Source organism: Bidens hawaiensis, unplaced genomic scaffold, assembly GCF_021521415.1.
Source record: "Bidens hawaiensis isolate Kalapana, Puna unplaced genomic scaffold, B.hawaiensis_p1.1 tig00002338_1, whole genome shotgun sequence".
NCBI lineage: Eukaryota > Viridiplantae > Streptophyta > Magnoliopsida > Asterales > Asteraceae > Bidens > Bidens hawaiensis.
In genome coordinates, this window is record NW_027491126.1 from 943,842 (window position 1) to 1,088,020 (window position 144,179).

The 144,179-nt window shown below is 36.4% G+C and overlaps 8 protein-coding genes, 2 non-coding genes and 4 pseudogenes across 12 annotated transcripts in view; 9 read left to right on the forward strand and 5 right to left on the reverse strand.

Moving 5' to 3' along the window:
• Positions 1-34,005: 34,005 nt before the first annotated feature.
• Positions 34,006-35,866, forward strand: LOC143618737 (transcription factor DIVARICATA-like). 2 transcript variants are annotated; one of them, XM_077090835.1, is made up of 3 exons: positions 34,006-34,164; positions 34,291-35,187; positions 35,275-35,866. In XM_077090835.1, the coding sequence occupies exons 2-3, from the start codon at positions 34,718-34,720 to the stop codon at positions 35,696-35,698; spliced, it is 894 nt and encodes a 297-aa protein (XP_076946950.1). In that variant the 5' UTR covers positions 34,006-34,164; positions 34,291-34,717; the 3' UTR covers positions 35,699-35,866. The 2 variants fall into 2 exon arrangements, with proteins under 2 accessions (XP_076946950.1, XP_076946951.1); XM_077090836.1 differs by lacking the exon at positions 34,006-34,164 and having other exon boundaries at positions 34,282-34,362; positions 34,695-35,187.
• An 11,222-nt stretch (positions 35,867-47,088) lies between these two features.
• Positions 47,089-47,212, forward strand: LOC143618809 (U6atac minor spliceosomal RNA). Its single transcript, XR_013151076.1, has one exon. It is a non-coding gene; the product is annotated as a U6atac minor spliceosomal RNA (small nuclear RNA).
• A 1,388-nt stretch (positions 47,213-48,600) lies between these two features.
• Positions 48,601-48,673, forward strand: TRNAV-UAC (transfer RNA valine (anticodon UAC)). The gene has a single exon. It is a non-coding gene; the product is annotated as a tRNA-Val (tRNA).
• Positions 48,674-54,735: 6,062 nt separating this feature from the next.
• Positions 54,736-57,842, reverse strand: LOC143618142 (putative protein kinase At2g41970). The gene is made up of 5 exons (XM_077090458.1): positions 57,568-57,842; positions 57,154-57,280; positions 56,365-56,635; positions 55,363-55,495; positions 54,736-54,993 (listed from the first exon to the last, which is right to left on the reverse strand). Exons 1-5 carry the CDS (start codon positions 57,715-57,717, stop codon positions 54,874-54,876), a joined length of 801 nt encoding a protein of 266 aa, XP_076946573.1. The 5' UTR covers positions 57,718-57,842; the 3' UTR covers positions 54,736-54,873.
• A 2,039-nt stretch (positions 57,843-59,881) lies between these two features.
• On the reverse strand, positions 59,882-64,158 carry LOC143618151 (putative E3 ubiquitin-protein ligase SINAT1). Its single transcript, XM_077090466.1, has 4 exons — positions 64,093-64,158; positions 62,884-63,193; positions 61,513-61,899; positions 59,882-60,403 (listed from the first exon to the last, which is right to left on the reverse strand). The coding sequence occupies exons 2-4, from the start codon at positions 63,094-63,096 to the stop codon at positions 60,083-60,085; spliced, it is 921 nt and encodes a 306-aa protein (XP_076946581.1). The 5' UTR covers positions 63,097-63,193; positions 64,093-64,158; the 3' UTR covers positions 59,882-60,082.
• A 1,524-nt stretch (positions 64,159-65,682) lies between these two features.
• Positions 65,683-67,246, reverse strand: LOC143618666 (putative gamma-secretase subunit PEN-2). Its single transcript, XM_077090780.1, has 2 exons — positions 66,970-67,246; positions 65,683-65,843 (listed from the first exon to the last, which is right to left on the reverse strand). The coding sequence occupies exons 1-2, from the start codon at positions 67,244-67,246 to the stop codon at positions 65,683-65,685; spliced, it is 438 nt and encodes a 145-aa protein (XP_076946895.1).
• A 1,158-nt stretch (positions 67,247-68,404) lies between these two features.
• Positions 68,405-72,087, forward strand: LOC143618738 (gamma-tubulin complex component 3-like). The gene is made up of 2 exons (XM_077090837.1): positions 68,405-70,561; positions 71,543-72,087. Exons 1-2 carry the CDS (start codon positions 68,433-68,435, stop codon positions 71,790-71,792), a joined length of 2,379 nt encoding a protein of 792 aa, XP_076946952.1. The 5' UTR covers positions 68,405-68,432; the 3' UTR covers positions 71,793-72,087.
• Positions 72,088-73,116: 1,029 nt separating this feature from the next.
• Positions 73,117-74,283, forward strand: LOC143618161 (flavonol 3-sulfotransferase pseudogene; annotated as a pseudogene).
• A 1,378-nt stretch (positions 74,284-75,661) lies between these two features.
• Positions 75,662-76,156, forward strand: LOC143618667 (VQ motif-containing protein 25-like). The gene has a single exon (XM_077090781.1). The coding sequence runs from the start codon at positions 75,662-75,664 to the stop codon at positions 76,154-76,156; it is 495 nt and encodes a 164-aa protein (XP_076946896.1).
• Positions 76,157-82,597: 6,441 nt separating this feature from the next.
• On the forward strand, positions 82,598-83,131 carry LOC143618172 (VQ motif-containing protein 17-like; annotated as a pseudogene).
• Positions 83,132-114,331: 31,200 nt separating this feature from the next.
• On the forward strand, positions 114,332-116,572 carry LOC143618668 (uncharacterized). The gene is made up of 4 exons (XM_077090782.1): positions 114,332-114,606; positions 115,005-115,981; positions 116,015-116,283; positions 116,483-116,572. Exons 1-4 carry the CDS (start codon positions 114,395-114,397, stop codon positions 116,570-116,572), a joined length of 1,548 nt encoding a protein of 515 aa, XP_076946897.1. The 5' UTR covers positions 114,332-114,394.
• Positions 116,573-128,866: 12,294 nt separating this feature from the next.
• On the reverse strand, positions 128,867-129,448 carry LOC143618670 (uncharacterized). Its single transcript, XM_077090783.1, has one exon. The coding sequence runs from the start codon at positions 129,446-129,448 to the stop codon at positions 128,867-128,869; it is 582 nt and encodes a 193-aa protein (XP_076946898.1).
• A 6,486-nt stretch (positions 129,449-135,934) lies between these two features.
• LOC143618671 (putative late blight resistance protein homolog R1B-12) lies at positions 135,935-138,766 on the reverse strand (annotated as a pseudogene).
• A 3,970-nt stretch (positions 138,767-142,736) lies between these two features.
• LOC143618178 (outer envelope pore protein 16-3, chloroplastic/mitochondrial-like) overlaps positions 142,737-144,179 on the forward strand; it is a 5,215-nt pseudogene continuing 3,772 nt past the window's right edge. The window contains exons 1-2 of the transcript XR_013150967.1: positions 142,737-142,842; positions 143,550-143,885. The product of XR_013150967.1 is annotated as an outer envelope pore protein 16-3, chloroplastic/mitochondrial-like (transcript). The remainder of the gene's footprint in view (positions 142,843-143,549; positions 143,886-144,179) is intronic.

A 144,179-nucleotide genomic window follows, 5' to 3' on the forward strand; every position in this document is an offset into this window, starting at 1 on the left:
GGAATGGTTTTCGAAGATATCCCGAGTCCAATCTCCGGTTTACCGGTTTGCGGAGTCCGGGATGGTGATGCTCGGGATGAGCCGGGTGTGGAAGGATGCGGATGCGCAAAAGATCCCAATCGTCCTTGAATACGGTTCGAACTCTGTTCCTTACGGTATGCTCTGTTTCCTTTTGTTAATTTAGAATTTCTTCTAACTTCTTTCCTGTTTATTTCAGAGGGGAACGACTTGCAGTCGCTCATGTACCCGCGGGAGGCTGACGGTCCCGCTCGGATGGGTACTCGCGCTCTAGACGAGAACGAGTTGCCCATCCTAGAACAAACGGCGGATCGGTTCGTGGAGGTCTACCCGCTAGGCCACGAGATCCTTAGCGCCAGGCGGCCAGGTAAGGCGCTATTCGACCCTCGACCCCTCAATGTTGAAACCTCTGCTGGAATTCCTCTAATCGTATGTTCTGATGAGGAATCCGCAGATGGTCCTCCGTTGGTGCGGAAGAAGAAGGTTGCCGGCGGGAAGGGGAAGGAGAAGGTGGCCTCCACTGCCGATCCGGCGCCTCGGTCTGACTCGGAGACCGAGAGCGAAGAGGTGGCGGGGAATCCCGGTGGTGATAAGACCACCATTCCGGAGGCTGTGACAACTGTCACCGGAGAGCCCAGGATGACAACGGTGACCGGCGTGAAGAGGCCGGCTCCATCGGGTTCATCCCCGCTTGTCCGTACATTCAGGCTCAAGAAAACTCGTAAGTACAAACTTCCTTTATCTTTAACTTCATAGTTTTCCATCATTAATGCTTATATTCTTTGTGCAGGCGTGGATGTTGACGCATTCCAGGGTGGAGCGCAGAGTATCCCTCCGCCCATGACGGTAGGCTTGGTCAGCCTACCTGAGGCGACGACCCAGGCGCCTGCGCCTGCTTCCGCTGGTTCAGTTGCTCACTCCTTTGAGCCGACTGTTCCAGCTGTGATGACGTCACCGCCGGCTGTGAGTGCTATTTTTACCGCATCTTTCACCGAGCCGGCGGTTACTTTTGCTGCGGATTCCGCGGCGGCGACCGCGGCGGCTTCTACCATGCCTCCGTCATCGGCAACGACGGCCGATCCTTCAGGTATGCATGGGGCTTCTCGCCAATCTCTGCCTCCTTCCCATCTGCCTGACCTCTTGGATGGATTTCCGTTGGGTTCAGGTGATGGGTTTGGCGGCTATCGGCCTGTTATTGACCCTACAGGTGCGTAGGGTTCTTTTGGCCTATTTTATATATTTTTTTATCATCTTTTCCTAACTGCTTTATGTTTTTTGCAGTGTCGGATTCCAATGAAGTGTATGTTCTACGATGGAACATTCGCCGATGAACAACCCTTCGCACCCCTGTGGAGTGCGTGGAGTGGGCTCGTCACGCTGCTCCCAGTGGTGCGTTGGGGGAAGCCATGGCTAGCTACCAGGAGGGTAGGCTAACCAATGAGCTTCGGGTTCTCCTGGCCCGGATGCAGCCGCGCGTCGAGCTGCTTTGTCGTGAAAATGACAAGTTAAAAGCAGCTCGTCTTCAAGAAGTAGCTCGGGCGCGGGCTGTCCGGGAGGAGAACGTAAAGCTTACCACAGCTGCTGCGGAAAAGGAGAAGGCCTTCAAGGCCCTCGAGGTTGAAGTTCAGGCCCGGCTCGAGGCCCGTTCCAAGGCTGCCCAAGCTGTTAATGAACAGCTTCGGCTGGCTAAGGAAACTGCAAGGAACGCAACCGAGAGGGCCACCAAGGCTGAAGCTGTTGCTGAGCCTCTACGCGTGGAGAATGAAGAGCTTAAAGCCAAATTAGAGGCTCTCCAGCAGGCTCATGATGCCTTGGCGATGGAAGACGCCAAAAAGCTCCAGGAGATCTTGGACCAGAGGGGGGTGCTTGACCATACTGAGCGGAAGCTAAAGGGCGTCGAAGAGGCTGCGGCTAAAGAAGTGTTGCTTGCCAACCTCAACAAGAGTGAAGCCGAACGCGCCCGTAACGAAGCTCAAGCTGCCCTCCAAGAAGCTCTGGTTGCCAAGGAATGGCTTCTTCGAGAAGCGTTGTCTCAGGTATGCTTTTCATGTCTTTACGCTTTTCTTTGTAAATAGAAAAGGTTCTGATACTTGTATATTTTCTTGTAGGTTGTGCATCGGGTCTTCTCAGAGACGTCTTATGATGATGCTATGAGCGCAGCCCTCAACGCTTCTCATGAGGATGGGGAAAAGGCCGGCTTCCTGCTTGGTCTAGGGTTCGTTGAGAAAGGCATCCCGCCTTCCAACTTCCCTTTGTATAATGTTGATACTGAAGCTGTTTACGACCAAGCAGTGAATCAGTATGCCGCCTTCCCGCATCCGGTGGTGGAGAAGGTGAACCAAGTTGCTGCTGCTGATGATGGGCTAGCTATCCTTAAAGCTTTCCTTGAACTGCCACGATCTACTGATGGTGCTGGTCCAAGTGGAAGTGGCCCTGAAGCTTGATCCTGAAGATCCCTTCCCACTGCTAGGATAGATTTAGCTTGTATAGATTTATTTTCTTGTAGGCGGGTAGTTACCCGGCCATTCTTGTAATGAATCATTGTGAAATATAAATCTTTGTGCGGGTAAGACCGCTACTTTCTCTGGATTCCTTGCTTTATAAACGTTATATGACTTGCATACTTTAGTTTAAATTAGCAATTTTCCAAGTGTAGAATAAGTTAACCTTTGAACGTGGTAGATAATATGTTGAAGTTTTGCTTCCTCTTTCGTGATTGTGCGGGTAGGACCGTCACTTGCACTTAGTAGGATGGCTAAACTTTACCTATGTCTGACCTGCGTGGAGGTTTTCCTCATCTTTTTGAAATTTCTAAGTATTTAGGATAAGTTAACCTTTGAACGTGGTAGATAATAGGTTGAAGTTTTGCTTCCTCTTTCGTGATTGTGCGGGTAGGACCGTCACTTGCACTTAGTAGGATGGCTAAACTTTACCTATATCTGACCTGCGTGTAGGTTTTCCTCATCCTTTTGTTAGAAATTCTGTTTTGAATAAGTTAACCGTTCGACGCGCGGTTGTCAATAGGTTAGTGTTCAGTTTCCTCTCATGATTCATGCGGATAGACCGGCACTTTCATTTAGTAGGATGACTGAACTTTTCCCCTTCAACTGACCTGCGTGAAGGTTTGCCGTTTTTGGGTTTATGCGGGTTTTGCCGGGTTCCCCACGCAACGACTTTCCACGTAATTATGCGGTGAAGACCGGCATATCCGTGTTGAATAAATTAACCGTTCGACGCGCGGTTGTTAATAGGTTAGTGTTCAGTTTCCTCTCTCATGATTCATGCGGATAGACCGGCACTTTCATTTAGTAGGATGACTGAACTTTTCCCCTTCAACTGACCTGCGTGAAGGTTTGCCGTTTTTTGGGTTTATGCGGGTTTTGCCGCCTTCCCCATGCAACGACTTTCACACTTATGTATGCGGTGAAAACCGGCATCAGTGTTGATAGTTAAAGTATAAATGTAAAATCATCAGCGTCGATGTTCTAAGGAGAATCATTTCCATTAGAAGTGGCTCTTGGCCTTTTCTTTACAAATTTGGAATTGATCTACATGCAAACTGTGTAATTGAGCTCCCTTCCATGTTGTTGGGATGGGAGTGCCATCGAGCCGATACGCACCTGGTTCGGGATCTCGTTCTTTACGCAGCATGTAGTCTCCACATTGAATCTGGAATTTTTATTCGTGTTTTCCCCAGCTGGGGTTCTACACGCATCAGCCTGCTCAGCGTTCATTGCGCCACGAGGTGCGCGAGTGTCCCATCTCTGACAAATGCTTCGACCATGTCCTTTACGTCTGTGCATTCTTCAGTGTTGTGGCCTTTTGTCCTGTGAAAGTCACAGTATTTGCTCCGATCAGCATTGGGAAGATGTCGGATTATTGGAGGCTTTGGCCATGGGAGCTCCTCAGTGGCGAATATCTCGGTGACGCTTTTGGTGAGCGGCGTCCATCTGGAGTTCTGGTTCGACTGTACGTTACCCCTTCCGCCTAACCGATGTTGCAAGCCGGATGAGGTGTCAAAGTTTACCCTTGACTGCCAAATGCCTAGCTTCCGCTTTTTGTTTAATCGGGCGGTAAGGACGTTGTCTTCTCTTGTTTTCTGGGTGTAGAGGTTTGTGCTCTGTGGGAGATCTCTACCCAGTTGCTTCTCCGTTTCCGCAAAGCGTTTTGCTGCTGTCATGATGGCATCCCATGTGGATGGCATGCCATCTTTACCCGTTAAGGTGCGGATGAGCTCTGGGTCGTTCGCGCCCTGAATAAAAGCAGCGCGAACAAGATCTTCGCTAATGTTACCCAGACTTAGCTTCTTTGAGTTGAAGCGAGTGATGAAGTCTGGCAAAGATTCATCTTCCTCTCGAATGCATTTGAGGATTGTCCATTGCTCCTCGGTATACTTTCGTTGTTGGCTGAAGTGTTGGCTAAACTTCTGTTGGAAGTCTGCCCAGTCGTAGATGTGGTTGACCGGTAGACGATCGAACCACGCTCTAGCTGGCCCAACAAGCGTCATTTGGAACATGTAACACCACGTAGGTTCCGTCCAATTGCTGACGGTTGCCCCCGCTATGAATCTGTTCAAATGATCATCCGGGTCAGATATACCATCATATGTGCCTATGTTGGACATTTGTTTGGCACTTTTTGAGGCGATTGCTTCTGCAATGTCCCTTGCAAATTTGGACGTTCCCGCATTTGCAACAGTTGGTCTGAATGTTTTGGAGAAGTCACGTGGACTTCCACCTGTGTTTTTTGGATTGAAGGCTTCTCCAAAACGCCTTCTCGGTTGGGAGTCCGTTTCCTTACGCTTCCCTTTTGCCCTATGGCGAGGGTTCGCGTCGGTGTCGGATTCCTCCGAGTCATCGTCCAAGTATTCTTCGAATTCGTCAGCCTGTTGGACGGAACGCAAGCGTTCGTCCAACTCAGCTTGGAATTCCCTCTGACGTGCCTCCGCCCATGCCTTAACTTCATCGAGTGTTTGGCGGGGGAGTCTTGTTCGTTTCTCTAACTGGGTATCGGTGAATCCCAGTGAGCGATTATTTACTGCACTTGCCCCAGCTTGGGTAACTGGGGTAGTGTTTGTAAAGACTGTGTAGCCGGTATTCCCCCCAGTAGCTGGGGTTGTGGTTACCGGAATTTCTTTAACCATCTTTCCAGAAGTTTGTAAAAACTGAAAAGAAATGTTCTAGCTTTTATGCACGGATGGCGCCAATGAAGAAACACTAACCGGACCCCGGGAAGATTACGGGTAACCTGGGGGTTAGATAGATGTTTCCCACGAGGGGTTAGACCCGGCAAAGATGGTTCTTCTGATAACCTGCAAAACAGACACCGTGAGCTTGTCACTGAGAAGGGGGGGGGGTTCCTCCTTGTGACCACCCTCCGGCGTGAGAATCAGACTAGATTGCTCTTTAAATATAAATGTATATTAAGAGATTGCTAGAGCAGATATCAGGTATAATATGATGATATTATGATAAGATATGATAAGATGAGATGATAATACCATTTGGGGTATTTATAGCCGAAGGTAGGTTTCCAAGGAGGTGTGGCCGGCTGCAATAGTATTCATGTTCCACCAACAGTGGCCTACGCACGTGCCCTGCTGGTAGTTGGTGGGTAGGCAGCGGCTGATAGTGACCAGGCCTGCTGTGTACTATTCCCTTTCCACCAACTGCCGGCTATGCACGTGGTATGACAGGAGTTGGTGAGTAGGCAGCGGCTAATAGTGACATACAGTACAGGAGCATGCTGCTCGCCATACTGTTGTCAATAAGCTGTCGTATCTTTAGTCAGATCTTTTGCCCATACCTCGTCAGGTACAGTACAGAAGATCTTCCCGTATCGTACGGACTGGCTTATGGGCGGGAGTATTCCCCCTCCCGCCTTTGTGCGGGATTGTCCCCGGCTTTGCTCATTCCTTCAGGTGACACTGAGTGATTGAGAGCTAAGTGCCTTGTGCGTGTAGCCTTGCTGCGCGGGTGGCCTTCCCTGATGGCTTGTATCCGCAGCTGCGGGAACAGGCAGAGTCCTTCACCATTGGGAGGCATTTCCTGCGGGAACAGCTTGCGTACTGCGCGTAAGGACGTCACGTCTCTGAGCATGGTTGGTCCTGCGGATCCAGTTGGTTTCTGCGCAGACGTCCCTCTTCAAGGTGAGTCTTGCGGGTCCAACTGGGCTCTGCTGGGACCTACCTCTTCAAGTCCCCCCAGTCCAATGTTCTTCTCATGAGTGTTTAATAAAGTGAGGTGAACTTTTGGACTTAAGCAAAGGGTTTTGAAAAGGGTTTAGTAAGGTTTTCCATGGGGATTCTTCCCGTGGAAGTCCTTGTCACTTGCAGAAATTCCCGACTTTCCTGCTTGATCTTTGGGTATGATGCGGGTAGGTCTGTAACCTCCTCGCAAGTCAGGAGCGTTGAGTCCCACTTGTGTGGATTCTCCATGAGGTTTTGGTAGTTTTGAACATAGTGATCAATTATGTTAAAACCACCAATTCCATCCTGGAGCTTCAAACAATGTAGTTCTCGACGTTCCCGCTATGCGGGGATGTTATTTCCGTTTCCGCAAGCATTGCCCAGAAGATCCTTCTTGGTTTCAATTCCCTGCGGAGTGCTAGGTATGTGAAGGGTTTTGCCTTAACACTGTACCCGCGCTCGTCTTACGGTTACTTTACTTCCAAAAAAATATATTTTAAAGGCGAGGTATCAAACGTTGAAGCGCGAATATAAAACCATGTGACAATGAGATATTTTTAAATCATGAAAAACGTTTTGGTCATTGTAAAGACGAACTATAAGTATATAAAAAAAGTTTAAGAAAATCGTTTAACCGACAAAAAAAATATATAAAATCGATACTTGTTCAAATTTAATGTTAAAAATATTGTTTGTTAAATATTTTAGTTAGTTAAACATAAAATAAAATAAAGGAAATAACAATCTTCATTTCTATTTATGGATTATGACTAGTGAATTAGTATAAAATATTATAATAATGTATAGTAAATTAGATAGTAAAATAGTTAGAAGGACTGAATCCTCCTTTTAATATAATATATATATATATATATATATATATATTAATATGTGGCAAGTGCTCTTATCAAGTTAGTTTTTTTTTTTTTTTTTTTTTTTTTTTTTTTTTTTTTTGAGACATGATGATAGTGCGGTCAATGACAAATGACAAGAGGAAAATGTCAACAAAAGAGAGATGTGGTGAACGAATGGCAACCGAAGGAGTTTTCCAATTCTTAGAGGAAGGTTGCATTTTTTGAAATTTGAAACCGCTAAGATTAGTGAATGTTTGGAATTCATTCACTCAAAGCAACTTCATAGAGGAAGTGTATGCATCTAAACTAATTAAATGAACCAATTTCATAAAAGTTTAATATAATAAATTTCGGTAGATAAGACCATGAGTAGTCATAACTCTTTACCCCCGGGCATTATGCACTATGTGGCGCCCAGTCAGAGTTATGGTTTTTTACAAAAACAGAGTGTAGTTATAACTTTCCACCACCAGGCGTTATGCGCCACGTGGCGCCCAATCACTATTAATTTTATTTGTTTTTTTATATAATAATTCATTTAAATAATTAAATATATAATTTAAAAACTACATTAAAATTAAAAAAATACATTAAAAACAATCGGTTTCAACTGAGCGTCAAGACGGTGAGTCATTCAACTCAATCGGTTTCATTGTGGTACCGAAACTAAAACAAAACAAAACAGAAGCAAATTTGGCATTTGATCGGTCTCTGACACGTTTGTTACGGTATCAAAACAAAAACAAAATTAACATTCGATCGGGTTTTCGTTAACCACCAAGACACCAACCCAACATTTCTTTTTGTTAACATCACTTCTTCCATTTCATTCCAAAACCAAATCAGAAACCAAACTCATTATCCACCAAGACACCAACCCAACACCCAAGACACCTCCTCCTCCGTCGCCGCCGCCTCCTCTGCCGCCGTAAGCTTGAAGCCAAATCAGAAAACAAGGTCTCCTTCCACCACCTTTTCCTCCGCCATAGCCGCTGCCGGACCGGAGTTACTCACCGGCCATCTCCAAAAACACTTCCACGGCTCCCAACGGTAACCCCCACCCCCAACGGATAGTATTTTTTTTTTTTTGATATTTTAGCCAGATCTCGCGTTATATACAAAACACTTAGGGAAAAAAACCCCAAAACGCCGGGGGGGGGGGCGGTGTGCCCCCGACGTTATGCTCCAAAACGCCGGCAAAACACCAGGACTACGGATGGTCTAATAAACAAAATACTATCGAATAAGTATGTAGCTAATCTCTATTAAATGCAAAGCCTTTAAAACATTAAGATATTGGGAGGTCTTGGGTGGTTCTTCTAAGTGATAGAAATTTGCTATTTAAAAAAAAAAGAAAAAGGAAAACAAATGTCTATTAAAGTAATAAAAATTAAAAACATTAGTACATTTTAAATTAAGAAAACTGGTGTACTTTTATAAGGTGTGTTTACGTTGTGTGGGTCGATTTCAACGACCGTGCAGTCGTGTACTCATGAAATATGATTGGTAGACAACTTAACATTCTTTGATTCTTTTTTAATATATATTAAACTTAATCATGAATAATTATCTTATTATCCTACAATAAAGTATTCAAATGAGAAGATATTTAACAAGAGCTTCAAATCAACACAACAGTCAACTCCAAGGTTTCCATGCTAATGGGATGCCATTACCATGAAAACATATAGCCCTAATAATAATGAGTCAATAACAACAATTATTATTATTTTTCCTTTTCTAACGACGAAGTGCAGCTGGTCGTCGGATGAGTACAAATGGCTTACCACTCGTATGCAATTCACTTTATCCAGGTTCACAGTAATGCTACCCATATTTTTATTTTAGAGTGTGTACATGTGTTGAGTTCGAACTTGAGCACTACCTCATGAGAAAACCGTAAGGAAAATTCTCAACAAAGTGGAAGTTAATAATTATAGAAACTATATTTTTTTGTTCTCAACTTTAGTTTCACATGTTTATTCCCACCCCTCTCAACTTTAGTAACGAAACTTTTATCACAAAACTTTTACCAAAACAAATCGAACCGCTACCGACCAACTTCCCATTGCTCCGCTGCAACACGTGAAAGCTTTCTAACATTTAATGCATTTAATCCGTCCCGCCGCCACGTAAAGATACAAATACTTGTATTAGTTAAGAGAGAAACCATTTTTTTAATTTATTTATATTGCAATGGGCTGGACCATCAAACAATAAAGAGTACAATGAAATGTTAAATGTTGTTTATAGTCCACTAATAATAATAAGTGTCAACAAAGCTGTTTAATAATTTTCCTCTTTCTTATTTCTTACATTATTTTAGAACAACTTGGTTAACTGATAAGAGGCGTGCCCTCCCTAGTGGTGACGCTAGGACCACTTTGACGGATATCTGAGTGAAGGGACGAGTTAAGGCTTTAATTATGGGTTCGAACCCGCTAGGAGGCGAGGATTTACGGATTTTATCCAGTTCCCGTGCATCAGGAGATACGATCTCACGGCGGCTAGGGAGCTGATCGATCTTTGACGTAACCCGAACATGATAGGTATACGCATGAGATATTCTGTGGTTAGAAAATAGTCAGCAACTCATCATTATAAATTTAATAATCCACATCATTTATATAATTATAACCTGGTACTTGTGCAATGTTTGATAATAACGATATGCTTATGGCTATTTTTGTGCATAATTTAGTTTTACTTTGTAACTTAAAGTTGTAAGTGATTACTATTAATAAATGATAATTCGGTATAAAGGTATGGCTAGCCGAATGGGTTGTATAACTGGTCTTCAGTCTTAAATATTTTTTTATAATCGATTTGTCGATGTGGAAAGCCCAACATTGTCTACGGGTGGGAGACTCACAATCTTAAAAGTGGTCATGGAAACACTACCATTGTATTATTTCTCCTTATTAAAGGCACTTCAAAACCGATAAAACTGAAAACAAAGTTATCGTTCTTCAGCGTCGTTGAGTTACTATGCACGACCCGCCGAACTCTTTTTAGAAATGTAGCAGCATCGGGGGCAAATGACCAAAATGTATCAAAAGCAAAAGGAATGAAGGCGTGTTGATTCTCAACACACGTCTTCTCGTGCTTAGCAATTTTTCCTGTCACACGCGAACGGTTTACAGGGCTGTGGAACTCGTTTGCAAGATTGAAAACCATCTTACAGTTTCAAACTTGAATTTGAGTAACATGATCAAAGGATGTATTGGGAATGGTTAAAAGAAATTTACTTTGGGTTGGGTTGGGTTGACACTTAGCTTGTTCCGGAACCTCTTAAAGATCCAAACTTGTTTGAAAATATGTTGAAGAAAAACTGTTTGGTCGGAGAATACTTTGAGATTCGGAACCGACCATGGAAATAGAGATGGAAAATATTTTTTTTAAATGTCGTTGAAACGAACGAGATGTTGAATCTTTTGAACTTATGCAATGATGCGAGTGCGCCATTTGTTATGGGTTCGAAGAAACAACTAACAAAAAAGTTAACATATTTGTTTGGAAAGCTGAAATAGATCGTGTATCAACTCGGGGATGTCTAGCACATAGAAACATTCAAGTCGAGTTTACAAGATGCCCCTTTTGTTATAAAACTTTCCTTTGTATTTTATATGAGTCATTTTAATAACTTGTTTATTATATTATTTTTTTGCTTCGGAGTTTTGGGCTTTGAAAATACAATCAAATTATTAAAATCGTCAAATTATTTGAAAATGCAGGGTGAAATGGTTTGGCTGAAATTTTGTGGTGAGATGGCTGGGTCACCCCACAACATTAACCAAATCTTAATTAAGTTTTTGTGTTATTCGAATCTTAATTAAGATGATTTTGGAGATATCACATTCAGATTAATAATACCAAGTCAACGAAATATTATACGGACGCTGTGTATGTTTTCTCTTCGTTACGCTTTTTTATTGAAGTCAAAGTACTGAATTAATGCTTGAACTTATATCATAAAATTCACTAAATAACATTTAGTATTATTTTTGTAGTTTTGAAAATCCAACAACCACCACATACAGTATCTCACAACTTTCATTTAGTTACACAAATAGTCATACAACCTTTTCATATGATAACCCTCAAATTTTATTAATTACACAAGAAACTCCACAAGCTTTTAATATGATACCAGGGCCATACCGACAAAAGTCTCGCCGTAACGCGGGGGGTTTTCTTTCCCTCCGTATATGCAAATCCCCTGTCGTAACAAGCTGGAGATAAGGGACAAGTTATTATAAATGTTTTAGAAGGTAACCATGAAATGTATTAGAAGGTAACCATGAAACTTTGATTCTCTTAACTTTGATCACAAATCTTTTGTTTTTGTGCATGTTGAACACAAAACTTTGGGCCACAACTATGCATATATTGCCATATACGTACAAAATAAATATGTTTGTCAACAACAGATGTTAAGCAAGTAATTGTTGGGTTTCAACGGTGGTTCGAGACGAAAACGGATAAACTTTTTAAACCCGTTTTAGTTAATATATCGTTTCAATAGTTATTAATCCATATTAATAAACAAAGATATGAACGAGTTATAAAAACGCAGCGGAAAGTTAAAGATATAAACGAACCATAAGCCGGAACCCGAAACCCGGATCCGATTACAGCCAATATACGAGTACGATAAATATAAATAAATCAACCATAGTTAAGATGTCGATATATCTCGGTTATCGAAACCGGGAAGACACAGAAGGAAAACGAGAAAGGCTAGCATGACACAATCAAACACCCAATCCAAGATCTGGCGACGACGGCGGCTCGTGGCGGCGGCGGCGGATTCCGGCAATGGATGTGGCGGCGGCTTGTGGCGTCGGATATCAGAGGACGGCAGCAAGCGGCATTAGACGGCAACACAGCAGCAGCAGACAGTCATCGGAAAACCGGGCTCACCTGATTTTGACCTCGCCGGAGTTGCAGGTCCGCCGAAAAAACGAGACGGGGGTTTTTGACAGCTCCGGGGCTCTAAGGAGCTACGGTGGTGCTTGTGGTGGTTGAAGAAGGGCTGCTGGTGGTTGAGCCGGGTATGCGGCGGCCGGATAAAGCTCGCCGGAAAAGCGAGTAGCCGGATTTCGGCGTCGGAATTCTAATGGGCAGCTAAGGTTTGTTTTTTATGTTCCAGTTTCCATTAATAACATCTTATACTATATATAGATATTATTATTAGGGTTTAATCAAGTTAAACCAATTTGGGATTGAGCCCAATTAACAAAACAAAGCATTGTCCATTAAACTGTCCATCTAATTAAATGTGTCGGACCTAATTAACATTTAAATAGGCCTTTATCTCATTACCCCCGGTGTAACTCAGTCCGGGTCACATTCGGGTCGGTTGCGTTGACTTGACCCGAAACGACCATTAAATCCAACAGTCTCCCACTTGTACGTATTTGGGTCAAGTATCACAACGCTAACAGCTAGAGACGTTCTAGCTACACATAGCTGTCCCAACCGAATATGACATTTTAAATCCATAACCAAAGTATCTTGGAATACCTTATTGCAAGATAATGAATTTATAGTAATCGTTGTCATCTATCCTTTCTGTATAAGACATTAATTGAACAATGAGACATGGATCAAATCAATCTCATATGGCGTTCAATTATTGTAGTTCTCGATATAGAGTCAAAGTGGTCCAATCAAACACACAGTTAGTTTGGGTGAGGCCTCACACTTTACCAGTTTGAATCAACGAGGGCGCCAATATGTCTAACTGTTACATTTTAATGTAAGAGTACAGAATCCCATCTTGACTACATACAACTCCCACTGAACTCCAGAACATTCCCAACCAATGCCTTTATGGCTGGCAGTTACGCAACAACGGTTGACATGATCAAAGAATATTCCTCGGTAAACGAGAGTTCTAATATGTATCTCAGATCTAAGGATACTAAATGAGCATACTATTATCAAAACATCTTATGATCAAGGTCCATGAAGATGATTTGATGCAAGTTACATCCAACGTCATTCATAATGAGGTCTGTGAGTTTGGAAGTCAACTGCTTGAGTCCAAAGTCTAGAATAGTCTTAATTCAGAATCGCTCCCACGAGTCTGACCGACTATGGATAATTTAGAATACAATATTCACGGATTAAACGTATTAAAATGAACACAGTTGTATTATTCAACGTTTGCATTTAACCATTAAATCAAAAGTAAACAGAAAAGTACAACTGATTAAACGTTCATACATCCAAATACTAAATCAAAATAAATCACTAGCAAGTCTAAGCCCAATAGCATCTCTAAGCTGATCATGCTTGTCCTGAGTCATCGTCTTAGTGAACGGGTCAACTAGATTTTGATCTGTGTCTACTTTGCTTATCACGATGTCACCTCGTTCCAATATTTCCCGAATAAGATGGAACTTCCTTAGAATGTGCTTGGTTCTGTGATGAGACCTTGGCTCTTTGGCTTGAGCAATAGCACCTGTGTTATCACAGAATATCTCGATTGGTTTGTGAATACTCGGAACCACATCGAGATCGGTGATGAACTTCTTCATCCAAGCAGCCTCCTTAGCAGCATCTGATGCAGCTATATATTCGGATTCGGTGGTAGAATTCGCTACTACACTCTGCTTGGAGCTCTTCCAATAAATAGCTCCTCCATTGAGAGTGAAAACGAAACCCGACTGTGAGCGAGAATCATCTCGGTCAGTCTGGAAGCTAGCATCAGTGTAACACTTTACAGTGAGCTCCTCTTCCACCCCCCCCCCCCCAAACACCAAGAACATGTCTTTGGTCTTATTCAAGTACCTTAGAATGTTCTTCACAGCAGTTCAATGGGAAATGCCTGGACTCTGTTGAAAACGACTGGTCATGCTCAAGGCATACGAGACGTCAGGTCTAGTACACAACATAGCATACATGATAGAGCCAACCGTAGAAGCATATGGAATTGCTTGCATACGTTTAGATTCAATGTCCGTTGCCGGAGATTGCGATTTGCTCAACACGGTTCCTTTAGTCATTGGAACAGCTCCTTTCTTGGAGTTTTCCATTGAGAAGCGTGCCATCACTGTCTATGTAAGTACTTTGACTAAGCCCTAGAATCCGCTTAGATCTATCTCTATAGATCTTTATTCCCAGAATATATGAGGCTTCTCCAAGATCCTTCATTGCAAAACAAGATTCCAACCATTTCTTAACTTCCTTAAGCATAAGAATGTCGTTTCCAATGATCAGTATATCATCCACATACAAGATGAGGAATGATATAGTGCTCCCACTAGCCTTTCTGTAAACACAAGGCTCATCTTCATTTTTGACAAAACCAAACTCTTTGATTTTCTCGTCAAAGTGAAGATTCCAGCTTCGAGATGCCTGCTTAAGTCCATAAATGGACTTGCTCAATTTGCAAACCCTATTAGGATATTTTGGATCGACAAAACCTTCAGGCTGAACCATATAGACATATTCAGAAAGATGTCCATTTAGGAAAGCGGTTTTGACATCCATTTGCCATATCTCATAATCATAGTATGCAGCAATGGCAAGCAATATCCTAATTGACTTGGTCATAGCAACGGGCGAAAAAGTTTCATCATAGTCAACACCTTGAGTTTGAGTGAAACCTTTCGCGACTAGCCATGCCTTGTAGGTTTGCACATTTCCATGCATGTCGGTTTTCTTCTTGAAAATCCATTTGCTCCCTACTGCCCGACTATCGGGGGGTAGCTCAACCAAGTTCCAAACTTGGTTATCATGCATGGATTGCATCTCTGCGTTCATGGCATCTTGCCATTTCTTGGATTCCGGATCCAAGATAGCAGACTTGTAGTTAGTAGGCTCGTCCCCAGACTCGGCTACTAATAAGACTTCGGGACCATCTAGATGACATAAGTATCTAGAATTTGGTACATAAGTATCTACTAATAAGACTTCCATGCTCTTTGAGATGAGTGATGAACTTTGTGCTGAGATACTCTCCACCTCGATCTGATCGTTACGGACGTAGAACACAAGCACACGTACACACGAACACGATACGAACAAACACACGTTATATTAATAACTCAACACGTGATACTTACAGACTCTCGACCTCACGTCACTTGACTCACTGAATTACACGTAACTTAACCACTTGAACTCTTCGTAAACAGTAATCCGTAATCTATATAAATACACGACAACTTCGCCTCAGGCGAAGTTTTCCATAACTTCGCTTGTTCAACAAGTTCGCCTAGGCGAACTTGTCAACAACTTCGCTTGGTTAACAAGTTCGCCTAAGCGAACTTGTCAACAACTTCGCTTTAAACAAACAAATACATAAACAATATTACAGACTCGATTACAGACATTAGACATATGAACTACTGACATTTATGCACCAACAGATACTCTCCACCTCGATCTGATCGAAGTATCTTAATGGTTTTATCAATTTGTTTTTCCACTTCGTTTTGAAACTCTTTGAACTTTTCAAAAGTTTTGTGCTTGTGTTTCATAAGATACACATAAGCGTATCGACTATAATCGTCGATAAAAGAAACGAAGTATCTTTCATGGTTTCTAGTCATGGTTCTGAAAGGTCCACATACATCAGTATGTATGAGTCCTAACAGATCACTTGCTCATTCACTTTTATGAGTGAAGGAGTCTTTGGCGAGTTTGCCAGCTAAGCAAGACTCACAGTTGTTAAAAGAGTCCGGTCCTGTGGATTCAAGAATCCCTTCGGATTGGAGTCTTTTAACTCTTGCCTTGCTTATGTGGCCAAGTCGGCAATGCCATAGAAAAGTATCATTGATGCTAGTCTTGATACATTTTGAAAAGATGATATACGTTATTGTCAGGTTGAACATCAATCTCATAAATACTATTTCGAGGTTTAGCCTCAAAATAAAAGATATCATTTAAGTAAGCAGAAATAGTCATGCCATTAAGAACATACTTAAATCCTTGTTCAAACAACAACGAAACTGAAATGATGTTTCTGGTCAAGCCAGGAGCATACAAACAATTATTTAAAGGAAAAACTAGGCCAGATGGACAAGTAAAATGAAATACTCCAGTTGACAGAACTGGTACTCTCTTCCCATCTCCAACGATGAGTTCCATGCTGCCTTTATTCAGTTTCCTCCACTTCTCAGGCTCCTGCAAGACATTAACGATGTGGTAACCACATCCGGTATCAAATACCCATGTGTTGCTAGAGACAGTGAAAAGTTCAATAACGTATATGGAAATACCTCCAGAAGAGCCTTCACCATTGGCTCTCTTCTTCTTGATCTCAGCAAGGTATTCGGGGCAGTTTCTCATCCAGTGCCCCATTTGGTTGCATTTGTAGCACTTGCGCTCCTCAAAGGGGGGCGGCTTTGGCTTTGCAACAATCTTGTTAGTGTTTGTGGCAACCTTGGCAGCAACAGTAACTTTCTTCTTGCCTTTTCCCTTAAAACCCCGATTCTTTGGTTTTGGTTTCTTGACACCAGCAGATCGAATCATCAAAACTTGATTGGTCCTAGAAGGAATGTTCATCTCAGCCGTCTTGAGCATGTTATGAAGCTCCGGCACTGTCTTCACCCAACCATTCATGTTGAAATTCTTTACGAACTGGTCGTATGAGTTGGGGAGAGAGTTGAGAATGAAATCAGATACCATCTCATCAGGCATGGGATAATCAAGTTTCTTGAGTTGATCGATGTGCCCCTTCATCTTAAGAACATGCGCACTGACGGGAGACCCTTCTGCCATCTTGCAACTTATGAGTTGTTTCACGGTATCGAAACGTTCTTGACGGGCTTATTTCTGGAACATGCCCTTGAGTTGCTCAAGCATCTCATAGGCACCAAAGTCTTCCAAGCCTTTAGCAAGCTCAGAAGTCATGGTGGCTAGCATAATACAGGAGACCTCAGCCGAGTCATCCTTATGCTTGTCAAGAACTTTTCGTGCAGCGGCTGTGTTGTTTTCAGGCTCAGTTGGAACAGGTCCATCGAGAACATACAGGCACTTTGCCATGATGAGAACAAGTCTCAAGTTGCGGTGCCATTCGATGAAGTTGGTACCGTTCAGTTTATCCTTCTCAAGGATAGTCTTAAGGGCGTAGGGTGAGTATTCGTTTGACGACATCTGATTAATTAAGCAAAAGTAAATTTAATTAGTATTTTCGACGTTGTAGTTCTATTATTAATGACCCAATAACATTAATAAAATAGAAGTATGAGAATCTGGCTTCCAGTTATTAAAGGCAGCTGTAGCACACAACATTAATAAGTGGTTAGGCAGACTGACAACGATTGCCAATTGTGAATAGAGCACAACTCTCGGTTATGAGGCCTATAGAGACAACGATTGTCTGTATAGATACATTTAGCCTCATCTTTGCCCACTTTAAGTCTCCAGACAGCTTTAGCACGTAACAGGAGAGTAAAGTAATAGTTGTCCTAGTACCGTGACTTGTGAAAGCGCCGGATGTGTCAACGAAACGCTTTCACCTTGATGGGATAGGCTAGAAAACAAGTGCGGTGCTGTAGCTCCAAACACTCGAAATTTTACAGTATGCCTCAAGTGTGACTTGTAGTAGGATTGGCATAAACAATTGGTTTTACAATTGGGATTAATTTTAAAATTACCAAATAGAGTAAAAGTCAAATTTTACTGTATTTATTATTGGGACGAATAGATGAACCCTTTCATCTCCCTGGACACTTAGTTTTAGATAACCTATTAAAAACTAAGTTTGTCGCGATATGACTAACCAATTTTAAGTTAATAGAAATCTATTAAGTTATTAGTTTTGGAAATCAAAAAGCTTTTAATTTGCAAAACATAATCGGTTAATAAAATGTTTATTTTCAAATTTATTTGGTATTAGGTCGGTGATATTATAATCCTATTATAAACAATCCAAGCAACCACAATAGCAAATAATATGTAAATCCTTATGGCCAAAAGGTGATCGGTCTCGCTAGAGCCAATTAGGGAGGCCGATCGGGTCAAGGGGTTCACAACACAAACAACCACAAGGATGGACTTCTTCGTGCATCTGGTCATCTTGTCCGAACTCCCACTAACTCCAAGAAGTCTCGAGCTCGTCCTCGGTTATCTTCGCGTCTTCTTAATTACAAATTTATAAACTAACAATAATATGTCCTATTACAAATTTGAACCATCTTTATGGCCAAAAGAAAACCAAAAATTAAATAATAACCTTTTTATAACTTTTGAACCAACCATATGGCCAAAACAAGCTCAAACACCAAACACAACCAAACAAACACATAGGCCGGGGCCGGATTTACATATTCAAAATAAATAAAATTTTGGGTCGTTTTGACTTGGTCAAATAAAATAAACAAAACTTTGACCAACTCAAAATCACCTGAAAACAAATCTAGATCTATAAACTTTAAACGATTTAAAGTTTAAGATGTAGATCCGGTTTAAAGCGAATCGGGATTGACTCGTACGTTGTAACCGCGGCTCTGATACCACTGTTGGGTTTCAACGGTGGTTCGAGACGAAACGGATAAACTTTTTAAACCCGTTTTAGTTAATATATCGTTTCAATAGTTATTAATCCATATTAATAAACAAAGATATGAACGAGTTATAAAAACGCAGCGGAAAGTTAAAGATTTAAACGAACCATAAGCCGGAACCCGAAACCCGGATCAGATTAAACCAATATACGAGTACGATAAATATAAATAAATCAACCATAGTTAAGATGTCGATATACCTCGGTTATCGAAACCGGGAAGACACCGAAGGAAAACGAGAAAGGCTAGAATGACACAATCAAACACCCAATCCAAGATCTGGCGGCTCGTGGCGGCGGCGGCGGATTCCGACAATGGATGTGGCGGCGGCTTGTGGCGGCGGATATTAGAGGACGGCAGCAAGCGGCAGCAGACGGCAACACAGCAGCAGACAGTCACCGGAAAACCGGGTTCACGGATTTTGACCTCGCCGGAGTTGCAGGTCCGCCGGAAAAACGAGCCGGGGGTTTTTGACAGCTCCGGGGCTCTAAGGAGCTACGGTGGTGCTTGTGGTGGTTGAAGAAGGGCTGCTGATGGTTGAGCTGGGTATGCGGCGGCCGGATAAAGCTCGCCGGAAAAGCGAGTAGCCGGATTTCGGCGCCGGAATTCTAATGGGCAGCTAGGGTTTATTTTTTATGTTCCAGTTTCCATTAATAACATCTTATACTATATATAGATATTATTATTAGGGTTGAGCCCAATTAACAAAACAAAGCCTTGTCCATTAAACTGTCCATCTAATTAAATGTGTCGGGCCTAATTAACATTTAAATAGGCCTTTATCTCGTCACCCCCGGTGTAACTCAGTCCGGGTCACATTCGGGTCGGTCGCGTTGACTTGACCCGAAACGACCATTAAATCCAACAGTAATCACCAGAGTTAGATAATGAATATAATATATATAAAACTATGCAATCAATATTTTGAGTATCAACAATTAAATATTAAACAAATAATAGGTAAATAATTGGTGTCGGGTGACCACTACCTACCAAATCGGGTTTTGGCTACTAAGACGAAATAAATATAATTAATGGTGTTGGTTGGCCACGATTAATCGAACACAATCGATGGCTGCTAAGATGGCGTATGATCATACTATAATGTGCATATGATGGAACTCTCCGAATGCGATAAATAAACGAATGAGCAAGTAAGCAAATGACATGTAAGCATTCAATTGATCAACTACGCCTTATTTGAAATTTGCAATTGAGATAAGAATATGTTTAATATAATATGATACGTATAAAGCCCCCAAAACTGTTTTGAAATTAGTAAAATATGGGAGTGGTTACTTACCTTAATTATTGATGAGCTAAAAAAATAAAATACGAATAATAAACGAGTTTCGAGCCTTTAATGCGCTGACTGATCTGACACTAACAAACCTGGAACTATGAGATAGTAAACGAGAATTAATAACGAGAACATAGCCGCTTAAATCAGATCAAACGAATGTATAAAACTTAAGATATGAAATATTTAATGTATAAGCGAGCTAGTACTGTTCATAATTCGAACTTTGAATCATGAGTTGGGTTCTGACCAGTACACTCAAAATATCAAAATAAACATAAAAGTTTTCTGGCCTGAAAGATAATTTCGATCAAAATATATAGTAATTGAAAAACCATTAAAATTGACTTTTATGCCCTTAAACGAGTCGGAAAGCAATTGAACGACAAAACCGCATCAATCTATAAAATTAATTGAGGTCTATTGTTAGTTGGATGACATCAAACATTTTTCATGAAGACAACTTACCCAGAAAGATTATGGAACAACGATAAATCACTAGTCAAAAGGACTTGAAGCACCAAAGTCAAACTGAAGAATACTGAACTTGAAAAAATCGTCAATTGGGGAAGATGGAATTTGAAATTTCCAGAGATGGTGGCTGATTTGCATATGTAAATAGCATTTCTTGATAGGTTGGTAATAATAATAAGAGTCAGAATTTATTTATTTGGTAAACGGGCTCGAATATGAAACGATATAATCAATTAATGACAAAATCAAGTCTAATAACATAAAGTTTTCGGCTTGGACAACAAGAATACGAGTTAGAGAGTTAATATAGGCCTAGGTACATTTCTTGGAGCTTACATGTCGTTTAAATCGGTTAGAAACATATTTGGAGGATCGAAAAACATGTCAAACGATTTGAAAAACCCAAGAAACGTGTTGCAGACGGGATTTTGGTCGCATCTCGTGATATCTAGCGAGAAATTTTCTAGATTTCCAAAAATGTCGTTTTAGTCCCTGAATTTCTGTAAATGCGCTTTTTAGCTATCTTAAGCGATTTTAAGAGTTTCTAAGCATTATTTGACGAGTTTGAAAGTTACAAGAATATTAAATAAGTTAAATACTAATAATTACAACATTTAAATAATTCGAGTAAAGTGTCATTTTCGTCCTTGTGGTTTGGCAAATAATGCGAATTTAGTCCAAAAAGTTTATTTTTTGCATATGGACCCTCCACGTTTCCCAATTCTTGCCAATTACATCCAAATCACTAACCCCGTTAAACTTAATCGTTAAGTCATGTGTAGACATGTATTTTCGGTCTTTATTTATTATAATACTTATTTCAGTTAACTGCAATTTTCGTCTTTATGGTTTGTCCAAATATATGGTTTTAGTCATTGTAGGCTGACTATGCCTCAAGGGTGAACAGAAGTTTTCATTACATAACTCGCATTTACATTCATATTTGATTGATGTCATTATGATATTTGGATTGTTTATACTTCATTATCACACACACTGTGTGTGTGTATAAACCCTATGATTGCTTACCAATTTTGTGTTGACAAATACTATTTTTGCAATGCTGCAAATTAAGTTACACGATGAAATGAAGAAAGCTTAGATGTACCTTTAGAGTATTTTAAATAAATAAGTTAGGAATATTTTGTTGTTATTTTCTTATTCGATCCATGTAATGTGATATTGTATTTGATAATATTAATGTAAATACATTGACGCTTTTAATAGTGTTACATGCTATTGAACAATCTATCATATCACCCCGATATATTCCGTTGTAGGGTGGGGTGTTACATCACATATGACAAATTTATAGCCCAACCAATATACCAAGCAAACATAGCTTGACAACCACACCAATCGCAACCAATGCACCTAAGGCCCAATCTTCACACCGACCTTCGACCTTTAATGCGCTAAGTCCCACTGATCTTAGTTCAGGTTTTCAAAACATGCAATTCAATGTTTAGGGTCTAAACTAGTACTTGGATTCAGTGTTTCATATCTCGTATCATTTTTGACCCATGTCAAAATTACATCTCCTTTGTCGTTTGCCAATTATTGGAAACAACATATTTATTGGAAACATACAGTGTTTGCCAATTAAGACTACTCCCATTGGCAATCTCACAATTAAGACTACTCCCATTGGCAATCTCACAATCTTACATTATAAAATTAATTTCTCTCTCTTCAATCTACATAATTTAACTTATCCCAATCTTTTATACACATTCACAACCAATCCCAACTTAAAAAAATGTTTTTTTAACGAAGTCCGTGTTTAATAAAATTTATATCAGAATGTTCATAATTTTTTTTAAGAAATATCGTGTATTTAATTATTTTTTAGTTAGAATATTAAAAGTTAATTAAATAATTAAGTTATCGGGGGTTAGTTTGAATTGCAATCTAGGTTTGCTCCACCAACCTAGATTGACCTCACCATTATTTTACTAGAAAAGTTAACGATGTTAGAAGGTTGGGCTTAAAGTGCATAAAAGTGACGATTTCAGGTGTGCAATTGGCAAGTATGAAATAGGGATTGCAAAGTGCATTTAGTTATGATTATAGAGGTAAAAAAAAATACTTAACTCTTTATATTATTAATAAGAGCATTCTCATTCCACTCTCTATCCCTATATCTATAATTACACTAAAAAACACTATATTTCTCTCTTATTTAATTAAGAGGTAAAAAAAAGTGCAAAGTGCATTTAGTGACGATTTCAGGTGTGCAATTGGCAAGTATGAAATAGGGATTGCAAAGTGCATTTAGTTATGATTATAGAGGTAAAAAAAAAATACTTAACTCTTTATATTATTAATAAGAGCATTCTCATTCCACTCTCTATCCCTATATCTATAATTACACTAAAAAACACTATATTTCTCTCTTATTTAATTAAGAGGTAAAAAAAGTGCAAAGTGCATTTAGTGACGATTTCAGGTGTGCAATTGGCAAGTATGAAATAGGGATTGCAAAGTGCATTTAGTTATGATTATAGAGGTAAAAAAAATACTTAACTCTTTATATTATTAATAAGAGCATTCTCATTCCACTCTCTATCCATATATCTATAATTACACTAAAAACACTATATTTCTCTCTTATTTAATTAAATAATATTTATAATATCTTTATCATTACAGTTTTCTCTCTCCTCTACTCACAACCAATCCAACAAATATTAAAAAATAAATAGGGGCAAACAATGTTCCCCAAATGTTTCCCCAAATTTACAAAAAATCACTACATTTCTCTCCCTACCCTATAATTTACACTCACAATCACTCACAACCTCACCCTATAATTTGCAAACTTCCCACACATAATTATAGGAAATGGGATGGGATTGCTCTAAGGAATTTTTACATATATATACCTTTATTAGAGCATTCCCAGCTCATCCTCCATTCTAATCTTTATAATTACACTACAAAACACCACATTTCTCTCTCATGTCCAATTAAATAATATTTTTTACACCTTTATCATTTCAGTTTTTTCTCTCTCTACTCACAACCAATTCAACAAATATTAAAAAATAAATAGGGACAAACAAAGTTTCCCAAAATTTACAAAAAAATCACTACATTTTCTCTCTCTGCCCTATAATTTACACTCACAATCACTCAAAACCCCACCCTATAATTTACAAACTCTCCTCACATAAATTTAGGGGATGGGTTGGTGATGCTCTTAAAACCTTTAATTACATATTTCCCCAACTCCAAATATCAATTTACATATTTCCCCTTTTCATATCAAATTACCTATTTATCCTTGTATAAACTAAATACATAGACAAAATAAAAACATAACAAAACAGTAAAACCACCATCTTCTACCACCTTCTGTCACCGTAGACCTACCGCCGACCACCCACCATCACCTTTCATTGTTTTCTGGCGACCTTCGACCATAACATAACCAACGACGGCTGACACATCCCCTCTCTCACTTGATTTATTTCTCTTTCCTCTCTGAAATAACCTTCACCATCTCGCTAATGTCTAGAAAATCTGAAACAACTCGTCGAAAAAACGATTGCAACCACCACTCGGTGGTTTTTGTAACACCCCGACCGATGGCGGATTATACATCGGGGCGCCACGTATTGTTTCATTACTCGCGACACTATTTGGGTGTCAATATTTAATAAATACATTTCATTGCGCACGCGCAGAACATGACATAAAGTAACATAAATCATATCATAACTTAAAATATTCAAATAACATAATTTGTCTTGTTACATTTTAATCTAGGTCCAAAGAAAAAGAAAACATCCTACGTGTCCTTGAGATTCCCAAAAGCAGCTACAGCAAACCTGAACATGTGTTAAAATAAAACGTCAACACTTGCGTGTCGGTGAGAAATCAAGTTTAATAGATAATAATAGATAATACAAACACTGCGCGCAACATGTGCTTAACTGGGGTTTAACATAGGGTGTAATCAGATTGTGATCAAGCCTTAGATCATAGCTCATAGTTCAATCCGTGCTCCCAATTGAGCACAAAAACGATAAATCATACGTGCATGTGTAATAAAACAAGAAAACCGTAAACGATAGGTCTCCCGTGTTCATCTAATGGATCCATGAAAACTTCGGAATAGGCCGTCAAAGCGGTTAATGAGTCACACATACAAATAAACAGCCAAGTAAACGTCCATAACACATGGGGTTTTGCGCACATAAAGTTCATAAACAAGTTTAAGACTCAAGTTGTACGAACACATGAACATCCCAAAACGTTAAAAATAAAAAGGGGATTAAGTACGAGATTACTCACCTGAAAAAGGTGTGTTGCAAGAATCAACTTTTAAACAAGCACAAGTTAACCTATAAATAAGAGGTTATTGGTTTAACGATTGATTTTATGTCTTGAATATATGCAGTAAGTATCGATTTCTGTTAGTTAAACAAATTAAAATATATATATATTTATATTTACCGAGATTCCGGGCAGAACAGAAGAGAAGACGGAGGCAAAGAGAGGCGCTGAGGATCTTCGGCAGAGAGCAAAGGGAGAAAGATTTAGGGAGAGTGTTTAAGTGTAGTGTGTGTAGTGTTAAAAGAAAAATAGTTTTATTTATAGGAAAACCCTAGGGAACACAATCCCTTGAAAAGGGGAAAAGATCTTAATAAATCAAACAAAAGATATTAAAAAGCACAAGAAAACAAAAGCAAAAGATATCACAAGATATGCCGGCAGCTGCAGGGGATGGGGAAAAGCTGACAGATTATAGGTCAAAGCATGGGAGAAGTCAGACAAACACTGTTCAAGGCATGCAAAAGAAGATTTCAAAAGATAATGTCAGTCACTTTTTCTGTCAACCAATAGGATTGGTGCGCATGCTGCGCCGAAAGTGGCTTTTCGGACAGATGTTGGAACTGACCTAAAGAGCTCAAAAGATAAGATATCTCAAAAGAATACAGGCTGACCTAAACTGAAGAAAAGACTTAAGGTTAAGCGTGAGAAGATTCGAGCGCACGCGCGAGGGCGAAGGCAGACAGAACAATTCTTGACGCGCCGCGGGAAGAACTATAATCCTTAGCGCGCCGCGGGAAGAACTATAGTCCTTAGCGCGTCGCGAGAAGAACTACAATCCTTAGCGCGCCGCGGGAGGAACTATAATCCTTAGCGCGCCGCGAGAAGAACTACCATTCTTAGCGCGTCGCGGGAAGAATTACCATTCTTAGCGCGTCGCGGGAAGAATTACCATTCTTAGCGCGCCGAGAGAAGAACTACAATTCTTAGCGCGCTGCAGGAACAGTTCGCCTCGCGTATCGCAGGAACAACTGGTCTTCACGCAGGCTTCCTTGTAAGGAGTCTGGCGCGTGGAGCTGCGCAGACAACCTTAGGCGGGAAGAACCAAAGGACAAGCAAAGAGGAAGAGGCGGGACGGCAACAAGAGAGAAAAGAGGCGGGACGGCGGAAAAGAAATTATTATTATTAGTAAGTAATAAAAAATATATATATATAATTTATTTAATGTTAAATTTACAAAGATTAACAATCAAATTTTAAAAATCATAAAAAGAATCGGATTCGAAAACGGGTACCTGGGTCGGGTCGGATTGGGCAGTTGTCACAGTCTCCCCTACTTTAAGAAATTTCGTCCCGAAATTTATCTCGAAGTAGGTTGCGCAGAGAAAAGGTGCAGGTACTTGATCTTCATCTGATCTTCCCTTTCCCCAGTGAACTCGGCTCCGCGCTTGGACTGCCAACGAACTTTAACAATAGGGATGCGACTGCGCTTGGTTTGCTTTACCTCGCGATCCATAATCTCAACAGGCTTCTCAACGAAGTGCATAGACTCATCAACTTGAACTTCATCAAGTGGTATGTGGAGGTTCTCGTCAGCTAAACATTTCTTGAGATTGGATACATGGAAAGTTGGATGCACATTGCTGAGCGCGGGCGGTAGGTCAAGCTTGTAGGCAACTTTTCCCACCCTCGCAAGAATCTTGAATGGACCAACATAACGAGGTGCAAGCTTACCTTTCTTCCCAAAGCGGACAACACCCTTCCAGGGCGACACTTTGAGGAGAACAAGATCACCAACTAGAAATTCGAGAGGCTTCCGCCTGGGATCTGCGTAACTCTTCTGTCGGCTTCTGGCAGTCAGCAGATGATCACGGATCTTGGCGATTTTATCGGTTGTCTCTTGAACTAGTTCGGGTCCTGTGATTTGAACTTCACCCACTTCGCTCCAACAAATCGGGGAACGGCACTTTCGACCATAAAGTGCTTCAAATGGGGCCATACCGATACTGGAATGATAGCTGTTATTATAAGAGAACTCGATCAGAGGTAGGTGTGAATCCCAATTACCTCCAAAATCAAGAACACAAGATCGAAGCATATCCTCAAGGGTTTGGATGGTTCGCTCAGACTGTCCGTCAGTCTGAGGATGATATGCAGTACTCATGTCCAAACGAGTTCCTAACGCAGATTGGAGAGATTTCCAAAAGCGAGATATAAAACGGCCATCGCGATCGGATATGATGCTCAAAGGAGTACCATGACGGCAGACAATTTCCTTGACATAAAGATGTGCAAGTTGTTCAACACGGTAGGTTTCACGAATGGGCAGAAAGTGGGCAGACTTGGTCAATCGATCCACTATTACCCAAATGCTATCATGTTTGCTTGCGGTCAAGGGTAACTTGGTGATAAAGTCCATTGCTATACTTTCCCATTTCCACGTAGGAATTTCAGGTTGTTCGAGCAAACCAGATGGGCGTTGATGTTCAGCTTTTACCTTAGAACAAGTTAGGCATTTAGCTACGAACACAGCAATATCCTTTTTCATACCAGGCCACCAATAAGAAAAGCGCAAATCTTTGTACATTTTGTCAGCACCAGGATGAACGGAATACCGAGATTTGTGCGCTTCACTCAGTATGACAGAGCGAAGATTCTCATCATTGGGGATCCAGATGCGATTGAGATAACAGAGAATTCCATTCAGGTTAGGGACTAGATGTACTTCTGCACCACACGCTAACTCGGCGCGTAGGTTGCCTTTGCTGATCGATGCGCGCTGCGCGTCGCGAATGCGCGATTCAAGATCGTTTTGGATCGGCGCGAAGCGAAGCTGCGTGCGCGGCAAGATACAGTTAAGCTAGCTGGGTTTACGGCTGAGCGCATCGGCTACCACATTAGCCTTTCCAGGGTGATAACGGATCTCACAATCGTAATCGCTGATGAGTTCGTTCCATCGGCGTTGTCTCATGTTAAGTTCCTTTTGATCAAAAATGTGCTGAAGGCTTTTATGGTCGGTGTAAATGATGCACTTAGTCCCATAGAGGTAGTGTCTCCAGATTTTTAAGGCAAATACAACTGCACCAAGTTCGAGGTCGTGAGTCGTATAATTCTTTTCATGAATTTTGAGTTGCCTTGACGCGTAAGCGATAACCTTGCCTCGTTGCATAAGTACACAACCGAGACCTTGGTTGGAGGCATCACAATAAACGACAAAGTCGTCAGTACCCTCAGGTAACGCTAGAACAGGAGCTTCGCACAACAATTGCTTGAGCGTTTGAAAAGCTTCTTCTTGCTTAGAGCCCCAAACATACGGTTTGCCTTTGTGCGTTAAAGCTGTTAAAGGCAGGGCGATTTTTGAGAAATTCGCAATGAATCGCCGGTAATAACCAGCTAAGCCCAAAAAGGAACGGATTTCGGTAGGAGTAGACGGCGTAATCCAGTTCTTGATTGCTTCAATTTTGGATGGGTCGACATGAATACCCATCTTGTTTACAACATGACCAAGAAACTGTACTTCATCCGACCAAAACTCACACTTGGAGAGTTTGGCATAGAGTTGTTCGGTTCGAAGCTTTTGCAACACCAACCGAAGATGTTGTTCATGCTCGGCCTTGGTCTTGGAATACACCAGAACGTCATCGATAAACACGATCACGAATCGGTCCAAGAAAGATCTACACACCCGGTTCATTAGATCCATGAAAACAGCGGGTGCGTTGGTTAAACCGAAGGGCATGACCAAGAATTCAAAATGACCGTAGCGGGTTCGAAAAGCAGTCTTGGGAATATCTTCATCGCGGATACGCAACTGGTGATAGCCAGAACGGAGATCGATTTTGGAGAAACAAGAGGCACCTTGGAGTTGGTCAAAGAGGTCGTCAATACGCGGTAAGGGATACCGGTTCTTAATGGTGAGCTTGTTCAGCTCGCGGTAATCGATACACATGCGAAACGAACCGTCTTTCTTTTTAACGAACAACACCGGAGCACCCCATGGCGAAGAGCTAGGGCGAATGAATCCTTTATCGGTCAACTCTTGAAGTTGACTTGCTAATTCTTGCATTTCAGCGGGTGCAAGTCGATAAGGAGATTTGGCTACGGGGGATGCACCAGGGACAAGATCAACACGAAACTCGACTTCCCGAGCGGGAGGTAAACCAGAAAGATCATCGGGAAAGACTTCAGGAAAGTCACGCACGACGGGGATTTCAGAAAGTTTCTTCTTTCCTTCATCGGGTTTGACCACATTAGCTAAGAAAGCGACACATTTCTTTCGCAAAAGTCTTCGGGCTTCAGAGCACGACATAAGTTTAAGACCGTTAGATGGTTTCTCGCCGTAGATATGAAGATTTTCACCATTTTCCCGAGGAATGCGAATCAACTTCTTGGCGCAGATTACTTCGGCGCGATTTTGCGAGAGCCAGTCCATTCCAATAATCACATCAAAACTTCCAAGAGGCATGGGAATGAGGTCGATTAGAAAATCGTGTTCATTAAGGTTAAGCGTGCAATCTTTGATCACGGAGTTTATTAAAATAGTTTCACCATTAGCCAATTCAACTGAAAAGTTTTCGTTTAAGTTTACTCGTGGTCGCGCAAGTTTTTGTTCAAATGCGCGAGAAATAAAGCTTCTATCGGCGCCAGTATCAAAAAGTATAGATGCATATTGTCCGTTAAGTAAAAATGTACCATTAACTACGTCATTATTCGCTTGCGCTTGGTGCGCGGTTATATTAAAAGCTCGGCCGCGCGTCACTTGGTTTGAAATTTGGTTAACCGGATTAGCTTGCGTAATTTGTACTTGCAGTCTTGGGCACGCGTTCCGGAAATGACTGGGGTCACCGCAGTTATAGCACGACCTGGGTCGTGGATTAGGGTATGTTGGTTGTGGGTTTAGCGGGTAAGTTGGTGGTGTTTGCGCGATTGGGTTGGCGGGAAGGACTCTACAGTTCTCAGCAGTGTGACCAGTACGGCCACATCGGTTACATTGTCGACACGGGACGTGAGTTGGATGGTGAAGTCTACAGGTTGGGCAAAAGGGTTGGTTTCCTGTGTAAGGTTTCATAGTTGGCGGGGTAGGGAGTGCGGGATTGGTTAAGGCGTAGTTATGGACTACAGGGGGTGTTGGGTAAGTTGACAGTGGGTTAGGAGCGTGTACTAGGGGTTGGTAGGCGGGTTGCCGGACAATGGGCGGGTTGGTAAGCGCATAGGCTTTGCGCCTGCGCTTGAGGTTGTTATGGTTTGAGGGTTCTGGCTTGGTTTCTGTTGGTTCTGGGACAGTCTTGGTGAGTTTGGTCTTCTCGGCTCCTCGCAGGAACAGGGTTCCTGCCCTGACATGGTTGTCGCTGAGCACAGCGGCCAACTCGATGGCGTCAGAGAGGGTTGCTGGGTTCCTGGCCCATACAGAATCTTGAATTTCCATGGGGAGACCCCCAAGAAACTTCTCGATGGCTCGGCGGGAAGGGGTAACTAGGTGCGGGACAAGCAAACTTAGTTCGTGGAAGCACATAGCGTACTCGCGCGCTTCGCCACCGTACTGTTTCAAGTTCCAAAATTCCTCCTCAAGGCGCTTTATTTCGTTGGGAGGGCAGAATTCTCTAGTCAAAAGTTCCTTGAATTCCTCCCAGAGCATGCTAGAAGCAGCCTCTGCGCCACGCGCATGAGCTACTCCGTTCCACCAAGTAAGCGCCCTTGATTCTAGGACACTTGAGGCGTATAAGGTTCGTCGGTCTGGAGGGCATTGGGTATGGAGAAAGGTGTTCTCAATTTTCTCGAGCCATTGGAGCATTACGGTGGCTCCTTCAAGTCCTGTGAATTTCGGAGGGTTACCCGCATTAAAGGATTTAATGTTGTATCCGGAGGGGTTGGGATTATTTTGGTTTAAGGCTTGGGATATCGCGGCGGCCATTTCCTGGGAACGTTGCTGCCTACGTCTGCGCGCTGCTTCTCTCCTCTGATAACGGCGAGATAGCGGAGGCATTCTATAAAAGTTTTAATTTTTGTTAATATCTTGGTATGGGAAATCGTTTTAGCGCAAAGTATATCGTCGTAAAGCTTGTTTCGCGGAGTTAAATGCTATCAAATTTTGAAGTAAAATATGAATTTAAATGCAAACTTAATACAGGTAATGAATTCGAATTGAAAATCGACAATTCATGCATCACCATGACTTTCCGAATTCTCAATTTAAAATATCGAGTAAACGAGCATTGAAGGTTGACAATTCATGTATCACCATGACTTTTCAAATCTTCAATTTAAAATATCGAGTAAATGAATATTGGAGATTGACAATTCATGTATCACCATGACTTTTCAAATCTTCAATTTAAAACATAAAGTTAATGGTAATTGAAAATCAACTATTCATGTACCACCATGACTTTTCGGATTTTCAATCCCCACAACAAACGAATATGTAAGGAAATAAGTTGAAATTTAACAATAAAAATCGAAAGATCGCGAAATAAACATGAAATCATGTGCTGCATATACGCAAGCATATTTTATAAATATCGAGTAATTAACAATTAGCGCGCAAACATGAGATATTTCTCATGCGCGAGAAGGGACTCTTAGGTATTCTAGGTCGTTACGTCTAACCACCTATCCTAAAGTCACGGAGCTCTGATACCAATCTGTAACACCCCGACCGATGGCGGATTATACATCGGGGCGCCACGTATTGTTTCATTACTCGCGACACTATTTGGGTGTCAATATTTAATAAATACATTTCATTGCGCACGCGCAGAACATGACATAAAGTAACATAAATCATATCATAACTTAAAATATTCAAATAACATAATTTGTCTTGTTACATTTTAATCTAGGTCCAAAGAAAAAGAAAACATCCTACGTGTCCTTGAGATTCCCAAAAGCAGCTACAGCAAACCTGAACATGTGTTAAAATAAAACGTCAACACTTGCGTGTCGGTGAGAAATCAAGTTTAATAGATAATAATAGATAATACAAACACTGCGCGCAACATGTGCTTAACTGGGGTTTAACATAGGGTGTAATCAGATTGTGATCAAGCCTTAGATCATAGCTCATAGTTCAATCCGTGCTCCCAATTGAGCACAAAAACGATAAATCATACGTGCATGTGTAATAAAACAAGAAAACCGTAAACGATAGGTCTCCCGTGTTCATCTAATGGATCCATGAAAACTTCGGAATAGGCCGTCAAAGCGGTTAATGAGTCACACATACAAATAAACAGCCAAGTAAACGTCCATAACACATGGGGTTTTGCGCACATAAAGTTCATAAACAAGTTTAAGACTCAAGTTGTACGAACACATGAACATCCCAAAACGTTAAAAATAAAAAGGGGATTAAGTACGAGATTACTCACCTGAAAAAGGTGTGTTGCAAGAATCAACTTTTAAACAAGCACAAGTTAACCTATAAATAAGAGGTTATTGGTTTAACGATTGATTTTATGTCTTGAATATATGCAGTAAGTATCGATTTCTGTTAGTTAAACAAATTAAAATATATATATTTATATTTACCGAGATTCCGGGCAGAACAGAAGAGAAGACGGAGGCAAAGAGAGGCGCTGAGGATCTTCGGCAGAGAGCAAAGGGAGAAAGATTTAGGGAGAGTGTTTAAGTGTAGTGTGTGTAGTGTTAAAAGAAAAATAGTTTTATTTATAGGAAAACCCTAGGGAACACAATCCCTTGAAAAGGGGAAAAGATCTTAATAAATCAAACAAAAGATATTAAAAAGCACAAGAAAACAAAAGCAAAAGATATCACAAGATATGCCGGCAGCTGCAGGGGATGGGGAAAAGCTGACAGATTATAGGTCAAAGCATGGGAGAAGTCAGACAAACACTGTTCAAGGCATGCAAAAGAAGATTTCAAAAGATAATGTCAGTCACTTTTTCTGTCAACCAATAGGATTGGTGCGCATGCTGCGCCGAAAGTGGCTTTTCGGACAAATGTTGGAACTGACCTAAAGAGCTCAAAAGATAAGATATCTCAAAAGAATACAGGCTGACCTAAACTGAAGAAAAGACTTAAGGTTAAGCGTGAGAAGATTCGAGCGCACGCGCGAGGGCGAAGGCAGACAGAACAATTCTTGACGCGCCGCGGGAAGAACTATAATCCTTAGCGCGCCGCGGGAAGAACTATAGTCCTTAGCGCGTCGCGAGAAGAACTACAATCCTTAGCGCGCCGCGGGAGGAACTATAATCCTTAGCGCGCCGCGAGAAGAACTACCATTCTTAGCGCGTCGCGGGAAGAATTACCTTTCTTAGCGCGTCGCGGGAAGAATTACCATTCTTAGCGCGCCGCGAGAAGAACTACAATTCTTAGCGCGCTGCAGGAACAGTTCGCCTCGCGTATCGCAGGAACAACTGGTCTTCACGCAGGCTTCCTTGTAAGGAGTCTGGCGCGTGGAGCTGCGCAGACAACCTTAGGCGGGAAGAACCAAAGGACAAGCAAAGAGGAAGAGGCGGGACGGCGACAAGAGAGAAAAGAGGCGGGACGGCGGAAAAGAAATTATTATTATTAGTAAGTAATAAAAAATATATATATATAATTTATTTAATGTTAAATTTACAAAGATTAACAATCAAATTTTAAAAATCATAAAAAGAATCGGATTCGAAAACGGGTACCTGGGTCGGGTCGGATTGGGCAGTTGTCACAGTTTTCCAGTTTTTTTATGCCGCCGCATGCAATATATTATCCACAACCACTACCCAACACCACTACCATTTAACCGCCACCACCGCAACACCAATCGTCAAGCAACCCGTCTTCTCCTGGACAACATCAACCTACTCCGCCGGCACCACCAACGTCTCTGTTTGCCCTAAAAAGTCACATTTGAAAATCCGGTAGGTGCTTGGACAGAATGGGGTTAATGGTGGTTGAGAACGGAATTGGGAGGTTGTACCAAGTGCATAAGCATTTGTACTTTTGACAAAAGAAAATAAAAGATAGGAAAACAAATTACGAAGTGGACTGATCTGATCTTGATTTAGAAGTATATATACAATTCATTTTGTTAATTTATATAATTGTTTCGTATTTTATTTTTTATTTATTTTAATTAATGGGTAAATTAGTTAATTAATAAGTTTTTATAATGAAATGCACATATATATAATATATAAATGTTAAAGAGGGAAAATATGTAATTAAATTTTTCGGTAAGGAAAAATATGTAATTAAGGATGTTAGGACAGGGAAAGGAAATATGTAAATACCCGAATTAATAAACATGTTTATAAAATAATGTATGACCTTTTGACACATAACAACAAAAACATCATAGATGCAAGAAACAATATACAATTGTAAATTAAGAAAATATAGTTTGTTTTAAGACCAAACAATATTAAATTGAAATCACCAACACTAATATAACATGAAAGAAGAAGTGCCTATTAAGTACTTAGTTGGCATGTCGACAAAACACCATCTCCTACCCTCTAATCCAATCAAATTCCAGCACCTATCCACTTGTTTCTCAAAACAAACTTTTAGATTCGTTTCTTGAAGCAGGTATGTTTGCTTCTCTTTTCCCCTTTTGTGCACCAATCTTTGCTCACTTCACACATCTCATACTCCCTTAATCATTCAACCAAAGATTCTTACTACATATATCTTTTTCCATTTCCATCTTTTCAGGAACTCAAATCCCTTAACTTCATCAACTGCCAAATGGGATTTTCAAGATTTCCAATCTTGAAGCCATAACAAGTTAAGATCTTGCTGACCCATTTCTAGTATATTGTATTAATATCATCTTCTCTCTCTCTCTAGAGTCTAGAGAGAGAGAAAGAGTGGATTTGCTTTTCTTGATACCTTCATACCCCTCCATCTTTGGGGAAGTATTTTCTTTAATTTTGAAAAAGGTGGGTCTTTTAAAGATTCCTCAGGGTGGTTGGGTGGTTGGTTGTGGAGGCAAACAAAAGAGAAAAAAGCTATTCTGATTCCATTCACAAAAAAAAAAAAATGCCTCTTGATTTAACTTTCTTGAATCCATTGTAAAACCCTCATCACTACTTCAACTTTGATCAATCTTGAACAAGAAACCTTAAAGATTTGGGATTCAATGAAGTGGGAAACTTTGGTTATCCCACCTTCTTCATCAATATGGATGATGGAAGATAGCTTAAAGAGCACAATCTGGACACCTCTTGAAAACAAGTTGTTTGAAAACGCTCTTGCTAAGTTTGATAAAGATACACCCGACCGGTGGCAGCGAGTGGCGGAGATGGTTCCAGGGAAGACGGTGGCAGATGTGATGAAACAGTATAAAGAACTAGAAGATGATGTTACTAGTATTGAAGCAGGCTTGTATCCTAAATATGGATATAATTGCACCACTTCTAGTTTCACTTTAGAATGGGGAAACAATAACGAGTTTGACGGGTTCAGCACACCGCAGTATGGTGTTGGAGGGAAAAGATCCTTGGCGGCTGCTGCTGGCGCAGTCCCTGTCCCTCTGGCTCTAGTGGGCGCAGCACGGCCACTAGAGCCAGAAAGGAAAAAAGGTGTTCCATGGACCGAAGAAGAACACAAGTAAGCTTCTTTTGTTGTTTTTTTTTATTTGGATGTACTCAATAAATAATGATCAACTTGATATTGGTTTTCGGGAATTTGTAACAGGTTGTTTCTTTTGGGGTTAAAAAAGTATGGAAAAGGGGATTGGAGAAACATTTCAAGAAACTTTGTTGTGACAAGAACGCCAACTCAGGTGGCAAGTCATGCTCAGAAATATTTCATCCGGCAGCTTTCTGGTGGTAAAGATAAAAGAAGAGCCAGTATTCATGATATAACAACAGTTAATATTAACGAAAAGTCCGCCTCTTCAGTGGAGTATAATACTACCACTTCGCCGGAGCAATGTAAATTCCAGTGGAATCAAACAAACAATGAAAGCGCCAGCATGGATTTCAACCAAGCATATGGGAATTTGTTCATGTCTCCTACATATGGAGGGACCACCTATGGTGGTGGCGGCGGCGGTTTACATAGTTTTGATGCACCCAATAATATGGGTTTTCAGATGCAAACCACCTATCCTATTTGAAAACTTTTTGTGTCATTGGGTTTTGATTTGGGTTTGATATGGTTAGTTTTTCTTGGTCTTGTTCATGGTTTTTTTGGTTTTCTTTTTTGTGGTATTATCATAGGTGTGAATATTTTAGCCGTTTAGCGTGTTTTAGCTTTTCCGGAAATAGTTAGAGTTTGGATTATATATATGTTACGTTTACGTTTTTGTAAAAGTGGCACACGTATTCTAGTAGGGTTGTGATGCAGAACCTGATATAGCATCCGTGTGTTGCTTTTGGTTAGAGCTTTTTGAGCAAACATGATCTATCTTATAAGCATATAATCCAAGAATTTATTTGTGGACAGTTGACTTTCATTGACTCGCTCTCTTTGGGCAAATCGATATTCCGCTGACATGAAGCATCTTATGATCCTAGTTATTCTTGATCAATGATCAGGCTAAAAAGCTTGATTTACCTTGTACAAATCTAGATTCTTGCTTAACACTTGTCTCTATATTAATCTTTGTTATAAACCCCTCTTTTTGGTCAAAAGTGGATGTTCTTTCTCTGAGTGAGAATCTACCGGAAGATTGTAATGATAGTAGTGCCTTGGATCATGAGAGTTTGACTTTCTAATCCCACTCTTCTTCAAATGATTAAAACTTGTAAAGGTAACTTTTTGATTTTACTTTTAGGTTTTTTTTTTACTAGAAAAGCATCAACTGAAAGATGGTAAAAAATTAAATTTACTTTGGTAAGATATATATAAAAGTCAAAATAGTGTAAAAGTCAACACTAGTTTTACGTGTGAACAGATTATGCACCGTCTTGATTAAGAAAAAGAATCCAAGACAACTTTTTTCCATCGCATTTCAAGAATCTCCAAACAATTTATTATTGAAAAGAACAGTTGGATTTAAATATTTTAAAATGATTTTGTGTTGTTGGCTTGTTGCATTAAAGCTTTCTTTGACTTTTCAAAACTGGTTTTTGTTGAAACTTGTTAAAAATAAGATTTGACTAGACATAATTTAAATAGAGTTAAAATTTTAAGAATGAGAAGGCCATCTCTAATACGGATACGCGTAAATTTGTATTTTATTTGAATCGAACTTGAATAACTCGAAATTCTAATCAAAATAAATTTGATTCGTACCAAATGCGAATAAAAATTTCCAATTTTTGATAATTCAAGTCGAATTCTCATTCGATTTTAATTTCTAATTTGAATGAGAATCGAATTCGAATCTAGGTATCCCAAATCTAGCGTTATGGCGACGAGTTGACATGAATTTAGTCATTATCAGTTACATTCATTACGGTATAAATAAACTTAAGCAAACAAAACAAATAATACACACATCTATAAAAACAAAATGAAAATGAAAAATACACAGATATAAAAAAACAAAATGAAAAATACGCATATCCGAAATAAAATTAAACAAATACTAAATAATTAAAAAATTAAAATGCATCCATTATTTACGGTTCGGTTCAGTTTCATATGGTAGATATCTGTATGAACCGTAAACAAAACCATTCGCTACGTTTGAAATTTTGAAACTGAACGAAAGTTAAAGAAAAAACAATAGTGGAACCAAACAAATGTCCGGTTAGAACGGTTCATAGTTTCAAACCGAATCATGAACACCCAAAATTATTACATCGTCATTTGTCACCTAGGTATTAGGTATGTGTTCTGCGTTGCATAGCACGGGCACCCCTCTACCCATCTAGTGTGAATAAAGACTTCAATGGATCTCCTGCAAAAATTTAGACCTAAATGCCGTTAGCAAGTATGAAATGTGAATGTCACTTGATGAAATGTGTGATTTGATTGCAAGTTGCAACCCAAATGTAAGTGAATTTGTCTCCAAAGGCCCAAAAGTCAATTTGCACGTTGCAGCCCAAACATGTTTAGAGTGCCATGACTTGCCGCCCAAACATTTCTGGTCTTGGTCCAACAAGGAAATCTGACACATCAAAATAAAGAGACTAAAATAACCAGATTTTCGTTAGCTAATATAGCTTGTTTGATAAACAGATTGACATGAATACAACTCTAATACCACTTGTTAGATGTTAATTACACAATTACAATTCTGTTGTTTAAATCTTGCAAGCGGAAATAACTAGATCTAGGTGTAATGTTCATCAAGAACAAAGATGCGAATACAAACTTTCAAGTTGTAATAATCAAATTAATTTTACACTATGAATTCAATGTCACAATGCCTTGTACAGTCTATTTATTTATCTATGCATAGTACTGGATGTCTGGATCAACACAACATGATAAACTAAATAAGCACCAACTTGATCCGTTTCATTAACGTAATTCATCCGTGTGAAATGGTTTCATCCATGAGAACAACTACATATGTGTAAAGCGTTGTTCTGGGTTAACAAAATATGATTAAACTGTTTGAATGAGCATCAACTCAATTTTATAGCCCAACAATGAACATTTTCATTTTTATATGATTATAAACCGTCACATATATGCAAATATTGTTGTAAATTTGTGTATCCGGATGATGAATTTGATCAATGATGCAAACTTGTAATCTTGGTTTCTTGAACAATTGCATGGATTCATCTCTCAAATCATAAATTACTTTCAAATAAACCTATTTGTGGGTTACACGCAATGATTTATCGGATAAGACAAAGGTTTTTTTTAGATGGATTTAGATTTTGATGATTCTATATATGCAATGAAGAAACGGAGAAGAAGTAACCGTTCTTTTGTGTTATGTTTTATTCAATCGAGTCAGAATATCCAGGGAATGAAAAATATCAATTAATATATAATCCAATTCCAATTGCCTTATGAGCCCAAATAAATCAATAAAAAGTCTATTTATCATTACACTTAAGCCCAAATAGATAATTACTTAAATCCAAGTATAAAACTGAATAACAAAGCCCAAATAGCATACACACATGTCAGAATTTGAATTTGTTCTTTTTCTTAAAAGAGAACTTTATCCACACAACCAACCAAAACTGTAATAACTATTTACGAAAGGAATTGCTACAACTACATATAGATGGACCAAGATGAGCTACTTTTGATTGGTTTTCTTACCAACTTATATAAATAAAATATAAAAAGTTTTATGATAAAGGTAGGTGGAGAGAAGCACACATGTTTACATGTATGGGTGAGACGAAATTTCCACGTCAATACCAAATTCATAAGCTACAAACAAAACATATATTATATATAGTCCACCAAGCTTTAAAGTGCTGTCGGATCACGCGCACTAATAATTAAGGTTTATTAATTTATATACTGTTTCATCTTAATCAATCATCAAATATGCCAAAACTTTTTCATAATTTATCATTGCCGATTCCTTCACGTTTTCCTCGTGATTTCACAATCCATTAATGCTCATAAATCCATCCCACAAGTTTCATAATTTGTGCTGTAGTAATTAGCTTAAAAACCCACCAATCAATCAATAACCAACCATGCCATTTAGCTGGAACAACAACAACAAGACTAGACGCAACCCATTCTCGCAACTGGTTTTTGATCATCTTCGGTCACCCAAAACCTCTCCTTCTCTGCTCCTGGAAACCGGTTTCCCGAGGTCAGTTATCGATCTCTATGTTCGTGATAAGCAAAAAGATAGAATAGAGAAACAGAGAAGAAGTATCCCAACTAATTGCTGCGTTTATTATTGTTACTCACAGTTAAGTACAACTAACTCTCAACTAACAGTTCGTTAGCTAGATTACAAGCACATCCCTAACAATTACAAGTATTACAAACTAGTCCCTATAGTACTATTGTTTACACTTAGACCCCTATACTTTCCTATACGTAACAATACCTTCTCCTTATTCAGAATCCTTGACCCAAGGATTCTACAACTGAAAATCAGGAAATCGATACTGGAACTCATCTCTAAAGTCCCACGTAGCATCACAAGTAGGTAAATCTTTCCATTGTACTAAGACTTGACCTGCAACTCTATTCCTTCTCCTAGTAACTCTGCTGTCTAAGATCTTTAGGGGCTGCAAGGAGAACCTTGGAGCAACAGTAGGTATAGCTGAAACTTGTGTTGGAGGCCCGTTTGCTTTCTTCAATAATGACACGTGGAAAACGGGATGGATTTGAGCTTCCTTTGGAAGATCCAATCTATATGCCACAACTCCTATTTTATCAAAGATCAGATAAGGCCCAAAAAACTTAGGAGATAGTTTATTATAGCCACCAAGTCTCACAGGCGTCTGCACATATGGTTGCAGCTTAACATACACCCAAGTTCCTGTATCAAAGCTTCTTTCACTTCTTTTCTTGTTAGCGTATTGTCTCATTCGATTTTGAGCCTTATGTAAAGCTTCTTTGAGCAATCTTACAGTCCTTTCTCTATCACACATCATATCATCCACTTCAGCTACATTCGAGTCTCTATGGATGTAAGGAACATGCAGAGGTGGAGCATATCCATATAAAGCCTGAAAGGGTGTTGTCTGAATAGAAGTATGGAAGTTTGTGTTGTACCAATACTCGGCTAATGATAACCACCTATCTCAAGATGTAGGCTTTTGAAATACCATACATCTTAGATAAGACTCCACACATCTCTTTACCACTTCTGTTTGACCGTCGGTTTGTGGATGGTAAGCAGTTGACATATTGACCGAAATGCCTTGAATTCTAGTGAATTCTTTCCAAAAAACGCTCAGAAAAATGGTATCCCTGCCTGATACAATTGTGGATGGCCATCCGTGTAGCTTGTAGACATTATCCACAAATGCTTGAGCTACAGTGCTTGAAGTATATGGATGAGCCAAGGCTATGAAATGAGAATATTTGGTAAGTCTGTTGACAACCACAAAAATTACTTCTTTACCCCTGGATCTAGGTAATCATGTAATGAAATCCATACTAATGTCGGAGAAAACAAAAACTGGTACAGGTAATGGCTGCAATAGACCAGGGCCGTTTCAGACTTTACTTGTTGGCAAACAGTGCAGTTTCTAACAAATTCTCTAACTTCTTTCAGCTGCCCCTTCCAATAAAACAGACTTTTTAACCTCTGATGGGTAGCATGAACACCCTAGTGACCATCATAGCAGTAGAATGACATTCTTTAAGTATATCTTGTCTCAAAGTTGAATCTTAACCCACCACCAATTTATTCTTTCTCCGAAAAATCTCATCTTGCCATGTAAAATGGTTTGATGATTGACCTTGCTGAAGATCTGAGATCTGTTTTTGAACTTCAAGGTCAGTTGTCCAAGAGTTCTTAATTCTTTCCAAAAACAGTGGTGGGAAAGAAAGGAGTGTTAATTGGAACAAGGACACTCTTTGTACTCTAGAAAGAGCATCAACAGCCACATTTTCACTACCCTTTTTATATTGTATCTCAAAGTCATAGCCCATAAGTTTCACTAACCAAGAATGTTGTAAAGGAGTGGTGATCTTTTGGTCAATCAAGTATTTCAAGCTTTTTTGATCAGTTTTAATAATGAAATGACCACTTATGAGATAATAATGCCATTGCTTAGTTGCTAAAATAATAGCCAAAAGTTCTTTCTCATAAACAGACAAGGTCTGCTGTTTAGGAGATAGAGCTCTACTAATGAAAGCCAATGGGTGCTTTCCTTGCATCAAAACAGCACCAATACCTTTGTTGGACGCATCAGTCTCTACTACAAAAGGTTGATCAAGGTCAGGAAGTGCTAATACTGGTGCAGAACTTAGTGCAACTTTGAGTTGTTCAAATGAATCTTGTGCATCCTTAGACCATATGAATCCATCCCTCTTTAATAACTCATTCAGTGGTTTAGCAATTACCCCAAAATTCCTGATGAATCTCCTGTAGTACCCTGCTAAACCTAAGAATCCCCTTAACTTTTTAACAGAGACTGGTGTTGACCATTGTACCACAGTATCTATTTTTGATGGATCAGTGGAAACTCCTTCTTTAGTGATTATATGACCTAAATACTCTACTGATTGACCACCAAAAGTGCATTTAGATTGCTTAGCATATAATTGATTATTCTTCAAAGTCTCCAATACAGTCTACAAATGAATCAAATGTTGTTGTATATCCTTGCTATAAACAAGGATATCACCAAAGAACACTAACACACATTTCCTTAATAAATCTTTAAAGGTTTGATTCATTAAAGACTGAAAGGTAGCTGGAGCATTTGTTAGCCCAAATGGCATCACAAGGAACTCAAATAATCCTTGATATGTTCTAAAAGCTGTCTTTGAGATGTCAGATTCAAACATCCGAATCTGATGATAACCCGACCTAAGATCTAACTTAGAAAATATAGTGGCCCCTCCCAATTCTTCTAGCAATTCATCAATTAAAGGTATTGGAAACCTGTTTTTGATTGTTGCATCATTTAGTTGCCTATAATCCACACACATTCGCCATGTAGCATCTTTTTTCTTGACAAGTACAACATGTGAGGCAAAGGAACTGTTACTATTCCTGACAACCCTAGAATCCAATAACTCCTGAGTCATTCTTTCAATTACATCTTTTTGTATAGATTGGTATCTATAAGGTTTCAGATTAACGGGTTTAATTTCATCCTTCAAGACAATTTTGTGGTCACATTGTCTATTAGGTGGTAAGCCTTTAGGAATAGTAAAAACATCTGCATATAGTACCAACAGATCTTGTAAAGCTTTATCTTCAATGGTATTGCCAACCTTGGATCCAGACCCATCTGTGTAGGCTGGAGGAATTAACTGCAGACCATACAGCTGAGACTGAATAATTTTTGTAGGAGACCGTAGCATGTTGGACATCTTCTCAACAGAACACAAACTAATCTTGTTAGTTTCAATTCCTTTCAATTTGTAAGGAACACCCTCCACTTGAAACTCCATAGTCATTTTACCAAAATTCCATGTAATATCCCCCAAAGGTGTTAACCACTGGATTCCTAATACCATATCATAACTTTCTAAAGGAATCACTAAAACATCTGCACTAAACCATGTACCCTGCATCATCCATTTAAAATCCTTACACATATTATAACAAGTTAACTGGTTGCCATTAGCTACAGTTACTTTCATGGACTTAACTTCTTGAGTAGTAATTTTGAGTTTAGTAGCTAAGTTTTGATCAATGAAGTTGTGAGTTGATCCTGAATCAACCAAGATGTGTAAAGTTCTTGTTCCCATAGAGCCAATGATTTTCATAGTAGAATAAGAGGGGATCCCAGTCAATGCATAAAAAAAATCCTAGGTTCTTCTACTTCTTGCACCTCTTCTTGGATAAAAGTTTCATCTGAATCATCATCAGCTAACTCTATGACAAACAGTTGTCTGTTTGGACATTTATGATCAGGAGAAAACTTCCCAAAACACCAGATGCATTCTCCTTTAGCTCTCTTATCTTCTAACTCTTTGGTGGTTAATCTTTTAGAAGTTAAAGGTTTTTGGGTAGGGGTGGGTAACAAAGGAAGTTTAGTTGCATTAGTGGGGCCTGCAATCTTGGGGTTACAGGTATTGATGGGAGTAGGATTGAAATAGTTGGAAGTAGTTTTCTTTGTAGTGAACAGGGTATGGTGAGCAATATCTTGCTGTTTAGCAATTGCATATGCTTCTCTTAAAGTCCTAGGCCTAAACATCTTAACCATACATTTTAACTCTGGTTTCAAACCTCCCACAAATAAGCTCACAACATATTCTTCACATATTACAACTTTATTCAATAAAGCATCAAAAGCTAAACAATATTCCTTGAGGGATCCAGTCTGATACAATACCTTAAGTTCTTCCATGGCATCCTCAAGAAGAGAATCAGAAAACCTTGTAGTTATTGCACCCACATATGATTCCCAAGGTAGGGTATCAACTGTCCTACCACAAGATCTCATATATGCGCTTGGTGCCATTGAAGAGCAGGACCTTCAAAATTAACTACTGCAATCCTTAGCTTCGACGGATCAGGCGTGCGATCCATTTCAAAGAAATGATCACATTTGTATAACCAGCCCTCAACATCTTCACCATCAAATTTAAGGAAATCAATACGACCATAACGGCTTAATCTTTGATCACCCCCAAATTGAGATCCCGATGATGATGATGCAGCACCACCAGTAGGATGTTGATTACGGAGCTGTTCTTGAATTGGGGCAAGCATACGCTCCATCATCTTCTCCATATTCGACTGTAAATCAGCCATTGCTGCTTGTGAATTTGTCTCCATACGCAAGATCATGCGTTCATGTTCTTTCAGAGTCTTATCGACCTCTTGTTGATGAGTGTTAATGTTGGCAGCCATTTCTCGCACGAATTAGGTCTGAACGAAATTAGGGTTTAAAATTGATGAATTTGGGGAACAAAATTGATCGAACTAACAATCAATTAGGACTAAACGAACTGAAATTGTTGAATGAATTGAAGGAAATTGATCGAATCAAAGATCAATTTCAAGAAATGGAAATGAACTGGAAAGTAATCAGCAATGAGTAGCGATGAAGGAAGAATTAGGTCACCGAATTAGGTAACGGAATTAGGTCACCAGAGCTCCGACGGATCGGTGCTCTGATACCACTTGATAAGCAAAAAGATAGAATAGAGAAACAGAGAAGAAGTATTCCAACTAATTGCTGTGTTTATTATTGTTACTCACAGTTAAGTACAACTAACTCTCAACTAACAGTTCGTTAGCTAGATTACAAGCACATCCCTAACAATTACAAGTATTACAAACTAGTCCCTCTAGTACTATTGTTTACACTTAGACCCCTATACTTTCCTATACGTAACAGTTCGCAATCGCGCTAGGTTCCGTAAAGTATCACCCAAGAAACCGAATAAATCTTCGTCTGGTTCGGTTGTAGAGCTAAGCAATTCGTCGTCTGGTGGTTCGGATATTAGGGAATATTATGAAGAATTTGTTGGAGAGGATGATGAAATTAAAATTGTGAATTATGTAATGGTGGTTATGTTGAATATTATGTTGGTGGCGGTTTTGATATTCGATTCGAAGAGGTTTAATATTGGGATTACAGTGTCGGCTTTCGTCTTGTTGTTGTTGGAATCCGTCGGGAACCGGTTGAAATCTGTGAATTTGGATTCGGTTGTTGTTTGTAGCGAAGTGTTTGAAATTGAAGAACAAGTAGAATTAAAGAAGGAAGAATCGGATGAAGTTTTGATTGAAATCAGTCACAAGTGTTCGAGAAAAGCTATGATGAAATCGAGGATCAAGAAACTTGTACCCAAGAAGCTTCGCAGGTCTTCGATGGATTCAAAACATGAAATATGTTACGGGTTGAAACAAGAAGAAGCGGCAGTGAAGCCCGTAGTTAGTTTGAATGAATGCTTGGATTCAAAAGGCAAAACCTTTTGCATCTTGAAGCAAGATCATGATAACGTTGAGTGCGATGACGATGAATTAGGAACTGATTTACGACGGAATTATGGGTGTTTGGTTCTGTTTTTAATTGTTTTGGTTGGACTGATCGGAGGGCGGTTTTTGGCACTTGGGATGGCGTTATCTTGGTGCTTGATGTTGAAGTTGCAATCAAGAAATGTGAAGTTTTGCATCTCCTGATGTTAGATTTGTTGTTTTTGGGGTCAAAATGTTGTTAGTTCTTGACTTGTGCACAACTTAATTTTTAAGGAATATAGATAGATATATATATATACATGGTTCTTGATTGAATCTTGATTAATAATTGGTGATTAACCTTCTAGTCATGTTGCAATATCTAAATTGGTTGAGGAAGATGATGCATGTCCATTACTTTTATGTTAATATGGAGTGTAGAATTGTAGTATTGGGAACAATAAAGTCTTTGGCATGTAAATGTGTAATCATGATTGGTTCGAACTTGGAAGGTTCATTGTGTATTGCTATTTACTAACCTATTGAATTAAATGGGACCGGTGAGAAGACTTTTCTTCGATTGTGATGTATTTTTGACTAGAGATTTAGATAACCTGTCGAACGTGTTGAGTAGTTGACAAAATAGGTGATAATATGTCAGGGAGTGACATTGTATCATTTTGATTCAGGTTAAGATGGTGTCGACCTAAAATTAACATCGGTTAAAGTGAGTTATTTTAAAAAAAAAATCTAGTATGAAAATGGGTAAACATGTTATATCTTTTTCTATAGCAGGCAATGGTGACAGAGGTGGAGACCCTAGCGGGGAGGTATCAAAGATAGCAGTGGCGAAGCTTGGACTCGAGCGTCGGGGGGGGGGAGGGGACTCAAAATGTATTTAAAAAAATCATAAACGAGGGGGGCGGCTCAAATTTTTGGCCGAAAACGAGTAAATTTAAACTACGTATAAAACTTCCGGGCGAAAAAACAGATACATTTACACTACTGTGAAAGAAAATAGGGAGTTTTCGGGCGAAAATGAGTAAGTTTACACTACATATTAAATTTTCGGGCGAAAAACGGATACATTTACACTACCGTGAAAAAAAATATGGAGGTCGGGCTCAAATTTTCGGGCGAAAACGAGTAAGTTTACACTACGTATTAATATTCGGGCGAAAAACGGATACATTTACACTGACGCGAAAAAAATACGGAGGTCGGGCTCAAATTTTCGGGCGAAAACGAGTAAGTTTACGCTACATATTAAATTTTCGGGCGAAAAACGGAAAAAATTACACAACTGCGAAAAAAACAGGGGGGGCCCGGGGCCACCCCTAATGAATCTTCGCCATTGAAAGATAGGTGGTGATCGTGACGGTGAGCAAAAAGATGGCGGTTGTGTCGGTATCAGTGCGGGTCACGTTGCTAATGTTGTCACCCGTGCATGTGTAAGCGGTGGTGGTGGTTGTCGTGGTTGCATCGGCAGCAACAGCGTGTTCGTTGCATCGGTGTAAGAGAAGACCATTAGGTTGTGGAGGAGACAGTGCGGAAACAATAATAATTAGCATAGAAAGTAATTTTCAAGAAGCAACGTTTTGTATTCAATTTCTGAATGAATAATCATTACAAAAGACTCCTTTATACAAGGATTTCTAATATTGGCATGTATGAAAAGTTCTGAATGTTACGAGATTGAAAAGTCTTGTTGAATTAAATCAGAGGCTTAAATGGTGAATTTTAAGCCTAACAGTTGGACCAAACCGTAGAGATAATAAGCCATGTAATTTCGCAAGATCTGACTCATCAAGATTTTTAACTGTTTTATACATGTATTTATATAATAAAAGTTATATAAATATTTAGAGATTTAATATTAACTGTATTTTATTTTAAAAAATTAAGATAAATCATGTCAATCTAAACAGAAAAACCATTAATTATTTAATTGTTTTCATGATAAAGTTTCAATTTTGCTTCTTAAAATTCAACCCTTTGAAAGTTAACAACTAACTAAAAGCACCTCCCACATCGGAACTGGGAAATAAAAAGAAATGGTTTATTAACTGTTCAAAGGTATTTTTGTTGTGTTCGTAATAAGGAGAGATGGTTGGCATCTCCCCTGACAGGGACGGGAATAGCTTTCGAGCTTACCTGTTACACATCCGGTTAAGGCTACCCACTTCGGTGGATCTATAACCAAATTTTTTTACCAATACTTCAGGACCTATAAGATTCGGTTCACCATTTACGATTTGAAAACATAATCACTCATGTATGACTCTTGGTGCCTTTGTTTAAATTGTGCGTATCAAGAAGAAAACAAGTTGATGCCATGCGATTCCATGCTGCATATGTGATGATGCGTTATATAGTTATATGATCTAACGTGGCGCCTTATGCAATTGAACAAATCTGAACAAACATGAAATATCTTATGTATTATTGTTCAAACCTTCAAAACATAATCACTCATGTATGACTCTTGGTGCCTTTGTTTAAATTGTGCGTATCAAGAAGAAAACAAGTTGATGCCATGCGATTCCATGCTGCATATGTGATGATGCGTTATATAGTTATATGATCTAACGTGGCGCCTTATGCAATTGAACAAATCTGAACAAACATGAAATATCTTATGTATTATTGTTCAAACCTTCAAAACATAATCACTCATGTATGACTCTTGGTGCCTTTGTTTAAATTGTGCGTATCAAGAAGAAAACAAGTTGATGCCATGCGATTCCATGCTGCATATGTGATGATGCGTTATATAGTTATATGATCTAACGTGGCGCCTTATGCAATTGAACAAATCTGAACAAACATGAAATATCTTATGTATTATTGTTCAAACCTTCAAAACATAATCACTCATGTATGACTCTTGGTGCCTTTGTTTAAATTGTGCGTATCAAGAAGAAAACAAGTTGATGCCATGCGATTCCATGCTGCATATGTGATGATGCGTTATATAGTTATATGATCTAACGTGGCGCCTTATGCAATTGAACAAATCTGAACAAACATGAAATATCTTATGTATTATTGTTCAAACCTTCAAAACATAATCACTCATGTATGACTCTTGGTGCCTTTGTTTAAATTGTGCGTATCAAGAAGAAAACAAGTTGATGCCATGCGATTCCATGCTGCATATGTGATGATGCGTTATATAGTTATATGATCTAACGTGGCGCCTTATGCAATTGAACAAATCTGAACAAACATGAAATATCTTATGTATTATTGTTCAAACCTTCAAAATATAATATACAAATACTTTATATTTGTTTTGTTATTAACGAATGTGAAGCATAGTTTATACGCCTTCGGTTGAACTCATCATCGTCCCCTAATAATCCAAAGTTTACCTTGTAAACTCTAAATAGCTTTCTATAATTTCGAGTTAGGCGATTTCGCAACGTTGGCTTTTAGTTTATATAGTTCAAATTTTCTTGTTTGTTTTTCAAATTGTCAATACTATTGGCTTATTGGCATAGAAAAAAACTAATTTATTCCTTCAAAAAGTAATAATATAATTCGTTTTTTCACAACGTATAGGGTATAAGAAATGAAGCACCTATAACTGTAAAATTGTTAATGTGGTGTAGTGGTTATCACGTTTGCTTTACACGCAAAAGGTCTCCGGTTCGATCCCGGGCAGGAACATTTAGTTTTAGCTACTATTGTTAATTTTTCTCCTTCACTGAGTTATTTAAACAAACTATAATTAAATCAAGTGTGGTGCATGATGGAATTCTACTTTAAAGTGATTAAATAGTATCAGAGGTATAATAAGTTAGTCCATTTATATTGTCTTTTTAAACTTCAAGGTGTTCATATTAACTTGTTTAAAATGCAATTTCTATTTAACATGTTAATTACAGTAAAACTTGAAATCTAATTGAACGAATCCGACCAGAGATGTTGAAAATATCTTAAGTTTCTATACATCAACAATATTTTAGTTTTAACTTGATATCGAAAGCCTCGGGCATGTGATGTGTGATTGGAGCGCCATGCCTTTTAAAGTGACTAAATCAAATCAAGAGTAATAAGAAGTTATGCCCTATACTTTTTTGTCATTTAAAGTTAAAAAGGTTTGCATATAGAATTGTTTAAAACGCAAATTTCTATTTAACATCTTAATTGCAGTTAATATACATCGTATATACCGTATGTTCTTTCGGCTCTACAGCTAACTACCATAACTGTATACAGAGTTTTACACACAATGCTTGTATGCCACAGCTTCCGGCCGACTCTAGCATCCACCGACATCCAAAACTGTCAAAAACAAAAACCAATTTTTGGACTAATAAAAAACCAAGATGTATGAATAGGTAACATGGCAAACCAGGTCATTTTTATAAACGGGTCGTTTAAAAATTATTATTATTAATGTAAACACAACTTTATTTCGAAAGTAACCTAAACAGTTAAATAAAACAACTACCTGAATCAAATCATTCATAAGTAGGGTTCTGAATGTGTCGGTTTCAGTCAGTTTTGAGCTCAAAGCGAACCAAAAGCCGAGTTGGCTTTTGAAAATCATCAATTTTGGTTTTTTCGGTTTTTCAAAATGGTTTCGATTCGATTTTTTTGTTTCACCATTTGGGCTTCAAAATTTGGGGTCGTTTTGGACTCAAGTGGCAACAAAAACCAAAAATCTGGTTTTTAGGTTTTTAAAACCCCTTTGTTTTCAGGTTCCGGTTTTCACAATGGTTTCGGTTCGATTTCCGTTTTCTCGGTTTTACCATTAGGGCTTAAACAATTTTGTTGGAAAGAAAATGGCCCAAAATAATGAATTCGGGCTTGACACTTTGAGCCAAAAAAAATTTTTTTGTTAATTATTGAGCAATTAATTATTACACATTTGGATATAAATTTTTAGAGTTACATCATTTAAAAATTTCTAGTAAATTACTTAAAATCAATTTTGTTTGTTTGGTTCAAATTTTTTCTGTTTTTGATTGATGCAAAACTGAAACCGTACCAAAATATCGTTTTCTAATAAACATAAAAACCGAACCATCAATTTAAGTTTGATTTATAATTGAGTTTGATAAAAACCAAAACATAAAAACATATAAACCAAACCAAACCTGAAACTTTTTAATTGAGTTTTATTTTTTCAGTTAGGTTACGTTGGTTATTCCAGTTATGAACAAGAAATCTTTGATATTTGAATACATTTGCTTTTTTCAGGGTAAAAAGAAGTTGGGACTTACTTGTGGGACCCACGTGCTAACCAATGCAATGCGTTTATTGGTTCTCAATGAATCGGGTTGTGGCCTGTTAGTGTTAGGAACAAAGCGGCGCGCGGAAGCGAAACAGCACACACATGCACAACGATAAACACACATAAACGAAAATATAAACGACACAAGAATTTAACGTGGTTCGGTCCCCGCGAGGGGACCTACGTCCACGGGCTGCAACTAGGTTTTCTTATTAAGCTCAAGGCACACAAGATTACAATTACAACTAGGGTATATATAGACTAAATCTAGGGTTCCTAACTTGTTCTCCAAGTTAGGCCCAAACAAATAAGATGGGACCCATTAGGGCCGGCTAACCCTAATTAGGGCCGGCTGCCCTAATACCCTTTGTTCGAGTCTCCAACCCTAACAATCTCCCACTTGGAGGCTCGAGCAATCCTCAATCCACCATCCAAGCAAACCCTATACCTGTAACTCCAGTAATCTTAAAAACAGAAATCTTCCAAGCCTCCAGTTCCAAGAACAAGCTAAAACTTCACGGTCAGAAGTTCTCCAAGCCTCAAGCTCCCAAGAACAAGCTATGATTTCAAATAAAAGAAGTCCTCCAAGCCTCAGTTCCCATAAACAAGCTAAGACTTCAATCTAATCCTCCTAGTTGCAGCGGCCCGCTCCTCAATTACCTGAAGAGCCAGTTGAAGCTCCATTGAGCTCCAACCCAACAGTCATCAATGACCCAGCCATGGCAAAACCCGCCATTGACTCATCCTCAATCTCAACCGGCTCCCACTGATTCGAACTACCGGCTCCAGAGACTCCCAAAGAAAACACCACTCTCCAAAACCTGCAAGTACCCAGGAGAGATTTTCCCATTCGGAATTCCGGTATTCAAAACCCAACGGTGTTTTGAACTGTACCTAGAACACGGTTAGTGCTCCCACTGTTCCAAAACCCCTGACCTAGTTTAAACCTCCGAATGCACTCAGCTACATCCCGGTGGCTCCAGGATTCACACTTGCAAAATGAATCCACTTAGCTCTACACGATGCAGCGAGCCAAGACTTTAATACTCGGAAGTTGGTTCCCTTCTTCCAGCGATACATAAACTTGTACCTTCCCAAAGTCTTCAATAAGGTGCTGTTTGTTTTTGCAGACATAAACTGTCTGCAAGCTGATTTCATCTGTTTTCATGTCTGCAACTGAAGATGTGATCTGAAGATCTGCAAGCTGAAAATATAAGACTGTTTGTTTTTATAAGCTGATACTGTCTGCATAACTGTCAAACTTATCTCACAAGATAGAAGTCATTTATTCAAGTTACATAGAAAATATAATAATAAAATTGTGGCGGCGGACGGTGGGTAGTGGCGATGGATGGTGGTGGTGGACAGTGGGTGGTGGTAATGGACGGTTTTGGTGGGTGGTGGACGGTGGTAGTTGACGGTGATGGCGTCCGACAGTGGGTGGTGGTGGTGATGAACGGTTGTGGTGGGTGGTGGACGGTGGTGATTGGTGGTGGCTGTGATGGATGGTGGTGGTGGTGGTGGTGGCGGACGATGGGTAGTGGTGGTGGATGCTGGTAGTGGCGGCGGACGGTGGGTAGTGGCGGTGGATGGTGGTGGACGGTGGCAGTGGGGGATGGTGGTGGTGGCGTACGGTGGGTGGTGGTGGCGGACGGTGGTGGGAGTAGTGGATGAGAGGGTGGCTTCAAAGGGATAAGAGTATGATTTTTTTGCGAAGATGTTTTAAGCAAGATTTCTTTGCTTTTCTTTTAAGATGAAAGAAGATAACTTAAGATCTGTTTTAAGAAAAAAAACAAACAGTCTTCAAGGGTAATGTCTGCGCGCGTGCAGACATTAGCTCCCTTGAAGATGTTTGAAGAAAAAACAAACACCCCCTAAGATTCACCAATACTTCACTACAGTGGGTAACATGAAATGAAGTATACCAGAATCTCGAACCCAAGAGTCTCACTGCCTTCACTGAGTCCCAATGCATCAACCCAGACACATTCTCAGAAGCAGAATTCATTATCTTTTGACATTGACTCTAAAGAATGTCACGAACCTCCATGCAGCTCCACGAAGTCAACTATGCCCAGCTCCCACTGTCCCTGTTATCCCAACCCATTACCAAAACCAACATTCCATGAGATTATCCCCGATCGTACTTTTCCCGGTAAACGTGTTCACCCAGCACAAGATCCCGGATCCCCTCAAATGTCGAACTGCTGATCACCACCGAACAAGAAATAATTTCATAGTTCCAGACCAGCTAACCGGCAAACGGTTATAACTAACAGCAGTAGAGCTTTACCGAAAGCAAACGGTACCAAGGATTCCGCGATTGTACACCCGATCAGCTAATCCTAACCGAATAAACCTTTCAACCTGACTTCCCTTTTTTTTCACTTATGTCGTCACCAGCACACCAGAATCAGAATACTTAAAACCCAAAGCATTCCAACCTGCTAGTTCCATTTTCACCTGTTTTATCCCACAGTACCACATCCAAGTTCCTTTGACAAAACCAACCAACCGAAATCCAAACCGGTCAAACCTTCGATCATACCCATCCCGTCTCCAGCTATAACAATAGCAATCAGGAAACAAATCGAAACAGTGAACACATCAATGGTACGAGCCAGAACTTGACGGATGTTCACTACCGAACATTGTCAACTGACCGATTTGCTCCTACAATAAACTTCGCAGACAAATCTAAACCCAAATATTGATTTTCACGTAACTCGGTTCTCAAACAGCCCTGAAAAACAGCCCCGAACAGCCCTGTTAACCAGAAAAACGAAGATCTCTGACAATACTGTTCACCGCCGGAATCACTGTTCACGGCCGGAAACACTGTTCATGCCGGATACTGTTCACCGAGGCACTGTAGCGGCGGCACTGTAGCAGCCCTTCTCAAACCAGCCTCTTCTACCTTTTTTCTCGATCGATACCCGTGCAAAACCGTGTGTAAACAACGAGCCAAAGCTCTGATACCACTTGTTAGGAACAAAGCGGCGCGCGGAAGCGAAACAGCACACACATGCACAACGATAAACACACATAAACGAAAATATAAACGACACAAGAATTTAACGTGGTTCGGTCCCCGCGAGGGGACCTACGTCCACGGGCTGCAACTAGGTTTTCTTATTAAGCTCAAGGCACACAAGATTACAATTACAACTAGGGTATATATAGACTAAATCTAGGGTTCCTAACTTGTTCTCCAAGTTAGGCCCAAACAAATAAGATGGGACCCATTAGGGCCGGCTAACCCTAATTAGGGCCGGCTGCCCTAATACCCTTTGTTCGAGTCTCCAACCCTAACAGTTAGTTGGTATGCTAAGTTTGAGAGTCGGTCCGGGCTGGTTTGGCACTGACAAGAGGCCGAAGAGCCTTCACAACAATTGTCATATTGGGCCGGAAATCTGCCTCGTATTGGATACAAAGTGCAGCAACTGCTGCCAACTGAATATAATTTAAATGGGTCAAATATAAAATAGCTAAAAGGGAATATATTTAGTCAAAGATTATTAGATTAAGATTATTGTTGTAACAATATTGAACTTGTAATTATAATTAACACAACAATTGTTTATATAAAAAACATAAATGGATAAAAAAAGGGTTTGCGGTTCAACTCATGTTGCCATTTCAACTCGAAGCCATGTTTGGACCAATGTCTCTTAAGGGTTGCAATTCTTCACACGATCAGAAATTCAAATTAAAAATGAAAAACTGGGTTTTAGTATCCGGCCCATCTAATAAACGGGTTGTGTTTAGGTTGATTTGTTTAACCCGATTGATTAAGTGGGTCGACCATATCAATCCATTTATGATCCGTTTATCCCATTTACTACAGCCTTCCAACACGTTTAACATGTTTGCAACTTGATTACAACCCGCAAACCTGTTTGACTCGCTTAGATAACAGGGCTAAATGGTCATGTATGGGTTACACAATTTTAAATATGTGTTTCTTTAAATGTTAACGAAAGAACACGAACAAATTCAAGTCCTTTAAAAACGAAGAGGAACATGGAATTTGTTCGGTTATGTGTTCGTAAACCATATGTTTTCAAGATAAAAGCTTTAATGACCGAACACGGAAAAGGCCTCGTATAGTTCTTTTATGTTCGCCTGCCGCCCTAATTTCACCCCTATCCCGCTTCTTTTGCTAGTAATATTATGTGTGTGTGTGTGTGGATGGCGGAATACAACATTTTGCGAGAAGAACAAAATAAATGTGTTCAAAAGAACATTTATTTTGAACATTTTGCGAGAAGAACAATTTCACCCCTATCCCGATTCACTTTTAATATTTTAAACAAAATTTGTTCATTTTTAAAACCTGCAAATGTGCAAATCATGTGTAGGTTATATTTCCTACACATAAATGTGTAGGTAAACATTTAAAAAGGCATATGAACGAGTTTAATTGTTTTTATATATGTAACGTAGACATTTGTATATTTGTATATAAGAAATTAAAGTCCTGAAAAAAAAATATGAACCCCCGACAGAAAAATTTATACGATTAAAGTTTGTTCCTTTTGTTATCGTAATAATTTAATGTTTCATTGTATTGTAATGAACAGCTCCCTAAATATAACACACATACATGTGTAAGAGTTATATATACTTAATTTTTAAGAGAGAATAATAAGAAGTAGACCTTAGCAACTGCCTTTGGGGGGAAATCATTGTTCAACTTTGGATCAACACATTGCTTCACCTTATCTTCACTTAATTTTGGAGTTGCCTGTAACAACAAAACCAAAATGAATATTCCATATGAGCATTTATATTATCTTTATCATGATTAAGACTTGCGCATTTCTTAATCTCAAGACAATTGCAATGTTTAATTTAACTCATAGTTCTATTCAAATGTTTCATTATCCGTTAAACACCTAAAACTGCAACCATTAGCTTCTTTCTAGTTAAATGGAACATATATTAACTTGAAAACTTCTCCAAAAACATATTGCAACTTTCATGAGATGTTACATAATATTAATGATGATGATGATGATAATAATAATAATAATAATAATAATCATAATTATAATAATTGTGGTTTTGATGTAAATGAGAGGGTGTTAAAAGGATTACTAGTAGCAAGACACACCCAAGTAACAAGACTCTGTTCCCCTTTGGGCAATGTGTGGTCCACTGGTTTTCTTCCTGTCAAAAGTTCTAATAGAACGACTCCTAAACTGTAAACATCACTCTTCTGGCTTATTTGCCCTGTCATTGCGTACCTAAATCAAAACCATTAAATAATACTTTCAATCATTTTATTCAAATACCTAATAAGATATACACCAGTTGAACTGTAAAAATTTTTTGGCCAAAAACTGTTCGAGCTTGAAATCGCCTAAGTTCGATTTCGGCTCGTTTAATTTACTAGAGCTCATTTCAAGCTCTATGTCTAAAGTTTGGGCTCGGCTCGTTTATTATTTAAATCTAAATATGTATATAATATATATTTATCTGATTAGGGTATAACATATATAATTATCTAATTAGGTTTTAGACTCTTTAGAATTACAAACTGTTTAAGAGCTTCAAGAACTTCTAACAACCAATCTTTTTTTAATTATTTATTTTGTATATTAAATACTATTAGATGGTAGTTTTTGTCATTTGTTATATGTAATCACAAAATTACATATAATAAATGACAAAAATACCCTAAAATATATTAATTATACAAAATAAATAAATAAAATGCTTGGTGTTAAGTATTCTTAAAGTTATTAAATTATTTGAAAGTTGTGAAATTATCCTAATTATAATCATATACAAAACAAAATATATGTTATTTAGTTTTTTTGTCACAATTTAATATGAAACAACAGTTATTATACAATTATATACTTATTATAGAACATTATAAAATTTATATCTTTACAAATAATAGGGTAGTTTAGTCTCGTAGGCCTAGTCAAGCTCGGTATCTGAAGCTTGAGCTCAAGCTCATTAACTAAACGAGCTTCCATTAAGGCTTGAGATCGTTTAAGCTCAGCTTGTTTTCAAACTTTTGGCCCCAATGACCTGTTTCAACCCAAATTTGTTTGACCCATTATCCGACCTATCACCTCTAGTAAAAAAATATAGCAACACTCACTCGGGAGCATGGTAGCCAAATGTTCCCAAAACCCGTGTCGAATGCAAGTGAGCCGCAGTGTCAGAAGGATTGCTCAAGTTGAAATCAGCTACTTTGGATTCAAAGTCATTGAACAATAAGATATTACTGGACCGAATGTCTCGATGAATAATAGGCGGTTGAACCTTCTCATGTAAATACTCTAGACCACGTGCTGCACCATAAGCGATTTTGGCTCGGTGGGCCCACGTGAGATGTGGGCCAGGGGTAGCCCCTTCTACACCCTTTTTACCTATAAGTTCCAAAATATGGCCCCTTTAGGTTTTTAAACTAAGGGAACAATTACGAATAGAGCATGTTTGTGTCTGTTCATTTAAGCTTAACTGAACAAATGATCAACTACGAAGAGCTAACTGAACGGGGTTTTCTTGTTTGTGTTTGTTCCTTAAGAAAATGAATGTGTTCGTGTCCTTCATTAACAAGATAAACGAACGTTTCACGAATGAATATAACTGAACCAAAACCAATTGAAAGTAAATGTGAACAACAATGTGCAAATTTAAATGAATAAATGATTACGTACGTTCTCAAACATAAATGAACAAACAAGACATGGTTCATTCGTTTAACTGAATGAACAAAAAATTTAGTTCATGTTTGTTCGTTCATAAAACAAACGAGCATAAACAAAATTCCTGGTCGATCAGTTCAATGGATGTTCGGTTCGTTTACACGCCTAAACCCTTTTGATCATGAAATTTAAAAATTAAGTAAAGGGTAAAATGGGAATAGAAGAATGTTTATGTGTACCGTGTAATACGTCGTGTAAAGAGCCATTGGGTGCGTACTCGTATACCAAGATTCGGTTGTCTTCCTCCAAGCAGTAACCAAGCAATTCAACAATGTATTCATTTTTAAGTCTTGAAACTAACGACAACTGCATGCATTAACAAATATATGGATCCTTTTGTCTTGTTTCTTGAAAACACAAATAAAAGTATTAAGTTATAAAGTCTCGAAAAACAAGTTTTAAAAAGCTAATCAATATAAAGTAAATTTTCTTACTTTAAATTTGAAATAAGCAAGAAATAAGTCAACAGTTAATTTGGTTATCGCAGTTCTCAACAGACTATTGGTTCGGAAAAGAACGCCCTCATTATTCAATATCACACAATCACTATCTGATTATGATTATTCAATATCACAAACAACCGAAATTCTCACCTGGTTTGTAAAATCAGCATCGGGCTCGGGTGAAGATCCGGGATCCAACTTCTTTACTATTGCTTCTTGTTCATCACTCAACTTTGCATAATAAACTTGACAATAAGAACCATCTCCAATTAACGCGCGCGAACCAAAGTTACCAGTCATCTTATTCAAATCAGCCAATGGCAACTTTGGTGCTTCAATTGGTAACGATTTTACAGGAGCCCCAGTTCTAACTGCCCCACTGCTCCTAGGGTCTCCTATGGTACTACCTAGTACAAAACATCATAGTTATGCTATGTGCTAATTACTAAGTACATGGTTTTGGCATTGAGGTGCAAACGAGCCGAGCTGAGGGCGAGCCAAACTCGAGCTAGGGCTCAGCTCGTTTTGATCTCTTTTCCTAAAGCTCGAGCTCGGCTCATTTATTATTTATTAACTGATTTATATACAATTCACTGAAAGAATACGTAAACAATCGTAAATGAAGAAACATAAACATGCATTCACGAATATAAATGAGCAAAAGAGAATGTGTTCATGTCCGTTTGTAACTAAATGAACAAAAAACTTTGCACATATCCGTTTGTTTATTAAATAAACTAACATAAACAAACTTGTTGTTGAACGATTCACGAACAGTTTATTAAACATTTGGTTTGTTTACAAGCCTACTGACAATTTGACCAATGACACTTGTATTGTAACTTTCACTTTTATACCATCAAAATACATACATTTTGACTTACACGTCATTAATCAAATTGTCGGTATGGATTATTATCAGCCAATTGATCATAGTTTATATTATTAAAATCCGATTTATCATTTTAAATAAGGATTAACAAACATGCATGTTTATGGGATAAATATACCTCCTCCTCCTCCTGCGACATTGGTGGGCCCACGAGGCTGTGCGGTGGTTTTAGCTTTATTAGATTGTGTATCTTGCATGGAGTCCTCTTTCTCACCTCCACAACATGAGAACATTATAGAAATGTGGGCATAATAATCCAACAATTATCCTTATTTTCCACAAGCAATTTTTGTCTTGTCTATAATTTACACAACAGAAAGACCTGCATTGTCGAATAATCGAACGTAAAATCCATGAAAATCAATTGTTGAAAAGTGAGGCATTTTAACAAACAGGTGGTGTGCATAAAAGAAGATTAGAATATATATATATATATATACCTGATAATTGTAATGAGTTAATAATGCCAACAACCAACCAGATGATGATATTCAAAATGAGGAATAGAAATTCTGAAGATCAACCTGGTTGGAAGAAGGGAAATCAATTTCTCTTTCAAGGGCTTTCTCTTATTTGCATGCATATATATCTATCTATCTACTCTTTTCAACCTTCTTTTATTTTTATTTTGTACTTTATTCTTAAAAATATTTTATTATAAATGATGTATTAGTAATAATAATAATTATTGTTATAGGGTAATTTAGAATTATTAGATTTATAAAGTATGAAAATGACGGACCTGGAATTTTCTTTCATGCGGATCAGGTTTTTTTAGGGACAGTTGTGTATCGTTATATATTATATATTTCCAATCGGGTCATGCCAGACCGGGTCACATAACAAATAGGTAAACCAAATTAAAGTATATATACATAATAACATTACGCCAATTGTGGAGCACACCGAGGTGAAAAAACCTATGAATGGCTCATTTTATTGTAAAGTTATTACCGGTCAAACGAATTTCAAAAACTTACCTAATAGTTTCTATACTTTTTATAAAAAAAATACAAAAAGTAAGAATTATAAAAGTTTTCGAAAGTAAACTTATGTATATCAATGACAAAATATTTAAATAAATATTAAGAAATATATAGTACAAATAGATATAGAAGGATATTTGGAGGAAAAAAAAGATACATATTGAAGTTTTACCTTTACATTAAAAAAGTCAAACCTGTAGAGTTTAGTTTCCAGTTTATTGAGTGCTTTAAAATTTCATCCATTGCGGGGTTAGTAAATTGGACTGAACTGGCAAGGTAATGCTAAAAATAATATAACGAACTCATGAAAGTGACAAAAGTGACCAAACCACATGAACAAAAATGACAGTTACGCTCTACTTAATTTTACATGTTTATTTAACCAGATGCTTTTATACATGTTTTTAAGGCTCAGACAGAATACAACAATGGAGGTTTTTTTTTTTTTTTTTTTTTTTGTGTGTGTGAAAAATGATGCTAAAACACAAGAATATTGTGAATTTTTGTCATTATTAATAGGCTTTGAGAAATGGCGTTTCTGGGTCTCAAGCACCAGGTTGACACAAGATTAAACAAACTTCATAGGGAATCATCTTATCATGTTAAAACTTTTTCATACAAGCTAATTTTAAGACAATATATCTTACTTTAACCTCGCGAATCCGACATAATAAACAAGATTTCCTTAGTTTCACATAAAAATTCCCAAAATCTAGAGACCCTCGAACCCATAAACGTGAGGCTAATCATATAATATAAGCATATCAAACTCGATATATTTTTCAACTTATTGTTCTTTCCATATACGGCCTATGACTCTTAGGTTAAGTTCTTTTCCATTTCCACCTGAGATGAACAAAGCTAGCTTTCTGGGAATCACTAATCCGTCTTGACTGTCGCGAATCTTCTGGGGACTGTCACGAATACTCCGTGGGACCCCTTGCCATGTTACTTTACGTCCATACCCTTCGACTTCTAAAGAATAACTGAAACTCTTGGCCTTTGTGTCCTCACCCATGAACTGTAAGAATGACATGTAGACGCGAGCCGTTCCTAACTGGCACACTTCAAAGTGCAAACAGAACTGTCTTCCAAAGCAATTGAATACCTAGACATCAATTGGAACGAACAAAAAGTCAACAGTTTGACTTTATAAAGTTACATTTATTAGTATTTCATAACTTTCAAATAATTTAACTTTTAAGTACTCGTAACAACCAATCATTTTTTTTATTTATTTCATATATTTAATAATATATGCGGGTAGTTTTGTCGTTTATTATATATAATTATTTTATTACTTTTAGCGAAAGATTGTAGACACCAAGATTTAAACCTGCAGCAGCAGAACACATGTTTTACAGTAATGTTTGTAAACCGCTGCACCAAGAATACCGGATTATAATTGGTTATTACAACTATATGTAATTTTGTTATTACTGATATGTAAACTTGTGATCTAATCACACAATTACATATAATAAATAACAAAACTACCCTCATAATATAAAAAATATAAAATATAAATAAAAAATGATTGCTTTTTAGGAGTTCTTGAAGTAAATATATATAATTGTGTTTAGGTACATGATGTGGGTTCAGACTTCAGAATGCAACCATTTTCAAGAAGTAAGAAATAAACAAATGTTGTTAAAATAACAAATACAAGAATATAATAATACACACACACACGATGAGGTTCATTAAAAACACTAAATTATTGCAAGAACAAAAAGAACGAACCAAAATGGTTTAATTTTTTAATCCATGGTTCGTATTTTTTTTCAACTATCGTACTTCCTAAATACAAATGTGTATGATATGTACATAAAAACCATCAATTTAATTTGTTCATACTTCATACGTATTCCTTAATTTTTAATTGTTTACCTACGCATGTGTAGGTTCTATATTTAAACGATATTTGTTTTGTTTTCTGTGAAATTCATAACAGATGATTAAAAGCATAAAAAACGACATATAAATCTTGAGCGTTTCAATATAGAAAATCTCTAAACAACTTTCTACTAGCATCAATTTAATGTCCTCCGGTTCTTAAATCTTCAAATTTAAAATACAAGTAGCACAAATGATGTAAATAACAAAGTTTCTACAAGAAAACATAAAAGTACTAAAATAGATATAAAGAATAAATAAATTACTATTAAATAAGCAAAAAAATAAATACTTATCAAGAAATACAGCAAATTAACTTACAATTAACGGCCACGTGGTGTTTTCATCTTCACGTGGGTTCGACTTAGCATATCGATGCTTAAATGTGCATCCGTCTCGCATATCAACACTATGATCATTACTCAGATGATCAAGAAGTTTTGGAACATCACCCGTCACTGTGCACTTAGATCTTGCATGAGGACATTTGTAGGGGCGAAATCGACATTTTTGCTCGTGCTTTAGTTTGCTATAATAAGGGAAAATATCATGACAACCAAGATTCTGGTGTCTACAAGGAATCTCCAAAGATTCTGCTACTTTTTCCAAAGCCAAACATCGAATGTTTCCCAACTCGGAACGACATGTCGGGCAACGGTTTTTAACTCTTGCTTTGCATTTTGAGCATAACGTGTGACCGTTTGGACACTATATACAAATGAGCAAATTTAGCAGTTAAGAACTTCTGATAGTGATGTGAATAAACAGTTAAATGTAAAAAATTATAACCTGAAAGTATATAATCATCCAAACATTAGAAACTAGGGGTGTAAAAAAGCCAAGCCTATCTCAAGCTCGACTAGGCTCGAGCTCAGCTCAGCCAATTTTGACTTACGAGAGATCGAGCTCGGCTCATTTCAAGCCTTTTTCTAAAGCAGGAGCTCGGCTAGCGAGTCGTTTTTTCAAGCTTGAGCTCGGTGCGTTTATTATTTATTAATTAATTTCCATACAGTTTTAATTATTTTTATCATCCTTTTATATACGATAAATATTACTATATAAAAAATAACTAAATACATCACATAAAATTATACAGATATTAGGTTCGATAAGTGTGAGGGTCGGGCTCGTTATTAAACAAGCTTACTTTTGCCCTACACATGATTTGCACATGCGTAGGTTCTATAAGTAAACAAAATGCGTTCATATTTTGTTTTCATTTCAAGAGCGACTAATATACACTGCATTTCAACCATTTTCTACCATTTTTAAAGTTTTAAGATTAAAAGACTAAATGATTTAGCTTGTTCTTTTTGTTCTTGCAAAAAATCCGTGTTCTTCCTAAAACCTTTGCCTATGTGTGTGGTATATATATAGATCCATCTGTGTATAGCATATATAAAAGGTTAAAACCTACATAGATGTTGCAAAAATGACATGTAAAAATCTAAATTTCATTAACTTACCAAGCAGAAAACCAGTGTCTATTTCTCGATAATTATCCCAAGGCCTCGTTAAATTCAACTTAACAGTATCAAATATGAAAATGTTGCAAATATTGTAATAACAAAAACACATTCGAACATAATCTCCAAAACTCACATCAACACGTAGCACCCCCCCCCCCCACCACCACCCTAAAAAAACCATACATACAAAAGCACATCAAGTGATATACCATGCGAAACGAACCTGATTAATCGGAGGGTACATTGAGTTGGTGCACACAGGGCATTCAAGAAGCTTATACACACCATTCGTTAAAGAGCTTCTACGCTTTTCAATCGCCCTATTTGCACACTTTGTAACAATATTAGTTTTATCTGCCTTTAGCATTCCTACACCAGACCTCAAAACCATAGGATGTGAGTCAATAGCATGTTTGCAAACACCCCTGCGCGCCATATAATATTATAAACTCTAAACACACCGGTTGTAAAACTTATAGTTTGATCAAAAACCGTGTGTTGTTGATATCTTTAAACACTTTCACTGGTAATAACTGTTGTACACAGTAAGTCAAAAAAACAAACTTTTAGAGCTTTCTATAATGCTCAACTAAACACAGTCATGCCACCAATTTAAATTAATCAACTTCCATAAACAGAAACTAGTAATATGAATTCACATTTAAGCCCAGATGAAATCTTGAAAACCCTTTTAAGAATATATGATTTTGACAACATTTATGCGGCTGGGTAACCAATTTTTGTCATATAAAACTAGGGGACCAAACAAGCCGAGCCTAAGGCTTGTTTGTTTAGTTATCGAGCTGAGCTCGAGCCTTGTTTATTTTTAAATGAATTTTCGCTCATTTGGACTTTTATGTATCAATTTCACACTGCACAACCGAGCTCGAGCCGAGATTTGGCTCATTCACAGTACTGTACATGATCTCGACAGAGGTTAGGATCGTTTAACGTTTCTCAAAATATATAAGAATAATTAAACATGTTAATAAATTAATTAAAATTTTATACACTAGCCAAGCCCGAGACGTGCTTGTAAAAACGACTCACGAGCTAAAAAAAATAAAAACTCGAAGCCAAGCTCAGGCTCTGCTCGTTTGCACCCCCTAACTTCATATGAACCCTAAACATTAAAATAAAAAAAATAAAAAATATACAAAACCCCAAATAATAAAACTTAAACCAAATTTGAAGAATTGGGTTTTTTTGGTTGCTGAGTAGGTGATAAAATAAGCAAATACCCATCTGAAATCCCACATACACCAGAAAACATTTAAGCTTATATTATAATCATCGATCACGAACGACCGATTTCACAAAACCGAATTGAAATTGATCATAAGAAACCCTTTTTTAAGATTGCGGGAAGAAAAAACAACCGGAAATAACGCATATTAATATTATACTGCCTACAGCAGAGAACATGACTCACCATTTTTTATTTTCTGTCAAATCTTCAAAATGGGACCATCATGGGAATGTGAATGATTGAATAATACTCTACTACTCTTTAACATGGCAAGGTGTAGCAGAGGCTACAAAATGTGACGATTTATGTGATGGTTTTTGTTTTAGTAGTGTAGTGGTGTGTTAGCCAGGTATACATATATATATATATATCACACACACAAACTTATAATAATAGTAATAATAATACAACAACACACACGAGGCGATAAGTGTATGTCCCCTTCACATTTTGCCCCCCTCAACTTGTTGCCCCAAAATCACAATTCGCCGCCCTTCTTCTTTACCACTACACACACCCTAATAGCCATCTAATTTCGGTAATCTTTAGTGTTGGTGTCGTAACAAAGTTAACAGATACATGCTCAATTCAAATAGTTGTGATGCCGCGGGGGGTTTTGCTACCTAGTTTATTATCAAAAAGTATTCCCAACTATTACAAGTTACAATGCACCATAGGAAAAGAAAGAAGCCCCCCATGAATTGTGAATGGAAAGAATATCATCTTTTAAGCACTTACGAGTGTGTTATTCTTGGAGTTAAGATTATATAAACCCAAAATGGTCTTGTGGTAACTCAAGCACATTATGTGAACAAAATTCTTTAGGAAACTCAAAATAGTTCATCAATAACATATGTTGCTCATAACTAATTTCCATTTACTTGATATGTTCAATGGTTCATATCTTTTCTTACATGTTTTTGGATTTTTTAGTATTTTAACGTCCAAAACAAAGTAAGTTGGCCGGCTCAGCTCAACCAATTTAGTTATAGCAGTTTGATGATTTAACAGTCCAACAATGGTTTGAAACTTGGAATCGACCGTGTAAATTAAATCATTGTTTACCCTGTCTATATTTATCTTTCATTTTTAAAGGATGCAGTTATGCACATGTATTATATTTATGGAAAAAAGATCCAATACAATAATAGTTTGTCGTACAATAGGTACGTGAATCCCCTTTTTGCACGAAATCGGTCCATGAAATCACATCCCAACATCTCAGAATCGTCAATATATATCCAATTAATCATTAGTTCACCGAAAAAAAAAACAGTTTTGGATCGTTAATCGATCAATTTTTTACTTTTTTTTCATGAAAACTGTTTTTGAGCATTTTAGGTTTTGATTGAGCGTTTTAGGTTTTGGCTAAGCGTTTTTTGAGCGTTTTTAGGTTTTGCCTTTGAGCGTCTCGCGTACCTATCATACGTTAAGGCATTATTATACAGTATCTCGACCCTTTATTTATGAACCATATTTATTATTCTGAAAAACTATAATAAAATTAATTTTTTTTAGAAAGAAAATGAAAAAATCTGGTTCAAACGACCAAACTCTGGTTGTTTAGTTACCAAAGTGACAAAATTAACCCTTTGATTTAGCTGTTCAATGTTAAAACTACCAAACCGGACCATAAGCACCTCAGGTTTCCATAACCTGCTTAGAAAACCCTATCATCATAAGAAACTTGGAACTATTATTATACATAAACATAACTTGAGTTGTCAAAACCAAATGATCATTAGATTCCATTCCAAACCTTCTAATACAAATTCAAAAGATGCCCGTCAAACCATATCGGTCAGCAACATTGTACATTAAAAGTTCATCCCATGCATGCCCAAAAAGCCGTTCTCCTCCAATGGTAAAAGTCAAAGCCCACGACGCTAAGATGGCTGAAAATACCGTCAATCCGATTGCTGATCCCACAACATCTATAAACAAAACTAAAAATTAAAATCAATGCTTCAAAACTGCTTGATTACCTCAAAACTGATTTCTTACCCATATTAGTACTTTTAAAGTCGTTAAAACTTGAGTTTTGCAAAAAAAAATATGGAATCTTTAGAATTGTAAGTATTTGAAAGTCACCGGGTTTCAGGTGACAAAATCCAAATGGGTAACCTTAATCCATCTAAGATCATAGATGACAAGTAATGAGTAATTAGATAATCAACGGGTATGAGTAGAGGCGTAAACAAGCCAGGCCGACTCGTGAGCTACTCGAAACCTGTCCTAGATCTATTGGGTATCCTAGTAAACATAAACTAGTTTTCCTAGTAAACATAAGACTGTAATCTAAAATGCTATCATCGTCAACGCATCTATCAGCTTGTTTCAACTTGTATAAAAACCTCAAACCAACAAAAAAAACCAAGTGCAAAAATACTAAATCTGAATTTAAAAGTTTCATTCTTACATGTTTCACAAACTGTAACTTTAACTACACCCATAAGTGGGCCTATTATTAAGTTACAGAATAAACTCTTTTGCATTGACATCCGTGTGCAATAGGCAATAGCTATTGAAAAGGTAAAATCTTCACTCGTCATCTAGGTTTTAAAAAGTGTGAAGAGCTTCTAGGCGTTTGGGTCCCAAAAGCCGAGGCAAGAGCTTTACATACACGAGACTTTGCTCTATGTACAACCAAAAGTTACATTTTCTCATTTCTTTTACACGTAAGCCTTTTTTATCAAGTAAACCATTCATAGATTGTTAACTCCTATAGACCCTAACTTTGACCAATTTTAACGCTGAGGCGTTTTTCAATTCGTCTCATGCCTTAGACACGCTTTTTGAAACCAAACTCATCACCAACTATCTAATATGAATGCTTCGAATTCTATCCTATCACATTTGTTAAGTTTGGTAATTATTTTCATAATTTTGTTTCGATCCGATTAGGGGTAAATCACAAGTAATCCTACAGCTTAAACATCAATTCCCCAAATTGTAGCCCTAATTTGTCCAGCATCTAACTTATTAGCTTTCAATTAAATTATAATGAACTCGTATAAGTTCAACCATATTAGAGTGAAAATGAAAGTGAGATGAACTTACAAGGACGGATTCGTGGGAAGGAGGTGGAGTGACGAAGAACGGGCCAGAAGTAATAGCAATTGACGGCCCACAGCAACGGTAGCAACAGAAACCCGAATCCGAAGAACTTACGGGCGTGACCCACGGCGTCTTGCTCCGACAGACCTAATGGTCCGTCGACGGTCGGCCACTCCGGTCGCAGCTGTGATGATGCCGCGATGACTGGGATGGGGTTAGGGTTAGGGTTTATGAGCACGGCGGATTCCGATGGAATCGCTTCCTCCGACGCTCTCTCCATTCTCTCTCTCTCTAGAATAAGAAAGGAGGATCCGGTTTTCACATTTGACTTACAGGCTTTCCAAACTACTCGTGTCCAGCCGCTCACTCGGAGATTGCTTAAAGAATGCTCGTTTGATTTCGACTCAGTTTGAAAAGAGCCGTTCGACTTGGTTCATGAATGGCCCTGCTTGACTGACTAATGGGTACCCGTGACCCAATAAACATGATTTAATCCGGTGACTATCATTGTTTATTTAATAAAGAAGTGGCATGGTCGTTTATTGACAATACAAAGGGTCAATAAGCGAAAGTTTTGGATTCAAATCTCATGGATGATGATTAAAAAACTTGCCGCTTTAAAATAATTTACATGTTTTTATTTTCTTTTTATGAGTTTTTAGAGTATAATGTTTTCTATAATTTTAAATATATTATTGTGGTATGTTTAACTTTATTCACTTTTTATATAACTTTTTTTAGAAATTGATTGGTATGAATGTAATAGAGGATCTTCATACCTAAACCTTCATAAACCATGAACATGATGAGAAATTATTTTACTCGTGGATATTGTATACTTATAAGTTATAACTTATATAACTAAATTTGATTGTAAGAAGGGCCCAATTAACTAAATAATTTTGTTAATACCAGAGTAACTATTATCACACTATATTATTTTTTTATAACATAATTACACTAGTTGAAAACTATAATTACACTACATTATTTGTATATTTAGTAAATTAATTTTATTTATACCGGATCACACATTTTTCTTAAATCATCAATTTACATAATTACTTAAAAGTTTAGTAAAATGCATGTCTAAACCTTTAGGATGAGACAAGGTTGTAGTGCCTTAGGTAGACTCGAGGCAAGCATTTTCTAAACTGTAAAGAAGGTGCGTGCCTCCCCACCTAGAAGCAAGACGAGTGAAACCGACAAAAGTTGGTAGTTTAGGCTTCTTCCTATACACAATGAAATTCAAATCCGAATTTTGTAGTGAAACCGGCCAGGTTTTTATGGGAAATGATCGGAATTGAAACAAGGTTTTAACAAGCGCCGGTTACTTTTATCGGGCTCAAACTGGTTTCAAAGTACATAACGTTTTTAACGTTAACCAACCGGTTTGTATCGGGTTCTTTTTTTACAAGTACAACCCAACACAAATTCCCCCCTATCTCCGACCACCACAATCACCAATGGAATCCGACCACCACGTCGGAGATCTAGTCCGGCAACTCCTCCACCATTTACAACCCAACACAAACCCTAACCCCGAAGATGTCAACTACGCCATTCGCATATTATCCAGCCGAATGACACCATCAATACTCGCCGACGAACCCACCATTGCCAACTCCATCAAAACCCGTTTAGCCAAACAAGACAAGTTATCCGACGCCTTAACTTTCACTGATCTTTACTCCAGATTCGCTTCCAAATCCGGACCCGGTAGCGTTATTAATAAGCAGGCCGTTCTTTATTTGCTCAAAATCATCTCCGACGATCGGATTACAAACCCCAAGTTGCCGTCAATTGGACCCGAAATTAGTGATGGGTTTAGTTCAAACAGGTTGAAAAATGGTGGGATTTTGAATATAGTTAGAAACCCTAATGATATGAACAATGTTGCTTTTGGGGGTTTTGCTAGGTTAGTGTTAGAGGAGAATGACGTGTCGGAGAATGAATTAGTGACTGATGTGTTGTCTGTTTGTCAAGGAATTGATGGGAGGTATGTGAAGTTTGATGATATTGTCGATTCGTATGTTCTGTCGGAATCTATAAAGGTCCAGAGAGGTAGTAGAATCATGGTTCATAAGCTTTGTGAGCTCGGATGGTTGTTTCGGAAGGTGGATCGATATGTGACCGGCAATATAGTTGAGAATGTTGGGTTAGTTGTTAAATCGTTTTGTGTGGCTCTACAAGATGAGCTTGTGGAGTACCATAAGTTGTTAAGAGTTCTTCGATCACAGTCTGTGAACCCGATCCCGTTATTGGGATTGAGATCAGAGACTGAGACTGTGAGCTCGAAGGGGTATCTGTCTTTGAGGAGACTTGCGGTCTGGTTGGTTGAACCGACGGTTAAGATGAGACGAATGGCGGTTATTGTGGACAGTTGTAAGAATCTCAAGGGTGGGGAAATAGCTGGAGCGATTCATTTGCATGCGCAACATGGAGACCGTCTGTCTCATGATTTAATGAAACGGTTGCTTTTTAAGGTTTCATCTCCCGTTTATGAAATGGTGAGGCGTTGGGTTATAGAAGGTGATCTTCAAGATTTACACTCGGAGTTCTTTATATCTGAACTGTCTGTTGAACGTGATTATCTATGGAGAGACGGTTATCGGATTAATTATCGTATGCTTCCGTCTTTTATACCGAAATCTCTTGCTAATCGAGTATTAAGAACAGGTAAGTCGATAAATTTTCTTAAAGTTTGTTGTTCGGATCATAGTACGGCTGATTTAGCAAATCACAGTGAAACTAATGCACTTGAATCATTGGTTGCCGAAGCTGAAAAGAGAATAGATAAGCATTTAATGCACACTATTTTTACTCGCTATAAGTTTAAGGATCACTGTCTAGCGATTAAACGCTATATATTATTAGGGCAAGGTGATTTTGTCCAATATCTTATGGAAATTGTGGGGCCCGTTCTCTCAGAGCCGGCTAAAACTATAAGCAAAATTCATCTATCCGGATTACTAGAAAAGGCCATTCTGTCATCCGGTGCACAATATGATGATCGTGATGTTCTAGATAGATTAAAGGTCAAGATGATGCCACACAGGGGTAATGACACAGGGTGGGATGTGTTCCGTTTGGATTATGCAGTTCAAGTTCCCCTAAATACTGTATTTACAGAGTCCACGATGAGTAGTTATTTGAAAATCTTTAGTTTTTTGTGGAAGATTAGAAGAGTAGAATATTCTATTCTTGGTGCTTGGAAGACCATGAAACCGAATGTAATCGGTTCCCATGTTTTCACCAAGTTTCCAAAGGCGGTGGGTTCGCAGATAATTTTGACATCAAGAAAATGCCATGTTATTTGGGATGAAATGAACAATTTTGTTATGAATTTGCAGTCGTATATAATGTTTGAAGTTTTGGAGGTGACGTGGTCTACATTTTGTGACGAAATGGAGGCGGTTAAAGATCTTGACGATCTTATTGCTGCTCATGAGAAATATCTTGTGACAATTATTGAGAAGTCGCTTCTTGGAGAAAATTCCGAAAATCTTTACAAGAACTTGTTAAAGTTGTTTGATGTTATATCGCACTTTACCAGTATTGCGGATCGGCTTTATGAATTCAGAACAAGGTATTTGCACCTTTTCAACATCATTGTTTAAGATAGTGGTGTGCATGGGTCGGTTTTGGGTTCAAACGGATTACGGATCCAAATCCGAAAATTCGTTGTTTTTCTGAAAGCCCTCGGTTTTGTTTTTTTCGCTTTATCATTTGAGCTTGAAATTTGGGATTAATTCTTTTTGTTAGGTAATTATTAATTGATTATTTTATATTTGGGCTAAAGTATTTGGTTAACAGTATATTTTAAATTATTATAAAATATTTAAAAGTCAAAATTATAAATGAAAATCCATAAACTCGGTTTAATTAGTTTTTTTTTTGGTTTAAATTACATGCAAAACCGAAATCTAACCGAAAATTTGCCTTTTGAGGTTTTTGTACAGCACTCGGTTTTGGTTTAATGATTTTTTTCATTTGGGCTTGAAACTTTTGGTCCAACAAAATATTTGGCCCAAAATAACGAATTTGGGTCTAATAAGTTTGTGCTTAAAGGCTTTTTTATTTAATAATCGATTTATTATTATAGTTTGGGCTAAAACATTTAGGTAACACTATTTATTAAATTCTCAATGAAGTACTTAAAAGTCAAAATAAAAAATGAAAATCTCATTCGGTTCCATTAGTAGGGTTTTTTCTGTTTTGAAAACATGCAGAACCGAAACTGAACCGAGTGCTTAGTTTGTTTTTGTTTCGGTTCGGGTTTTTTTTTTTGGTTTCATGCACACTAGATGGGAATTTTGACCAGTTTATTTACTTATGAACGACCTGAGTTATGTTTCTCTCTAACGGGTCAAAACAAAATTAAAAAAATGGCCTAATATGAAAAAGGTCAAAATTTCAATGAGATGTAGAAAGTCACTGAATGGCAAATGCATAAAACCTCATAAATCATTTTATTTTCAAAACATAAGTATTACTGATTTACTGCAATAGTATAGTTTTTGTAATCATATTAAACACACTATTTATTTATAATGTTCAGAAATACCACTACAAGTGAGACCAAAAAAACCAAGACTTTTAAAAGCAAAGGCTTGGAAACTGACCCTTGGCTTAAAGACGGAAGAAAGGCTGTAACGCAACGCGCGAACGAGTTTCTTAATATTGTGGGACAAGATTTAGATGCGGTTTCAAAAGAATACTCCTCTGTTTTGAAGGGGTTCATAACTCAATTGCCTAAGCATGTTGATTTGAAGTTTCTCATGTTTCGGCTAGACTTTACCGAGTTTTATAGGCTGGCAACTTAGCTTTGGTGAAGTTTACATAGCAAGTAAACTAGTTTAATGTTGTAGGAATCTAGTGGTATAGCAATTTGGTTCATTTTTCAATCCATTTGTAAATCACTCCTGGCTTTAAATAGCGCGCCTCATGTGTGTGTCGATTTGGAAAATGCTTCGGGGCCTTGAGACTTGACTTCATGCGCATGTGGTCATGTTTGGTGGGTGATGTATAAAACAGACCAAGTGATGAAGGTATTAGGAGTAGTTTATTTTTTATGATGGTTGATAATTATAGCTAGTAAACTAGGTGGGTCGAGTGGGTTTTAGTTCTGGGCACGGGTCCTTGGCAAAATGGAGTCAGGTTGAAATGAGTCATTTTAGGAAGACAAAGAACTGGAACCATTAATCAAGGGGTGGATCGGTCTCAGGTTGGTTGGGTCGGTTTGAGCACCGGGTCAGGTTTGGGCCGGTTGGATCGGGTTGATGTTGAGAGCCACACATAGCACATGAGCGACCACCGAGTGGTACGTCGGTGGGTGGTGGAGGCAGCGACATCGGCGATAGAGTGGTCACAGTGGTAGTTGTGAGCGAGTCGGGGGCGGCAATGGTGCAGGCTACAACAATTAGCTGGTGTAGACAAGCAATGGTCCATGTAGTGCTAAGTGCTAACCCGTTTGGACTCTTCTTAAGCTAACAAATGTTATAATAGTTGCATGTTTTGATAGGTTGACTAATTTGAGTAGCGTCAAATTGACTTGTTGATTGATTTAAAATAGTTCAAATAAACTCACACACGTGTCATGATTACTATTTAAGGGATGTTTGTCCTAGCTTTTTTAACCAAGCTTATAGTTTTTTTTAGCTTTTTTTACAAAATAAGCTCAACTTAGTGTTTGGTTTAGCTTTTTAAGTTTATGCTTATGAGCTTATATAAGCTCATTTGAAGAAGCTTATGTGAAGATGGTTTTTTAGCTTATTTAAAGAAGTTTATATGTATAAGGTTCTAAGTTACTTATTTGCTCTCAATTGGTGATCAATTAGTAATTATTGAAGCAACTTATTACTCTAACAAATTAAAAAATTGTGGATTTAACAACTTATTAAGATACATAATTAACTTGTTGAATATAAGCTAATCCAAACACTTAAAAAGAGCTTATTAAATAATAGAAAATAAGCTATAAGCTACTTTATAATATAAGCATAAGCAAAAAAAATAAAAGCTAGGCCAAACACTCTCTTAGTTTGTAAGGTGATGGGTTTAAATCGTTATAAGTGCAAGGTTTATAGGATTTTTATGGTGGAAATTGCATTTTAAAGAAAGATAGAAATATGTTTCTAGATTCCTGTATCCAATATAAATATTATAACATTGCTCTATAAATGAGTCATCAGCAAACACACCATCCACACCAAACTAGCAAAAACTTCTAAATCACCAGGAAAGAATTCTTCAGAACACTCCCCAGATACAAATGTAGCTGGTCAAAAGGTAGATTGATCATGTTCTACTATCAAGGCTTTTGGAACGTTCGCGAGTACCACGAAGGAGCCATTACGGCTCAACAACGGTTCATGAAGGCTCGGCCAAGTGATGTCTTAATCTGCAGTTTCCCCAAAACCGGAACAACTTGGCTAAAGGCCTTGGCTTTCACCATCTCAACCCGAACCACATTCGACGAATCCTCTAGTCCTTTGCTGACTAAGTTACCCCATGATTGCATCCCTTTCCTAGAGAAGCACCATGATCAAATTCAAGACAATGTCATTGTCCCACTAGTGGCCACACACCTTCCTTACACCTCATTGCCCGAATCATACCGCGATTCAAATTGCAAGATCGTTTACATATACCGAAACATAAAAGATGTCATCGTTTCATACTACCATTACATGCGTGAAATGGTTAAGTTGCCCATGGAAGAAGCGCCGTTTGAAGAGGCAGTTGATGAGTTTTCTAAGGGTATTTCATATTATGGACCATATTGGGATCATATTTTGGGATACTTGAAAGCTCACACCGAAAGACCAGAAACAATACTTTTCTTGAAATATGAAGATATGAAGAGAAACCCTACATGCAATGTGAAGAAACTCGCTGAGTTCATCGGGTATCCATTTTCGATCAAGGAAATCGAAGCAGGAGTGGTTGAAAACATTGTGAAGTTGTGTAGTTTTGAGAACCTGAGAAACCTAGAAGTGAACCAAAGTGGAAAGCATTATTTGACTGATAGTATTGCTGTTGATAACAGTGTTTATTTCAGGAAAGCTAAAGATGGAGATTGGAAGAACTACTTTACGGAGGAGATGAAAGAGAAGATAGACAAATTGGTGGATCAGAAAATGAGAGGATCTGGTTTAACTCTGAAATGAATTAACATGCATGCATGTTCTTGATGATCATCTTTTGTTTATTATGTTGGTTTATGTTTGTTTTCATCTTTGATGTTCTGTGTCTTTTGAGTTTGTTAAGGATGTTGTTGCATTGAAGTGATCTTTTAGGAGATTCTAAAATTAAAAGTAATTAGCTTATGTTAAAGATATGAAAGATGGAGGATTAATATGCCATGTCACAAGTGGTAGATGATTGCATGCTTTCTTGTCTTCATTGACTGTTCATTTTTGACATTTGTTGGTCACAAGTATTGTAAACTTTTGATCAGTGAGGTTTGTAGGTTACACGTAGTGTTTGTTGATTACAGATATACAAAAAATTATAAAGGTATATTGGTTTTAAATAATTTTAATAATTACTACCTTTTGGTTGCTGTATATCTGTTTTAAGTTTTAACTAAAGAAATGGTTTGTGATAGTCTCATTTTTTACCATGTTTGTTTCCAATGATCTACCACTAACGGAAGCATAACTCCGTTAGTCTCTGGTCGCCGGGAAACCGTTTTAGGCCGGAAAATTTCTTTTTCGCTGGAAAACTCTATATTTTCATCCCAAGCATCTTTTAAACCTTAGTTCTGACCTTTGGAAACCTTTTTTTAAAGTAAAATCCTCAATTGTTGAGGTCGCTGGAAATCTAGGTGGTGGTCGCAGGAAAATACGTTTTCGGTCAGAAAACTCCTATTTCATGTGGCTATGGACCCACCGGACTTTTGTCTTTACTTGGGAGAGAAACAATGGTCGTGTTTGATCATGCATGATCTCATGTTATTGTTGTCTTTGTTCAGTTGTTCCCTTTCCATCAAGATCAAAGAATGTGGTGGTGCTTTGGGAGACACAACGTTATATTGTTGTAAACTCTTTTGCGATGTGTGTTTTTCCCACCACGTTTTCTGCCGCAAACTGGTCGTAATAGGGAAATTGCAACTGATTAGTGATCGAAAGTTGGTTGCTAATACCTATTTTTCTAGTAGTGTGAATCTACAAATTGTGACCGTTATAAGAAAGAATGTCCATATACTTACGGTTTACAAAATGATGGTCTATAATAGAAGTTAGTGGAAATGTAGGATTAAAGTTAAATACCTTTAACTAAGCAAACACTTTAGCTAGACTCTGTGTCTATATATTGTTTTATGATGTTGTATCCATTAATTCAACCCATATGTTGTTTTATAATGTTGTATCCGGCACTATTTATTTTTGTATGATGTTTTTAACGCATGAATTTTTATATATAACTAATGTCTCACTGAAACCGTCTCTCTTGGAATAGATAGTTTGATGTAGTTGTGGATGTTGTTTGCGGGTCACTCTCTTTATGGTTTCTTATTTCCTTTTAAGATCTTTTCAATCGTCTCTTAAAGTCACAATACATTAAACAAATCCATCAAGTTCACTTCATTATATATTTAAAGTAAGAAAACCCTATAAAACTATTCATAGTCTTCCAACTTACACCATCTCCACTTTCCTACCACTCCCTAAAAACACACACCTGGCTAATGTGTTCTATGGAAGACACGATGATCAGCAAGAAACACAGATGTTCTCCAGCCACAAAACCACTCATCACCATGAACCAAGGCTCTCGAACCATCTCCAAAATCAAGCCCAAGATTCGCATAATTCACATATTTGCGCCCGAGATCATCAAAACAGACGTTGCAAATTTCCGGGGACTTGTTCAAAGTCTCACAGGAAAACCAATTACCCAAAAGAAGACAAGAAAAGAAACCAATAAAAGATTAAGATTTTCGCCAAAGGTGAGTGAGAAGATCAAAGAGGAAGACAAAATATGGGATGGAGCGAATTCGAGTGGCGGGTTCTTGGGTGGGTTTGGTGATCTTGATAATGATGGGTTCATGCACGAGTTTAGCCATCACAACCATGGGTTCGCACCAGTTTTACCGAATCTTGATACATCGGCCACTTTGGTTGATTCTCATTTAGGGTTTACTTTTGGGGCAAGATCACCTAATTTGCCGACCTACCAATGATTTCTTTGCAAATTCAGGTTTATTTATCGTATCCAGTCTTGATTCATGTCTATATATCTCTTGATTCAGCAGATGCTAAACAAGTCTTTTCCTTTTTAATCATGAGAATTGATAGCGGCAAGCTTACGGACCCTGTCAATAACATATATACTACCCAACAGAATCTGGTAAATTAATTACAATTTGCACTAGGCAGATGACCTTCAAGATATCATGATAGGAAACCGAAAAAAGCTTCGGGTTGTAGCCAGCCATTTATAGGTTCAGGTCTTGTTTCGAACAAGATTTGTATAAATACGTGTTACCTGAGAAGGGATTTGTTTTGTGGATATTTATATCTTTGAAGGAGTTGTTTGTCCTTATCAAGTTTGTAAGTCATACAAGTAATGAGCTATAGAAATTTATATTTTCTGCATAAGACCTAGAAAGTAGAAACACTATCTAAAATGCTATTCCCGTCTTTTTTTCTTTCTTCATTAATTTTGAGAGTTTATTTGTTGAAAATAAATATTCAGATGTAAACTATAATATTGTTGTTATCCTTAAATACTAGCTACTAAATGAATATTGGTATCTAGAGTACTGTAGAGATAATAAGTTAGCTTTATCTTTAAAATCAAGCTTGACCTGAAGATTGATCGATGTGATCGACGTCTTAACTCGATCAACGTATGCTGTAAACTCATCGACCCGAAAAATTGAACATGCAACAAAATTTGTACCAATAGATGTTTCCATGTGTGCGGACAAACTTTTGTGATGGACTAGATCGAGTTTTTCATGGTTTGTAAATATAGGTTTAAAGTTTTATTTAACAAAACCATATAAAGACTATCTTTCGTGGGTGCTAGCTCTCACAAGTTTATGTAATGGATGATGAGAATTTCCCACAGAGGTTTTAGTCACAACATTTTCAGTCACAACTATTTACGACATAAAATATAGTCGGTAATACTCAGTTTTCTAGTAGTTATATATTGTCCATGTTTTTTTATTATTTTTTTAAATGTGTTTTCATATGTAGATATGGCAAAATTTGTTGCAAAAGCATTAATCAAGATGAACAAATCACACAATCAATTGAATTGCAAATAGATCGAATTTACTTCAAACGAACATTATAGCTATATATGCATTGTAATTGGTTGTTATGAAGCGACGAACTGATTATATGCATCGATCGCTTCAATCTAAGCCCTAAAACGACATCATCTTTTTCATATCAAGTTTGATGTTTACATCTTTGACCCTTCTAATTACTTAAATATTAAACAATATTCTAAATATAGTTTCACACTGACATATCTAACTCTAAATTTTACATGTGAAGATTAATATCTAACATAATCGTTGCACATACATTAATAAAATGATCACTATGAACAAATCAAACAATAAGTTAATTTGCAAAATGATCGAATCTACTTTCGTTGAATGTCATACCTATTTATGCACTGTGTTCAGTTGTGATGAACCGACATAGCGTTTAGCTGCATCGGTTCAATCTAGCCCTAAAATGATATCATGTTGACTATTAAAGTTGGATGTTTACAACTTTGACTCATCTAATTACACAAATACAAAATAATTCTCTAAAGATATATAGTTGCAACCTACGTATCTAATCCTAAACTTTACATATGAGGGATTAATATCTAACAAAAATCGGACTCTTTCTACTTAAAAACTAATAGACCAGGATTATTATTTATGATCTTAAGAGGTTGAATTTGTTAACGTTAGCCAAGTAAATATGGCCAATGCATGGGTATATCTTTTGAGTCTAAAACCTCAAATAATCATGTTATTAGTTATATGTAGATATTACTAAAAAAAATTGTAATTTCTTTTCCAAAAAGTATGATTTTGTAATTATATACTTGTTGACTTAGATGTTGTTCAACATATATGTGAGAAGTGATTTTACAGCGAGAAGTGCGAGAAGTTAATCTTAACAATCGATTATGTGTAATCAATGGTGGAAATCATAAATGACACATTTGTAATTATTATGACATTATAACAAATATAAAAGTAAAAAAAAAGGGTAGAATTGTCATATATAAATAGGCATGATTAAATCATTGAAAGTGTCTTCGTCACTTCCCCCTTTTTATGCCTCAATTAATATAGTGTAAAAAACGATTCTTTTATAGTGCCTATGGATAAAATGTTCTTTCATGTGTGTTTAGAGTGTAGTTACGTATGTTATATATGATAATTATCATATATTGTAACATAGTTTATGATGTGTATTTAAGTGGTTAACATGCAGCGAGTATATTGAGTTTATGTTTGCAACTTGCTTGTGTATGACCTATTAGTTATCTATAGGTTTATTAATATGTAGTATTTCTTTTTTTGATAAACTTATTTGATGTGTTGTGTATATTTCTTGATGTGTAGGACAATTGTAATTATTTATAGTTTTGTATTGTTATGTAGTATATCAAGTTGGATTTGTAGTATATCATGTTTGTTATACGTGATTATTCGTTATTGGGTATCTTATAATCCGAAAGCATAGGAGCCATTGATTGTGTAAGCTCATATATGATTGTGTATGGGTTTTTGAATGGTGTTCATATAAATATAAGTGTTCGTTGTTTTCATGTTTATCCGTGTCTATTTGGTTTAAAAAATATTTCTTACACATAACAAATAACCTACACATGTGTACCTTTTTTTTAAAAGGTGTACACATGTGTACATTAGCCTACACAATTAAAAAAACAAATAACTTACACTTGTGTTTTCGTATGACGTACACGCGTATGTTTTCATATATATAAAAGCATATTTCCTACACATGTACATATAACCTGCATATAACTTACACTTGTGTACAACCTACACAAAAAACATATAACCTTCATGTACGTAACCTACACATGTGTATATTAACTTACGCAAAAAAAAATATAACCTACAATTATGTTTACGCATGACCAGCCTATTCACTTATATTTTCACATATAGAAACATATTTCCTACACTTGTTTAAATGTAAGTGTTTGTAGTTTTCATGTTTATCCGTGTCTATTTTGTTTAAAATATATATTTCTTACACATAACAAATAACCTACACATACGTACATTAGCCTACACAATTAAAAAACAAATAACCTACACTTGTGTTTTCGTATGACGTACACGCTTATGTTTTCATATATATAAAAACATATTTCCTACACATGTACATATAACCTGCATATAACTTACGTTTGTGTACAACCTACACAAAAAACATATAACCTGCATGTACGTAACCTGCACATGTGTATATTAACTTACACAAAAAAAACGTATAACCTACAATTATGTTTACCCATGACCAGCCTATTCACTTATATTTTCACGTATAAAAACATATTTCCTGCACTTGTGTAACATAGTGAAGCTTTAAATTGTTTTCGGATTTGTTTATAAAGTATAAAAATCATTAAATTATAAATTAATAAAAATATGTATTTTGTTTGTTGATAAAAAGTTATTAGGAAAACATAGATTATGAGAATTCAAATTATGTATAATTTATAATTAAAAATATAAAATTCAGAATTAAAAGGAAAACAAAATTTTGTTTGTTGATAATGAAATCGGCATGGTTTTTTCATTGATAAAATGTAACTAGGGAACATAATATATAATTTATAATAAGAAAAATAATAATTAATAATTGAAGTGTAACTGCTCAAAGATAATAATTAGTTACCTTACATAAAAAAAACCCAATTATACTAAAATACCCTTATGATTAAAATAAATCATATAATAAAATAAAATTTATGATTGGTTGGTTTTATTTCTCGCACTTCTCGCTCTAACAATATTTCTCAAATGAACTTAATCCTATATATATATATATATATATATATATAATATATAGGATCAGGATCATGAGAAAACTTTTCTGAAATTGAGAACTATGAGAATCATTTTGGACCACAAAAAACCCATAAATAAAAAAATCATAAACTAAAAAAACACAAAAATAAAAAAAGTAAAAAAATCAAAATTCTTATTTTATCATCCGGTTTCATAAAAAAAACTAGGTTTAGCTAAGTTATATACACATATGTATAATATATACATATATGTACATTTACATGTTTTTTTGTACACATGTGTATAATTTAAGATAAATGATAATGTACATATGCGTATATTACGTAACTAAAGATTATATAAAATTATACATATGTGTATAATACGACGTTTTTTTTTAATTTTTTTTAATTTTTTTTATTTTTTTATTGAAACCGGAATGAAATATAAGAATTTTGGTTTTTTTACTTTTTTAAAATTTTTATTATTTTTTGTTTTATGATTTTTTTAAATATTTTTTAAAGTGTTTTTAGTGGTCCAAAATGGTTCTCAAAGTCCTCAATTTGCAAAGGATTCTCTTAGAATCCTTACCATATATATATATATATATATATATACTTTTTGACCATTGTTAACTCGCATTTAATTATAAATGCAACTTTTGACTGTTAATTTGTTTAGATTTCATTTGTACCAAAATATATATAGGCTTCATTTCTACCGAATTTATTGACTTAATTAGATTCAAATATTAGACTTTTTTACTAACTAATTATTTTATCTAGTTCTGAACTTATTGTTTATGGTCAGATATGGAATTGATGTTTACAGTTAACGATAACAAAATTAACAAGATTATATATACCAAAATTATGTTTTTTTATATAATGAACTCGTTGGTATTAGTGGGAACATTGTGAAATTGTTAAAACTTAAGGTAGTGTTTGGTATGGCATGCATGGATGAGATGCGGAATGGAATTGATCATTATAATGGAATAAATAGAAAAATGTGTTTGATTGGTCAATGAAATGGAATCACCCATTACCATATCCATTCCATTCTCTAAAAAACACTCCAAATTCATTTCATCACCCCTTGTTATTTTTGCATTCCATCACCTTTTCACACTATATTACCTTCACCACCCTCTCTCATTTTCATCGCATCTAAAAAGCATTTTTTACTAGTGCACCACTACTACCCATTGCTCTCTCGCCACCACCTGCCACCACCAACAATTGCTCTCGCCGCCTACCACCCACCACCACCATTACTGCTCGGCGCGTACAACCACCATTCCACTGCTACTCACTACCATTTTTATTTTATTCTGACTTTTTCTAGCTTATCAAAAAATAAAAACTAATAATTCATGTCATTTCCACATGGTAACCAAACATGCTAATAGAAGGGTAATGATTCATTGCATTACCTCGTCCATTCCATTCTCTAGCTCGCTCATTTCATTTCATCACTCATTCCATTACCTCATACCAAACAGATCCTTAGGCGGGTTTGTTTATACTTTATTTGAATGTCTCCTAGTATGACTATTATTCACGATTGTAAGCTAATTTTGACCAAGTGATGATTTGAAAAAGTAAGTGATCAAGATTTTGAGTTTTTATCTAACTTTGACTTTTAATGTTATATTCATATATACTGAACTGAGATTTGACCAAATTAAGTGTTAGTTTTGACTGGGTCTAACATTTAGTACTAAGGTAAGAAATTGTCTTTATTGGGTATGGAGTTGTAAGCTAATGTAGAAAGTATATATGTTTAAAATGCTCGATAGTGACAAATTTCTTACTGCAGATTAGTTTAGATAAATATAATCCTGACTCATTTAAAGCTAGATAGATAAAGAGGTGGCTATGTCAATCTCAAAAGAAACATGAAAAGGAGATCATATATTCATATCTATCTATTATTTAAGTTTCTTTAGTTGTATGTTTACCTCTTGTTTTAAATTAGTTTCCTAGTTCTTGTAGTTTATGTTTCATAGAATCATAGGGTTATAAGTATGTTCGTTTATTTTAAGTTTGTAACCAGAAAACTTTTTCAAGATTATTAAAGTTTCTTTTGATTATATTTCCAATTGTTCACCAATAATTGGTATCAGAGCGTAGGTGATCACCTGCGCTCTCTTGGGTGAACAAGAAAGGCATGAGACGACTAAAGTTGACCATTAGTGATCACTCGGTAACTGCCATAGGTAATTGTTTCAAGTAAGATTAAGTATATTGTCATTTTCTTGCGACCGTTTCCAATCGTAACAACCTTCTCATCGTAACAAGCATTGTCAATGGATTTGACCGGAGATAGCACTCTTTGAAGTGATGGTAATTATGATCATGAAAAGAAAGTATGTAGATAGTTTTATACTTGTTGGGATCATGATAAAGTTTTAACATAGTTTCGGTTCCTTATAGATGTTGTTTGACGGTCACTTTCTTTGAAGTTTGTTTTAGTTTTTAATTAATCTTTTCAAGTATTTTTATTACATTAAACAAATCCCTCACTTTAATTAAATATTTAACAAAGAAAACAATATTAATACATCTTTTCTCCTTCTAAACCAACTTACACCATACCCACCTTCCCACCACTCTCTAAAAACACACAAACACAAACTAAAGAACTATGGAAGACACGATGATCAGCAAGAAACACAGATGTTCTCCAGCCACAAAACCACTCACCATGCACGAAGACTCTCGAACCATCTCGAAAATCAAGCCCAAGATCCGCATACTTCACATATCTGCGCCCGAGATCATCAAAACAGACGTTGCAAATTTCCGGGAATTGGTTCAAAGGCTTACAGGAAAACCAACCCAAAAGAAAACAAGAAAAGAAAAGAAAAATAAAAGATTAAGATTTTCGCCCACGACAGGATCAAAGATCAAAGGGGAAGACGAGATATGGGTGGGAGCCAATTCAGGTGGCGGGTTCTTGGGTGGGGTTTGGTGATCTTGATAATGATGGGTTCATGCAGGAGTTCAGCCATCATAACCATGGGTTCGCACCAGTTTTACCGAATCTCGATACACTGGCATCTTCGGTTAATTCTCATCTGGAGTATTCTTTTGGGGAAAGATCACTCAGTTTGCCAAACAACAGATGATTTCTTTGCAGCTTTCTTTAAGAATATAGGTTTATTTATCGTATCTCGTATTGATTAAATTAATTATTTGTGTTGGGTGTTAATGATCGATCATTAGTTGACTAAATATAACCTCGGTCCAACTCTTGATTAGCTGATGACAATTGACAAACAAGTCTTTTTTCTTTCAGTCATGCGAACCGTTATCAGAAAACTCATGTGACCCTGTCAATACCATGCTAACAGGATCGCGTATTCACCTAAATTGTAGCTTGTACCGGACATGTAGGTGGCCTCCAAGATCTCATGGTAGATAACCAGTAAAAGCAAAGTTCGAATAGGAGATAGATCGACCTGCTAGATGGAAACAACTGACAAAAAAAGGATTTGAATTTTGATATGTTCAACTTGTATATATCTAACAAGATATATTATATAAAGTCTCTGTCTGTAGATTAAGGAAGGATACATGCTAGCGTTGTTGTGTCATTATCAAGTTCCATTTGTAAGTCTTGCAAGTAATGTTATATATTTTCCGAATAAGACTAATTAACAATATCTAAAATGTTATTTTTTGATTTAATTTTTGTGTGTTTCATTTTGAGAATTTATGTATTTTAAAGGTAAGTATTCTGAAGTATATATAGTTTTAATGTTGGTGTTATCCTTAGATAACAAATACTATTTACTGAATGGAATGGATATATTGGTATATAGTGATAACATAATTACGTCTTCGTAATATTCAAGACTTCAAGCTTATATATAGGTTTAAAATAAAATTGTCGTCAAAAATAAAAAGCATATAAAGATATAACAGTTTTAACTCTCTTACAAACCTATAAATGATCCATTTACATATAATTAATAAGAAATTAATTCAAGGGACATCAACATATGTGTTTTAAGAAGAGTAGAAAAATACCTTTGATGCGTTCTACAGATAACTTCTAAGCACACCATGTAACTCGGTTTCTACAATTCCATCATTTGTCGTTCATCGGAACCTTACTGCAGTTTCTGTTGGAAAAATTTGTTACGTGTGCATTAGTAGGTTGTTATGACACAACAAATGCACACTAATAGACATTGATGAATGAGATATCGATGTGTGATTGTGTGTATTTGAAAAAAAATACTATAGTGGTGTATCCCACATTGGTGGGATGAAAAACTTGTGCCTTGTTTTTCCTCTATAAATAGAGAGGTAAACTAAGTTGCAACACACACCAAACCTTACACACAACACAAGCATTGTTGCAAGGTTTTTCCAACTTCTTCTTCTTCTTCTTCTACATTTCTGGTTTCTTTTATTCGAACATTTTTCAGGTTTACGGTTAACTCCGGCAGTACTACTGCTCCGGCTGTTGTACCCAGGGAAACAACGAGTTCTCTCGGGAGACTCGAAATATTGTTTTAAGGGCCCCGTGTTCAACACGATCCTCAGCCAAACCGTTTATATTTTTTTTTTCCGTATTTTATTTGGTTTATTTCTTTGATTCTGTATTGTATTTCAAATTCTTGTATTGTATTGTATGAGTAATAAAACTGTTTGTTAATTTTCTGTTTATTTACTCAATTCACGAATTCGGTTCTTACAATCTAAAAACAATATTTTTAAAACCGTTTCGTGAAAACTTTGTTTAAATTTTCAGAAACTATTATGTTTTGATCCAAACCAGTTTTGTTTCAAAATAGTATATGTTTTAAAAACATTTTTTTCTTTTCTGTTTTGGTCTCAGAATCAAGAATTGGATCTTCAAAGTTGGACTTAGACAGATTCGTTCTTGGTTTAACATTCTGAAATCAGAAAAGGCTCCTTTTTGGGCTGTTTTTGTTATCTCGCACGAGATAAAGCTATCTCGCACGGGATAAATTTATCTGGCAAATTTCAGAATTTTCTGAAATTTTTTTCTAAGTTACTAACTTGGTCTGTTTTCTGTGTGCAAGAATGACAGGACCAACCCCAAACACTTCTAATGCTACCCCTGCTGTCCATTTGACCACCCCAGCCAATGTGGGAGCGACCACAATGGCTAACCATGCTGAAAAACCCGAAAAGTTCACGGGTGTCCACTTTAAGAGGTGGCAGCAGAAAATGTTTTTCTACTTGACAACCTTGAACTTAGCACAGTTCTTGGAGAAAACAGCCCCCATACCCACTGCCCAAGATGATGCCCAAAGTGTGAGTGCTTTGGACGCTTGGAAACATTCTGAATTCCTATGTCGCAATTACGTGCTCAATGGTTTGGCGGATCCATTGTATAACGTCTATTGTGGGATAAAGATTGCCAAAGAACTATAGGAGTCTTTAGACAATAAGTATAAAACCGAAGATGCGGGAACAAAGAAATTTGTTGTGGGCCGTTATTTAGACTTTAAAATCGTTGACTCCAAGACTTTGATCACCCAAGTCCAAGAACTACAAGTTATACTTCATGAAATTCATGCCGAGGGTATGACACTTAGTGAAACGTTCCAAGTTGCAGCCATAATTGAAAAGTTGCCTCCTAGTTGGGTTGAGTTTAAGAATTATCTTAAGCACAAACGAAAGGAGATGACTATTGATGAATTAATTGTTCGTCTTTGAATTGAGGAAGACAATAAAACGGCTCAAAAATTAGCTCGTGTGGAGCCAATGGCTAAGGCCAACATGGTTGAACTTGGACAATCTTCTAAGGGGGGGGGGGCATAAGGGTAAGGGTAAAATGAATAAGGGAAAGGGAAAGGTAAACCTTGGACCGAAGAAGGAGGTTGTGAAAAAGAAACCTCAATCTTCAAACTTCCAAGGTGTTTGTTACAATTGTAATGAGAATGGCCATCGTGCGAACCAATGCAAGAAGCCTAAGCGTGAGCGTGCGCATATGGTGGATGAAAATGGTGAACCGTTGGTGGCAATGATCATCGAGCTCTCGGCAATGATTGAAGAAATCAATCTTGTGGAGGACAAACCGCAAGGATGATTCATTGATACGGGTGCGACCCGTCATGTGTGTGGTGACAAGACCCTCTTTAGCACCTTTAAGGAGGCTGCTAGTGATGCTAAGTTGTTTATGGGAATCAAGCAACGGCCGACATCAAGGGTGAAGGGAATGAGATCTTGAAGATGACTTCGGGAAAAGAGCTTACTTTGAGCAACACTTTGTATGTGCCCGAAATTCGTAAGAATTTGGTTTCGGGTTGGTTTCTTAATAAGTTTGGTTTTCGTTTAGTGTTTGAGTCGGACAAGTTTGTCTTGACTAAGCGTGGAATGTATGTTGGTAAGGGCTATGCCCTCAATGGTATGTTTAAACTTGATGTAACCGTGATTGGAAATGAAATGAATAAGGCATCTACTTCTGCTTATATTATTGAGTCTTTAAATTCAAATGTTTGGCATGGTAGATTAGGACATGTAAATTTCAATTCACTTCGTCGTTTAATTAAATTAAAAAGCATACCAACATTCCACATTGATACAAACTCTAAATGCGAATCATGTGTTGAATCCAAACTTACAAGATCATCCTTCAAATCGGTTGAAAGAATAACCGAAACACTTGATTTAATTCACACCATGTGTGCAATTTAAAAATGTGCCCAACAAGAGGGGGAAACAAACATTTCATCACGTTTATTGATGATTGCTCAAAATATTACTATGTATATTTACTTAAAAGTAAAGATGATGCAATAGAAAAATTTATCTTGTTTAAAAATGAAGTTGAGTTACAACTTAACAAGAAAATTAAACGTGTGAGAAGCGATCGAGGAGGTGAATACGTTTCACCATTTGCGGATTTATGCGCACAAAGTGGCATAATACATGAATTAACCCCTTCTTATTCTCCACAATCAAATGACATGGCGGAACGAAAGAACCGTACATTGAAAGAGATGATGAATGCCATGTTGGTTAGTTCTGGGGTGAGCCATGACATGTGGGGGGATGCCATTTTAACGGCAAATTATCTTTTAAATAAGATACCTCTCAAGAATAGGGACGAGACTCCTCATAAGTTATGGAAGGGAAGAGAACCTTCGTACAAATACATGAAAGTGTGGGGGTGCCTAGCTAAAGTCACCGTACCACCTCCTAAAGCTCTTAGGATTGGTCCCAAAACTGTTGATTGCATTTTCATTGGATATGCTCACAATAGTAGTGCACATCGGTTTTTGGTACATGAATCCAAAAATCCAAATGTACACGTAAACACTTTCATGGAGGCGAGCCCCAATACTGTCTCGTATTTTGAGCACATGTTTCCTAAGTTAGGACACGCACATGAGGCCTCATCATCACGAGCGAATGATGTAGGTGCAAGCTCGTCAACACAAAATGACGACTTGGTTCATGAAGGAACACATGAACGGCCCGAGACTGAGGATGGTGATTTAAGACGAAGCAAAAGACAAAAGGTTGCAAAATCCTTTGGTCCTGACTTCGTAAGCTTTATGGTTGAAGGTGAACCTAATACCTACCATGAAGCGGTGACCTCACCTGAAGGACCTCAATGGAAAGAAGCAATCAAGAATGAAATTGATTCGATCTTACAAAATCATACTTGGGAATTGGTAGATCTTCCTGTTGGTTGCAAACCACTTGGATATCGTTGGATATTCAAAAAGAAGATGAAAGCCGATGGAAGTATTGATAAATACAAGGCGAGGCTAGTGATCAAAGGTTTTAGACAAAAGGAAGGTCTAGACTATTTTGATACTTACTTACCTGTAACAAGTATAACCTCTATAAGGTTGGTGCTTGCAATCGCGTCTTTACGAAGTTTGGAAGTGCACCAAATGGATGTAAAAACGGCTTTTCTAAATGGTGATTTGGAAGAAGAGATATACATGGATCAACCTGAGGGTTTCTCCGCCCCTGGTCAAAAGGGCAAAGTATGCAAACTCATCAAGTCTTTGTATGGCTTGAAGCAAGCTCCAAAACAATGGCACCAAAAGTTTGACCAAGTCATGATTAGCAATGGTTTCAAAATTAATGAGTGTGATAAATGTGTTTATGTTAAAAACACAAATGGAGGTTATGTTATTTTATGCCTTTATGTGGATGACATGCTTATCATTGGGAGTAATGATAAAATGGTTCAATCTACAAAAGACATGTTAAAGGCACGATTTGACATGAAAGACATGGGTTTAGTTGATACTATTCTTGAAATAAAAATCATTAAAACCAAAGAAGGTCTTACTTTGAGTCAAGCACACTATGTCGACAAGATTCTTGAAAAATTCAACAAGGAAGATAAGCGAGTGGCTCGTTCTCCTGTTGACACTACTCTACATCTATGTAAAAATAGAGCTGAGCCGGTTTCTCAATTAGAGTATTCAAGAATCATTGGAAGTCTAATGTATCTCATGACATGTACGAGACCCGATTTAGCATACGCGGTGAGTAGGCTAAGTAGATATACTAGCAATCCAAGTGTTCAACATTGGAAAGCTATTATAAGGGTGCTTAGGTACATAAGATACACAAGAGACTATGGTTTGCATTATACCAACCATCCAGCTGTGATCGAAGGGTATACTGATGCGAACTGGATTTCGGATATGAAAGATTCCAAATCAACAAGTGGGTACGTGTTCCTACTTGGTGGGGCAGCAATATCTTGAAAATCATCCAAACAAACTGTAATTGCTAGATACACAATGGAGTCTGAATTCATTGCCTTAGATAAATCTGGGGAAGAGGCAGAATGGTTACGTCAATTCGTGGAAGACATTCCACAATGGCCAAAGCCGTTGTCCGCAATTTGCATACACTGTGACAGTGAGTCTGCAATTAGTAGATCTCAACGTTCAATGTATAATGGCAAATCAAGGCATATGAGACGTTGACATAACACGATACGACAACTACTGTCAACGGGTGTTATCACGATTGACCATGTGAGGTCAGAAGATAACATTGCAGGTTGTTAACAAAAGGCTTAAGCACGGATAAATTTTAAAAGTTTTCGAGAGGAATAGGACTAAAGCCCGCAATAAAGGAAGTATGAGGGAAACCTAACTTAGCAGACTGGAGATCCCAAGAGCTAAGTTCAATAGGAAAACTTAATCATATGACCAGAGGCAGTCACTATGGGGGAGTACCCCAAAACCAAAGGGAGTCTTGAACTTCCTAGTCCTTTCTCCTAGGGGAGTACCCTAAAACTAGTGACATTTGGGAGAGGTTAAGCATATTAAGGTTAAGTGAAATAACCATGATGCTTTTAATGATTCATGGGAATCACCTATGTTAGAGAGAAGTGTGGTCGCTTCGAATGGAATTGTGGGAAGACGCAATTTCCTAGAGCTCTCGCAGAACCAGGACCGTGATCCATGACCATAACGGACACAAGAATGAGGAGTTGACCAAACCAGGGAGAGTATTGTGTGAATGCATATTGTCATCTACACAAATGGGGGTCTGTTCAAAGTCATCGCGACTACAAACCGCTAGGAGGCTAAGTATGCTTCACAACGGAAGGTTCAAAGGGAACACCTACCTATCCGGCAATACTCAACTGTTGAAACTTACTTCGAAGAATCGATTTCCATTCATGTGGGGGATTGTTGGAAAATTTGTTACGTGTGCATTAGTAGGTTGTTATGACACAACAAATGCACACTAATAGACATTAATGAATGAGATATCGATGTGTGATTGTGTGTATTTGAAAGAAAATACTATAGTGGTGTATCCCACATTGGTGGGATGAAAAACTTGTGCCTTGTTTTTCCTCTATAAATAGAGAGGTAAACTAAGTTGCAACACACACCAAACCTTACACACAACACAAGCATTGTTGCAAGGTTTTTCCAACTTCTTCTTCTTCTTCTTCTACATTTCTGGTTTCTTTTATTCGAACATTTTTCAGGTTTACGGTTAACTCCGGCAGTACTACTGCTCCGGCTGTTGTACCCAGGGAAACAACGAGTTCTCTCGGGAGACTCGAAATATTGTTTTAAGGGCCCCGTGTTCAACACGATCCTCAGCCAAACCGTTTATATTTTTTTTTTCCGTATTTTATTTGGTTTATTTCTTTGATTCTGTATTGTATTTCAAATTCTTGTATTGTATTGTATGAGTAATAAAACTGTTTGTTAATTTTCTGTTTATTTACTCAATTCACGAATTCGGTTCTTACAGTTTCTTCCATCGCAGCCTGGTCACTACGGAGGTTAATTTTTCAATATCAAAACACATGCGTTTCTATACATCGGAGTAAGGTTTGCTTGCTATTTATATTTACAAATCAAAATAAGATTTATCAAATGGTTTCTTAATATTCGTGTGCATTTTGTTTAGTGCAGAAGACTTGATCAAATCATCTTCACTTAGCCATCTCACAGTTACAAAAATAGGCATTTACAATAGAAATTTGTAAGAGAAAACATTCGCGATTTAAGCGACCGATTTTCAACAGAAATCGCATTGATCGCAAAAGTATCTATTGCTATTAGTCCGCAAAACGGATGCAATATGGAATTTATTCACAACATTTTCGGTCAAGGCTATTCACGACCAAAAATGTAGTCCGTAATGCCCAATTTTCTAATAATGTATATTGTCCATGGTCAGGATTATGAGCTGCCACGCTAAGCTGGTTTTGACAAATTAAGTGATGATTTTGACTATTTTAGCTAACTTTGACTTTTAATGTGACGCTTATTCATATAACAGCTGACTTTGACCAATTAATTGTTTATTTTGACTGGGCCTAACTGACTTTATTGATTTTTGTCATTTTTTCCTTCAGTTGATTAATTTTTATATAAGTTCTTTTGGGATTCCTTATTTGCACCTACGTTTGATTTATATAAGTTGTTTTTGATAAGTTACTCATTTCTAACTTATCAAAAACTCTATTTTCCTATTTAAAAAATTTTAAAAAGCCACATTACCCAAACACCTTTATAACTTATAAAAGTTAATAATTTATATGAAGGTAAAAATAAGGAATCCCAAACACCCCCAAATATTATTAAATCAATTTTAACTATTCTAAAATGCAAACCGTTTAATTTTGTTTAGGTTAATTCCTTGTTGATCTATTCAGCTAAAATATCAGATTAAGATTATGTTTTTGATATCTTGAAAGTTTTTCAACGCACAAATAAAATACATGTTCTTTTTGTAGAATTCATCTCCCTTTGCCTTTTGAGTTTCAAAAAATAGAAAGCTTGATGTTGTACATATATAATTTCAGATGGAATCGTATGAATCGTATCCAATACAACTGGTCAATAAAACAATTTTGATATTTTTTTTTATTTCTTTTAATGCTAACAACAAAAGCTGACCATCCATTTGGTTGAGAACTCATAAACGTGTGTTCCAATTTAATCCAACTGTCACAAAATGCATTTAATTTGATTAACAATAATCAAAGATATTTAACAAGAATTGTGAGAAACAAATCTCAAACTATAAATACAAAAGATTTAAAATTAAATACTTGAATGGAGACTTTGATAAGATGATCAAATGCAGGTTTATGAACCCTACAACGAAAAAAGATTGAAGACTACAGTGTTGATGCTTGTTAGAATGATCGTTTATCCACGGGTCACGGTTTCAGGTCATGTGATTGGGTTCGATTGGGTATAGAGACGCAAATTTTGGCCATGTTCAATTAAACGCTAGTAAAGTAGTTATAGTCAGATTAAGCAATTTACCCGTAATAAAGATAATTGATATATAATTCAAAACTTATATCTAATAACTAATTGTAATTAATTCTCAAATAATTAAGATGCCAAATATATCATTGTAGCCTTTTTGTACCTTTAATTTATTCTAAAACTTTGTAGTCAAACGTAAATGTCCTAGGATCAATAGTTAACTACTTAACAATTGCCACAGTAAATCTTTAGCACTTGTATAAGAATTATGTCCGATTTTTTTTGTAGATTTACAAAATTGCCCTTGGACCTTTTGTAGATTGAACTAATCAACTCTTACATGTTATCTATTTATGATTTTCCGTTGCACATTATTTAAAAGCGGTGACGAAAACATAATTGGAGACGAAAACTTGATCTTTAACAACCCGAAACTTCAAATTTTGATTTATCTTAGTAACCTTCAACTTATAACACAAAACTTCAATTGATTTATACAAAATTTTAACAATTTAAACGAAACTTTTGATTGAAACTAATATCTGAAACCTTGAATTGTGTATATGAAACCTTGAAGGGAAATTACTTGTCACATTTGGCCTTAGAGGCCTAATCGTGTGACCAACAGTTGATACCGGTTTTGTCAACATTTATCCAAGTTTGTATTACGTAGTGGAAATATTGATTAAAATATTCATTTTATAACACAGGGAATTAAAATATCTATCCTTGTTTATATCCTTATTCCCGGTTACCTAAAAATACTTGAGCTATATGCTAGTGAATAACGTTGACTTGACTCAAAAATGTTTTCGTAATTTGTTAATACGCAACACCATTAGTGTAACATCTCAAATTTTTCATATTCATATTCGTTTATGTTTAACCCGACTTGAATGTAATTTGGAACTTTCGAAATATTTAAATTTTGTATTTATTAGTATTTAACTTGGTTTAACTTATTTTATACTCTCATAACTTTCAAACTCGTAAACAATGCTTAGAAACTCTTAAAATCGCTTAAAATGGCTAAAAAATGCATTTATGAAACTTTAGGGACTAAAACTGTCAAAAATCAATGTCTAGTAAAAGTCCAACCTAGATCACTAAAATTAAGGGTATGTTTGGTTGAAAGGAATGGAATGAAAGGGGAATGGAATGGGAGAAGGAATGGAATGGACAAAGGAATGAAATAGATCATTACCATTCCTTTTTCTTCTTTGGTTAATATATGGAAATGAAATGAATAATTACATTATGTTGTTTGGTATCCGAAAAAATTTTTATGAATGAAATAGAAATAATTAAAATATTCCTATCTCAAAATATATAATTTTTTTACAAAAAAAAAAAAAAAAAAAACCTGAAATGACGACGGTTGTGGTAGCTCTGGAGATGAAAATGGTGGTGGTGGTGGCGACGGTGGTGGTGGTGGTCAAGCGATGGTAGCATTAGTAGTGATGGCGGTGGTAGGGTGGTGATGACGGTGGTGGTGGCCAGGCAGTGATAGTGGTGGTGGCGGTTATGGTCGGGTGGCGACGGTGACAATGTTTGTTATGGTTATGGCGACGGTGGCGGTGGTAGCTTGGGTGGTAAGGTGGTGGTGGTGTAGGTGGTGATGGCGACGGTGGCTGTCAGGTGGTGGTGGCAGCGACGGTGGTGGCGGCGGTGGTGGTCAGATGATGGTGGTGGCTATGGTAGTGGTGGTGGTGGTGGCGGTCAGGCGGCGGGGGTGGTGGTGGTGGTCAAGCGATGGTAGCATTAGTAGTGATGGCGGTGGTAGAGTGGTGATGACGGTGGTGGTGGCCAGGCAGTGATAGTGGTGTGGTGGTGGCGGTTATGGTCGGGTGGCGACGGTGACAATGGTTGTTGTGGTTATGGCGACGATGGTGGCGGTGGTAGCTTGGGTGGTAAGGTGGTGGTGGTGTAGGTGGTGATGGTGACGGTGGCGGTCAGGTGGTGGTGGCGGCGACGGTGGTGGCGGCGGAGGTGGTGGTGGTGACGGTGGCGGTGGTGGTCAGAGGATGGTGGTGGCTATGGTAGTGGTGGTGGTGGTGGTGGCGGTGGTTGTTGTTAGATGATGGTGTTGTTGAGAAAGTAGGTTAAAGGAGGAATGGAATGAAAAAAAAGAAGGGGGTAGGAAGGAATGGTTTTGATGGAATGGGATTCCATGTGTAATGGATGATTCCATTCCATTGTGCAACCAAACACCTCTTATTTCATTCTCACGTAATAAATCATTACATTCCGCCTGTCATTACTGCATAACAATCGCTACCTAAGGTCCAAGTAATGTAACCAGATATTATAAACTTGGCCACATTCATTTTTTGTTGGGCAAACGAAATCCCTCAATTAGTTTAGTTGATTTTGTCATTAAAGGCTTATTCGGTTTCCTAATCGAACCATTTTTCCTAATAAAAGAATATGGAGCATTATACTTAATCAAAACATATTTCTAAACCCTAAAATAATCTGGAAACTCAGCCACCAACTCTGAAAAATCCGTTCATAATGTTTTATGGTGTTTTCTTCAAAAACTTTCATCTTCCGGTTTGACTTTCAAGCTTCAAGACCCTTTGACTTGTGCTTTCACATTGTTCCGTAATCTTTCTGGGTAAGTTACCTTCTTGATTAACGTTGGTTTTTATCTAACTAACAAAAGCCCTAAATCAATGTTACTGATTGATGGGGTTTTGTCGGTCAATTGCTCTCCGGCCCGTTTTAGGGCATAATAGTCAAAATATTTGACTAACTGATTTCTCTATCTTGTGATTGAAATTAGCTTTCGGGCCAGAAGACTTTTATGTTTGTTTTGAAATTTTGAGTGTATTGGTCAGAACCCGATGTCCGACTCGAATTTCGGATTCTGAATAGTACCATCTCGCTTAAATCGTTAAAATCTTTGAGTTTTATACATCCGTTTGATCTGATTCCAGCGGATATGTTCTCGTGTTTAACTATAATTTATTTACTGTCTCAAATTTTCAGTTCTGTTCGTGTCTGATCAGTCAGCTCCCTTAAGGCTCGGGACTCGTTTAATATCTTTATTTTATCGTTTAACTCGCCTGGATATTAAGGTGAGAGTAATCACTCCCCTATTTATAGATTTTAAACCTTTTGGAAACCTTATGCGTACCTTATAATACTTTTATATATCTTAATTACATCATTTGCAAATCTCAAGTATTGTGTTGTTGATCAATTGAATGTTTATATGCTAGTTGCTTACATGCTCATTTGTTTATTTATCGCATTTAGAGAGGTCCATAATAATAACAGTAAGTAGCCAAAGCCCGATTCGCTAGGCTATGGTCAACCGACACCCTTACTTGTATTTATTTCGTCTTAGTAGCCAAAGCCCGATTCGCTAGGCTATAGTCAAACGACACCAATTATTTGCTTAATATTTAATTGTTGATACTCATAATATTGATTTGCATAATTTTATATATATATATATATATATATATATCTTATATTATTACATCAAAATCTGGTGATTACTTACTCAACATGTGTTGTTGACAAACCTATTTTACGTATATTACAGGATGTTTATCTTGGATATTTGAAGTTATTAAAGAACTTAGTTTATTTGACTTTTATGTTATTATAAAAAGACAAGATGTTACTATTATATTTGTTTTGACTTTATTTATAACCTCTTTTGAATAATGTGTACTTGATTTGAAATTAATAAAATAGTTAGATAAGTCACTAATATTGTATATTAGTGTCTTATGAGCTGTGAATCAATAGTTCGCGCCCCGATATTTCCGTCGTAGGTCGGGGTGTGACATAATGAATCGTTATCCACCCAATTTGATCCAAGTGTCAGGAAAATTCTAGTGGTCCGCTAAGTCATTTTTCCATAATTACATTGTAAACCCTAAAATTTGGTTTAACTAATGTTTGGCCTTTAGACATCTAAAATAGGCACTTTTAGCACAAAAATATCAGGATGTTAGATAACTTTCTTTTCAAATCCTTCTATTTTGGAAGGAAAGTGGAAAGAAAAATTATTAAAAGTTAAAGGGTTTCCTTTTTTTTTTCACTCACATTCATTAAAGAAACTCTAGAGCATAAATGTTTCCGTGTTTCCTTCAATTTATTTCAACTTCTTTCCATAAAAATGACTTGGGAAAACAACGTACACGTGTGTCCACACCTGCCAATGGGCTTGATTAATTGATTTGGATCCAAAGAGCGAAGGCTGCTTATGTAAACATTTTTTTAGCTTGGGCCTAAAAGTTTTAGGGCTTGGGTACTAACCAATTGATTATCTTTTATCGAATTTCGGCCGCCATGGACGGTCATAGAAAACTTTGGATTAGGGTTACATGTCTTTCTATTTAAATGAATCTAACTCTGTTTTCAGCCGCACCTGTCACACCCCGACCAAAGGCGGCGGAACATGCCGGGATGCAACGATTGCTCATAAGCGCATGACACTATTTAAAGCGACAATATTTAACAAACTCATTTCATTTCACATCATCGAAAATGACACATTACCAAATATTCATAACTCAAATACAACAAAATATAACAAAATATAGCAAATCAAATATTGTTCAGTTTTGCTAATATCCTAACAGTATTTGTGACGTTTTCTTCACCGAACTCCATAATCAACCTAGATGCAAACCTGTAACATTTCATAAAATAAAGTTTATCAACACAAAGGTTGGTGAGCAATTCATAAGTTTGAACAATAGATATATAGTATGAAAAGCCACAAAACTAGTATACAAAACCATAAATAATAGCTATAAACTTGGATAAATAGTTATCGCTAACAAGTTAGCGACACCCAACTATAAGGGGTTGCCAAATAGTTTAGGATTTTATAGTTATCGTTAATTGCATTACGTTAACGACACCTTGCCATGAGGGGTTGCCAAATGGTATAGGATTTATAGTTCCACCATCCAAAAGCGATAAACACATAGTCAAATAAGCATAGAACACCAAATCGAGCAATTATTCAAGTAAGGTATACAACAACGTTTGTGGTTTAAGACCCAAGTATAAAACATTTAGTTTAGATAAGTTGAAATGTCACCTCCAAAATAAAAGATAGAAAACGGGGTATGAAGTTACTCACATTCAAGTAATAAACTTGAAAGATTGATTATTTGGAGATTTGCCGGAACGACGAGTTTAACGTATGAAGCCTAAATAAAAGAAAGTCTTGGATTTAGAAATGTTGTCTTGAAGATTTTTAAATAAAATAATTGTTGCAAAAACTAATCAATTAAAGTTCAAGGTTTAAAATGTAACTATTTAAGAATTTATAATAATAACCCTTTTAAAAAATGTAAGTTTGCTCAAAACCGGGTTAAAGTATCTAACCTTAATATTTACTTAACCAATGTTAAGTAATAAGGTGGGGAAAATGCTAAAATGCAAGTTCCATTAGGCTAAAGATACTAAAACGGGTTTTTAACGAGTGTTCGGGTTGTCGGTTCGGGTCTTGACAAATGGTCAAACCCAAAGTCAACTTTCCAAAATATTAATTGTTATGAGATAACTCATTAAAACATACTAACACTTAACCAAGTATGTAGATCTATTGTTTAGAACTAACAACGCACGTTAAGCGAGTGTTCGGTTTTGTCGGTCCAAGCTATGTTATGAGATCAAGTTGGATCCAACTATTCCAAGTACTTAAGAAAATAATTAAAATCAGTTTGTAAACTATTTTTTAAAGAAATATACAAGTCTTGATAACTAAAAACACACTTGTGTGTCTTAAGCGAGTAAAAGTCGGTATAGTTCGGTCTTCATCTCACAAATAGTTCATAAATGGTTTCTACATGCCCAAATATCATAGAACTTGTATATTGGTTTATAAATGAAGAAAACTTAAATTTTACAACAAAAAAAGTTAACTACAAGTCTTTTAAGCAAAAGTTTCGGTTTAGTTCGGTTTCCATCTCCCAACGAGTTCATAGATGGATTCCATATGCTTAATATCAAAGAACTTGTAAAAAATGATTTTTGAAACTCAAATCTAGCAATAAACATGTTTAAACAACTATTTTAACAAAACTAGTAAACAAAAGTTCGGTTTCCGGTTTGGACTAGTTTCGGTTAAACCGAGGTTAGTCTTATACAAACCCACACCATGGAACTTGTAAATAAGATGAACAAACTAAAGGGTTAGAAGTTAGTCATAAGTGATATGTATAATAAGTTATGTGTGTGTAAATATATATCAAGAACACGAAGTCCTCCATGAAGCCTTGTCTTATGACATTCGAAACTTAACCAACCTAAGTTGGTGAAGTAACAAATAAAGGAAACAAGGGGTGTGTATTATATATATGTTGTACCACCATATTCAAGAGTTAGTAATGTTAGATGAACAAGTTAGAATGAAAGACTATAGTTAGTTTGACTTGAGAAGTCAAAACTTCAAGAATACATAAGAAATAACAACCTTGAATCTATGGAGTTTGAGAGAGTTTTTGGAGATGTAGCAAGAGTAAAATGAAGAAGATGGGTGTGTATATATAGTGAAGGAGTGAAAGGTTGGGTATAAAGATTCTTTTATGGTTTGCATAAAAATGGGTATGTTTAAATGGTCAAACAATGCATAATATAAAAAAATATATTTTATATATTTTATATATTTTAAATGACAAGATCCAATATTTTATATATTTGAAATGTTCGGGTTACAAACAGGTCGGGTTTACATAACAAAAGTGACCCGAAATTGACGAATGTCACAGTATTCCGTACTTTAGGAAATTTCGTCCCGAAATTAAGATGAAGACGACGATGCAAACAAATGTGGATACTTCTCTTTCATTGTGTCTTCTCGTTCCCAAGTAAACTCCGCGCCACGCCGTGATTCCCAACGAACTTTTACTAACCGAATACGACTACGCTTGGTTTTCTTCTCGTTGCGATCCATAATCTCAACTGGTCGTTCAACCATAATCATAGACTCATCAACATAAACTTCATCGAGGGGTATATGAAGATTAACCTCGGCTAGGCACTTTTTGAGATTCGAAACATGAAATGTCAGATGAACACCGGAAAGTTCTTGCGGTAGTTCAAGTCGATAAGCTACTTTCCCAACACGCTCAAGAATTTTAAAAGGACCAACGAAACGAGGAGCTAGTTTACCCTTCTTTCCAAAACGGACTACCCCCTTCCAAGGAGATACTTTTAGAAGGACAAGATCGTCAACATTAAATTCGATCGGTTTTCGCCGTTTGTCGGCGTAACTCTTTTGACGATTTCTAGCGGTTATGAGATTTTTACGGATTTGATCAATGACGTCGGTGGCTTCTTGGACCATTTCGGGTCCCGTGATTTGAGCTTCACCGACTTCGTTCCAACAAATCGGGGAACGACATTTTATGACCGTAAAGAGCTTGAAAAGAAGCCACATCAATGCTAGAGTGGTAGCTATTGTTGTAGGAGAACTCGATGAACGGAAGATGAGAATCCCAATTCCCACCAAAATCAAGAACACATGCTCGTAGCATATCCTCGAGTGTTTGGATTGTACGTTCGGATTGACCGTCCGTTTGAGGATGATAAGCGGTGCTAAGATCGAGACGTGTTCCCAAAGCTTCTTGAAGTGAACACCAAAAATGAGAGGTAAAACGGGCATCGCGGTCGGAGATGATAGACAATGGCAAACCATGTCGGCACACGATTTCCCGAACATAGATTTGAGCAAGCTGCTCGACAGAATACTTCTTGCGGATCGGAATGAAATGAGCAGATTTGGTTAATCGATCGATGATCACCCAAATGCTATCGTTGCCTTTTTGGGTTTTGGGTAATTTGGTGATAAAGTCCATAGCAATGTCTTCCCATTTCCAAACGGGAATCGGTGGTTGCTCGAGTAGACCAAAAGGTCTTTGATGTTCGGCTTTGACTTTCGAGCAAGTAAGACATTTAGATACAAACAACGCTACGTCCTTTTTCATACCCGGCCACCAAAAGGTAGCACGAAGATCGAAGTACATCTTATCCGCACCGGGATGAACGGAATAGTGCGAATTATGAGCTTCGTCGAGAATACAAGTACGAAGGTCATCGCGATCGGGAACCCACAAACGATTGAGAAAATACAAAAGACCATCGGGTTTGGTTTCGAGTTGAAGTTCGGCTCCACATGACATTTCGTCATACATGTTACCTTCTTCAACGGAGGTGCGTTGAGCTTGAAAGATACGAATTTGAAGATCGGTTTGAACAATGACGCTTAGAAGCAGAACGGATTTAACATTAACCTTTCGACTTAGGGCGTCGGCGACAACATTCGCTTTACCGGGGTGGTAGCGAATCTCGCAGTCGTAATCACTAAGTAATTCGGCCCATCGTCGTTGTCTCATGTTGAGATCTTTTTGGTCAAAAATGTGTTGAAGGCTTTTATGATCGGTAAAAACCACACATTTTGTTCCATAAAGGTAATATCTCCATATTTTGAGAGCGAAAACGACGGCACCAAGTTCGAGATCGTGAGTCGTATAGTTCTTCTCGTTGACCTTAAGTTGCCTTGATGCGTATGCGATGACTTGACCTCGTTGCATGAGAACACAACCAAGTCCTTGATGGGATGCATCACAAAATACAACAAAATCGTCGTTTCCATCGGGAAGAGTTAGAATAGGAGCATTGCAAAGCAGGTCCTTGAGAGTACAAAAGGCTTCCTCTTGCTTCGAACCCCAATCGAAGGGTTGTCCCTTATGGGTGAGAGAGGTAAGAGGCAAAGAGATCTTGGAAAAATTCCGAATGAAACGCCGATAATATCCGGCCAAACCGAGGAAGGATCGAATTTCCGTGGGAGTCGTTGGAGTTTTCCAATCCTTAACAGCCTCAATTTTAGCGGGATCAACATGAATACCTTTGTCGTTTACGATATGTCCCAAAAATTGAACTTCCTCGAGCCAAAATTCACATTTGGAGAATTTGGCATAGAGTTGTTCGTTTCTAAGGAGCTCGAGAATGGAACGCAAATGATGTTCATGTTCGGCTTTGGATTTAGAGAAGATAAGGATGTCATCAATAAAGACAATAACGAATTTATCAAGGAATGGTTTACAAACGCGGTTCATGAGGTCCATAAACACCGCGGGTGCATTTGTTAACCCGAAGGGCATAACCAAAAATTCGAAATGTCCATATCGAGTACGGAAAGCGGTTTTTGGAATGTCTTCTTCGCGAACACGCAATTGATGATAACCCGATCGAAGATCAATTTTGGAGAAACAAGTTGCGCCTTGAAGTTGGTCGAATAAGTCGTCGATACGTGGCAATGGATAACGATTTTTAATAGTAAGTTTGTTGAGTTCTCGATAATCGATGCACATACGAAACGAACTATCCTTCTTTTTCACGAAGAGAACTGGAGCGCCCCAAGGAGAAGAGCTTGGACGAATGAAGCCTTTATCGGAAAGTTCTCCGAGTTGGTTTGATAGTTCTTGCATTTCCGACGGGGCTAGACGATAAGGAGCCTTGGCCACGGGCATCGCGCCGGGCACAAGTTCGATTTGGAATTCAATCGGACGAACGGGAGGAAGACCGGTAACATCATCTGGAAAGACATCAAGGAAATCACGAACAATAGGAATATCTTGGATCTTCCTTTCCTTTTTGTCTTTTGTCACCGAGAGAGCTAAAAACGGAACGTACTTTTGGCGTAAGTACTTTTGCGATTGAGCACACGACATGAGATTTAGCCTTCGAGACGTTGTGTTTCCAAAGACCTTAAGAACCTTGCCGTTGACAAGCGGAATGCGAATGAATTTATCAAAACAAACGACTTCGGCACGGTGCAAAGACAATCAATCCATGCCTACTATGACATCGAAGCTACCCATTTGCATCGGGATGAGATCGATGGAGAATTTATGCTTAGAAAGAATAAGAGAGTAATCGCGGACGACGGAATTGATGGTAATAGAATTTCCATTGGCGACTTCAACAGAGAACGGTCGGGAAAGCTTAGTTCGAGGTATCGCAAGTTTCGACTCAAATTTCAAAGAAATAAAACTTCTATCGGCACCGGTATCAAATAAAATAAAAGCCAAATGATAGTTCACCAAAAACATACCGTTCACAACATCGTTTGCCACTTGAGCTTGATTTGCATTCATCATAAACGCCCGCCCTTGATTACCATGGTTGACTTGATGTGCTTGTTGTGGAGGTGGAGGTGGTGCTTGGATTGTTTGGATGGGTTGGATGAGTGGTGCATTGAGTTGGGGAATTTGGGGTTGGTAAGTTTGAACTTGGTAAGCTTGTGTTTGGTAGTATGGTATGGTTACGGTTTGAGCTTGGTTGGCAAACGCTAAACGTGGGCAATTTTGGCGGAAATGGTTGGGATCACCACAATTAAAGCAAGCTCGGGGTTGTTGGGGTTGGTTTGATGGGTATGGTGCATAGCGGTTTTGGGCATTTTGGGGAAAGTTTCTTGGTTCGGTTGGTGGGTTAGGTTGGTTGGGTTGGTTTCGTTGGGTGGATCGGCATGTGTTGGAGAAGTGACCAAATCGGTTACAAATTGTACAATGGCGACACGGCGAGTTCGTTGGGTGGTGAAGTTGGCAAGTGTTACATAGTGGGGAGTTACCAATATAAGGTTTTCGGTTTTGGGGAAAAGTTTGGGCTTGTTGTGGTGGTTGAAGTTGGGTGACGGCAAAGTTTCGGTAATTAGTCTTGGGTTTCTTCTTGTTGTTGTTGTTGTGTCGGGAGGAGTTGGAGTAGTTTATAGCTTGTGGTGCGGGTTCAATCTTGGCTTGGGGAGCGGGCTCGGTTTTGGCTTTCTCGATTGTTTTCTTGAGGGTTAGGGTACCCTCCTTCACGTGATTTTCCGATAGCCAACCGGCTAACGTGATGGCTTCCTCAAGGTTCGCGGGTTTGCTACTCATGACTGAGTCCCGGATTTTCATCGGTAAACCCCCAATATATTTGTCAATTTCACGTTCGGTTGGGGTGACCAAGTGAGGTACAAGAACGCTTAGCTCGTGGAAACGGAGCGAGTAAGCGGCGTTATCACCACCTTCTTGTTTTAGGTCCCAAAATTCTACCTCAAGCTTTTGGAGCTCGTGTTTAGGACAGAATTTCTTCTTCATCAGCGCCTTGAGCTCGGCCCATGGAAGAGCCATGGCCACATCCGTACCTTGGAGGTGCATGACATTACCCCACCATGTTAGGGCGGTTCCCCTAAACATGCTTGAAGCGAAGTTTGTCTTTTTCGCTTCGGGGCATTCGCTGTGTAAAAACACATTCTCAACAGATTCGAACCACTGCAACAACGTAGTCGCACAGTTGGTTCCATAGAATTCGGACGGGTTGGCATTAGTAAATTGTTTAAGCAGGTAGGATGCGGGTTTGGGCTCAATAGGTGCAACAACGGGTGCGGGTTGGTTTGCTTGTATTTGGGTTATTAGTTCGGGAATCACAGTGGCCATTTGCTTAACGATGATGGCGGCCATACGTCGAGTGGAGTTCTTGCGCGGTTGGCGTCTTAGCGGAGGCATGCTAAAAAATTATAAAGAAAATGAGATAAGTTTTTGGGTAAAAAGGAAATGAATATAAAGGTGTATAAAATAAAATAAGATTTCGATTTTTTGATTTGTGAATCCTAGAGTTAGTATGGAGAAGATGTTAGTGTTAGATATAATATAAAACTTTGTTTATAAATAACAAAACCGAAAACAATAGTAAATGGTTTTTTTCTTTTTTTGAGAATTTAAAGCTTAAAAATTTGAGATTTTGAGATTTATAGAGTTGGAAAAATCGTGCATGAACCACCATGACTTGATATTCTAACACTAAAAAGTTTTATAAAACAACATATTGGAGTCTAAACATGTGTACGAACCACCGAAACTTTTTTCATGTTTTCGACTCAAATAACAATAATAACAACATAAATCGAGATACAACGTCATGTCAAAACACTAGTCCACGAAATCACCGTAGTTCTATTGTTTTAACACCGAAAATTAGGATGGCGACCGGAACGCTCGCATTCGACTACTTAAAGCATTGACATTTATAACACGATTTATGGCCTAGAAAACGAGCATTATAACTCAACCATCCCAGGTAAGTAAATCACCTTCGATTCTTGGAATCTTTTTGTCAAATGGTCATTTTATAATTTCTCGTTTCCTATGATGGCTACAAACCCGAAATAAACGCAACCTTTAAGGGATTTGAAACAACGGGATCCAAGTTAATCTTGTAATCCATAAAACACAATGAAAATCTACTTTTTGCGTTTTAAGGTAAGGATACCTTGGAAATACTATGAAAGTGTGTGTATGTGATCATTTAGGATATTGGTGAATTTTAAACAAGTTAATAAATAAACATGCGATATGAACAATTAGATAGAGTAAACACGTATGAACACACGTATAGGACCCTAAGCATAACAATTCTAGGTCGTTACGTCTAACCACCTATCTTAATTGTCATGGCTCTGATACCAATCTGTCACACCCCGACCAAAGGCGGCGGAACATGCCGGGGTGCAACGATTGCTCATAAGCGCATGACACTATTTAAAGCGACAATATTTAACAAACTCATTTCATTTCACATCATCGGAAATGTCACATAACCAAATATACATAACTCAAATACAACAAAATATAACAAAATATAGCAAATCAAATATTGTTCAGTTTTGCTAATATCCTAACAGTATTTGTGACGTTTTCTTCACCGAACTCCATAATCAACCTAGATGCAAACCTGTAACATTTCATAAAATAAAGTTTATCAACACAAAGGTTGGTGAGCAATTCATAAGTTTGAACAATAGATATATAGTATGAAAAGCCACAAAACTAGTATACAAAACCATAAATAATAGCTATAAACTTGGATAAATAGTTATCGCTAACAAGTTAGCGACACCCAACTATAAGGGGTTGCCAAATAGTTTAGGATTTTATAGTTATCGTTAATTGCATTACGTTAACGACACCTTGCCATGAGGGGTTGCCAAATGGTCTAGGATTTATAGTTCCACCATCCAAAAGCGATAAACACATAGTCAAATAAGCATAGAACACCAAATCGAGCAATTATTCAAGTAAGGTATACAACAACGTTTGTGGTTTAAGACCCAAGTATAAAACATTTAGTTTAGATAAGTTGAAATGTCACCCCCAAAATAAAAGATAGAAAACGGGGTATGAAGTTACTCACATTCAAGTAATAAACTTGAAAGATTGATTATTTGGAGATTTGCCGGAACGACGAGTTTAACGTATGAAGCCTAAATAAAAGAAAGTCTTGGATTTAGAAAGGTTGTCTTGAAGATTTTTAAATAAAATAATTGTTGCAAAAACTAATCAATTAAAGTTCAAGGTTTAAAATGTAACTATTTAAGAATTTATAATAATAACCCTTTTAAAAAATGTAAGTTTGCTCAAAACCGGGTTAAAGTATCTAACCTTAATATTTACTTAACCAATGTTAAGTAATAAGGTGGGGAAAATGCTAAAATGCAAGTTCCATTAGGCTAAAGATACTAAAACGGGTTTTTAACGAGTGTTCGGGTTGTCGGTTCGGGTCTTGACAAATGGTCAAACCCAAAGTCAACTTTCCAAAATATTAATTGTTATGAGATAACTCATTAAAACATACTAACACTTAACCAAGTATGTAGATCTATTGTTTAGAACTAACAACGCACGTTAAGCGAGTGTTCGGTTTTGTCGGTCCAAGCTATGTTATGAGATCAAGTTGGATCCAACTATTCCAAGTACTTAAGAAAATAATTAAAATCAGTTTGTAAACTATTTTTTAAAGAAATATACAAGTCTTGATAACTAAAAACACACTTGTGTGTCTTAAGCGAGTAAAAGTCGGTATAGTTCGGTCTCCATCTCACAAATAGTTCATAGATGGTTTCTACATGCCCAAATATCATAGAACTTGTATATTGGTTTATAAATGAAGAAAACTTAAATTTTACAACAAAAAAAGTTAACTACAAGTCTTTTAAGCAAAAGTTTCGGTTTAGTTTGGTTTCCATCTCCCAACGAGTTCATAGATGGATTCCATATGCTTAATATCAAAGAACTTGTAAAAAATGATTTTTGAAACTCAAATCTAGCAATAAACATGTTTAAACAACTATTTTAACAAAACTAGTAAACAAAAGTTCGGTTTCCGGTTTGGACTAGTTTCGGTTAAACCGAGGTTAGTCTTATACAAACCCACACCATGGAACTTGTAAATAAGATGAACAAACTAAAGGGTTAGAAGTTAGTCATAAGTGATATGTATAATAAGTTATGTGTGTGTAAATATATATCAAGAACACGAAGTCCTTCATGAAGCCTTGCCTTATGACATTCGAAACTTAACCAACCAAAGTCGGTGAAGTAACAAATAAAGGAAACAAGGGATGTGTATTATATATATGTTGTACCACCATATTGAAGAGTTAGTAATGTTAGATGAACAAGTTAGAATGAAAGACTATAGTTAGTTTGACTTGAGAAGTCAAAACTTCAAGAATACATAAGAAATAACAACCTTGAATCTATGGAGTTTGAGAGAGTTTTTGGAGATGTAGCAAGAGTAAAATGAAGAAGATGGGTGTGTATATATAGGGAAGGAGTGAAGGGTTGGGTATAAAGATTCTTTTATGGTTTGCATAAAAATGGGTATGTTTAAATGGTCAAACAATGCATAATATAAAAAATATATATTTTATATATTTTAAATGACAAGATCCAATATTTTATATATTTGAAATGTTCGGGTTACAAACGGGTCGGGTTTACATAACAAAAGTGACCCGAAATTGACGAATGTCACAACACCCTTGCTTCTTTATCCTATCCACATCTCGCTTCGTAAAAAACTACATCTTATTCAGTAGCGATGTAAGTACTTTTAATTTTGTTTGATCTAATCTGGTTCAAAATCTTTCTTTACATATTTCAAAATCATTGCTTGTTTTCAAAAGTACTGATTGCAAATATTTTTAGTTTTGGTATTCTTATGGGGATATATCCATGGATTTTGTTTGTGTCAATGTAACATATTCAGATCAGTTTGAAATATGAAGAGAACCTTATCGATTACATTTTTTTGAGCATTTTAAGAATTTTTTATTTGCTATATTCACGTTCTATCATAGATCTGTAAAGAAATAAAAATTATTTGTAACGGATTTTTTGGGGTTCCTTATTTGACGTTTTTAAAGTAGTAGTGAATATTACATCTCTTACTTGTTTTGTCCATTTCAAATATTAGGATTGGTGTTACTTATTCGGATTTGGCTAATCAATCAAGAGAAAAATATAACATGTTGATTGTTTATAGCGCTTCAGGAATTACCGATTCAAAGAGGTAAATTCTAAAGCCATTATGTTCAAGTTGTTCACAAGTAATGGGTCACGGGCCAAAAAATCAATGGGTCATGTCTATTATATGTAGGGGTGTGCGTGGTGCGGTTCGGTGTAGTTTTGGGTTAAAACCGAATCGGAAACCAAAGTTTCAGTTTTTTTGTTTTTTCAAAATTGTTTGGTTTCGGTTTTGGGTTTACAGTTCTTGGGTTCAGTTTTTCTAATCGGACTAGTAATATTCGGGCCAAAGAAATTAGACCCATGATATTTTAATTAATAATTAACAGAATATTGTACATTTTGGTTTAGAATATTAAGAAGTAATAAATATTAGTCTTTAAGTTAACATTTTTAGGTTATGTTGTGGTTAGCGACTTACAACAATCTGATAGAAAAACACACTTAATTTTTTAGGTTTTCTGCTTCAAAATCTGGGATAAGTCATGGGTATATGTGTTCTCCCTTCAAATACAATCAGATATCATCATGTGCTTTGTCTCTGCAGGATTAATTTTCATTCCTTGTATATCGTCCCTAGGTTTGAAGCTCATCTAAAATGTGTTTATAATCATTAATATATATATATATATTGATGTATTTTTCTTGTTGCATGAAATGTTAAAGCTCGATTTCCTACCGATGTTACCAAATGTCAAGAAACTGATTCTGACAATCGGAGCTCATGAAGATGAATGTTTACTAGAGTTCACTTCAATTGCTACATCTTTCCCAAGTTTGGAGAGTCTTACATTTGAGGTATATATGTTAGCAAGTTAATTTAATGGCATAAAAACTATGACAAAAATGGTCTCACTGAAATTGAAAAAACATGTTATTCTTTTTTGCAGCTAATTTGTTTTACACTGATCAAAAGGAAGAAGGTAATGGATGTTGCTACTCACCGTCATAAGCACCTCATGCTTTTCCAAATATTGGGGTATCATGGTCGTGTAAGCGACGTAACTTGTTGCTTATGTGATAGAGAATGTCGGTGCGCTGAAGAAAATCATTATAGATACTCGGTTCCAGGAGTCAAAACTCAAATTGCAGTATATCTGCAAAGCGCTTCTTAAAGGATAAGAAGAGTGTCGATCTTTTGCAAAGAGGGAGCTGGTATCAAGGATATCTCTAGATGTCAGTCTGGTCATGCTATAAAAATAAGTAAAATTGAAATATTTTATGTAATTTGTCAAACATTGGCATACACGTCTCTTAACTAACATAGAAACATCTCTATAGACTACAAATCCAAATCAACCTTGATTTTGGTTATGTGATAGCCAAAGTTGTGTTTTTGATTGCTTGTGTGTCATCTTTTTGTTTTATGTGTTCTATTTTAACTATAAAAAAAGAGTCGATCAAGGCTTCGGTGTGTTATTGTGTGTGTTTAATCTGTGATCAAGACCAAATAATTTTAGAAAGCGGAAACTATGAAAAACTTGGGATGAATAAGTTATGCCGTCACAAAATAAAAATATAATAAAATTTATGTTTGTTCCTAACCCCTGTAAAACGAAAATGAAAGTTAATAATAAGTTGTTATTTTATGGGGAATAAAAAGAAAAAAATAGAAAATGAAAAGTGAATTCGAAACAAAGCTGTTGTCCAAGTCTTTTACTTTTATGAATTTAATTGTGATAGCTAGGTGAGGCTAGGGGTGAGCACGGTTCGGTTCGGTTTGGTTCGTTCGGTTATTGGGTGAAACCAAACCGAAACCGAAGCTATCGGTTATTTTAGAATACCAACCAATCGGTTTTCGGTTATCCGGTTATTTGGTTTTCGGTTATTTTCAGTTTCGGTTTTTAATTGCGAGTAGACATTAAAACAAAGAATTCAAAAAAATAGAGTACCTCACATATATTATATATATTGAATTCAAAATACAAAAATAGACATGTGTTACGTGTAACCAAACAAACACAAAGTTGTTTGAGTAGTAGAGTTTAAAATTCAACAAAGATCTTAATAAAAAAACACTAAAAGTTTGGCCCGAATATTCGTTTACTATCTTATTCATCTTCAAAGTTTAGACCCAATCTTCACCATCTTCATCACCATCAATGGTAGATTCTATTGGCATTTTGTTTCCGGTCATAACATCTTATAAAAACACGTAGAAAACATAGGTTCGATTAATCGGTTCGGTTCGGTTTTTTTCGGTTTTTTTATAATGGATAACGGAACCTAAACCCAAAAATCGGTTTTTTGAAAAACTAAAAAATTAACCGACGATTAATGCTTCGGTTCGGTTTTTTTCGGTTATTTGGTTTCGGTTCGGTTCATTCGGATTCCTGCTCACTCCTAGGTGAGGCAATCCTCTCGACCCACTGCCCAGTGTGGCATATATTTGCGTCCGAACTTCAAAAACTGCACTTGCAAACTTGCAACTATTCATGTGACTGAAAACAGAATAGTTACAAATTTAATAAATGTACTTGTTTAAGCCACCAAATTAACGACCTCACAGTTGTGTTTTAACAAAATTAACTTGCAAAATTAGCAGCCACATTCGGTCTATTTACTTTTTAAAGCACCTTAACCGTTGATGTGATGTTACAAGTTCAGAATACATTTTAATCTATGAGTAGAAAGTTTTCTTGCTGTACAAATATTCTCTTTCATATAATTAATAAGAAATTAATTCAAGGGACATAAGTTGTTTTAAGAAGACTACGTTTGATGCATTCTCCGACAGATCGACTTCTAAACTAATGGAGACTCAAATCTGATTTATGATCGACAACTGGAATCAAAATGATTAAATTGCAATGAAGAAGATGATCTCAATGGACCTACAAACTCATAACAACCACAACTGGTCCCAGGGCGTAGCCGTACTCAATTGCAAAGCAACGAGCCTAAAAACTTACTAATATCATTCTTACCTCCCTAAGAAGTTATTAACATAACAGTAGAAAAGGAAATTACACTTAATACCCTTTTAGAATAGACAAATGACACTTAGAGGCTAAACTATAATATGATATCTATCATAAGCACACCATGTAACTCGGTTTTGTACAATTCCAACATTTTTTCGTTCATCGGCACCTTACTGCTTCTGGCCACTACGTGTTGGAAGTAATTTCGGACTCCAAGTCACAAGTTGGTGAACTTGAGGGACCAATATTGACAAGCTGGTCATAGTTGTTTATGTTTCATAATTATAGAAAGTTTCCTAATTTTATTGTAATTATAATTGGTAATGTCTTGGCTAGCAAGTTAGGCTAGTCTATATAAACCGAGTTATGGTTAGACATTATAAAGAGTGGTGTGAGGTGTGACCGAGTTAGGGTTCATCAAGAGTCAAACCGAGTTAGGGTTTGAGGGTTTGTAATCAGTTTTTAGAGTGATATTTTCTGATTAATATAAACGAGAGTTATTCGTTTAGTTCGTGTTTGATTATCGATACGGGACTTGAATCGGTATCAGAGCCAAGTTCAAGAAACGATAATCGAGTTAACTTTGATCGGCGGTGAGGCGGATCAACGGTATAGTGATCGGCGGTTAGCGGTGGTTTGAGGAGGAGCTATCATTGTGCATATCGGAACCAAGTTGGATTTCTGAATCGGGGGTAAGTTGTCCGTGCGGCGATAATTTGGAAACAAGCTGGTTTTCCGAACGAGGCGCACCTGGTTGTTGACGACGGCAAAAATTGTAAAACTCCAGTTAGATTCGTTCTGAGAATTCCTAGTTCGGTGGATCTTTGCTTTGTGATTAAATAATTACAAGTCACAAAATCAACATACATTATACTTGAATTGTTTGCGCAGGTGACGAAGTCCCCAACAAAGAGAAGTTTTGGAGTTTTATTTATTTTATTTTTGGTTCAACCGCTTGAGTGTTTTCTGGTTAAACAAGACGTTGGAGTTTTATTTATTTTATTTTTGGTTCAACCGCTTGAGTGTTTTCTGGTTAAACAAGACGGTTTGATCAATTATTATTGGGTTTATTTATGTGGGTTGAACAAGACGGTTTAATTCAGAGTTTATTTTCGAGCAAACGGGGTCGGTTTGAAAAGTGGTTCGGAACATCATATTTGTTTGGGTTGGACAATCCGGTTCAATTCAAAGTTCGTTTTAAATCATAGAATGTTTTTATACGGGTTAAACGAGTTATTTTTTTAACCAAGGTATTAATTTAAACGATGTGCTCGTGTTTTGATTATGGAACAAAAGAATATCAAGGAAGATTGTTGTTCGCTTGATTAGATGATCGGGATCGTAGCCAAAGGAGTGGTTATGCGAGTTCATACGACCGAGTGAATGATCTGGGACAGGGTCACAGAGTTAGTCGAGTTCGGGAGAGCCGAAAGAACACAGTCATGGATCAAGGAGGGTTCCAGGAGATCAAGACTGAGATGATGAAGACCAAGTTGGTTGTGAAAGCCGAGATGGTTAAGATCGTGGGTCAAATCAGACATGTCAAAGTAGACAAGTTTAAAGACAAATATCTACTTATTTCGAGTCAAAAATTAGGGGGTGATTGTTGGAAGTAATTTCGGACTCCAAGTCACAAGTTGGTGAACTTGAGGGACCAATGTTGACAAGTTGGTCATAGTTGGTTATGTTTCATAATTATAATATGTTTCATAATTTTATTGTAATATAATTGGTAATATCTTGACTAGCAAGTTAGGTTAGTCTATATAAACCGAGTTATGGTTAGACGTTATAGAGGGTGGTGTGAGGTGTAACCGGGTTAGGGTTCATCAAGAGTCAAACTGAGTTAGGGTTTGAGGGTTTGTAATCAGTTTTTAGAGTGATATTTTCTTATTAATATAAACGAGAGTTATTCGTTTAGTTCGTGTTTGATTATCAATACGGGACTTGACTACGGAGGTTAATTTTTCAATATCAAAACATATGCGTTTCTATACATCCGGAGTAAGGTTTGCTTGCTATTTATATTTACAAATTACAATAAGATTTATCAAATGGTTTCTTAATATTCGTATGTGTTTTGTTTAGTGCAAAGACTTGATCAAATCATCTTCACTTAACCATCTCACTGTTACAAAAATAGGCATTTACAATAGAAATTTGGAAGAGAAAACATTCACAATTTAAGCGACCGATTTGCAACAGAAATCACATTGATCGCAAAAGTATCTATTGCCATTAGTCCGCAAAACGGATGCAATATGGAATTGCCAACGAGATCTTAGTCACAACATTTTCGGTCAAGGCTTTTGACGACCGAAAATAGTCGGTAATGTTCAATTTTCTAACAATGCATATTGTCCATGCATGGACCATGGTCAGGATTATGAGCTGCCAAGCTAAACTGGTTTTGACAAATTAAGTGATGATTTTGACTATTTTAGCTAACTTTGACTTTTGATGTGACGCTTATTCATATTAACAACTGATTTTGACCAATTAATTGCTTATTTTGACTGGGCCTAACTTTCACTTTTAGGGTTACTTTATCGATTATGGAAGTGTAAGCTAATCGAGAAAGTACATATGTATTAAATGATCGAAAGTGACAAATTTCTTATTATGGTTTTCTTTGACAATGTGGATTTAGTTTTTGGACTTTATAAATTTTAATGAACCAGTTATTGATATAGTGTTGACTAGCTAGGTCTATATGGATAGTCACTTGACATTAGATGTCCTAAAAAAGAAAGGCAAAATATCCACCATGATATAGCATGCACATGATAAAACTTCAATCCATGAGGTAGGGCAGTCTTATACTACATTGGAGTTTGATGACTGTTATAGATGCATTGTGTTAGATTACATGAATTTAAGAGTTTATCAACAGGGCCGTCTCCGAGAGCTTGGTAGTTTTCGTGGGCCTTGCACGAATTATAAAAATGGGCCCCATAAAATTTAACATATATATAAATCATAATAAAGCGATAAGTCAATAAATGTAATAACGATGAACAAAACAATACTATTAACACAAAATGATATATTTTAAATATTTACTTTATTACACGAATCTTGAGGCTCGCCTATATTTTTGTGAGTAAAGGTCTCGATCAAATAAGTGTTCAAGAAACATAATTTCTAATATTACATATAATTAAGCATATTATTACAAATTGTTAAGCTAATATATATTACAAATAATTAAGCATATTATTATTCAAGTGTGTTTATAAACATATAATCTAATCAAAATAAACTTTCAATGCATAATTGCAGAACATGAGAATAACACCTAGTCACTGGCCCTTCACAAAGTTACTTCAGTTTCAACTGATAAAGAATAAGAAAAGAACCATGTTTCAATTTCAAAAAATATACATCGTTAATTTAAAAAAAAATCATAATCAAAACCTAGTTTGAGGACTAAATTAAAGGTTTTTTTTTCACATAATCAAACGATTCCAACCTGTTTTAACGGCTACTGGTCGTCCTTGATTGAGTTCACGGTTTTGTTTCTTATGAAATCCACAAATCAAGTTCACTGTTCTAGTTTTATGGTTACCTGTCGACAGTCGTCCGTCGTCGTATCAGGCGTAATCACCATCCAGTCGCCGTCATGTACTCGTGTTTGAGTCATCGTTTATGGTAACCCTCACAGTCGTACTTGACAACCCGTCGCTGTAACTTAGGGGTGTTCACGAGCCGAGCTGAGCTCGAACCAGAGCTGGCTCGGGCTCGGCTCGAATTTTGATCCAGTTGGCTCGGCTCGAGCTCGAATTCGAAATCGAGTTGAAAACCTGAGCTCGAGTTCGGCTCGGTTTTAAAACGAGCCAGCTCGACTCGATTCGAATTGGCTCGAAATACAAAAACATAATGCAAATTTTAAACTTAATAGCTTAACTTAACATATAATATTTAATTTAATAAACCATATGCAAAAAAAATTCAGCCAAATAGATAGACTTCCAAATCAAGTCCATATATAAAAGATAAATATATAATAATTAATATATACATTATTAATTATATATATATATATATATAACCACTGAGCCACGAGCCGAGCCGACCATGACTCGGGCTCGGCTGGTTTCGAAACCGAGCCGAGCCGAGCCGAGCCGTTTTTGTTCGAGCTTTTTCCGAGCCGAGCTTTTTTCGAGCGAACCACGAGCTGCGAGCTTTTTGAACAGCCTTACTGCAACTTTCTTTTATTAGTTTTTTAACATATTTGGGCCATTTTTGATTTGGGCTGTGGACCCTTCTGGACTTTAGAATTTTTTGGGCCCCTCTAGTATTTGGGCCCTGTGTGGCTGCCTAGCCTGCACAGGCCCAAATCCGGCCTTTGCTTATTATTATATGCAACAAAACAATCTTTTGTAGCACCTTTTTGTGTTAGGAGGATTGGGACCGGATTGACGTGTAGGTTTTTTTTTATCGGCTGGGTTTGAGGATGTTCAAGGACACAAAGATTGATTATGGATTCAAGGTTGTACTTATCGGTGACTCGGCTGTTGACAAATCTCAGCTAGTTTCCCGTTTCGTGAAAAAGGAATTTACTTTAAATTCGAAAGCTACGGTTGGGGTTGAATTTCAGACAAAAGTTGTGGTCATTGATCAGAAGTTTGTGAAAGCCCAGATTTGGGATACTGCTGGTCAAGAGAGGTATGCTTAAATCTTTTGATGATTTCTACCCATCTTGGAACCATGTGATTTTAAGGTGAATTGGATGTTAATATGCCAAAATATAGCTTATTATCACTTATTGTTTAATAATATTTTGTACTGAAAATTTGACCAATAGCATTTAACGATGCAACTGAAAGTAAAGAGAGTACAATCGGTTACATTAGAATCAGGAACAGGTTGAACCTTGTATAACTGTTTCAGATCTGAAATTCAAGTCAAACAGCTATCTATGGTGTTCAACAACACAAAGATTTCTCATTACACACTGCATGCATTAGTAATGCAACAAACATAGAAATTATATTTGTTTTATTATATATAAACTTATATAGCTACATGTTATTAATGATGTTATCTAACTTTCTGTGTGTCAGATACCGAGCAGTGACAAGTGCATTTTGTCAAGGAGCAGTTGGTGCGATGTTGGTATATGATATGACTAAACGATTGACGTTCGACCATATGACGAGGTGGCTAGAAGAACTCAGGCGATATGCAGATGAAAACATTGTCATCATGCTAATTGGAAACAAATGTGACTTGACAAGCCTAAGAGCAGTACCAGTTGAAGATGCCCAAGATTTTGTAAAAAGAGAAAATCTATGCTTCATGGAGACATCAGCACTCGAGTCCACAAATGTCGAAAGCATGTTTCTTATGGCTTTGACAGAAATATATAGGAAAGAACGACTCAAACTACCTGCTGCAAACAAAAAAGAAGCTGATCAAGCCGCCAAGTCTCAATCTCACCAATCCCTACAACAATCACCCAAAACCAAACCCACAACCCTATCACCAACCCTCAAAGATGCCTTATCAAAGATTGACCAAACCATCCTAAATCCTGATCCCATATCTTCCAAACCATCCTCTAAGAACACACCACCTCTAGTGATCACTGATCCTGTGTTTAAACAGATTGTTGCTCTGGAAGCAGAGAACAAGAAACGAAACGATCAGATGCTAAAGATGTTTGAGCTTATTACAGCTCAGAATGACATTATCAAGGAACTTCGGCAGAAAGAAAATGAACATCTATTACTGACAAAGCAATCTACTGAAACCCAAAGAAGATTAGCTCTTAATGCCTCACAAATTGTGGACATTCAAATGAAGCTTAGTCAGTTAAAGCAAACTGAAGATCAGGTGACAAAAGATAAAGCAACTCATAAGTCAGAATATGATGCTTTGAAGAAAACAGTTGAAGGTTACAAGGCCGAGCTTGATACAGTCAAAGATCAACTGACCGTTGTACAGAAAGATCTTGAGAAAGACAAGAAGTACCTTCAGTTGAAAAAGATCTTCGGTGATGACGATGAGGAGGGGGTGGCTACTGATAAGGGAGTTGATGGTGATGATGACGATGATAACGATGATGATGTAGAGGATGCAGAGGACGAGGAAGACAATTATGATGAGTCGGGTGAAGGGGGTGAAGGTAAAGGTAATGCGGGTGAAGGCAATCCGACATGTTCTGGTGGTGAAGATTCACAACAGTTGAAAGACACTGAAGAACCACATAACAAAGATCCAGTTGATGCTGCCTATGAAGCTATGATGTCTCCACTATCGTATCTTTCAGGTACAGGCACTACCAGGGTGGCTCGTGGACAGCGAAAACAAGTTAGGACTTTAGGCCAACACTTAATTAAGGTCTCCAAATACAAAAATAACATTATATATAGATATATTATAAAGGGTAAAGTAAACTCGAAGTAATGTATTAGTGTGGTGGCAGGTTTGGCTGTTACTAAAGTATAGGTTATGAATTCAAAACTTATAATAAGCAGTAAAATTAAGAAAATTCATAACAATTGTCATGAAATGGCCACAAAATCTTGTTCTGATTTAGGCCTCCACATTCGTTGAATTTGTGTCAGTTTGGAGATCCGACTTCACCAAGGCGAAGATCCAAGCTAAACTAAGAGAAATCGTGATGTAGAGAGAAAGAAGGAGATTTCATTAATCAAGTGCAATATAGAAAGAGATGTAATGATGTGTATGTTGCGAGCAAGGCCAACCAGCTAACAAGTCTTGATACCCGCCCGCAATAACATATTCATTAATGTTGTTATTTATCTGATAAGATTACTCCACAATAGGATTCATGGATAGAAATTCTGTCCTAGGAAATTTTTGTAACAGTAGTTCGTTAGTTCCTTAACATCACGTAAGAACTAGAAATGCTAAACCAAAGTTTGTAACTTCATTAATATGTATTTTAACTAGGGGTGTTCACGGTTCGGTTCGAAACCGCGAAACCGCCCAAACCGGTTATTGGTTTGGTTTCACGGTTGGTTTTCTTTCTTAACTTTTGGTCGGTTGGTTTGAAAATTTATAGACCGTGCCGAACGGTTTGGTTTATGGTTTGTATCGAAAACCAACCGTATAAAATCGGACCAGACCGGACCATATAATTAATTTTATTTAATTTTTAAATAATATATATGTGTGTATACAAATTTATTGCTAGACATATTTAAATAAAAAATGTTAAGTGCATATATACATTAATTATATATGCACGGTAAGTAAATAATTGGGCTTAGCCCAAATACGAAATACACAGAACTTGGTCAACCTAATTTTTAAATGAAAACTCAAAGTTGGTGTTTAATATTGTAACTAGACGGGTGCCCGTACTATGCATCGGGGAATATGGACCTTGATAATTACATTATAGATTTACGGGTGTTCGTCGTTTCGTTTGTAATTGTGAAACCATTTATTGGTATAGGTAGATTCATAGTTATTATTTAAAATCATTTTAATATTGAAGTATAAACGAAACGGAACCTAACCATTGTTAATGGTTTGATTTAGTTGGGTAATTTTCAAAGGTTTAGTTTCAATTTTCGGTGACCAAAAACCATTAATAATAGCTTGGCTCATGGTTTAATTTAAGACCATTAAAACCGGACGACAAACGACTATATATAAAATTTTATTTTTTTAACTGAAAAAAACTATAACAATATCATATACTCAAATTAAAGAGAATTAAATGCTCGTTTTTATGGTGAAATTTTAAAAAATAATAACGTATGAAAATGTTATAAATGTTTAAATATCGTGGGGGTATTTGGGTTGGAAATGTAATTATGAAGAGTAGATAGTTAAAAGATAAATGACCAAAGTTATAACTATTTTTATATTTGCAAAATATTATTAAAGTTAAGGGGACAATCTTATAACTATTTTGGAGAAAAATGAAACATACGTGAGATTTAATGTTAGAATGACCACTTTGCCCACATTTTGAGGTAGTTGTATGTGCTTGAAAATTTGTAAATCCCTTAAAATCCACCGTCTTAATTTGCTCATCTTTCCCTCATTATATATAGTATAGATATAGATAACTGTTAGTTATTGATTACTATGATACATCAAACAATATTTTGGGCATTTTGTATAAAAGTCCAACATGTTCAAACCGTGAAACCAAATGTGACATTCGTCAAAATCGGCCCCCGTTTGTATTCGTTTATGATCCGTTTATCATGTAAATCGACCCGTTTTGTAAACCGAAACTTATGATATAATCAAAATGATGGTTTTTATGTTACAGTATTGTTTTACACTTGTTGGGTCTTGAAAACATCCTTTACGGGCCTTAAAACGCGTTAAAATCACTTAAAACGAACTTCGGGGGCCAAACTGTCATTTTTGAAACTTTGTAAAGTATCACTAGCAATGTTTTAAAAACCGGTATTTTACATGTACTGGATTGGGCTAACTAATTGTACAACCGGTTGAACCAGGTTATACCGAGAAGTACAACTGGTTGAATAGTTTACCTTATAATTTCCTATAAATGTAACTTCAATTTAAAAATAACTCAAAAGTAAATGATTCCATAACAAAAAAAGTAATCCAAAAGTTAATTCGTATTAGAAAAATAATGCAACAATACTCACTTTTATAAAAATAGTCCTAAAGTTTACACGTTTGAGTGTTAATTGTTAGGTTAAAAGTAATTTTGAAAAAATATGGGCCGCACATATCAAAAAATTCTTGGACTTAAAACCGGATTGTCGGTAAAAACCGATATTTTACAAAAACCGTCGGCATTATGTTCTAGAAAACCGGCCAAAAATACCGGACTCAAAATACCGGCATGCTGTGCGAAATCTGGTTTAACCGGTTCAACCGGACGGTTTAAACCGGTTTTTAAAACTGATCACTAGACCAAAATGTTTCTTATGTTTCCTTATGTCTCCTTGTTGGTTTTATTGTCCAACGAATCCGAGTTTTAACCCTTAAATCACTTGTTTAACCAAATTTAACTCTTCCTATAAATACAAGGCCATCTCTAACATAAATCCTTGCTCATAAACTCTTTCCTCACTCAAATTCAAGAATCATTCAAGGTTATATTCATGTTTATGCCGGGTTTGACTTTCAAAGTCAAACTTATGTAGTTTTTACATTTTAACTAACTTACTAACTCTTCTTAATACTTGAAGTATATGGCACAACATATATATAATATACACCCCTTGTTACCTTTGGTGGTTACTTTTCCGGCCGGTTGGTTAAGTTTCGGGCCTCATAAGGCAAGGCTACATGGAGGACTTTCGTGGTCCTTGTTATATATTTTCCGCATCTAACCATCTAACTTTATTCTTGCTTACTAACTTCTATTCATTTTAGTTTGTTTGTCATATTTACAAGTTCCATGGTTAAGGGATCTAAGAGTCTAGCCTCGGTTTAACCGTAAATAGCTACAGACCGTAAACCGAACTTTCGTTTAAAGACTTTATTTTTAACTTTTTGGTTGTAAAATTTAAGTTTCATCGTTTATAAATTATTATACAAGTTCTTTAATATTTGGGCATGTGGAAACCATCTATGAACTTATTATGAGATGGAAACCGAACCAAACCGAACTAAACCGATTTTCACTCGCTTAAGACACACAAGTGTGTTTTTAGCTATCAAGACTTGTATATTTATTTAAAAATACTTTACAAACTGATTTTAAATATTTTATTAAAGTACTTTGAATGTTGAATCCAACTTAATCTTATAACAAAGTTTGGACCGACAAAACCGAACACTCGCTTAACGTGCGTTGTTAGTTCTAAAACAATAGATATTAATCAGATATTAATATATGGTGAGATTAATTTTTACTTTAATAAGATGTTATAATCAGTTTAAAGGTTATCAAGGTTTGTTGAGACCAATACCCATTAATTCGGGTTAAATACATGAGAAGCCTTCATTTATAAATAAAATAATCTGATGGCTTGAGAAAATGTGAAGAGCAATTAAAAGACTTTTAAATGTTTCGTTTCAATGAGAAAATGTTTCGTCTTTGAAAGAAACAATTGTGTTATCCAATAAAAACTTGCATTAGGTCTAATACAACTCCACCTAATACAGCTCTTTTTATAAAATAAATGTTCTCTTAGAGAAAATTTTTTGTAGTGCATAAATTAATACTTTACAAAAATTGTTATGTATCTTAATTAATATATAATACTTCATGTAATTGTTGTCAAATATGCATTCTTCGTGTAATTATTAAAAATTAAAGGTTTTCATTTCTTTTTATTTCCACCTACATACATTAAAGACACTCTAGAGCATAATTGTTTTTGTGTTTCCTTCAATTTTTTTCAACTTATATCCATAAAAATGACTTGGGAACGCAACGTACACGTGCGTTCACACCTGCCAAGGGCTTGATTAATTGATTTAAATGCAAAGAGCGAAGGCTGCTTATGTAAACATTTTTTAGTGTGGGCCTAAAATTTTTAGGGCTTGGGTCCTGACAAATAGATTATCTTTTAACAAATTTCGGCCGTCAGGGGTGGTTATAGAAAACTATGGATTAGGGTTACATATCTTTCTATTTAAATGAATCTAACTATGTTTTCAGCCGCACCCTTGCTTCTTTATCCCATCTACATATCGCTTTGAAAAAATGGCATCTTATTCAGTAGCGATGTAAGTACTTTTAATTTTGTTTGATCGAATATGGTTCAAAATCTTCCTTTACATATTTCAAAATCATTGTTTGTTTTCAAAAGTATTGATTGCGAATATTTTTAGTTTTGGTATTCTTATGAACATATATCCATAGATTTTGTTTGTGTCAATGTAACATATTCAGATCAGTTTGAAATAGGAAGAGAACCTTATTGATTACATTTTTTTTGAGCATTTTAAGAATTTTATCTTTGCTATATTCACGTTCTATCATAGATCTGTAAAGAAATAAAAACTATTTAAAACGGATTTTTTGGGGTTCCTTATTTGACGTGTTTAAAGTAGTGAGGATATTACATCTCTTACTTGTTTGTCCATTTCAAATATTAGGTTTGGTGTTAGTTATTCAGATTTGGCTAATCAATCAGGAGAAAAATATAACATGTTGATTGTTTATAGCGCTTCGAGGATTACCGATTCAAAGAGGTAAATTCTAAAGCCATTCTGTTCAAGTTGTTCACTAGTAATGGGTCACGGGCCAACAAATTAATGGGTCATGTCTATTATATGTAAATGTGTGTGATTCGGTGTGGTTTTGGGTTAAAACTGATCGAAAACCAAAGTTCTGGTTTTTGTTTTTTCAAACCGTTTGATTTCAGTTTTTTCTGTTTTGGGTTTACAGTTTTCGTATTCAACTGGGTTTTGGATTCGGTTTTTTTGGTTTTGCTAATCGGGCTAGTAATATTCAGACCAATGAATTTTGACCCATGATATTTTTAAAATTGGGCCTAACTTTTTTTTAAATAAAAAAATTATGAATTTATAGAATATTGTACCTTTTGATTTAGAATATTAATAGTTAATAAAATATACTTACTTTAAAACTGATTTAATCTTATACAAATCAACCTAAAATAACCGATCAATGTTAAAAATAACACAAATATGCAAGTTTATTAAAAATAAACGATTCAATGAAAAGTAATTCACCAAATCGGTTTTTGGTTTGGTTCGGTTTTCTCAAAATACTAAACCGAATCAAGACCGATATTTCAATTTTCACTTAAAGTTAAACCTGAACAATCGGTTTCTAATTCAGTTTGTTTTTTCGGTTTCAAATCAGTTTTTTTTGTTTGCAGTTCATATGAAATGTGATGCCTTTTTCTTGTTGCATGTTTGCAGCTCATCTGAAATGTGTTTATAATCATTAACAGATATATAATGATGCCTCTTTCTTTTTGCAGGAAATGTTAAAGCTCGATTTCCTACCAATGTTACCACAATGAACCAGAGAAAAGGAAACAAAAGTAAAGGAAAGAGTATCAATTTTGCATTGTCTGAACCGGAAAGATTATTCGAAACTAAAACCCAACAACCTCATAATTTAAGTCGGGATATCATCTAAAGCTAAAATAAGTTCAAACATAAACAAAAAAAGACCTAGAAGATTCAAGCATCAACCGACCAACTCTAGCTTAACTATTTCCAGTATAATCTTTTTTCCACAAACAACAAGCTCCGGTCCAGTTTTTGTTTCACTTCCACCATCATCTCCAAACACCGCCTTCATTTTGTCTGTCTGCTTCAAGCATATCCCATCTTAAGGTTTTTCTTGTTTTACGTCCACATATCCTTCTGTTTTTAGCACCTATTTGATTTTATAAAAAAAAGTTAAATATTAGTCTTAAGTAAACATGTTTAGATTATGTTGTGGTTAGGGACTTACAAGAATCTGATAGAAAAACAGCGCGCTTTCTTTCTTGGTTTTCTGCTTCAAAATCTGGGATAAGTCATGGGTATATGTGTCCCCCCTTAAGCACAATATCTCTTTGAGATTGTCCCAAAGAAAGACGAGACAACTTTTCAAATGGCCATCGTCATATGCTACAGTTGTGGAGATGGTGTCTCTAAAACAACTTTTTTCTGAAGAATGTTCATGTGACGGAAGGCAATTTTGAAGAAATTAACAAATTCTCCCTATCTAGAAACGATATCCATCCATGGTTGCGGGCACTTGATTAATATCCGTGTTAGTGGACAAGCAACTAACTTAAAACACTTAGAGATACATAGATGTGCGTATATGAAATCCATTCATTTATCTGATTTTGATATTGGATCATTTGATTACATGGGTCGAGGAGTAGATTTAAATCTAGCTAATTTTCCAAATCTGGCAAACTCTTTTGTCAAGGGCATGCCTGGTCTTAATACAATACACTCAACCAGATATCATTAGGAGCTTTGTCTCTGCATGATTTTTCATTCCTTATATATCGTCCTCAGGTTTGCAGCTCATTTGAAATGTGTTTATAATCATTAATAGATATATAATGATGCCACTTTCTTGTTGCAAAAAATGTTAAGGCTCAATTTCCTACCAAATGCCAAGAAACAAATTCTGACAATCGGAACTCATGAAGATGAATGTTTACTAGAGTTCACTTCAATAGCTAAATCTTGTCCAAGTTTGGAGAGTCTTACATTTGAGGTATATATGTTAAGAACTTAATTTAATGGCATATAAACTATGCCAAAAATGGTCTCACTGAAATTGAAAAAATATTTTATTCTATTTTGCAGCTATTTTGTTTTACACCGATCAAAAGGAGGAGGAAAGTAATGCATGTTGCTACTTACCGTCATAAGCACCTCAAGCTTTTCCAAATATTGGGTATCATGGTCGTGTAAGCGACGTAAAATGTTGTCTCTGGGTGTCTAAATTGTACTCAATTATGTTGGAACTATTACTTGTTTTCACGCTTCCACAAACGCAACATAAGTTGTAACAATACTTTCTCGAAAATTAATGAGTAACAATAATTAGAGTTTATACATTAATAAATGATTGTTTCAGTATGACACCTATGACACCTGGCTAAATCTTGGTATGTTACACGTTTCGCGGTAAAACTCTGTTAATGTAAAATTGAGGGTGTGACATAAACATATAAGGAAATAAGCTTATCGAGCATGTTTATCTTATCACATATTAAGACAACAAAGTTGGTAAAGATGTTCATCACACGCAAACAAGCTAGTTGAATCATGGGACCCAAGCCATTGTGATGATGGGTTTTCCTTTTTCATCTACCTATTTAACCTCCTGGTATACCATATCTTCGACTTTATTACATACTAGCTTTTGAATCTGTGTGTTACACGAGATTTGTCAAGTGATAAAAATAATAAGGTCGTTATTTCAATTGTGATTCTCAAAATATTTATGAATTAATTTAATGTACGAAGTAAATTATGAATTATTATTATTTTCAGTTCACGATTTATGAAATGTATTTTTACCATATTTCACCCCGTGTACTACACATGATCGAAAATTTGAACTTAATGTAATTTCTCGTGTAACAATATTTAAAAGATAATAATTAATGTGTATAGACAATAATTTAGATCATAATGTCATTAAAGAATATAAATGCAAACCTATATATATATATATATATATATATATATATATTCTACCGTGCTGAAAAACAAACACCAACCTAATAATTGATTATATTTAGCATCAATTGTTTTTAAAGGTGATTATAAATGTAAAATTTACAAATTAAATCTTTAAACAATGAAGAGTTAACTGCCATTGTTTGTTTATTTATTTTTTTGTTAACAAGAGTGAATTGGTTCGTTTATTTTTGCTAAAAAAATGGCTCGGTTCGTTTATTTTTGTCAAAAAAAGTGGTTCGGTTTGTTTGCATTTTCAAGTAGTTCAATTCGTTTATTTTTGTTAAAAAGGTAGTTCAGTAAGTTTATGTTTTTGTTAAAAGTGGTTCGGTTCGTCTCTTTTTGTTAAAAAAAATGATTCGGTTTGTGTTTTTATTAAAGTAGTTTGGCTCATTTATATTTGACCAAATGGTTAAGTAAATGAGAGAAACAAAAACTATTTCATCCCTAATGGAAAAAAAAACAAAAAGTACTAAAATATCATGATTTCGGAAACGTCAGGTGTTTATTTGCATGAAATTTAAAAAAGGTGCTAAAGTTGCATAGTTGGTCAAACCCCGGGTATGAAAAGGCACTTAACTCAATGATGAATAAAATTCACACTATGTTATAACCCTATTAACAAAATGATTTTGACTCATGACCCATGGATACCTAGAATGAATGAGAAGAGATATTAGAAATTAAAACAAATGTAGGGTTGACACCTAAGCTTCAACATTTTCTTTTATTATTATTGTAAGATTGTAACTTATGGTTTTTCTCATAAAACTTGCTTAGGTCAAACAACAACAATTTAAATTTTGAAACAACTTTCTTTTTAACTTCCAAAGCAGGTGGCTTAATTACATTTTTTAGTATATCCTTACACTCATGGTTGTATATATATATAGGAAGGATCTTTTGAGAACTTGATGAGTTGTAAAAACTTTAAGAACTCAATATGGACCACACAATCAATTAAATGGGTATTGAATATGCGGCTGAAAATAAATCTGATTAAAAAAATTAATCTGGAGAAAGAATACAGATTTTTGATTATTACACAAGTTTAAATGTTAGTTACACATGTGTAATAAGTCGATTCGATGTGTAACAAAATACTGTAATTTTTTTTACGTTACTTACACTTACGTATTACATGTGTGTAAAAAATTGTTATGTTGAGTTCTTTCGAGTTCTTAAAACTCAAAGTGGTTCTCAAAAGAAATCAATCATATATATATATATATAGGTATTGGATCATTTCAGAAGTGTTTTTACAGCGAGAAGTGAATGTGTAACTCCATTAATCCCTAATTTCACTTCCTTTCTTATGTGTAGGTGTGTTGTGTAGGTGCATATGTATGTGTGTAGGTACGTATGTTTGTATATGTGTATGTATGTTTGTATGTGTGTAGGTACATAGGTTTGTATATATATATATATATATATATATATATATATATATATAGGTATTGGATCATTTCAGAAGTTTTTTTTACAGCGAGAAGTGAAGGTGTAACTCCATTAATCTTTAATTTCACTCAATTTCTTATGTGTAGGTGTGTTGTTTATGGTCAGGCAAAAGTCGTGTATATTATTATATTATTTGTCTATTTTTAGTTTAAATATTATGTGAACTTTGGTACTTCAAGCGTGTTTATGTGTTTCAGGATATTTGACATTAAGGACGCTTATCGGGATGAATTACGGGCTTGAATTGAAAATGTAGAAGACTCATAATGATTGGCAAGCTTTCCGATGCAAAATAAATGAAGAAAATTCTGTCAGACATCCTTAGCGCGGCGCTAAGGAAGTTTAGAGATACTCTAAAGACTCACATCAGGAAAGTAGACTTTAGAGACGCGCTAAAGTCTCACCCCTTGGACTTTAGAGACGCTCTAAAGTCCTCCAGACGGGAAATTAAAACCTAACTCTATTATATTGAGTTTTCAGCCCCCATTCGACCTATCTTTCATTCCTTCAACCAAAGACAAGCCCTAGGACGATTTTGCATCATCCCGAAGCCTCCGGTTCGTTCGTTTATCGCATGCTTTCATCCTCTCATCAGATAAGCGAATCTTTCGTGATGCCGATGTCAGGCTAAAACCACTGTATTCACTTTAGGCTTGGGTTTTGTGTAAACTAACTTTGATCAGATTCTATGTTTTGAATGAGTAGGAACTTGATTGATTGTTTTTACTCTTGTTTTACATTATGAATTGATTATTTAAACAGTCTATGATTTTGATTATCAAACTTTGCATCACTTATCTGGTTGTGTTCATCACATGTAGGGTTAGCTTTTATGTCATTGAACCAGTAATCGTTAGTCATTGCTTAAAATTGGTTTTCATACATTAAACTGGTAATTGGGTAAACCCGAGTTCAGTTGTGTTAACAATTCGGTTAGGGTATCGTTTTTCCTCACAACCCAACTGTTAGGTTTAGTAATTACTGCGCAATTAATCTTAAAGAATCTGTGATTAGTCGGTTATCACTTTACCTGAACCTGAAGTGAATCTTTCTCTCATAATTGTTTACAAACTTTTCCAAGTAATCCTGTGTTATTATAATCATCTTTACAAACTGCTTGACATCGACTGTCCGTCTAGAATAATAATTAATAATAATGAACTTTACTTACACTTTCCACGGATTCCCTGTGGAGACGACCTTACTTACCCGTACTAGTTATTGGTATTTAAGCATCATAAATACTTGTTTTTTATTAGAGCACGACATCTACATCAGTTATGTAGGTGCGTATGTACGTGTGCAGGTGTGTGTATACGTGTGTAGGTACGTATGTGTACGTATGTTTGTATGTGTGTAGGTACGTAGGTTTCAATGTGGCTCGGTACATTTGTATGTGTATAGGTAGGTTTGAATGTGTGTTAAGACATAAATACAACCAACCTACATACATACATATAGGTAACATCATAAGCAAGGGAATGAAAAATTAGGGATTAATGGAGTTACACATTCACTTCTCGCACTTCTCTCTGTAATATCACTTCTCGCAAGATCCATCCCCTATATATATATATATATATATATATATATATATATATATATATATATATATATATATAACGACCAACCAAAACTGTTATATAAACAAAATATCGATACAAGCAAGACGCTCGTACCGACTTAAGTACAAATAACTACCTAGCTTTAAACAACAATAAGCCCACCGCAACAAAACAACACAACCCAACCACCCATTACCACTCGAAGTTAAAAGCCCGCCACTTCTCCTATGTAAGACTCGTTTTCTTCCCCTGGTTCTTTACCCACAAGAAGCTAACTTGTATAAAGTTGGAGTTAGGTATCTCAAAAATTCCCCAGTTCTTTATCTATCTATACTATATATAAAGCTAAAGTTAGAAAAGTCTTAATTTTTTTAAGATGTATCAAACTTATTGATTTAGGTATTACCTTTATCGCATATAATAAAGAAGTTAAGAGTGCATTAATTAAGGTCTTTTTATCCATACCATACGTAATTACAATTACAATTACAATTGTTACCCCACAAATATATTCAGCTTTTGCAAATATTAATAAAAATTGCCCTTCCACCCCCCTTAAGTTTTCTAATATATTCCACTATTTTGTTTTTCTTTTATATCTTGTAATATATTAAGTTTTTATAAATTTCGAACAAAAAACAAGACATGGAGTATAAGGTAGAAGTCATTATTACATCAATGTACAAGTATTTTAAGCAATTATATCTTTTGTTTTTCCCCCTTAAACAGTTTAAGGTGGTTTCTCGTGGTTCCGTATTTCCCTCCAATGTGGCTCCCAACACCACCGGTGATCAATTAAATAAAACAACCTTCCGCTACAAATCACACATTTCATCAAATTAATGTGTAAATCTCTCTTTTGATTTCTCCCCATCAAATCCTTTATCTACGGGTGGAGGAAAAAGAACCATAGGCGGTGCCGATTGACGGAGATGAATCACGTTAAATCTTCGCAAACTCTATTGAACGAACATCACATCAGGTTTCTCTGCTCAGTTTTGGTTTTTGTTTTTTGCTTGACTGATCATCTTTGTTTTGTTCAGTTTATTCCACTTAAGCATGTTTGTTCTTTGATTTCATCAGGTTATGGAACAAATGATTTATAGCTATGACAAAATAACAGGACCAAAAATCTTGACGACCCTTAGATCTTACTTTGATTAAGCAAATGTCCAACAAAAAATCAAAGAGTGGAGGGAGGTACGTTTAGTAAAAATAGAGCGGACGGAGGTGCATTTAGTAACACCATTTTTTAACAAAGTTTGGAATTATCGCTAATACCCGAGTGAGTCTTACATGAAATGGGATGTCAACCATTCATATTGATCCAGACATTCCAAACCTAACTCACTCAACAATACCATCAAGAAGAATATCCACCACTATGAGAAAAATATCTTAAGTCTTAACCATTATTCCATATCATTGAACCAAAATAGGTGATTAACCTGTATATAAGTGGCATATAAAATGTGTTGTGATAGAAGAGAACCATGACCGATTATTCAAGAGAGAAAAAAGTTTATACATATATAAATGATATCAATATATCAAACTTGCAAGGGTCAAAATAAAACATATTTTCTATAGATCTTCTAATGATAAAGTGATAAACACAAGAATTCAAAAACTACAAACAACTCCCTCTACTATAATCCTCTCAAAATTCCATCTTGAAGTTAAAAAAGTTTTAATAGACCCACTACCCATATATATTTAACAATGCACCCTTTATATTAACTATGCCACCACAACCCCTTAGTAAGCAAGAGAAATAATCCTATAGTGTGATCAACACAAGACCTTTTGATTCACACACTTCTAGCCATCATTTCTTGAAATCTTCTGTATGATTCTTGTTTCTCCAATCTGAATTTCTCATGACAATTTGCTATAAACTTATCAGCCAGACGGTCAATCTCATTCATCTCATCAACTGTAATCTGAGAACCAATTTGCCCATTATTATCACCCGTTTTCTTTTCTTCGAGCCATTGGAGGTACCCAGCGAGTTGAGGCTGTGGTGCCATTTCATCCACAAATGAACTCCATATAGTTGAATCATAGTAGACTTGACCATTATACGGTTCGGGTGAAGCCATTGGGACAACATGGGATGAACACCAATTGTAGTGAAACCTAAATGAACCAAAATAAAGCTTATTCTTGTTTTTATTCCTTTTCAAGATCAAGGGTTGCAAGAAGTGGACATTGTTGATACGGATTGCTTTGAGAAGCTCAACGATTACTGACTTGGCCTTAGTGACAGCCCGAGCAATCCGGAAGGCATGGGTGAATATAAAGTTGTGGATTAGAGTCTTGAATTTCATGGAAGTGGCTGAGGAAGAAGATATAGGTGGAGAAGGAAAATGTGAAGGTGGTGAAGTTGCCATATTGATTTTTTATTGGGGTGTGTATTTCGGGCCTTTGTTTGAAATGGTATTTAATGGGGAACATGATGTTACAAAATACTTGGCCCTCATTAATATCTTGCTAAAAAGTGATTCATCGTGGATCTTGGTTCTGATTTCTATGGTAAAAAAGAAAGGTAATAATATGATTTTTGGTCTTTATATCTGATAATGATGATATCAGAAAAAAAAATAAACAAATAAAAATAAATACAAAGTTAAGAGTAAAAAATATTACATAGAAACCTTAAATGCATGTTTCTAAGCATTTCATATTAAGTTGTTTACTTTATTGATTACAGATTATATAAGGTAAAATATTATTTAGTAATGAGTCTTAAATTCTAAAGAATAAAGTGGATCAACATTTTCATCACTTATTTTCACATGCTTGTTTTTTTTTTGGTAACGACCGACTAAGTAACGACATGATACTCTGTACGCGCCTCTCCATTGACTAAAGGTAGCCTGAGCCGGCCACGAGTCCGGACGGACAGAGCCCCTAACGGTCCACCTATTGAGGCTAGGGATTCCCCGGATAAAACCTGACACCCACGCCCGGCAAACGACACGACAACGATGATCCGGTAAAACCGGATTAGATCATGACTCAAACCCTAGCAAGCCAGGTCATCCCTCATATTTGTTATTTTAAAAGCACAAATTTTACATTAATTTATAAAATAATTCATCAAATTAAATATCAATTCAAGTAGTTTATGTGTGTGTAGGTAATTTAAATAAAAGAGGCAACCACTTTGCAGATTTTGAAGTTTGAAGTGTCCCCTTCTTTTTCTTTTACATCTCTTGATGGTATGTAGGGCCACAAGACCCGACCCGACAAGACCAATTAACATCTGCTCCCATGTCTTTCTTTCTTGGATCAAAGCCATGCATCAAAAGTTGAACCTAAGGGAAATGAACTTGTGTACCATTAAAAAAAACTCGACTAACCAATATCGGATCCAAGAAATGATGAAAGAAAGTAAAGATTCACAAATTGATTATATCTTTTCCATTGAGAGGCAAACATTTTGTAATTTATCACTTTATGTTAAATTATTTGAACGTCTTTACAAAAAGATTTTCAATTTAAAAGAGTTGTATTTACGTCGAAATATATTAGCTACAAATTGTGAATGGAGAGAATTTAGAAAGAATAAGGAATTAATCCACAATCATAGTTGGCCCTTCTCATTCATAAAGAGGCTGTTTAAGTACAATCAATACAATGACTAATTTCACCTACAACCCTAACACTATGCTGTTATTACAATTAACCCCCTCTATTTTTTAATACCTAACAAAATAGAAGGTAGACTGATAAGAAGTTGCCTCTAGGCCTTTTAAATTAAATGAAAGCATATATACTTAAGAGAAACACTAAAGACCAGTTGAACAACATCTATTGTTTCTAAACCCATCAAACAAATATTATATAAAGAAAACAACAAAAGATATCACCTTTTGTGACACCGACATATGAACATTTATCTATATATATATATATAATACATAACCCATTCAAATTTAGTTCTTGGTTTTATAAACTTTTCTATTAGAATTAAGTTCGTAGTTTTAAACTTCATTAAAATCTCATAACATACGGTACATAGAAAGTAGTTTTCTGTTATATGAAGAATTCGATCAAAGAAAAAAATTATATATTTTGTGTTCTAAGTACTCAAATGGTATATAAGATATAAAAGATATCTCTAATATGCCCCTCAAGGTGATTCGTAGCAAAGCATATGGGATTTGGGACGGAGTGTATCAAATCGAATGTGTGAGAACCTTGGCAAAGATGTTAGCAACCTAAGCAACAATCATATCATATCGAACTCTTAAGATTCTATGCAGGTATTAATTCTCATATGAAATATAAGTTAATTTGTGTTTCGGATGATGATGAAAGACAAGATTGACCGGCAAATATGTAGACTAATATGTCATACCAGATGGACTTATGAGAGGATTAGGTAACCCATGAACCACAAAAAGTGATTAACAAACGAAATAAGCTTTTGACCTTGTTATATGATTTTGCTGCTTCATACACCTTATCGACACTAGCTACTTGCATAACAATAAATTTCTTTTACCGCTATTACAATTTAGTTCCCAACTTAACTTCTTATTTTATAATAAGTTAATAACTACTTTGATTAAAAATGATGCTTCTATTATTTATTAAGTCGTCAATTAATTTAAAGCCTATGTTCCAATAGAGAATTTATAAATTCGCTTAGGCTTTACTTTTTGAAAAATTGTAGACCCACACCCGCTTGAATTTTTTGAAATGATATTCTGAATTCTGAGGCAACAATCAACATGGTAAAATAGTCAAAATCACAATAAAAAATAGAAAATTAAATTGAAAAAAGAAAAGGAATTTGATTAGTCTGCAAGTCGACGAGGTAAATATGGCCGATTCCCCATAACTAGGGTTGTAAGCGGATCGAATCGAACAAGACAAAACCTTGTTTGTATTCGCCCGTTAAGCTTTTGTCAGACAACCGGACATTTCACAGACACTCTACCGAACGAAAATTCGTGTATGTGTCCGTTCATTAAAGAATTGAGTTTGTCTGTGTCCGTATGTGTACGTTCATTAGTATTGTAAACGGACGTTTACAAACACTAATGGACAACCAAACACTAACGGACACTAATTGACACACAAAAACCAATGAACACTAATGAAAGTTAATGGATAAACAAACATAAATATATCAAAATACTTAACATAAACACTTCAAATCCCGGATCGATAATCAAACACGAATAAACGAATAACTCTCGTTTATATTAATTAGAAAATCTAACTCAAAAAACTGATTACAAACTGTCAAACCCTAACTCGGTTACATCTCGTGTGTGCCTCTTGGATGAACCCTAACTCGGTTGCACCTCACACCACACTTTCTCTAATGTCTAACCATAAAATGTTTATATAGGACTAACCTAACTTGTTATCAAAGACATTACCAATTATAATTACAATACAATTAGGAAACATAACCACTATGACCTACTTGTTAATATTGGTCCCTCAAGTTCACCGACTTGTGACTTAGAGTCTGAAATTACTTTCAACAACACTAGCATACATTATACCATATGATATTCAAAAATACTTAACACTTAACATAGTAACCAAACACACAATCAAAACAAAATAATGCTTTGGAGTTCAAAAATCCACAAACTTTTAGTATTTCACGAGAAACAAGCTTCAAATTCTTCATTCTTCAAGGAATTTAAATATACAGAACACTATAAAAAGGGCGTTATCGGACGGACGTTACCGGACATTCACAAACACTGTTGAACGAACGTGGGCTTTATCCGTGTTCATCCGTTAAGCTTACCGAACAATATGTTTTTGTTCGTGTTCGGTTCGTTTATTAAACGAGCGTACATAAACTAACTTCCAACTGAACAAACGACCGGACGTCCGCTTCGTTTATAGCCCTAGTAACAACCACCTAATTATGTTTTCTCTAATTAAAAAGTTAATAATAATATATATTTTTGACATCATCAGTCTCGAGTAATCTATAACTATATATATATTTTTTTAATAGTAGTTGTTTTATATATAGAAAAACTGGTTTTTGAACCTGTGTATTACACGGGATTTATCAGATGATAAAAATAAATAAGGTCCTTATTTCAATTGAAATACTTATGAATTAATTTAATGTACAAAGTAAAACTTATGAATTATATTTTTTTTTCAGTTCACAACTTATGAAATGTATCTTTTTCATATTTCACCCCGTGTACTACACATGATTGAAAATATGAACTACTTAATTTCTCGTGTTATAATATTTAAAAGATAATAGTTAATGTGTATAGACAATAATCTAGATCATAATGTCATTAAACAATACAAATGCATACATAAAAATATATATTTTCTACAATGCAGAAAAACAACCACCAACCTAAAGGGTAAGTAAATGAGAGAGAAAAAACTATTTTATCCCTAATGGAAAGAAACAAATTTTTTTTTACAAAAAAAAAATACTAAAATAGCATGATTTTGGAAACGTTAGGTGTTTATTCGTATGAAATTTTTTTAAAAAAAGTACTAAAGTTGCATAGTTGGTCAAACCCCGGGTATGAAAAGACATTTAACTCAATGATGAATAAAATCCACACTATGTTATAACCCAATTGACAAAATGATTTTGACTCATGATCCATGGTAATTTTGAATGAATGAGATGAGAGATTAGGAATTAGGATAAATATAAGCTTGACACATAAGATTCAACATTTTCTTTTATTAATATTGTAAGATTATCGTTTTTATTAAAGTTGTTTTTAGAAGTAAAGTAGTTATTATATATAGCATGTCCTTTCTAATGTGGTATAGTGTTAGGAAGTCTGGGTTTCTTAATAGAGAACCAGGTTCAATCTCCACAGAAAACACTTTTATTTTGCATTGGTGGCTCAATGAAAGAAGGCTGAGATCTTTGTGATCTCTTGTTCAATTCTAAGGGCGTCTGAGTTTTACAACTAGTGGGTCTTCAGGCCCCAGGCATATGAGTTTTCCCTGAAACTGAAGACAACTTCGAGACGCTTAAGGGCTCCCTATGGTTGGGTTGGGCCAGTTGATGATGGTCTTTTGCAATTGAGTCATTCCGTATAAAACACATAAGCAATTTTCTGCTTGTTGTTCGTTAAAAAAAATATATTACTAGAATAATTATCTACATGTGTGATGATATGTTTTGTATGTTAGCAAGGATCAACACGTAATGCAAATCAATTTTACCTCTCCAATCATTGCTAGTTTGTTCATTTCCACATTTTATTATTATTATTATTATTATTATTATTATTATTATTATTATTATTATTATTATTATTATATATCAAGTTATCCTCCACACGATAAGTTAGTAAAATATAAATTACCCGCTTAGAATTGAACTTAAATCATGTGTGATAGTATTATAACTGTCTAATGTGTAATGAAATAACCATATTATTTTGCTAGAGGTTTTTACATGACCATATTACTTGATGTATAATATATATTATGTTATGCTCAGTTGTACTTGTCAGATGTATGCTAAGCATAGATTATACGTCATCATGTTTATGCAAATTGAGTTTCATAATTTCCATGATACCTTGTTTTGTTTCTATGGTAAACAATATTAAGGGGTGACACAAAGACGATTCATGTGAAACAGATAGCTAGTTAGAAACCAAGAAAAATAATGAGTGTGGTCTGGAAATAGGATGCATAGGTGTTAACGTGCGGAACAGTCTGGACCAAAAAGTTACGGATAAGACACCTAGACCGATTTTCAGATAAAGACATAGTATATGGCTTGGACTCCCTAACAAACCGGGGACCCCAAAATAACTAACTACAATAGCGACTGCTTCAGAAGGTTACCACAGACGTGGTCATGGGAATCGAAAGAGTAAAACAAGTCATTTGTCAACTAAGATGACGTAAGCCAAAACGTACACTCTGAAATTGTACCCTTTTGTTATTCCCGTACTTAATTAATCTTCATAATTGATTCTCAAATCGGATGATGGTCATAGATAGACTCCTCTCTCTATGACGAAACTCTCAGAAATGCCGTTACAGTTTAGAAGATATAAACTTGCTAATCAGTTTCATTACATGACCATGACACACACATCTATGAGGAGTTAACTAGGTTAAATAAAAGAAGTCCTGAAGTGTATATATCAGTTTAAAGATACCGGTTTACTAACAGTTTTGAGACTATATTTATTTTCACAATGGAGTGTTAACATGCTAACAACTGCATGTAATGTGTAAGACTAATTACCATTAATACCTTGTATTTCAAATTGATCTTTATCAAGCCGAGGACTGTTTTTAAAAAATTAAAGATAAATCAATAGAAACTAAATGAATTTGAAAGGGTGATTGCCATAAAACCAACCAAATTACCTTCATGGTCGTGTTGAAGTGAACATTATATACGTGCATGTCACGCAACCTTTCAAATCTCGGACTTCATGAACTTATGTGTCTTAAACGTGATGAAGTTTAATTTTATGAACGTTGCTACTTTTTTTTTGAACGGCTAAACAAGGAGAAACACTTTATAAAAAAAAGCATATATGAATATGATTTGTAAAGCAAAAGGAAGATTTATAATGAACTTTTTTGTATTAGACAAAAGCAAAAGGAAGACTTATAACCTATAGATGGCCTTAGTTAAAACTACAAGGAACAACATTGAAGTTTTCTACGAGAGATTACCTTTCCAAATAATAAAAACTTCATAAAAATTCAAAAATCTGGAAATGAAAACTGTATTGATGTCACTGTTTTGAATCTTTTGGTTCAGTTTAATAAGAAATATGTCTGTTGAAAACAAACGAATCTAAAAAACATAAAAAAGATAAAAACAGCAGCATACAAGTAAATCCTAAATTGGGTTGAATGGAAAAGAAAAATCATCTGACATCAATCTTTAGGTCGTAGTTTCCCAAATCATGTTGCTCTTCTTGAATTCTTCTAACAGACTCGCCAAAAGAGTGACTGCACTCCTTGATTTGAATAAGCTCAGCTGCTCAAGCGTTGGTGCGTCCCTAATTTCAAAAGGAACTTCTTCAAGACGGTAGCAGTTGAAAATATCCAAGTGTCTGAGACATGGGAAGCTTGTACCATAGGCTTCCCATAGTTTGATATTTAACCTTTCAAGTCTCAAAAATTTTAATTGTCAAAACTCTTGTTTATCAGTGTTCCACCGGCTTCCCTCAAAGGCATGGTGTCTTAGTTTTAGAGCCTCAAGATTAGGTAACGACTGAATGATTGACATGTCACTCCACGGTAGACGACAGTCACCTAGTGTAAGTGTCTTCAATGTTGTTGGGAATGTAATGTAATTTGAGAGTTGTCTGCTTTTATTTCCACGCAGAGGATAAATCCACAAACTAAGCGTTTCAAGGTAGGTGAGAGCTTTAAAGTCATTCTCCTCATCTGAGTAAGTTGTACATGTAAGTTCCTTAATGCGGGGAAAACACTTTTAAAAACTATGCACACCATGTCCCAACTCCACATCTGAAATAGTTTGCAAATTCATTGGTTTTTCAACAGGAGGAAACTTAAAGGTCACTTTCCATCTCCACAAATACCTTAGATTTATCAAATTTGATATGTTATTGGGCAAACACGTACTTTTACTTACATATAAATGAGGGTTTGAAGGCTCCATAAATTGCATATTAAAGATGGGAAATCTTGTGATGAATTCCAAATTGCAAGATACCTCAAGTGAACTAGCAATTCCATGCCTTTGGGAAAGTCCCTCAATTCACACTTTTGCAGTTCTAACACCCTAAGTAGCACAAAGGAACACAAATACTTTGCAATGTCATCACTTAAAGATTTGCAATGATTAAGCCACAAAATCGTTCGAAGGTTTTGGGCGGATGGATGAGTTAAGTTTGGATCATAGATATTAATGAACATATGAACGGGCTTATATATTGGTGGTGTGATAACATAAGAAAATTGAGAGGACAATATTAGTTTTTCTGTTTGAATGATGAACCGCTCTTCGTTGGCTTTTTTCCGGCATAGCTCCCTAACAAGCAAGGGGGAAGCTTCATTGAGGCCCGGGGTGGCCCCGGCCCCCCCTGGTTTTTTGCGCAGTAGTGTAAATTTACCCGTTTTCGGCCGAAAATTTTTATATGTAGTGTAAGTTTCTTTTTCGGCCAAAAATTTGAGCCCGGCCCCCCCTCATTTGTGAAATTTTGTATAAAGTTTGAGCCCCCCCCCCCCCCCCCGGTGCCTCAGTCCAAGCTTCGCCACTGCTAACAAGATCATGCACTTTACAGGTTGTAACAACTCCATTAGACCTCCTGTCTACTACAACTATAAGATTTCTATCAATTAAATCCATAAGGTAATCCTTTGCAATATCCTCCAAGCTTCTATTTCCATCTTCTTGAATGAATCCCTCAGCAACCCATAACCATAACAGCCTTGGCACTTGAAATTTGTAGTCTTCTGGGAAGCCCCAAGATAAAGAAAGGACTCTCTCAAGTGAAGAGGAAGATGATTATAACTTAAAGCTAATGTTTCCATGCATCCATTATGGCCACCAACAATGTGTGAACCAGCCTTGTAAGCAACTTCCACCCACAACTCTTTATTCCATGGTTCTTTTGCTAGAACTCCTGCAATGACAACCACCGCAAGTGGTAATCCTTGGCAGTTTTCTACTATTTGCATACCAATTCAGGGTACACATTGCCATCAAACACCTTTTTGCTCAACAACTCCCAACTTTATTTTTTTGTTCAGATATGATGAACATCTGATTTTGCCTGTTTGGCTGTTTAGCGACTTCAGTGTGGCGACTAGTGAGCAGAATTTGATTTCCAGTGTTGTCATAGTTTCATGCTATCCCATGTTTCTATGTTCCAGATATCATCAATGGCAATCAAATATATCTTACCCATTAGGTTTTTGTGCACCATTTCATTAGGTCGATAGTCGCTAGCCTTTTCAAGGCCCGAATGTGAATTTGAATAAACGGCCATGCTTATTCCATAATCTGAATCAACACATCCCGCTTATTATATGTTTGAGAAACGGTGGTCTATACACGTACATGGAAATGATACTTAACAAAGCCATCATTGAATACTTTGGTCGCCAGTGTCGTCTTGCCTATTCCACCCATACCAACAATAGAGGCAACATTTAGCTTTTTCTGAACTTCCAGAAGTTTGTCTCTTATAAGCTAAACATCACGATCAAACCCCACAAAAATTTCATCCAGTAATTTCTTCGATCCCAGGGAAGTTCTTGAGATGGGAATTGGATCAACATCATATCTGTTTACCGTTCTTTCAGTTCTTCGAGATGAATCTTTCTTCATGTTATCGATGCTCATACTCATGAATTCCACCTCTACTGACTTGAATAATCTCCTAACATCATCAAGATTTAGCGAAGGACGGAAGTCCTCAGGTGTAGGGACATGTCCGTTATTCCTGTTGTGAACACTGGATAGAAATAGATCAACGATATATTGTGCCTCTTCTGCTGCATATATGAATCTCGTTTTCAGATCATTAACCTCTTTGAGCTCATGCAGGCCTTGATGTTTGTCGATAAAAAGGGTTTGGATCATGGAGGCAAGCTCGTCATACAGAAGTTGGAATTGAGGTCTTTCACATATAATTAAGTATCTGGTTGTCAATGAATGGATTGTTGTTGCACTTAATGAGCTGTTGCAACTTCTCCATGAACATCTGGATACCCGCGTATGTCATTGTATTTCTTATAAACATTCAAAGAAGCATACATGGGTGGAAGAGAGGTGAAGGGCACCCCGAGGGGAGAAAAGGAGACCGAGTTTGTGATGCTAATACTTTATTATATTTTAGAACTTAAGAACTATTCAATACGTAAACAAAGTGCAAGTAGAATTTTAAATCATATCTTTTAGGCCATGTGTAGTGGAGGGACTACAATTGGGGGCGAATTGTGACACGTGGCGCCTAGTCCGCATGGAGTGGAAATTTGTTTTTGGGGTGTAATGGTGTAGGGGCTAGAAGTTAGGCCCACAGTGTGTTTTTTTATTATTTTCTTTTTATAATTAAACTAATTAAAAAAACCAATTTATTTAAATAATTAAATAAAAATGTATTAAAATTAAAAAATAAATAAAAAAATACTTAAACTAAAAAAAATACACAAATAATAAAAATAAATTATAATAAAAAAACACACCAAAATAAAAATACACATAAAAATTTCTATAAAAAAACTAATCTATTCGTCTTCGTCCTCGTACTCGTCTTCGTCCTCGTCTTCGTCCTCGTACTCGTCTTCGTCCTCCTCCTCAACGAGATGATTATCCCACACGTGTTGAACCAAATCCGCCTTCAGTTGGTTATGTATATCACTTGATGTGAGCTGGTGAATGTTATACGTTCGTTGTTCTTGGGTTGGTTCAGGGAACTGTTCTGGAACGCTTCCTGGTATATAGTGTTGACATATTGCTTTTTCCTCGTCTTCTAAAATCATATTATGCAATATGATACACGTATACATGGCATCGCTCATTTTTGCTTACGTCCATACACGACAAGGGTTTTTCACATAATGCCAACGTTTTTTTAGAACCCCGAAACACCTCTCGATATCCTTTCTCGTGGACTCTTGCTTCTTCTTAAAATAATCTCTTTTTTATTCGATAGGGTCTTGAAACGTCTTGACGCGAGTACTCTGGATATATCCCATCTCCCAAATAGTATCTGTGACGATAGAATGTATCGTTGGCATAAAACGGTAAGACCGGTATGCTACGGCTGATGTAATACTCTAACACGGGTGACGCGTTGATAACATTTATGTCGTTGTTGGACCCGACTGAGCCGAAGTAGGCTGACCAAATCCAGAGGTCGTGTGAAAAAATGGCTTGAAGACTAATCGTTGGCACTCCATGGTCACCACGAGTGTATTGACCTCGCCATGCGTTTGGACAGTTGGCCCACTCCCAATGCATGCAATCTATACTCCCGATCATGCCTGGAAAAGAATGTTTGCTTTCGTGTACATCATATATGCGAGTCAGGTCGTTTGAAGTAGGAATCCTCAGATAACGACGAGGGTATAATTGTATTATCCCTATACAAATAAATTATTAAACAATATTTATATTAAAAACAATAGTTAATACAAACAATTTAAATATTACCATCATCATCATCATCATCATCGTACTCAGTATATCCCACCAATAGCAATGCTATGGTAGGGTCTGAGGAGGGTAAGATGTAGACAGCCAATAACAATTTAAATATTACCGATGCAAAAATTCTCCAACGCATCTCTCGTTGTTTTCTCAGCCATCTTTAAATACTCTCCATTGATGTCGTGTTGCCGTATGCGAGGATGCGTAGAGCCGAAGTACACTTTTGGATGACGGAGAATCCTAAATATCCTCTTGCGTCGGGTTTCTGTTGAAAATACTCATACTCCCGCTCCATATCTCCAACGATGCGCAAATATAAACGCTTGGACATCCGAAAACGACGTCGAAACATAGCGTCATTAAATGTAGGTGTGTCGTCGAAGTAGTCCTTCATTAAACGAGCGTTCGCTTGCATACGATCCCGAAGGATGTATGACCGTCTACGTGATGCCGTAGGTGGAGCAGAGCCGGACACCATGTTATTGGCGACGACCCGAACCGCGTTCGTGACCTCTAAATGCTCTTCCGCCTCTTGTCGATGAATCTGATGAATTCTTCGACTCTTGTTGATTAATTGATCCCAAATCACGGCAGAGTTCGTGGAATCCGGGGAACTCATTGAGTTTGAAGAAGTATGAAAAAATAAAAATGATTGGTATTTTTATATTTGGGTTTGTGTATGATAGGGTGAAAATGGTTTAATTGGTTTGATATATATATTAAGTTTTTAAATTATTATTATTATTTTTTTATATTTAGCCGTTACCCAACGGTAATATTATTATTATTATTATTATATTGTTATTAATCTATCTCGCAGGCGACAAACTAACTCCGCCCCCGCCCCATTTCGCCCAAGCCCAGAAGGGCGGTGTTCCACCCTAATTTCGCCCAAATCTCGCCCACTTTCTCGCCCACTACGTTTGACCTTAGAAAGAATCATTCATATGTCATAAAATATATATTAAGTTCATGTACCCTAGCAAAGTCAATTTATTTACTTAATAATTTATTGTTCATTTTCATATTCATAAAATTTTATCAACATGGGTGACTAAACGAAGGAAGACTAGGATTTTTATGATCTCCAGTTTGATTCTGAGGCGTCTCGGTTTTAACACCAGTGGCCTTCGGACGGGTGAGTTTTTCCAGAGATTGGAGATAACTAGAAGAAGCTTAAGGACTCTATACAGCTGGGTTGAGCCAGCTCGCAGTGACCTTTTGTCATTGAGTCACACTATATAGAGTACCTAAATATTCTATATTTTTTGGTCGTTAAAAAAAGTACACTTAAAGAGAGTGTAAACTATCATTTAAGAAAAAAAATACAAAACTATATAGAAAATAAATACAAGAATATATTATTTTTAACTTTGCAAGATAATTTATAATTAGTCATGTTATAATTTTATTTTTATTTTTTTGTATTTAATTACCACAAACGTATTGCTACTTTCTATTCAAGATTGTGTTGAACGTATCCTCTTATCGTCATTACTTGTTGGATCCCGTCAAAGTTCTCAAATAAAAAGAAACCAAACCTTGTGTTTTCCTTTGTTTTTTTCTTTTCCTTTTGTTTTCTTTTAATAAAAATTAATCTTGAATCCTCAACCTTTTATAACAATGTTTGAAACTATCTGTAATACCGGAGTGAAATTTTCTTAAAACGGGAATTCAACCATCCATACGAATATTAACGCTTCTTATATAACTCACTCAAAAACACCATCAAAGAAGAAACTCATTAATGCGTAAAAGAACTCTCCCTTCAGTCATGCTTCAAACATGAGAAAAAAAAAATCTAAAACAGTAACCATCAACCCTAGCTATTGGACTAGAAGAATAAGTGCCTTGAATTTTCAACCTATTACCTTTCTCATTTTAGATATATAAACTTTCTCTAATAAATTAATGAATGTCCATTTTACTGGTGTGGGCGGGTTAAAAGAATTCTTTTTAATTGAGGTATTGCATAGCATTTTGATGATCCCAACTTGGACCATTGTTGATGAAAATGTTTAATATTAAATGTTTTGATTAATTTATCATGTTGAATACAATGACTATATTTAGTTATGAACGTATAATATAAGCTTAAACTGTTTACTTACAATGAAAAAAATAAGCAATATTAGTGTGACTCATACCACAATAGTACGTAGCCTTAATATGCGGGATTACAACTAAGGGTGTAAACGAGCCGAGCTCGAGACCGATCTCGTCTCGTTTATTTGTTTTTGAAGCTCGAGCTCGGTTCGATTACTATTAATTATTTAATTTTGTTATATTTATAAGTATTTTAATATAGATATTTTTTGAATTTTAATTTTTTATATAACATAATATATTATGTTATTTAGTTATTTTTATAAAAAGTTATTCAAATAACAGGCTTGCGGGTCAGTTTGATCTCGATAAGTAAAGCTTGAGCTCGGATTCATTTATTAAATGAGCTTACTTTTAAGCTCAAGTTACGAGCCGATTTCGAGTAGCGCGCGAGCGGCTCGGCTCGTAACAACTTATAACTAAACCAGGGTTTGGTGACGAAAACAAATCCAATATATTTACAAATTAAAAGTACCCGTCGTCTGTTCGTCCGCTCCGATCTTTGGTTTGGTCACCGCAAATCCGATCACTCTCCGGCGTCCGGTGAGCCTTTCTCCATTCACGCGCACACATTATTACATTTCTATTATAAATCTCTTCCTTTATGTTTCTTTCATCAGATAGTAGAACAGTTTCATCCGTTGATTTAGATTCTAGGGTTAGCATTATCGTTACGTCAAGTCGATTGTCACTTGAAATTGGGCTTCGTATTAGCTCCCGTTTTCAGTAGATGTATCCTGTTCTACTTCAATTTCATGTTTACACATTACAATTTCAGATTTTATTATTTTTAAGGTTTTTGGGGGAATTGAAAAGGAAATTTATATTAGTTATTCTGATATATGCAGAATTGTTTTTTTTATCATATTATTATGTCATTTTAGTTTTGTTTTCAGTTAATGTATCCAGTATATTCATGTTTAGAACTTTCATATTTTGTTCAAAGGTTTTTTGTGGAATTGAAAAGGGAAAATGAGTTCCTGAAATATTGAATGAGCTAGATTACTCCTGAGTTAGAATAATAATAATAATAATAATAATAATAACAACTTAGTTTTACCTGATTTGTAATATATAAACAATATAAAAAGAAAAAAAATATATATTTAAAGATAAAGATGATTTTAGCCATTGTGAATTATAAGGATGAACTAGAGAACCCATTGTGAATGCCTTATGATCTTGCTCTTTTGTGCAGTTTTTACCTGATTTGAATTTAAACCTGAAGTATTTTGAACTGATTTATTCAGTTAGTAGAGAATAATGGATACAACGGACTGTAGATACTTGGAGGAAGAAGATTCCTCACTGACAAAAACTATGAAGGGTACTGCCACTGGTTTGGCCGCAGGAACCATTTGGGGAACCGTAGTTGCTACTTGGTTGGATGTACCCCGTGTTGAGAGAAATGTTGCTTTACCCGGTTTGATTAGGACATTGAAGATGATGGGTAACCATGGGTTGACTTTTGCTGCCATTGTATATTGGGGTAGAGCAGTTGACACAGCATTACCGAATGAAGAGGGACTTTGTTAATGGAGCAGTCGGTGGGTTCGTTGCTGGTGCTGCCATTCTTGGTTTTAAAGGTTAGTATTCTTTTGTTCAACACTTCAACTAAATGTTTTTGCAATTTAGAGATATTAAGTTGCTGTTGTTTGCTATCAAATTCCATGTTTCTTTGATCTTGAAACTTAGAAGTTGTTGTGTGCTATCAGTTGCATTATCCTAATTAGGAAAGGTTTTACAGCCCAAACCAAATACTTTGAGACAATCCAAATCTTAGGAGATTTACTAGAATTTTTACAACACTGCTTATTATCATGCTAAAAGTTATATATATGTATATTAAAGAAGTGTGGTTATTTTCGAGCCCATTTCTT

What these genes read in the sequence shown, in the direction of transcription:
- LOC143618737 (XM_077090835.1), top strand. Translation starts at nt 34,718, where the DNA reads ATGAAGTGGGAAACTTTGGTTATCCCACCTTCTTCATCAATATGGATG. An exon ending in TGGACCGAAGAAGAACACAA is followed by an intron (nt 35,188 to 35,274) that starts GTAAGCTTCTTT and finishes AATTTGTAACAG; the next exon opens with GTTGTTTCTTTTGGGGTTAA.
- LOC143618670 (XM_077090783.1), bottom strand. Translation starts at nt 129,448, where the DNA reads ATGGCAACTTCACCACCTTCACATTTTCCTTCTCCACCTATATCTTCT.
- LOC143618666 (XM_077090780.1), bottom strand. Translation starts at nt 67,246, where the DNA reads ATGGAGAGAGCGTCGGAGGAAGCGATTCCATCGGAATCCGCCGTGCTC. An exon ending in CTTCCCACGAATCCGTCCTT is followed by an intron (nt 65,844 to 66,969) that starts GTAAGTTCATCT and finishes TTTTGTTTATAG; the next exon opens with ATGTTGTGGGATCAGCAATC.
- LOC143618142 (XM_077090458.1), bottom strand. Translation starts at nt 57,717, where the DNA reads ATGACTGGTAACTTTGGTTCGCGCGCGTTAATTGGAGATGGTTCTTAT. An exon ending in TTTACACGACGTATTACACG is followed by an intron (nt 56,636 to 57,153) that starts GTACACATAAAC and finishes TGGAACTTATAG; the next exon opens with GTAAAAAGGGTGTAGAAGGG. An exon ending in AACAGAGTCTTGTTACTTGG is followed by an intron (nt 54,994 to 55,362) that starts GTGTGTCTTGCT and finishes TTGTTGTTACAG; the next exon opens with GCAACTCCAAAATTAAGTGA.
- LOC143618667 (XM_077090781.1), top strand. Translation starts at nt 75,662, where the DNA reads ATGTGTTCTATGGAAGACACGATGATCAGCAAGAAACACAGATGTTCT.
- LOC143618738 (XM_077090837.1), top strand. Translation starts at nt 68,433, where the DNA reads ATGGAATCCGACCACCACGTCGGAGATCTAGTCCGGCAACTCCTCCAC. An exon ending in GAATTCAGAACAAGGTATTT is followed by an intron (nt 70,562 to 71,542) that starts GCACCTTTTCAA and finishes TACCACTACAAG; the next exon opens with TGAGACCAAAAAAACCAAGA.
- LOC143618668 (XM_077090782.1), top strand. Translation starts at nt 114,395, where the DNA reads ATGTTCAAGGACACAAAGATTGATTATGGATTCAAGGTTGTACTTATC. An exon ending in TACTGATAAGGGAGTTGATG is followed by an intron (nt 115,982 to 116,014) that starts GTGATGATGACG and finishes ATGATGATGTAG; the next exon opens with AGGATGCAGAGGACGAGGAA. An exon ending in TAGGCCAACACTTAATTAAG is followed by an intron (nt 116,284 to 116,482) that starts GTCTCCAAATAC and finishes GTTCTGATTTAG; the next exon opens with GCCTCCACATTCGTTGAATT.
- LOC143618151 (XM_077090466.1), bottom strand. Translation starts at nt 63,096, where the DNA reads ATGGCGCGCAGGGGTGTTTGCAAACATGCTATTGACTCACATCCTATG. An exon ending in TGTACCCTCCGATTAATCAG is followed by an intron (nt 61,900 to 62,883) that starts GTTCGTTTCGCA and finishes ATTTGTATATAG; the next exon opens with TGTCCAAACGGTCACACGTT. An exon ending in ACACCACGTGGCCGTTAATT is followed by an intron (nt 60,404 to 61,512) that starts GTAAGTTAATTT and finishes ATTGATGTCTAG; the next exon opens with GTATTCAATTGCTTTGGAAG.